This window comes from Lethenteron reissneri, chromosome 42 (genome assembly GCF_015708825.2).
Source record: "Lethenteron reissneri isolate LAM-NWPU_2019-01 chromosome 42, ASM1570882v1, whole genome shotgun sequence".
Taxonomy (NCBI): domain Eukaryota; kingdom Metazoa; phylum Chordata; class Hyperoartia; order Petromyzontiformes; family Petromyzontidae; genus Lethenteron; species Lethenteron reissneri.
This window is the reverse complement of record NC_083820.1, coordinates 11,516,769-11,660,947: the sequence shown is the minus strand read 5'-3', so window position 1 is coordinate 11,660,947 and position 144,179 is coordinate 11,516,769. Positions and strand designations below refer to the sequence as shown.

Genomic DNA, 144,179 nt, shown 5'->3' with positions numbered 1-144,179 from the left:
AAACCTTACATCATCTTTTATGCTATAGATTTTACGGTCACCTAGGTTTCATATAAGCGAAATCCAAACATTGCATGATGATTTAAGCCACTGTTGATCTGTAGCATAACACTTTCTGACTTGTTTTATTAAACAAGCGTAATGCTAAAAAAGACAAAAAAAATGTATCCCTTAAACACCCGGCGAGGTTGTCCAGCAGCAGCAGGGCGAGCGGCTCGCAATCGAAAGGTTGAGAGTTCAAATCCTGGTTCGGGGGAAGCGTCCCGCCGGAGTTGATAAAATGAGCACCACTTCGTAGCGAAGTCAACAGTGGTTGTCATATTGGGGGACTTGCCCCCGTCATAGGAATGTGGAATTTCACGGTTGGAAAGTGGAGATGAGCGCTGCTTCAACGCTCCATTTAGAGCACGAGGTCACTGACTGAAGTCGCAAGGCATGCGAGAGCGAGAACGTTCATGCTGCACCAGAAAGACTTTGACGTTCAGAAACAGTGCGGAACCCTTTTCATGAACGCGCGAGACGGTGTTTTGGGTTTCATGAACAAAGCGTTTTTGTTCAATCCACGCCAGAGATGTTTTCCCCGCGCCTCGGTGGCCACATTACCATGCCGAGTGATGATGCCTTCAAGGTCACACTCGACACACTTGAAGGTAGAAATAACAAACACGCCGGTGGACATTGCGTCCGTCAGCACCTGTGCACTCTAGTTTGACCCTGACACCCTTCGCTTATCCCAGCGCTTGACGCTTGGGCTCAAGGAGCGCGCCTGCCGCGTGCTCCATCGCAAACGCTTTCAAAGGAACCTCTTGGAAGAGCGCAAGGAAAGGCCGTGAAGATGGAATGGCCTCGAGGAGCACGGCGTTCACACAATTGCGGCTCGAGGCTGTGGCCACGCGGCGAAGGACAATCGTTGAAGAATCTCCTCGGGCGATCGTTTGAAAACACTCGCATCGTTTCGCGAGGGCAGCCGCCGCGAGTGGAGCGACGCTATCGGCGTGTGCCGTGCGGGGCGCTGCGGCCTCCGCTGCATAGCGGACGCAGCGGAGGCCGCTGTCAGGGTTCCCGTAGCGTGCTGAACGCGCCCCGCGATGACACTTCAAACGTGGCGCGCGGATAAGAATGATGGAGACGCTTTGGCATTCACGCTTGCAGTCGTGGATAAAATAGCTCGTTTCTAAATGTTGCATTGCGTACACTGCTCTCAATAGCACGTGGGCGTTGTGGCAACCCACGTTTTGGCGAGGGTACCATATGATTTAATAAATGTTTGAATGTATTGCTTTAATTACGTGTGTATTTTCTCATTTATTTGGAGATGGATTTTGTTATTGTTGTTGTCGCAAGCCGGTGCTAACAAGAGTTGTATCGTGTCTGCAGAGAGTACACGTTTGGGCTTTGTGGGCTACTGGTACTGACAGATTTGGTCATAACCAGGGGTCAGCAACTTACGGCTCTGCAAGGACTGGGCTCGTGACGTTCTTTATCAATGACCGCCATCTCGTATTCACCGCGTGCTTTGCGGGGCTTGGAATATTGAGTTTGTATATGTGTGCAGTCATTGGTGACCAGGCTGAGACAACTCACTCAACTCTAAACAGGTTTTCAAATCCTGGCATCGAACCCACGTTGTCTGCTCAATGCTCTGCCACGCAATTCACCACCGAACCTCCTCGCGTGAACATTCTTATCGCTCGCATTGCGGCACGCGACGAGTAGATCACGGGGCTTCATTATTTATTCGCCGTTTTCTCATGGCGAGGATTAGTGTGTGTGTGTTTGTCCGTAATTAAAGCGCGCGATTCGTTTTCCGTGCAATGTTGTTATCTATTGGGAAGTTCTCCCCAGCAAACTGGTTTTGGGCATTCATTCTCGAATTTTCGCGTTGTGGATTTCAATGCGTGTGTCCCGTATGGCCATGCAAATTTGTCACTTATGAAATTTCTCGGGAGAAGCCGCGTCTGGCCTCTTTATTGGCGCAAATTCGTTTAACATTGCTGCAGTGCGGGGACCGCACACAATGCAGTTTTTTTTCAAATGCGTTTTGTCGACTCCCGACTGTTCAGAGAATAGCCCAGGATCTCAGCCAGCTGCGGAAGCTTATTTTTTAATTATTCTCCTTTATTAGGAAATGTGTTACAAGCTTAGCGGTTCTCGATGTGTTGCTGACGCTTTACCCATGAGCACACATTTGTAATGCCAATGGAGAAGACTCGTTTTCTCAGGTAAGTGGGGGTTTTGTAATTGGTAATGGGTAGCTGAGCTGGGAAGTTCGACAATTGAAATCACACTGTTGTGCGGAGCGGGCCAGGGCTTGTTAACCCCAGCAGGAGAGCAGACTATGCCTATTAATCACACACACACACACGCGCACACACGCGCACACACGCACACGCACACACGCGCACACACACGCACACACACGCACACACACACACACGGACACACACGCACACACACGCACACACACACACGCACACACACACACACCACACGCACACACACACACGCACACACACACACCACACGCACACACACACGCACACACCCACACACACGCGCACACGCGCGCACACGTGCGCACACGCACGCACACACGCGCTCACGCGCACACGCACACGCACACACACACACGCGCACACGCACACACACGCGCACACACGCACACACACGCACACACACACGCGCCAGCATTTTCATTGGCGAGAAGATTCAAGTTGGTCAGGTTGGGCACAGGAACATTGCCGCTGCAGCATTGTCATTGTGCTTGAGTAATATCCAACTCAAGTGGCTCATGGATTGTGTAGTTTGTGAATATGGATTGCGATGTTGAGCCCACACACCATGGAGTTTTAGAGCCTGAACCTTGCGGAGCCCCTGCCTTGCGCACGGGGACCTTATCATAATAGATGTGGCATGATTTATAATCTCTTGTCACGGAAGTTGAAACAATGGTAAAGTTTCCTAAATGTCACCGTTAGCTTGTGGTGGGCTAAAGCGTGGGCACCTCTTCCGAGATGTCTGGCCGGTGTGGAAGTGTTGGTCACAGTACCCTCGAGCCGAGGCCCTTCCACCAGCGGTGCCGTGAGCAAGGCACTGCAGAGCTTCACCTTTATCTCGTTGTCTAAGGGAATGCATCTCGGCCTCACGGGGTAAAAGCTGCGCCGTGTGTGCACGCAGATACAATTTGCACAGCAAACCTACGAATATTGCATTGGGTTTTTTTTTTTTTGCAACTCCCATTTTAAAATGTTAGTTTAATTCGTGACATAAATGTATTAATTGCCCAGGAAATCTTTGAAACTCCCCTAGCATGCGCTACGTTCTGGGCTTTACTTATTTGGCCTTGAATAATTTTACTTTCAATTTGGCACCTCGGGCCTGCACAAGGAACGCTCACATTTGTTGATAGGAGGGCTCAAGGTTAACGGAAGACCGTGTTTGTAAGTGAAGCCTTGCTCAGAGCAATTCAAATCATACCGCAGTTCACTGCAACCTCAACGCTCATTAACCTTTTGTAAATCAAGCCCGAGCAGGTTTATTCAACAAGCGCGTTTTTTTGTCCAATCAAATTTAATACTGGAATGTTGTAAAATCAATGGCCATATGTGTATTAATATAACTCCATTTTAAGAATAAGGTCCAACTTAATGATGCTAATGCTATTCCCATAATCGAAAAAACATTGTTTAATTCACACATTTCGTGCTAAGTAGGTTTCCGCGGCGATTCTGCGCAGATCTCTGATGAATGTTTGGGTTGTGTCGCTTGTTGTTCAGCACAATATCCGACGTTTCAATCCACATCCTTCTTCAGGACCTTTGGGACGTAACGTCGAACAATTCGCGGTACAACTCAAAACCCCATCATGTGTCATATCAACGTCTCCACTTGGGATACTCCTTAACTTCACCCTTGACAGCAATTAGCATATTCTTTGGTTCTTTCGGTAAAGTCACGTAGTTAGAAAAAATAATAAATAATAAATAAAATTTAGTGATGACGACCGCTTGTGTTGCGATCGAAACGTCGTGATATTTGTATTCACTTTCATTTTTCGTATCTACGTGACTTTACCGAAAGAACCAAAGAATATGAATTCCTGCAGTCACGAAAGTTGTACGTCAACAATGACCATATTCGAGTTACAGCACACGTGTTCAGGGTGTCGCAGTGTAGTTAGCGCAGTGCACTCTACGTTCAACAATGTATGCTCGATTCCAGGCCATGGTGATGAATAACTTATCTTCTTATTGCATATAGATGTTTATAGCGCCTTGTGCGAGCTGCTGCTGGCTAGCCCCCCTCTATCAACCTGCATTGACCAGCACGGTGAAGTAAGATCAAACACCCCCCTTCACCAACAAAGCGTGCAGAGGCTTTCATCCAGCAGTGGATTGACATATGTCTGTAAATTAAAATTGTTCATTTCAGGGCATTTGCAATAATTAACAAATGTGTTGAATATTCGTTATTCATGCATCATACTTATGCACAACGGGCAACGAATGATCACGAAACAAATGTGTGGAGACCACCGTTATTACTACACAGCTGCAGTTGATTATATTTCAGGATTGAAAGGGATGGTAACTGCCATGAGAATGCTTTCATTCAGCAATGTATTCACCATGGCTGCTGCTGCTGATGATGATGATTATGATAACAGCCCCAGCTGCCTTTAAACGCGTATCACCATCCAGGCAAGGGAGCGCTGTATTTAAGTCATTCGTTGGGATTTCAGCAACAACAAAAACCCATCGGTTCATCAATATTCACACACTAAACCTTTATAAACTGTGCACTCTTCAAGTAAAACAGCCTGTGGGAAAACCGCCATTAACATTCATTGGGACAACGTTGATTCGCTGTCCCAGGAGCTGCTGCGTCTGCCTCTGTGTGTGTTTTCTCGGGCGAACATCTGTCACATTGACGAGGGGAGCACACCTCAAAGAAGCTCTTCAACATTTCACCGGCGAAGTCGAATGCACCAAGTTTCACAGTCATCCCCGTCTGGATTCGCTTTCGAGGCCTCGCGCCTATGTGCCATGCATGGCCAACGTTGTGCTGCACAAGACCAGATATCCCCAATCCTCACCCCCGCGATAAGGGAATAGCACCTTGGGGCGAGTGCTGTGGGCGCGATGTGACCAGAAACACGGCTGCCTTTGTCTCCCCAGTGACAGTGATTACACATTCACACTGCACCAGGTACTCACTGCATTGACACTGCACCAGGTACTCACTCTATACACATTGCACCAGGTACTCACTGCATTGACACTGAACCAGGTACTCACTGTATACACATTGCACCAGGTACTCACTGTATACACATTGCACCAGGTACTCACTGTATACACATTGCACCAGGTACTCACTGTATACACATTGCACCAGGTACTCACTGTATACACATTGCACCAGGTACTCACTGTATACACACTGCACCAGGTACTCACTGTATACACATTGCACCAGGTACTCACTGTATACACATTGCACCAGGTACTCACTGCTGTACAAAGGCAGAGATCCCCCGGTAGCCTTCAACAGATTGTTGGGACAAGCGCTGTTAGCGAGCACCTCTATGAAGGCTGTCTCACGAGGGGTTGGATGGCCAATACCACCCCGCCCACCTTTGTCTCTCTAGGGCTCTTGTCACACCACACCAGGTATTCCACTAAGTCGACCTGGGGGAGGCCCAGATCCTGTTCTATTATTTGCCAATGTTGTTGTTCGTGAGCTGGAGTCGAACCCGGATCGCAGTGCAGTGCACTAACCACTACGCCACCGCTCCCACCGTTAGACCAAGACTTGTGCACTGGCACGCACACACTCAACAAACTGATGCGAAAAGAACTCTTAATAAAACACACACCTTGTGTAAATATAGTGACATCTAGTGGTTTAGAAACAATCAATAGCTGCACAATGTTTAATTTAACAGAAACATTTGCGTGCGCGAAAATGCAGAATGGTTGTAATCACAACGTCTCTGTCTCTCGGCTGCTGCCATGAGTTGGATTTTCGTTTAAGGCAGGAAAACAAATGCCATGCAAGTAATTGCGGTTGTGCCCAGGGATGATTATTTAAGAGAAAGCCTTTGGCAAGATGCCACGGGCTCGGCTTCTCTGCAGCCCGAACCCTCACTGGCGGCGGAGGCCTTTAGCCACGCGGGTTCTGTGCACATGGACTGACTGACTTTCGTGTCCTTTTAAAGAGAGGGGCGGCATACTAACACGTGGGGGGGGGGGGGGGGGGGTCGACACAGTCAATGTTCAGAGAACTCTGAACAAATGTTAAACACCCATCAGCACGATTCCGGGACTGGTAAGGGTTGCAGAAGAATTGGCACTTGTGAAATATTGCGCCAATGTTTTTGTTGTAGCATTTTCGATTGTCCTTCCCACGCACATCCGATTAGCACGGTTGACTTACGTACGGTGCGAAAGAAGTTCAACATACATACATACTACTTGATAGAAATAATCTAATCGGGAGTCTGAGCCTACGGGGGGGAGGGGTCGTATCCCTCCCCCAAAGCTTCGGGGCAGTGAGGGACAGATCTCTGCATAATGAATGGCCAACGGAATAATTACTTCATACACTGGCAAGACAAGCACGAGCACAGCCCAAATTGGCATTTGTTTTCGCGGCCAATCTGAGTTATAATCAAAAATAATTGTCCTTGGGCCACGTAATTATCTGGCCAAATTTCTATCGGTTTGAACACTCCACGGTCAACATCACTGTGAAATGCATAGCGGGTTTGATCGTGATCCCGTCTACTGTGTGGACCAGATATCACTTCAAGGGATTTGAGATGTAGTTCTGCGATATCTACTTCTGTGGGCCGTTCTCTAATACGAAGGGTTGCACTGTTCAGCAAGCAACATTCGGATCAAAGTGTTTATAAAAAACCCTGAATATATTCAATACCAGCGCTGCATTGCGCAGGGCGTTGCGTGGAAGCATTCACCTGCGAAAGCCTTTCGGCACGTGTGGATTTACCCAGAAGCAGGCGTTAGTGATGAAATCCAAATTGATGAATCCCGGATCGATCAGCTGCTGCGAAAATGTATACGTTTGTGGTGACACGTTTTACCCGGAGCAAACAAATCTCTTAATATTGGGCGGTTGGAAAGTAGTTAAAGAGATTGTTCATGGGTTTTTTTTTCTTCCTGCAAACAAGTTGCTGAAAACTATGGGAGATGTGTCAGCGGTCCATATTTACGCTTTATAATTGAGGACGCAGTGAAATCCACGTTATTGCGTTTTGATAAAAGCACGAGGCAAGCAACAAATAATGCAAAGCGTGACGAGGCTCGGTGGAGCCTGAGAAGTATCGATTCGACCGGAGGTAACGCGTGGCGGCAGTTGTTCTGTTCGCAATTGACATATTTGCTTGTGGTCCAGCACTTTCTTCAATTTGATCGACGCGTCCATCGCATTCGGCTCCGACAGCAACGCGCGCCGCTGTTTTGAATGCGTTCACGCGATTCGCACGGCGCACGGACGTGAACGGGAACAGGGCCTGCGGCATGTTTTGTCAAAGCCCCCAGAGTCTTCATTGAGTGCGCGGGTTTCGGCAGTGGCAACGCAATTTACGCAACGTCGCACGCGAAGCCATCGCTCATTTAATTACCTGGATTGGCCACACCGGACCTCGGCGCTGACGCAGAAGTGGTTTAATTGTTGGCAGGATGGGCACAACATGACATGGTTGTCACAACCATTTGTTTATGAGGGGCGAGCGACACTTCTCGTGAGGGACTTGTAAAGGAATGTAAGTTACGGAGCGCTCGCGAATCTCAAAAGAGGGGGAAAAATAAATTGGTTATTAATTGAATTATGTTAAACTAAATGATGCGGTGTTTTAAAAGAGCCTTACAGATTATTAAAATTAGCATGCGATTTAATAGCCTCAAAGCTGAATAGAATGGTAATGAGTGCGGTGTGAGGAGATACAAATGAATCATGGCATGAAATATGATGACATCAAAAGGAAATTATGCATCGAAACGGATTTTTTTCCTTCAAAGGAAAGTCATCCATCCCACGGATATCTTTGCTCGAATAGGTGAACAAAGGCGATGGAAATACGTGTTGAAAGATGTGGCCTTCCGCAAGTACATTGTTGAAAAAGAACAACAAGTTCTATCAGTGCGCTGTCGGATGAAAAACAATCTATGATGTTTTGAACAGCGACACATCGTTGAGACGAGGAGGCCGGGTTCCTGCAACTCGACTGATCCTCCCTTTCCCGGCGACAGTCCCAGCAATGAGCACGGATGCTTCCCAGACTCCAGCTGAAGCGCGGCATCCCTCACCCGCCTTCCTCGCCCTCTTCCAACGCTCACCGCTTCAGCCGAGGCAGCGCGCTGCTCTGCGTAAAAATGCAACTTCGCCGAAATGACGGCGACAGTACAGAAACAAATGCCGTGATCCGAATCGGATTGTCTAGCAGAGGCCCGCCGCGGGCATGGCTGACACCGTATTGATGGTACAGCCGAGCACGTCAATTTGGTAGGGTTGTGAATAACACTCTCAAACCGTGTCCTCTCATTTATGATTTCCAAAATGCGCACCGACAATCCGACGGTCGGTTTCTCTCGACGTCGCCTCGCTTGGCTTGATGCGCGGCGTCTCCGGCTCGCGACGACGAAAGGGCGACGAGAGGTGAGCGCGCCTTTTACAATCTTCACACCGGTGCCCGTCACAAGGCTTGTTGCATCGATGGCAGACGACGACGGTGAAAATGTCTTCGTCGGCGAAACACGGGGCAAGCGGTCGAAGAGACCAGCGCGCTTGAAACGTTTCCCTGAGCGCAACGTGGCCGCGTCGCCCACGCTGCGCGGCGGACGAGGGTGTTGGAGGAGCGAGGTTTAAACGAACGCTCTCAACGTGCCCGTCTGACACGTGTCTCCTATTACGCCCAAACCACGTGACGCTAACCTGAAGGTGAAGACGCGTCCGGGAAGGTGCCCAATGGGGAGTGCGTGTCTGTGTGTGTGTGTGTGTGTCTGTGTGTGTGTGTCTGTGTGTGTGTGTCGATGTGTGTGTGTCTGTGTGTGTGTGTCTGTGTGTGTGTGTGTCGATGTGTGTGTCTGTGTGTGTGTATGTGTGTGTGTTGGTGTGTGTGTGTGTCTGTGTGTGTGTGTCGGTGTATGTCTGTGTGTGTGTGTCTGTGTGTGTGTTTTGGTGTGTGTCTGTGTGTGTCGGTGTGTGTGTGTGTCTGTGTGTGTCTGTGTGTGTGTTTGTCGGGGAGCGGTAGTGTAGCGGTTACCGCCCTGCGCTAAGAATCCGGCGACCCGAGTTAGATTCCTGCTCATAGTCAAAACCAGTGACGATTATCTGAAACGGTCCTGGGCCTCCTCTAGGTCGACTCAGTGTCAAATGAGTACCTGGTGCAGTGTGTAAACATCGCCACTCGGGAGACAAAGGCGGCCGGGCGTGGTGCTACGCACCCACCCCCTCGTGTGCCGTGCCGGCCTTCATAGGTGCTCGCTAACAGTACTTGCCCCAACAGTCTGTTAAGGCTATATGGGGGATATTTGTCTTTGTGTGTGTTAGGTACGCCTCAGTCAGTCGACCCGTGGCACCTGGGTCCGCCCCGTGACCTCTTGCCAGCGGGCGTTCGACACTTCACGTGGCCTCAACGTGCACCTAGCCTGGCACAAGCGCCGCGGTGATGTCACCGCCACTTAGTGGCGAATGGCGCTTGTTGTTGTTGTTAGTACGCCTTCGTGATGAACGCAACTCGTGAGAGTGCGTGATAGCAAACATTGAGACTGAATGACTTGCTGCATGTTTACATCGCAATATCGTGAGAGATGGCAGCAACAAGGGGGGGGGGCTTCACTGTTCATGGCGGATGATGACGATGTGTAGCTGGTGTATAAAATGATAGTTTATTCTGCAAAGCAACTAGCAGCGCTGAATTTAATGTTGGGGGAGATGTGGCAAAATGCGTTTTTTTACAAGCTTGGAGGAACAAAAACAACGGTACACGAATTGTCTTGAGTGGTGTATTCTTCTCATTATTACATAAGTGACAACGCAGTACTTCTAATGTCGCAGGAACACGTACACCTGTCCATGCTTGGCCACCTCAACAAGATGATGATACATTTTGATTTAAAGCTTTCGTGACTGCAGGGATTCATATTCTTGGTTCTTTCGGTAAAGTCACGTAGAAGGGAAATAATAAAATAATATAAATATCAAACAATACAAATTCTCACGACGTTTCGACTGCAACACAAGCAATCATCAATGATGATTCACGATGATTGCTTGTGTTGCAGTCGAAACGTCGTGAGAATTTTTTTTGTTTTATATTTATATTATTGTATTATTTCCCTTCTACGTGACTTTACCGAAAGAACCAAGAATAAGATGATGATACCTGAAAAAATCGGGACAGGTGGCAACGCTGGTGGTGAGTGATATCTGAATTGTTCCTGGGCGCCTCCGCACCTTTGCCAACCTGCACTCACCAGCGTGGTGAAGTATGTCAAACAGGTCCCACAACCGACGAAGCATGGGGAGGCCCTCATCCAGCTATGGATTGACAAAGGGACGGAAATAATGTCATAAATGATTCATAATCAACGTTTTTGGGTTTAGATCGCGTTATTTATAAATGTGTCGTAACCCTCCACCACCCGACACGGCCAATCAGTAAAAAAGTGTCACGTTGACAAAAGACAATTAGTTCACTGCTTTAGCCCACCGGTGTGTTGAAGCGTGAAACCATAACAATTTACAATTTGAGTACGATGTTTCGCTGGTAATTGCATCCAGCATCATCGGGCAATTCGCCAGAATGGTGAGGCTCTGCTGTGTCTCCCGTTCTTATATAGAGCATACATGACTTAATTCTTTACAATTATTTAATAATCTGTTGTGGTACACTAGATGAGTCCATCTGACACAAAGAAACGTACTTTTATTTTACTGTAAATCAAACCCTTCACCAATTCATTCGTGCGAATCGTCGGCTCTGTTGCGGTAAAATACATTTGTGCTCATTTTAAATGAATCCACGGTGTGCCGCGTAAAGAGAAGCCGTTCAAACATTCTTATTTTTCCACCTAGCAGTGCGTGAAATGGTCAGGTTGTCGATGTGAGAGTTATTGGCCTCGGGGTATTGCGGGAATGAACCGAAAACACAGCTCCGTTATAAATGCCACTGCGGTGCGTAACGCAGAGCTGCATAATTCAGGCAAAACTGTGCCTACTGCCATTTTACCTCTCTCGGTTTCAAAATCACCTCCTAGTCACAGCATTGATTGCAATTTACAATTCTCCGGGAGCTTCCCCCCCCCCACTCCCTCCAATCTCCACCTCCTACAAGTGTAGTTTTTTCTTTGCCTGGTGATAAATGTTGCACGTGCAACGTGGGACATAAAGTAACAATATCTGGGCTTGCGTGCAAATGCTGATAGCTGAACCGTGGCGAAGGATGTGGCCAATGGCAACGTTCCGAATGATCACCGGATGGCCCAGTCCACCGAAGAACCTGCAGGGTTGATACGATCTACCTGAAAAACGGTGGAGCACATTAAATTGGATCTCACTCCCCCATCACACCTCTCCGTCTTACGTCAGATCCGCCTCACACGTGGACATCCATAGAAACCCTGGCATGCGATCACAGGAAAACTGACCAAGTCCATCATGCACATTTTAATTTAGCTTTCCACCTACCTGCTCTAGACTTCACAGGAGCGTCCTGTTGTTGACTTTGCTGTCATGAAAAGTTATGTAAATCTTCCCGGGACATTAACAGTCACAGATGTTGTCAGTTGTGTGATAGGATGCTTCTCAAGACGATGCATTTACATGTAGTTCTCCACTCTTGCAGTTGTATCGTGAGTTATTTTTGGCCGATGCTATGTTACACTTTTTTTGGAACTCAAGGGGTGGAAAGTCTGCTCGTGAACCACTGCGAATTATGAAAACACAACGAAGGCATTGTAGAAATCCACCATCAATCAACTGAGGTAATTTCCTGGCGAACTAATCTGGATGTAAGACCAAGTTTGCTATTCATCCAGCCGTACACAAAATAAATTGAGCATGGGGTGGTTAAAGGCTTGAAAGGACTTGAGGATAGAAATCACGGATTTAATGGTCTCGTATCTGAGTTCTGCATAGAACGCGCACAACTTTATAAGGTCTGGTGGCGCATAATTGGATCGTATGGTATCAACCTTACAGGTCAATGAGCATAGTCACACTAAAATATTGGCGGCCTCGTGGTTTGTAAAATGTACAGTGGGTTACTGGTTAAATCCCTGATGTCTGGTGGATATATATAATGCAATGGTTGATTTAATTGAAGGTGAAAACCTTAATCATTGTTTTAGTATGAAATATTACAATTGGGAATTTATTACCACGACAATAACGTTAGGTAATTGCGACATGAGATTAATCGAAAATGTCGCCAAACGAGGCTCCAGGCCATGCCGGTTCATCAAAGGCCAACTCGTTCGAGCCCAGTTGCCAGTATTCTCGTCGTGACATTGCAGACATTTGGATAATGGCTCCTGAACTTGAAGCAGTGAAAAAAAAACTTCCCATCAATCGAGGCACGAGGAGGCGCTTTAACGGGTGTCCGACGGCCAGATTCGGCAGCGAGCATTTGGCTGCTTGCACCGTGACAGAGAGACATTCATCACCAACTTTTGTTTTGCGTGCGTGTGTTTGCAGCCTGTGATTGCAAGCTGTCTCTGCAACGCAATTTAAATCCAATTACTTGGGGAGGGAGGGCGGGGTTTGTGGATGTTCTGTTAATTTGGAAGGGTTTGAAACAAACATAAATGAGCTTGCTATTTGGCGAACGTCCATCCAAAGCCCAACAGACATACTTGCATGTGTACATGTCGTATGCCAAAGACACCAAAAGTGCAGTGCCAGCAGAACATCCTGGTCTCGTTGCAAGAAAATAAAAAGCATACCTAAATACAACAAGGAAAAAAACTACTGCCAATAACATGTATTTCCCCCCGTAATGCAACCTTAAGTTAATACTTTTATAGGAATTATTTTTTAAAGATGTCACGTATACCATTCCGACCTTGAAATGTCAACGCTCATAAAGGTCCGTGCATTTTTTTAAATTTGTAATAAAGTGATACATTATTTAATTATCATGGTATTTTCTTTTCTCCCGAACTGAAAACCTTTGTACTCTTGGTCTAACACTTATTCTGTCCTGTTTTAAAATGTTATATAATTCACAGCTCTTCGTCAAACGCACCGCTTGAATTCTTCTCTACGTGCTGCAACGATGGTTGCTTGACGACATTTGACCAAGCTGATGATGACGACACGTCACTGATGATGACGACACATCACTGATGATGACGACACGTCACTGATGATGCCCACACGTCACTGATGACGACGACCACTCGTCACTGATGATGCCCACACGTCACTGATGACGACGACACGTCACTGATGATGCCCACACGTCACTGATGACGACGACCACTCGTCACTGATAACGACCACTCTTCACTCAAGTTATCCGTGGCTAAGGCGACGAGCCATATCTGTGTTTACACTCTAAATATTATTACTACTATTTATAGTGGCTTCAGTTGAGATCTGCATGGGATGTGGGCCCAGAAGAGGGTACATATAAATGAATCACCTCCTGTTACTTATTTACAGATTAGAATAAAACAGCCCTAGGTGTATCGACCTACCAGACTTATATTGAACAGCAATATTCTCTTAAATGTGGAAACACCGGAGCAGTTTCGTCCCTCTGGGGCTCATTAGCAGACTTGACCCACAGTAGATGAGCAAAGTCTGATAGTTGACATATGTCTGGAAGTCAAATAGGCTAATATACGAATATATTGCTTATACATTTGGTGACGTGGTGGTGAGATGTTAACTACCTCGCCTGGTATACTGGTATACCAGGCGAGGTAGTCGTGGGTTTGATCCCGACCCTGACGCCTGTATATTTGGAGTTTGCATGTCTCTTTCTCCCCGTCGTCGAATGGATTTCTCCGTATTCTTTGGTTTTTCAATTCACATTTAGAAACATGCGTTTAGAGTATTTGGCTGTTATAAATTTCCACTTTGTTGAGCTATTATTTGTGATCGCCAGGTCGCTTCTGAAAAAGAGATATATAGCTCAATGGGCCTTATCTGATGAAATTAAACGTGTATTGTGCTTTTTTATTCCTACAGAAAAGTGGCCACCGTTATGTGGAGAGCGGGCAAGAAATTTACAGCAAAAAGAACAAACATACTAAAACGAGAGAGGAGTGCAAAGTACAAAAAAATGTAAACAAATCACCCAAAACACATGCAAATAAAACTAAACCATCCACATCCTACCATGCAAAGTCCACTGAGGTATTAACTTATTTTTCAAGAGCGACCTGGCCACACACGACTTGCAATCACGGTTGGTCGTGGCAGTTGAAACGGCCAAGTTCACCCAAAAATCATGGATTGGTCCATCACAGTGGGTTGATAAGCAGGCTGAGTTGTGGTGGGGGTAAAAAGCGTCGACACCCAATCTTCCCAGACGTCAAGGCCAACGTAGACGAGTAGGCGAAGACAATTTCTGGAGGGCCTCTCCAGAGCCTCCTCTCGCGAAGGCCCTTCCGCCAGCAGTGGCCTGAGCAAGTGATTGCAGGGCTGTGCCTTTACAGAATCGAAGGCGATTTCTTTCAGTACCGAAGCATGCTCCAATAGAGCGCTCATTAAAAAAAAGTGGCTCTGTCGTCCAATCACCTCTGAGGATCACTTTGTGCGCGGGTACAATTTTCGTCAAGCAAGCTCTGTCATAAGCGTGTCGTTTTCCTTCCTAAGTCGGTCGCCATTTCTTCTACATTAGAGGAAGCTGTCACTGACAACGAGCCCCCGATGCTCAGAGCCATTCTGTCAGCCACGAAGACGAATGGAGAGTCAAGTGGCATATTGTGGTGATGTCATCAATTCACTTGGATACACCCTCTGGTGTTCTGCCAATTCATAAAAATGTAGCATTACGCTCATGTTGAGGTCAACACTCGCTTAATAAACTAAATGACGACGTCCTTGCTGGCTCGCCGTATAAAACACGACCGTCAACTTAACGCTTAAGTGTCATTATTAAAATGTACTTACTTACAACGTGCATTATTTGGATGTTCGCTACAGTATTAGCCTCTCGGCTTACTACAGCATTTATACGTTTTGTCAATTATTAACTTTTTCAGACTACGAACGATTTCTCATCATTGATAATGAATTGTTATCTTTTTCTAAACGCCACATTTGTGCATATTCGTTGTGCGAAGGTTCTACGGCGATGCGAATGCAACCGCGCATCAATGATAAGCAAATGTAAACCAAACATCGCTGCATGGATTGACCAATGATTTAATTATGGATAAAAGCTGGGCTGGCCCAGTCCTCGATGGTGAATTATAGATGACTATCTTGTGGAACGCTAGGCCTGCTGAGAGACCAAAGCAAGACTCAAATATTCTATCATTAGAAACGTTGACTCCAGATCAGGGGCGGTTTCTTCATTAGGGCGATTGGGCGACGCACCACCAATGTCATTCAACCACAGAGTCACGCTAGCCGTCACTGTGCCTCTGGATATAGTCCAATCAGCGTCATGTCACGTTCTGTGGAGTACCGCCTCTTTTTGGGCGATTTCACTCCGGCTGAGAATCGCCCCGAGTGGCCCCATAGACTTACATTCAAAGATGTTTTTTTTCGAACGGCGGGCGCTCCAATGCATTCTCTATGGCTTCCGGGAGGGTATGCACTAACGTGCTTACGTCATCATACGTGCTAACGTCATCATACGTTTCATCCAACAATATAATTTATCGCCACCTAGTGGAATCTTTAATAAAATAAACTTGAGTGGTTTGTTTTAATAGTGAGTATATAAACAAACAAGATGTATTGTAAGATTCACTTTATTTTTCATTAATATTAAAGAAGTGAAGTTGCCTTTACATTCTTAAGCTGTTAATTTATCCATTGCATGGGTGGACCTTATCCTTATCAATCATCCAGACATTTGCCCCCCCTGAGAGATTTTGCAGGAGCCGCCACTACTCCAGATAGACCACGAGGCAAACTGCCGTCCTCTCTGTAATGTCGAGAGCTCTCGGTTAGAAGTCTCGGATGCGCCGCCGCCATTTTGTGCCCCAGCCCACACCGTAAGTTGCAGAGGCTGCTTTGCACACGGCCCTCCTTCCCCGGGATGAGAGTTTGTACCCTCGAGGGTCAAAGTTTCACGTGAAGAGCTCGCTTCTCTCTCTCCCTTCATTCGGTACGCTGAGCTGGCTGCTCTGTGCTCCTCTTGAGGATGGTCAGGGGATCCCACAGCATAATTCTGCAGAGCAACATTATCCAGCGTCGTCTCTTCCGCACGGCTAAACGAGATTGCGATTCAGCATGTGTAATGAAGTGCATTCCTAGATTACCCCCCAAGGAAGGGAGCGTTGCTTAGAGTAGACATCGATGGCAGGGCTGAGGAATTACGCGTCAGGATTTTTTGTAAATAAATATCTGACAAGTGCACAAAAGCCCATGGTGTGTGTCACACGATCCGCGGAAAAGTTTCCATTCGTAACACCAGTGCTTGTAAATGTAGAATATTATTTATGAAATGGAAAGTTCGTTCTGTGACCTGAATTTTCGAGAGCAAAGAGTTTTACTCCGTTTATGGATTGTTATACCAAAAGCGTAAATGATAAATTATTATACTTTGGGTCTTTCGGTATTGTCACGTAGATAGGCAAAAAAAAAATAACAACAAAAAACTACGACATTTCGATCGCAACACATGCTTTCGTCATCAGGAAGAAGGAGGTCAGCTTCTAAAGGCAAACTGTTTATAAAGGTTTGAAATGAGCGTAGCCAAAATGTCAGCAGCCAATGTTAATGTAAGTGGTGGGCAGCGACCGTGACGGTGGTGGGTTTTCCACCAATCATAGGGCTGCCAAGTAAAAATTTGCATGTTAATGTAAGATCGTTGAGCAGCCTCCACGGCCAGGGCCTTGACGTGGCTTGTTAATGTGAGAGATTAGCATGTTAATGGGAGATCGCCAAACAAAAACCTCGAGCTCGGTGAGCGAGGTGGCTGTGTTAGGGTGAGAAATTTAAGCTGTTAATGTAAAATCAAAGAACCGAAAATAACAACTAACATCGGAAGGTGGTAGGATGGGAACATCACAGCCAGTTATGACTTAAACTGATTGATAGCGTCCTTCCAATGATTGCTCAGTTTATACCCATCTTCTCGATAGAAATTATGTCTGTATATATGGATGGCTTCATGAACGAATCTTTGTTGATAGCCAGTGGGTTTTCAAAGTACCTTCGTCTTAGAGAAATCTAATTTCGTTTGAGCCCACCGTATTAAAACAATGATCATCCACGGCTGAGGTATTGGTCCTATCCTGTTTCCTGAACACGGTCCGAGACATGTCGCTTATCTTCTTGGTTCTTTCGGTAAAGTCACGTAGAAGGGAAGTAATAAAATAATAAAAATAAAACATAATAAAACAATTCTCACGACGTTGTTTTATTATGTTTTATTTTTATTATTTTATTACTTCCCTTCTACGTGACTTTACCGAAAGAACCAAGAAGATAAATCCCTGCAGTCACGAAAGCTTTAAATCGAAACATGTCGCTTAGTTTTCCCAATGTAACTACTGCCGCAGACACAGTTTAGTTTGTAGATGCCAGGGTATTGCATGTCAGGCATGACATCCTTCACAGATGGGATTCAGATCACGAATTTTACGTACTGTGTTAAATCGAACCTGGATCTTGTGTTTGCTCATGATTTTGGAGATCTTTTTGGTTGACCCCTGCTATGTATGGTAAGGTGATGGGTTTCATTGGGTCCTCAGATGGTTTTTTCCCAACGGTTGGGGTGATATTTTTACGGATTGTGTAGTCTGAATATCCATTCACCTTGAGAGCTTGGTGTACGTGTTCCAGTTCACTGGCTAGGTGATGATAGTCAGACATACATCGAGCTCTATGGTGTACAGTTTTGATGAGGGAATTCTTCTGGGAAGAATGGTGGTGGGAGTCAGGTTTTAAATATGCATCCGTATGGGCAGCTTTCCTGTACATAGTGTCCCATTGAGCCATCTGGTCTCCTTTCGATTAAAACATCCAAGAATGGTAGCTTGTCATCCTTTCCCACCTCCACGGTGAATTTGATGGCTGGGTGTATGGACTTAATGTGGTTGAGGAATTGATTCAGAGCTGGTCGGCCATGTGGCCAGATGACAAACGTGGCCAGATGACAAACGTGTCATCTACGTACCTCTTCCACAAGGACGGACATAGAGTGGATGCCTGGATGGCATCTGTCTCAAAAGTTTCCATTAAAACATTGGCTACAACTGGAGATAAGGGAGAACCCATTGGGGTACCTTCAATTTGTTTGTAGAAAGTTCCATTCCAAGTGAAGTAAGTGTTGGTGAGGCAGTGTCTCACCAGGGCCGGTACATCAGCATTCAGTCCATGTTGGACCAAGTTTTCAATGATTGCAATGGTGTCAGGCACAGTAACTTTGGTAAGCAAAGAGACTACATCGAAACTAACGAGGAAATCACCTGGAGAAAGTGAGATATTCTTAATTAACGATACCAAGTGAGCTGACTTAAGTACAGCTGAGGTGGTCTTACCAGTGAATGGTTGTAAGGTCTCAGACAAAAATCGGGCCAGTTGGTAGGTGGGTGAGTCAATGGTGGAGACGATAGGACGAAGGGGTGTACCCTCTTTATGCATTTTTGGTAAGCCATACAATCTTTGTGATCTAGCAGCAGAGGGTTTTAAAGAAAACCGCTTGGTTGGTTCGATTAAAGATGTCGAATTGGTGATGATATCGTTGGTTTTCGTAACGAGGCTGTTGGTGGGATCTCTTTAAATGTTTGTGTAGCTACCATCATTAAGTAGGTCCTGCATTTTGTTATTTTATGTGGTTTTGTTCATGATGACTGTGGCATTGCCCTTGTCAGCTGAGAGGATGACGATGTTATCTCTCCTTTTTCATTGAGAAAGCTCAAAGCGCTCATCTTTACAGATGTTGCTAATATGTGTCTTAGCGTTTTTGAGTATTGCAGCGATTTCCGATCTTGCCACGTGTGTAGTTATGTGTCCCAAACCCTTAAGGGCTACGTCAACCTGGGCAATGATATCATCAACTGGGATGTGTTTAGGGGTGACTGTGAAATTCAGCCCTTTAGCTAGAACCGATTTTAGGCTGTCGGCAATTAGACTGTTACTCTGATTGATAACATCTTGTCAACGTCTAACTTTTAACATGTGGATCTTGCTTGTTCTGGGAAAGGTTGGATAAATTATTGTCTTAAATCGCTCTGATTGTGTGCACGTATGAAATCCATTCTTATATTTCGGTGCCATTTGTACCATTTGTATTTTTTTCACTTCCAAATACATTTATCTTAAATTATGTGTGAATTAAGTGTGTCTAGCCAGCTGGCTAGGATTGGGCAAAACTTCGCCAACTTCTAAATCGGGCGACTGGGAGCACAGATGTCGCAGTGTTTCTAACCGAACATTGAAACTAACAATACGCTATTTAAGGATCACAGTTAAGAAACAAACAACATCTTTGCTATTAGAAATAAAATTTTGTTTACTTTAAATCTAATTTCTGTTTCTCATACTATCCAGGACACTGTTCCATTCCCCAAACCAGGTTGCTATTTATTTTAAAATACCGCGAGCATAAACTGAATGGCACGAGAAAAATGTTTGCAATTTAAAAGCAATTATTTGAACGCAATCGATATCTGAGTGAGTACGGAAGGTACATTTTCTGATCAGATGATATATTTTTTGGGATTAAACACAACCTTGTGTATGCGAATAATAGAGTTCATATTTCTTCGAACCGCTAAGGAGATTTTATTTAGTGACCTAATTTCGGTGCTTCGTGAAGTGAAGCACTTGGAATCTGAGACACAACGGAGGTGACATCAAGACTCTTCATATAGGTTGACCACACCTTTTCGTTGCACTCGTGTTTGGCTATCGCCCTTAAACAATGTTTATACTCGCGACGGACGCCACCAAACTTAACAACTCTACTCGTGGGTTCATAACTGGAGTACTCATTCATGTAATTATCATTCATACAACTCACGCGTACAATTCTCATTCTTACAACTCACGCGTACAATTCTCATTCTTACAACTCACTCGTACAATTCTCATTCTTACAACTCACTCGTACAATTCTCATTCTTACAACTCACGCGTACAATTCTCATTCATATAACTCACTCGACCAATTCTCATTCTTACAACTCACTCGTACAATAATCATTCATGCAACTCACTCGTACAATCTTCATTCATACAACTCACTCGTACATTTCTCATTCATACAACTCACTCGTACAATTCTCATTCATACAACCCACTACTATAATTTTCATTCAAATAACTCACTCGTATTATTCTCATGTATATAATTCCAGGGGTGCGTCCAATTGGCAGAGCGCTCTGCAGTGGCGCTGCGAGGCGGTCGTGAGCTCTTATTGAACAGAGGGTTCTGAGAGCACTTTTTTGTGAAATGGTGGAGAACATAACGCATTGTTGTTCAACGACTTAACCAAGGTGGACGAATGTTCAATTAACTAACGTGCACGTCCACTGCATTGGTGGAGAATTGCCACCATTATAACACGATCTGCCACGTTCACTTCAGCTCGGCCACTCCCCAGACCGTTGGCTCGCGTTACGATGCGCTCTGGGCTAACAGATCGTTCAATAGGAAAGCGCTGTGTCCAACATACTGCAATTATTTATCTCGGGTATAATCCCTGGAGAACTGCATTTGAATAGTGGTGTAACTAAACCCCCAGATAATCGTTTTTGTATCCCCTATCTGACAATACAATTGGCATACAAACTCTGGCAGTATTCTTCCAAGTTATTTCAGCTCCATCTTTAATATTAAAATAATGTTTGATACAAAAAAATAACGTTTAGTGTACGCCCACAGGCTTTCATTTGCGTCTGAACTTTAAGTGAGTTGATCTTTATGGAAATATAAACTACAGAATAGTGATTACAATCATCAAACAACTTGCTAAATGAAGGCCATCTAGTTTTCGTGTCGGCCGTGGGAGTGTTCGATCAGACTTCATCAATAATGTCTCTTGTGGTTTGGAATTTAACTCGGAGCGTTGGCTTCACAGCACAGCATGCCAACCGATGCCAGCCCCCAAATGAAAAAAGTAAGATAAAAAAATGTGAAGTGTCACTCAGTTATTGTGTGCACCATGGGTAGGTGAATGCACCCTCACACAGGACACAATCAGTTTATGCGTCGCAAGATCGTGAGAAGTGGCGGCTGCTTGGGGGATGCCTTCATCCAGCAGTGGATTGAGCATTGCCTACGATGCCAAAACCCTGCCGTCGACCGGTGGAAACGTACGGTCCGAGACGCAGCAGGGAATTATTTATCCAACGTACAGTAGCATTCGCATCCGTCACATCTGCGGGTCGGGGATCCTGAGAATTCATGAATATTTAGACTCCAGCTGCTGTAGCAGAATCTCTCACACCTGGCACGAATCGTTGCCCTCAGCAGGGGGGAGGGTGACGGTGCTGGGAAGAGAGCGAGGTTGTGGTGGTGGGGAGGAGGAGGAGGAGGTGCAAGAGAGATTAGTAGGAGAAGAAAGTGCGGGAGCGCTGCGGGTTCGCTGTGGCGGTGGGGGTTCGTTGGCGTGGGCTTTGGAGATTTGTGAGGATACCGCTGGCTGAGTGAGGCCCGTCTGATATTCCTCCCATCCCTCCTCGCGAGCACAACTTGCAGTCGCAGACGGACATCTGCCGATCGGGCCGGTTGTGCACCTGCGACAACGCAGCCGTGCAGAAGTAATTTTCAAAGGGAAATGTGGTGGTTGGGAATGTGTACATATGCATGTTGAGCTTCTTTCGCACCGTACGTAGCCGACCGTGCTAATCGGGAGGTGTGGGGAGAGGACAACAAACGAGGGTAGGGAAGGATTACTGCTACACATCTTGCTATCCATGGGAACGAGTGCAATATATTCATTTTATGTGAAATAGCATTCGTTAGTTCAATAAGTGCGATGAGTTGGTGGCTTGGTGAGTGGATGGCTGTTGGGTGGGATGGGTGGCTAGGTGGGTGGGTGGTTGGGTGAGTGCGTGGGTGGCTGGGTGGGTGGCTGGGTGGGTGGCTGGGTGAGGGGGGTGGGTGGCTGCGTGTGTGGCTGGGTGGTTGGCTGGGTGGGTGGGTGGCAGGGTGGCTGGGTGGTTGGGTGAGTGGCTGGGTGGGTGGGTGGCTGGGTAGCGGGCTGGGTGGGTGTTTTGGTAGGTGGGATGGGTGGCTGGGTGGGTGTTTGGGTAGGTGGGATGGGTGGCTGGGTGGTTGGGTGGGTGGGTGGCTGGGTGGTTGGGTGGGTGGGTGGCTGGGTGGGTGTTACATTAGCCCGAGGTTATTTAAATAATAGGAACTAAAATTAGTAATTTGCTGGTTCTGATGGAAAATATAACACCAACGAAGAAATATAAGGGTTGCTGTTTTTTTTATTTTGTGGATGTCTATTGTCTCAGTAGGGGGCGCTGTGAACTGCCTTACATTGAGACTTAGCGCCGAGTCCTGCAAGACGTTGATTGATATTTTGAGAAAATACATTGAAAAATTATTAATTGAGGAAATCTTAAATATTTTCCCGTGCTGTGATTCTGGGTCGTAAGCCTCCTGAATAATTTAGGGTTAGTTTAATGTCACGTAATATCCTCCAACGTTTGGCAATGATTGAGCCATTTCTCAGAATTAATATACAATTGAATTAAAACATGAGCCTTAATAATTTAGGGCAATTTCAGCATGTGTGAATTTTAAATGCACTCTATATTTTTTAACCTTAAGTTTATGTGCGATTCTATTACATCCATCTTGCAAATGGAATTGTTACCACAAAGTGCCGACAATGCTACGTTGTCAAGTTAAAATGCAGTGCTGTAATTATCTTTTCAGCTCTCTATGAGACACTTTAAATCACGTGCTCTTACTATGCAAATTGCGCTAAAGAGTTGATGTTAAAATAAAAATTCAGATTTTTAGCCCAATCCTACAGCTTGGATTGAACAAAACATCATAAATCCTAGGTGTGTTGGTGAATAAGAGTAAATCTCTTGGCCAGTGTTTGGGGATCATGATGAGATTATGATGATTAACCCAGCCAGCCAGCCAGCCTCACTGTCTTTGTTGTTGTTATTGTTGTTGTTCTTGCTGCTGCAAATCGCCAGCATATGCTCTGCTGTGTGTCCTGCGTGTTATGTTTAAACCTCAGTGTGGGCTTGTGCTTTCTCGAGTCCTGTGTGGATCTGTAATTGAATTTGCATGACCGCACGCAAAGCGCCTGTGCTCTCAAGTGCCTCTCAATATATTCAGTGTTTACATATTTCTATGCAGTAAAAGCCTCTTCTTCACCCTCCTAGGATCCACTCTTCCTATTATTCACGTGCCTGAATCGACCCCAGCAACAATCCTATTCATCAGCATGGCTCATCAGTGGCCATCATAAATCCACTGCTGGACAAAAGCATCCCCTAGGCTGTTGCTATATCTCACTGTCCTGCGATGCAACAATCAATCTCGCACCTGCACGCGAGCTCATTTCATCACTCCATCTCTCCAGTGAACGTACTCTCAGACACGTTCCATTCCTTGGCTTTCCACTCTGTCGCTTCTTGATCATCGGTCATCATCCGTTCTAGCCATAAGCTCTCCTGTCAAAGCCAATATACTTATCTTAACAGCTTGAATTATATATTTAATGCATATATATAATTATATATTTCACCTGTGTATGTTCTCTAATCCACGTGTTCCTCTTTCTCTATCTCGATGCAATTCCATGCATGCATCTGTCCACCCTTTTTTTTGCGCACTTCACAGACTTTGTTTTTCCATTTTTCGTTTCGTTCGTGTCCATCGCTCACGCTGACCGGCAGAAGGAACGGGTGACCGGGTTCACACTTAAACGAACCATCCGACGAGACCCGATTAGAAGCACGTCGTCACTCGAGACATGGTCGATTGTTGGCCTTTTGAGAGGGCAGAACGGCGTTGTTCAGCCTCGCACAAATTTACGCTTTTGTCCTGAGTCTGCAAGCGGCCACGAAAGAGACTCGCACACGCGATCCCCACAATGTCACTGCTTAAGCGCCGCAGCTAACAGACATCGCTTCAGCCTCAATTGGGCTTAACAAAGTGTTGCGGGTGTAACTGCACGCCCGCTAACTTTTGCTTGCTTGTCTTCTTTTTTGGAGCAAAATAAAAAAAACCCAACAAACGAACTTGTCAGATCTCTTTTGAGAGCCCGTGCCCTGGGGCTCGTGGAAGAATATTTATCAACGCGGCCTCGCAAATGTGACTCTACAGCGTGAGGCCTGCGGCCGCGTCATATTGACTCTCTGGGGATGCCCGTGTCCAGGGTGCTGAGTCGGCAATTTTGGGGCCGTGAGTTCCAAGCCCTGAGGCGGACACCGAGAAGACCATAACACGGGGTCTGGGGAGACGCTCGTGTGTGCGTCAGATCCTCTCCCGCCTGCCAGTGACGACTGCACAAAAGTCTGTTTGTCTTTACAACTGAGGGGTGAAAAGGAAAGGAAGCATTTGGACCTCTCCGTTGTGTCCTCGGGTTCTACCGTTACGCGTTGCTTGGCAACGATGTCCGACGTTTCGCTGCTCGTCATTGGAGCCACAGTGTTTTTTGAAGTTCCCGTGAAAGCTCCCCAGCACATGGAAGTGAAATGTCGGACATGGTGCCGAAGAGCACAGCCCGGAGAAAACACATGAAGTTGAGGAGATGTTTTTTTTTTTATCTGGGGTTCGTAGTTAGCAGCTTTGACCGTCACAAGCAATTAAAAGGTTATATAAAGTATATTTAAAATCACATTAAAAGAGAAAAAAACAAAGGTCCTTATTTTCTCATTAGGCACAAAAGTTCACAATTGCCTTTGGCAACTTTTGCGGTTAGGCCTTGGTAGGAACGCACGGCTGCGTGTTAATTAGCAGCGTTTGAGCAGCGCGGTGCTTCATCCTCGCCGGAGAAAAGCCAGAATGTCCCGGCAGCGATCATCGCTGGCTGAGAAGCATAAATACAAAGCGGCTGCGGACGATACAGAGAAAGTAATATCTATTCTCAGGGTGCCTACGATTCCAGCTGCCTGAGCTCGGGTGACTTGGGCACGTGGCCAGCACTTGCTTGGGCATCGGACACATTCATCACCAAGCAGCTCTGGGGGACAGGGTCAATGTGGTCGCATTTTTACCCCCCCCCCCCCCAAGTTGAACGAATTTTTTTTCCGGGTTTAGTCCTCGGTGGCCATTGGGATATCGATCGTCTCGTTAAAGATTACGAGGGGAGATGAAATATGAGGCGCGCATGTAGATCAAGGAGGTAGCGATTGCTCCCCTGTTGTGTGAGGAAGACTCATACGTTGGCACTCGTGCCAGGGTGAGGGTAACGTTAACAACCTCGTTTAAAAAAATACGGAAATAAGTTGTCGGTGGACAGATTACGCTTCTCAAATTGGAAAAATTGGAAACTGCGCGGCTAAAGGCGCCGATACCGAGCGAGTGAAAAATGCACAAGGATATCACGGACTTGGGAAGCAGCGTTTAGGGAGAGTGTTTAGTGCGAGACCAGGAGCAGTGGGAAAGAGAACGGGATGGGAGAGCATAAGTAATGAAGACATTAGAAAACAATTATGGGCTGATGCTATTTATACAAAACAGCGGCTTCAAGCTAGATTAGGGTGGCGCGGACATGTGCGTGGGAAAGGGTGGCGAATTCCCTCGGGCGAGGCTACGAATTTCCAAGGCATTCGAGGATGAGCCACATCGATGCTGGAGTACAGTCTGCGTCTGTTAGACGCTCTCCGTGAGCTCCCGGGTCGACTGCAGTGGCAGCAGCTGCCACGGTGACGAACATCTTCACAAAGATCGACATCGTTGGTGCGTCGCTCGTGTGATTCGAGATGCGAACACGTTTGGCGACGACGGTGGAGGCGAACGAGAGCGAGGTGGAAATAACAGGTCTTGATTTTAAATATATATGATAATTTTTATTTTTTATTTTGACAAGACCCCGGTACAAAGCGCGAGCAATAAAAAATTAACCCGTAAAAACAAAGCTTTTCACTATAAATCCTTTATATGCGTGGCGGCTAGAGTCCTCTCGTCCTCTGGCTTGAGATGGCTGACACCTATGGGTCAGACGATTGCCTGCCACCATTAAGCAATTGGTAATTAAATATAATATTTTTGTCCCAAAAAGTGTAAAATTTAGGAAAAAAAATTTCACGAACATTAATTGTCACGCACAACGAGTCTGTGTGGAAAATGTCAGCTCGATTGGATCACGGGAAGTGGGTAAAAAACGACCGAAAGATTTGCACGGTCGTAAGCAAGCAAGCACGCAAGCAAGCACGCGAACTTAATATAAAGGATTTAAAAGGGGACGACGCACAGGAATTCGGCGGGCAAAAGCCCGAAGCGCGGTGCTCACAGGGCAGGTGAAAGGGAGAAAGCTTCTCGCCTGGTGCAGGGACAGTGGGCTGGAGTGTGGGATTGTTTAAGCGGGAGGGAAGGCACGCGGAAGGGGAGAAAAGCTTCGAGTTAATAACAAGTATAACCCGTAAAAACAAAGTTTTTCACTCTAAATCCTTTATATGCGTGGCGGCTAGAGTCCTCTCGTCCTCTGGCTTGAGATGGCTGCCACCTATGGGTCAGATGATTGTCTGCAGTATTAAACAATTGGTAATTAAATATTTAATTTGTTTTCCCTAAACAGTGTAAAATTTTGGACATTTTTTTTCACGAACATTAATTGTCTCGCACAACGAGTCTGTGTGCAAAATGTCAGCTCGATTGGATCACGGGAAGTGGGTTAAAAAACGACCGAAAGGTTTACAAGGTCGTAAGCAAGCAAGCAAGCACGCAAGCAAGCGAACTTAATATAAAGGATTTAAAAAGGGGTACTCTATTGTTAATATAGAGGCGGGGCAAAATAGACTTGACTTTGACTGACCTTGAGATAAATACAAATTCGAATTGGAACCATTAGTGGGATGTTAGTTAGGACCTGGCGGAGTCATTAGCTGCTGGAAGGTTACAGTTCAGCTAAGATGATGAAATATATTTTAAGCAAAAAAAAAACCGTGTAAACATTGCGACAGTGTTATTTATTTTGGAGCTAAATGTCAGGCCAAACAAGCGTCGGCGTCGACTCACAAGCAAGCAAATTACACATGCTGACATCTCACTTTGAGTCTTGTGCACAATTATCAGTTGTATTTTTAATGCACAATTATCAGCTACATTTTAATGCATATATGATATGTTGGTTTGAATTATTTTGGCTTCACAAAACGAGTTCTTGCTATAACACAGCAAGAGTGGAACAAGTAACGCATTTTTCGATTTAAAGCTTTCGTGACTGCAGGGATTCATATTCTTGGTTCTTTCGGTAAAGTCACGTAGAAGAGGAATAATAAAATAATCAAAATAAAACATAACAAAATAGAATTTTATTTTATTATGTTTTCTTTTTTTATTATGTTTTATTTTTCTTATTTTTAAAGTCACGTAGAAAATGAAATACTAAAATAATAAAAATAACGCATAATAACAGAATAAAACAAAATTTTATTTTAATAAAATAATAAAAAGGAAACATTGCATTTTATTTTATTATGTTTTCTTTTCATTATTTTATTTTAAAATGTTTTAATGTTTTCTTTTTATTATTTTATTATTTCCCTTCTACGTGACTTTACCGAAAGAATAAGTAACGCAATGTGACATTTTGAGAAAATAAAATGATAAACTTTTATTTACTGATGGATTCAAAACACGGCAGATATAAGTGTAAACATCATGTGCGTGACTTTTATCGCTGAAAATCGTCACCCAGGCAAAGAGAAGCAAAGCACAAGACACTTAAATTTGTATTCCCATACGACACAATTGAATATATTCATCAATTTGGTGAACGCACTGGAATGTTACTGGACTTGTAGTGATAAAAGTCCGGATCTAACACACTCCACCCCGCCCTTTGTGAGGCGTTCATGCAAAAAGACAATTTACGTGTCGAGCGCATGGAAGTGCCGGACAAAATTGAACAACTCGCGCGAATCGAGTCGGATATATTTCTATTCGACATTGCAAGCGTCCCATAGCGGCTCGTGAACTCGTAAGGATGTTCAGCTCCTGCCAGGCCATGTTAGTTATTATTATTAATGATGACAAGTATTATTATATCAGCACCGTTCCAAGTCTATAAAATTACGCGAAGAAATCTTAATATTGATGTATTGGTTCATTGATCATCACGATGGCAGTTATTGCCTGCTGCCAGTGTTGGCTCGATCTTTCTGTCTGTACCAAAACAGCATGAATGGATTGGCATAATATTAAACACAATAAACAGAACATCTTAACACTTTTCATGAAGTGTAAGGAAAAGGGAATTACTATATTTCCAATGTCCTAGGCAAAATCCGTTTCACATTGAGAGGCACTGTGCGCATTACCTCCCACTCTAATGTCAGCAAGACTCAAGAGGTGATGTCATGGACAACGTTGCTACGTGTGACCTTCCGAGCGTCACAATGCAACGCAATTTGGATTTATTTAGCCCACGGTTAGAGTTCAATACACACGAGGCGTAGGGTGAGCGTCTGCTGGCAACAGGCAGTTACCCTCCCACAGCGTGGAAACGGCCTAATGGGAAAGTATCAGGAATTCTTGTGCTCGCTCGTTCCTGCAGGTGATTAATTACTTTCCATCAATCGCGCCAGCGGGGCAGGGGTCCACGTGGGCTGCCGGGCAGATGGCCAGACGTCCTGGAAAGTCGGGGAAAAAAAGAAGCTGAGTAGGGGGGAGGAGGAGCAAGTGGGGGCGAGACGGAGGGTAGGGACACGGAGTGAGAAGTAAGGGAGGCTTACAGGGGGTGGTGATGGTGGGAGGTAGGGCCCGACAAAGGGGGGGGAGGAGCAGGGAGAGGAGGAGGATGGGGCGAGTTGGCTGGCTTTGAGAACAGCGGGGGAGGGAGGGCAGGAGGGAGGGAGAGGTGGATGGAGGGAGTAGGGGAGGCAGTCAGGGAGGGAGGGGAGGTAGTGTCGGATGCTCACAGCAGCGCAACACCGCGCACACGCGCACGCACGCACGCAGAGACACGCGCGCGCGCGCAGCGAGGGCTGATCGGCTCCGCGCCTGGGCTGTCTCCACCTCTCTCAGCAACCACCTTCACTCGGGAGCCAGTGGTGACATGTCCATCGGCGAGGCGGGGTGAATGCGTGGAGGGAGACGCACGCGGCGCTGGAGCTCTGCTCTGTAGGGGTCCGAGCCCCGGTAACAGATGACTGCGGTGGCTGCCGCTGCGAGCCGAGCGCTCAGCCTTCTCCGTGCATTCATCGGCACCCGCGGAGGCGATGGACTTGACCCAACATACTTTCGGGAGTGAGTGCGGAGTGCGGCAGAATGTTAGGGATCTGAGAAAAGATCGGCTCGTCTGTCGCACTTAAAGTCTCTTCGTCGTTGTTGTTGTTGTTGGGGAGCTTTTTTTGTTGTTGTTGGAAATCATCAACCAGACGACAAATATTAAATAAAGCAAATGAAGGGAGAGACCACAACGTGTGGATCAGAATAGTCAGTTAATTTAATAAAAGTGATTATAATTGTAGGTGTCGCCATTGTGGTGTGGTGGTTGGGGGGGGATGATGTAATTAATTGCACGGATGAGTTATCTAGCAATCGCTCTATGCTAGGATGTGATAATTAGCGTCTGGCTCTACCCACACCTGCCGTGCTGCGCTCCCCACACCGTCACCGTGGTGCCACCGTTCGCCGGCCCGGCTCTGGCTGCCTGTGTCTCCTCCCCGGCTCGCTCCACTGGGCCATGAGTGCGCTCCCGAAGAGCCTGCAGCAGCAGCAGCAGCAGCACGCGGACCGGCCACTCTCACTGCCTGTCCCTGCCTGGGTGAGTGCCCACTCCTTGTCACCTCTCTCCTGCCAGACTCTGTCCCTCTCTCCCCTGCCACCGCGGTCCCTGTCTGCCTCGGGCCAGGCTATTCTGGCTGTGAGCTGCCATTCAAATCCTCGTGGGGAACTGTCCAGTGCTGAAATTCTAGAAATGCGGCTCCGTGGTGCATGGGGATTATATGAGAAGAGTGTTGTGTGTTTGGAGTTGACTACGGAGCACCGACCGAAATGGCAATTTCTGGTGGTGCACTCAGCTATGGGATTGCATTTCATGAACATGACAGATTACGCATTTTGTGCTAAATGGGCCTAAGAGCTTAAGTCGACATGTTCCCATTAACATATGGCAAGACAGCAGCATTTGTTTAGCAGGTCGATCTCTGATGATGATATTGTTGCAATCAGTTCAGAGTTTTCCTGCCTCAACAAAATACTGCGGATGAATATATTTGTTCTGACAAGCCTCATCGCCTGCTAGACTGAAAACATTTTATTTTTATGCTGACAGATGAACTCTCTTTTTCCTGTCTTTGTTTATCAGGTAGTTTAGCAGGTGAGAGTCCATTGAGACCAAATAAGTTGGGTAAAGAAAATCCATAAATAATAACAGAGTTAGTGGAGCAACACGCCATGGTAACATAAACTCTACGCCGTGCATTTGGTGCCCAGCACAAAGTGTCGACAGAGGAGGAGGAGGCTGGCGATGAGTGGAGAGTTGCGATGACACCGAATGTATTATTGAAGGAGATATTTTGCTCTTTAAATGCATTGCGCAGTGATCATACGTGCCTTTTCATGGACTGACATCAATTGCCCGTTTTGTTTGTAAATGAATAGGCTGTGAGCAAATTCATCGTCTTTTAGTCGCTAAACAAATGGCTTATTACAAACAGTACTTTATAAACTAATTGGCCACGAGTTCCAAGCTTCTGTGTCATTGGGGGGGGGGGGGGGGGCGTTGGGTCCGTGTCTGTAGCAGCCACGGAACTCTGTGCAGTTACAGGTTTTAGAAATCCGTCAAAACCCGCAGCATTTATCCCCCAAATGCAGCACAGACAGCGCCGGGGCAGACGGGAGTGGCGGTACAAAGCAGGCCATTACATAATTGCACGCGCCCTTGTTAATGGCTAATGCATTTGGTTTTAATCCAAAGTACACAGCCGCTGCTGCGTTACAAGTATTGCTGTTTGATAGTCTCCCGTACGCGCAGTGAGCAACATCGCTTTGCGGACTGCTGATGCCAGACGAATGACGGGTTATATAAATATATGCGTGACGGTGATAGTCGATGCGTCGGTGTCTGTGAGCGTATCTGGCAGTCATGTAAATGTATGACGTGGACATTTGTGGAGCCCTCGGTAGTTTTTGTTGTTGTAAGGAAGACCCCCCCACCCCCCCACCCCCCGCCGCGGGTGACATGGGGCATCGCATCTTGATATCGAAACGATTCTTCCTCCGTGCGAATTCCAACATGGGAACTCGCTAAGTGCAGTGAAAGAGGGGATTGCAATGCAGCCACTTGCTCGCCTTCCACGCGCGTGTGTAGATCGTACAAAGTCAATCTCAGAGGCTATGCAGCATTGCCCTCACGTAAGGTTGATGTAATTGATCATTCGTATTTACTGTAGAATGTGCATCTATCATATATGGACTATTTATAGGGGAAAAAATCATCGGTTAGCAGTGGTACACAAGAACAAATAACACACACACACACAAAAACTATATTCGTAAATAGCATTGCTCCAGAGAGGAGAAATTATATAACCGGTGACGTTTCAGGTAATGAGCCCTTCGTCGTGAGAGAGACAGCCCATCTCTCCGCTGTGTCGTTGCGCTCCGTCGATATGCAACAAAGGCAACACACTGTGCAGGCTTTTACCACTGCGTATCGAAGCTCCGTCTGAGCTGTCCAGCAACGCGTGGTGACGCATGAGGGTCCGGAGCATCGCACATCGAGCGAAGTTACCCGTGCTTCAACCCTGCACGACAAATGTGATGTGGGGAATAACAACAACAGCAACAGCAGCAGCAACCGTGGAGGCAAACGAGACGCTTAGAGTCAGGAAGCTGGGCGCGACAAGGCACGTTCACGGCAGCCCCTCGTTGCAATTCACAGTACGGTGCCATTAATAATCATCAATCGACTGCCTTGTTTGGCATGTCCTAACTACACTCGTATTTATAGCTCTGTCGCTTCAGGAAAGGGGAGGGGACCTTATTTGTGCGTTGCACGGCTCGCCTAAGCTATTTCAATCATCGCCGCTGCTCTGAATGCGCTGGGTTTTAAACAGGTGTGTGTGTGGTTTAAACAGGTGTGTGTGTGGTTTAAAACAGGTGTGTGTGTGTGGTTTAAAACAGGTGTCTGTGTGTGTGGTCCAAACGCATTCAGCTGCTGCTGATCTCATTAGGCCTCCCCAGCGAATTACGGGAGAGGATGACCACAGCTCCAACGAGTGATGTTGTTGTTGTTGTTTTATAATTTAATAGTCTGTCAATACGATGTTCACGTGCTGTTATTAAACAGACAGCAAGAAAGAGGCACACGTGGAGTAGAGAATGTTCGTGCGTACATATTTCGGTTCACGATATAAATCACGTCTCTTAATAAAGACATACATCACGTCTGTTAATAAACACATAACTCACGTCTGTTAATAACGGTGAGTGGCCTTGGCCAGGGATGATGGCCGATGGTCAACAACAGTGATGGAGTGGTAGCCAGGGAATGGAAGGCATCCGATGGTAACATTTCAAATCTGTGAGATATCTTGGGGAGGTGTGGATCCGCCAGAGAATTGATCATGGCTGATGATGATAAAACAAATAAACGATATCCACAGCGCATTGAGTAAATGTATTATTGAAGCAATAATGAAGGCACAGCTTATTGTTGCTTGATTTGGCATGACATTGGGGAGCTTCGATTGCGTACCTTGGAATCACACCGAGAGACCGAAAGGCGAAGACGTAGATCAAATGACAAGCACAAATCGGGGAGGGACATAATTGGTAATTAATAAACGTAAATTGGCGTGATGAGAGTACGTCGCGAGATTGGGGCCTGATGGACGAGGCTGGTGATGGAATGACGGCCCAAGGAGGGTACGCGTCCGAGCGGACGGGCACAGGGGAGACGCAGCGACGAGCTGAGTTCGCATAGAGCGGTGAGACGAGATGAGTTCGCATGGAGCGGTGAGACGAGATGAGTTCGCATAGAGCGGTGAGACGAGCTGAGTTCGCATAGAGCAGTGAGACGAGATGAGTTCGCATGGAGCGGTGAGACGAGATGAGTTCGCATGGAGCGGTGAGACGAGCTGAGTTCGCATCGAGCGGTGAGACGAGATGAGTTCGCATGGAGCGGTGATGACGAGATGAGTTCGCATCGGAGCTACGAGATGAGTTCGCATGGAGCGGTGAGACGAGATGAGTTCGCATGGAGCGGTGAGACGAGATGAGTTCGCATAGAGCAGTGAGACGAGATGAGTTCGCATCGAGCAGTGAGACGAGATGAGTTCGCATGGAGCGGTGAGACGAGATGAGTTCGCATCGAGCAGTGAGACGAGATGAGTTCGCATGGAGCGGTGAGACGAGCTGAGTTCGCATAGAGCAGTGAGACGAGATGAGTTCGCATGGAGCGGTGAGACGAGATGAGTTCGCATGGAGCGGTGAGACGAGCTGAGTTCGCATCGAGCGGTGAGACGAGATGAGTTCGCATGGAGCGGTGAGACGAGATGAGTTCGCATAGAGCGGTGAGACGAGCTGAGTTCGCATAGAGCGGTGAGACGAGATGAGTTCGCACGGAGCGGTGAGGCGCATGGCGGAAGCACTGGGACCTTGAGGGATGATATTGGTGTGGGGAGGCTTATATCCAGCAGTGGATGGACAAGCGATGATGAGAGTGATTATAAACAATTGAACCTCGGGATTATTTTTGAAGCCAGGCCACTAATACATCCTGACATGGAGTTCTGCTGGGAATGGGAAACACCATCCTTCTATGGCCAACACATTCGCTCTTAACCAATATACACGTCTTGTAATTAACAACAAAGCACGTACCACTCACTCTTCAACAAAATTGCAATTTAATAAATGTGCTGATTTTGCTTCATGATCATCACCAGCCATGTTTAATCTACTGCTGGACGAAGACCCCCCCCCCCCCCCCATGTCGTGGTATAATCTTACGTAGATTTATATAGCACCTTAGTCCAAGGTGCTTTACGATTATTATATAATTGTACGGAAAATGACAGTGGTTAAAACTAAGAGTGGGGTTGTTATTACAAGTGGTGGTGTAGTCATGGTGACAGTTAGGAATAATGGTGGGGATGGTTACGGAGGAGTTGGGGAAGGCTGGTGGTAGTGGTGGTGGTAGGGGTGGTGATAGGTGTGGTGATAGGGGTGGTGATAGGGTTGGTGGTAGGGGTGGTGATAGGGGTGGTGATAGGGGTGGTGATAGGGGTGGTGATAGGGGTGGTGATAGGGGTGGTGATGGGGGTGGTGATGGTGGTAGGGTGGTGGTAGGTGTGGTGATAGGGGTAGGGGTGGTGATAGGGGTGGTGGCAGGGGTGGTGATAGTGGTGGTGATAGGGGTGGTGATAGGGGTGGTGATGGGGGTGGTGATGGGGGTAGGGGTGGTGGTAGGTGTGGTGATAGGGGTAGGGGTGGTGATAGGGTTGGTGGTAGGGGTGGTGATAGGGGTGGTAATAGGGGTGGTGATAGGGGTGGTGATAGGGGTGGTGATAGGGGTGGTGATAAGGGTGGTGATAGGGCTGGTGATAGGGGTAGGGGTGGTGATAGTGGTGGTGATAGAGGTAGGGGTAGTGATAGGGGTGGTGATAGTGGTGGTGATAGGGGTGGTGATAGTGGTGGTGATAGGGGTGGTGATAGGGGTAGGGGTAGTGATAGGGGTGGTGATAGTGGTAGTGATAGGGGTGGTGATAGTGGTGGTGATAGGGGTAGGGGTGGTGATAGGGGTGGTGATAGGGGTAGGGGTCGTGATAGGGGTGGTGATAGGGGTTCGAGTAGGCCTGGATGTAGCTGGGGGACACGAGCGGTGAGTATCAGTATCAAGGTGATGTTGGGCTAGGGGAGATGAGATGGGGGTTGTTGCGAGGGAGGAACGGAAGCTGCAGGTTCGCGAAGATGATCGCTCTGTGCGCTGCAGGGGGAGTTGGTTCCCGTGAAGGGGAACACGAAGGGAGTCAGGGAGCGTAGAGGGCAGGGTGGGACAGGGCAGTTCAGATTTGAGAGACCCAAGATGTGGTAATAATCCATGCGATGTAACAATCCACTTCGGACGCGTTCCGTTCTCTGGCTGTCACTCCGTCGACGCTCTTCGCTGCCGGTCATCGTCCCCTCTAAGCCATGACGACAGGTCGTGGCCCAAGCCGCGTCTCACGTTCCTTCACGTCTTCAGTGATGCCTCGAGCGTGCGTGTGTGCGCGAGTTGACAAAATTGGTGAAATAAATTGATGGGGAAGCTCCCCTTCCCCTGCGCATTTGCACATTCCGTACGAGAGCTCAACTCCTGACCGGGTTCCACGGGTCGCACGTTCCTATTGATTGCAATCGCCGATGTCGCTGCGGCTTCCGTGAGAGCGATGTCCCTGCAGTGAGAGAGAGACTGCGCCTTCACGCTCGCCGCCTGATGCGATGGCGTTGCGTGACCGCGACGCTCCGCTGGCCGCAGGCGGCGTGGCCTGTTTGAGGCCGCCGATCCGTCTCGGTGCTCACCCTACCCCGATTTGCACGTAACACGAATATTAGCAATGAACACGAGTCCCTTACAGGGCGGGTTCAAACAGCTGTGCCTGTAGTCATGTTCTGGGGGGCACTACGGTCACACTGCGGCGCATTGGTGGCGATTTTATTTTTTTCAGAAATAATTAAAACCCGTTGCGCATTGCCGTGAGAGCGAGCGCCTCATCCACAGACGGTTGCGGGTTCAAATCCTGGTTGGAGGTCGACAGCTCATCATCCCTGTGGGGTCGATAACACGAGTACTACTTTTTGTGTGGATATCAGCAGTGGTTGTCCTATGGGTGGACTTGTACCTGCCGTAGGGAATATGGAATTTTCACCACCGGCTCAGGGCTGAAAACAGGCGATGACCGCTGATGCATGAATGCTCGTTTGAGCAGAACATCACTTTGACTCTGCCTAAATGACATAGTTACGAGTTAATGAAAAGAGGATTCGTATTCTCTCCTTATAAACCTGCTGAACACAGGTTAATGATTGAGCTTAGCCTGCACAAGTATGTTTAATGAATGTTAAATAAATAATGCCCGCGGCTCGTAGGATGGTGTGCACACCACACGCACTCATGCAACGAATTGCTCTGAGAGAGTCTGTCAGCATGGCTTTGCGGAGTTCTGTACCTGCCTGACTTAATGAGTGCACCGCCTTAGAAGTCAGCGCGATAGGCGGGTGGAAGACGCTTGATATCGGGCGATGCGGCGAAGCTGGATTTGAGCACAGTCCTGAAGTAGTGTGCTCGTATCAGAAGTGAGTTTCCCTTCACCCCCCACACTCACCAGTTTAATGTGAGGATGTCTAGTTATATGAGAACTGGTATTACATAGGTAAAGGTGCAGCCCTGCAAACGCTTGCTCACGCAACTGCTGGCAGACGAGCCTGCACCAGAAGGATCTAGAAAAAGCCATTCTAGAGTGTATTTGGCCTTCTCTTCCATGCTGGCCAGACGCCCTGCTTTTAAGGTGTGCTGATAGCCAGCTTGGCCCACAGCTCTGCTCCATCCAGTGCCCTTAGTTCAGCGTTGCGTCACTGGGAAATGAGGGCATCAATGCCTTGAAACAAAAGTCCGTTGGCGAGCAGCCAAAGGCGGTGTCCTATGAATGTGACCAAAAATCGAAACAAAGTTAATGAAATAAAAGGCTGGAATAATAAAAGTTGCATCATCAGCCATGCTCAATCCACTGCGAGACGGATGCGTTGCCGAGCCGCCACTGCCTCTCACGATCTTGTGATGCGGACGCTCTCATTCCATTCCTTGGGCCCAGCACTGTGTTCTTGCTCTTGACGAGAAATGTGTATGTGCCTTTAATTGCGTCGGCATACATTTATTCATTTAGTTGTCAGCGACGAACCGCTGCAGTGGGAGCGGGCAGCGTCTGCCACTCACGGCTTTCGTTCCTTACGCGGGGATGTTATACGGCTCGTGTTGGCACGGGAGATATTTAACGGTGCGCACCGCCGGGGCCACATTAAGATGACGCATCGCAGAGCGGGCATTGCGAGCGTGGAGCGGAGGGATAGTTTAAGCATACGGGAGGATAGAAGCAAAAAAAATGAATTCGGTCTGCCCGCGCGTTTGCGTTAATTAACATTCGTTCCCACTCGTTACTCAAGATAAAATAAATCCTCATATTGGGAACAAAGATGGCCTGGAGGCTTGAGGACGGGGTGTGGGGAGGAGGCTGGCCGTGAGTCTCTGAGTGTGCTCGGAGAGCCGCTGGCACCGCCAGGCAGACGATTGCTGAAGTCAAGTTACAGAAGGCACGTAGCTTTAATAATACAAAATAATGCACTGGAAAAAAATGTTGGCAACACCGTAACATTTATTTCAATAAAACAAGGCAGACAAAAGAAAATTTAAAAAAAATCTCTCTCTCTTTCTATTTCATTGCCGGAACATTAGAATGATGACAAAAGCTTTAAGTTTTTTCTAAAGAGCTGCATGTGGGTTCCGAGAATGTGGAATTTCATACAATGGACTTGTGTTGCCAAAAACATATTAACTGGAATGACGTAGCTAAAATCAGTAATGGAAGGCAAAGAAAAATGCGATGAAAATTATTGATGATTACGTGTGGTTCAATAAATAATATTGAAAACAATATAAAGGAAACTTTCGGTTTTTTTCACCGTTGCTGTATGCAGTTTCTATAAAAAAAAAATCCAAGGCCGATCTTGCATCAATATCAGATCGGAAAAAAGCGCTAGCGCGGTGTGATAAAATATATTTGTATCGCCAAAATACAATGCAAAACGTGTGTACGTTTTGCTTGAGCGAAATCTGCTAAGTTTGCGGCACCCTTAGATTGCTCAATGGCACATTAGCAAAGAAGAAAAAACTGCACCTACAGTGCTTTATTATTCGTGCTACAACGACAGCCGTGCAATGTGTTGTTGGGACATTGTCAGCGTGGTGGTCGCCCGTGCAAGGTAGCCGTGTGGCACACGCGTGGATGAGAAGAATGGCGTGGCCTTAAGACCGCCGGCTGGGAGGCTGCTGCGGGTTGTGTTTGGATTGCTTTTGTGGTAAAGCCAAGAGGAGAGAAAGTAGAGACGGTTGCATGTCAGCCTGACACATTAACCCCTATGGTGCAGGCTGACACGTTAACCCATATGGTGCAGGCTGACACGTTAACCCCCATGGTTCAGTCTGACACGTTAACCCCTATGGTTCAGGCTGACACATTAACCCATATGGTTCAGGTTGACACATTAACCCCCATGGTTCAGGCTGACACGTTAACCCCTACAGTTCAGCATGACACATTAACCCCCATGGTTCAGCCTGACACATTAACCACTATGGTTGAGCCTGACACATTAACCTCTATGGTTCAGTCTGACACATTAACCTCTATGGTTCAGTCTGACACATTAACCCCTATGGTTCAGGCTGACACATTAACCCCTATGGTTCAGGCTGACACATTAACCCCTATGGTTCAGTCTGACACATTAACCCCTATGGTTCAGTCTGACACATTAACCCCTGTGGTTCAGGTTGACAGATTAACCCCCATGGTTCAGCCTGACACATTAACCCCTATGGTTCAGCCTGACACATTAACCCCTATTCTAGATTTGAAGCTTTCGTGACTGCAAGGATTCATACTCTTTGGTTTTTTCGGTAAAGTCACGTAGGTAAAATATAAAATAAAAGACACACTAAAGCGTTTGTGCTTCCGCTACGTTGTCCCCACCTGAAGAAGGACGCTTGTGCTGCGCCCGAAACGTCGTGATTTAATTTAGTTGTTTTAATTTATTTAATTAAATTTTTTACCTACGTGACTTTACCGACAAATCCAAAGAGTATTAACCCCTATGTTTCTCCGTGCCGTTGAATGCCTTCCTATGAAGTCAATCTCGTGCTGATTTTGATGTAAATATACCCACCAACCTCATTTCACAGTTACGTGAGGTGGCTAGCACGCTGTCCGATAAATCCAGCGACCCGAGTTCGATTCCCGATTTACGGCTCCTCTCAGTGGCATGATGCGGGGAGGCCATCGCTCGTTGGCAGCGTAGGTTGATTTGGGGATGTGCGTTTACCTTCGGTTGTTTACTACGTACAAGAGAAATAAGTGAGGAAATCCTGTGCCATGTTTACATACATCTTCACTTTAAAGTTTTGGCGGTGCACTTTTCCTGTCCACTTTGTCTGTCAATCCTGAATGGAGAGAAGTTGAAGGGGGAGAAAAAAAATGCTTTCATACCCGGGGTTAGTGGTGGCAGCTGACACTGCATGTTAGTGAGTGCCACCGCAGCCGGGCGGTCGTGGCGAAGCAACGTCTGTGCTTCTTGGCGGTCGTTTGGCCCTCCGCTTGCTTTTCCAAGCGTAGCGGTGAGACACGCTGAGCAGTGGGTTTCATTTCCCTTCCAACTGCGATACCTGGCGTTTGCCCAAAGCTTTTATTTTCCGCACCCCCCCCCCCGCCTCCACCATTCCCACCCCCTTCCTTTCCACTCGTGGTTCACTTGCGCGTGAGATCGGAGAAAGCGCTCACACAGCGCAACTACTGGGGGGTGTCCCGAGTCTGCGTTCCCAGCAGCCTGCCACGAAGCATTGTCCACCGTTAATGCACGGCTCACGTGGAAGGCCGAGGCCGGCAATCACCGCCACCAGCGACGCGATCGGCCACTGCAGCGCGTAGCCCATTACGGCGCCCTCAGTGAAAGGCTCGTAAAGTAGTGCATTATTTATCATTCGCTGGACTTTTGTTAAGAGCCTTCGTTTTAGGTATACGAGCCCAAGGGTGAGAGAGCTATGCAAAGGAACAGAGATCGATAGCGGTCATGCCTACTGCATGTCAACGGTACAATAAGTGCCACAATGTTGTTGTTGTTGTAAGGGATAACGGAAGAAAGTGCTGCGGGTCGTGCTCGCGCGAGGCAAGACGGCCCCGTGCAGTGCGCAGACTCCCGACGAAGGGTGACTCGATTGCGTCGCTTTCGAAACGCCCATCGGATGACGAGCGCGAGTTTTGCGTCCACATTTCGGTGGGTGTACATTTAATTCGCTTGTGCTTTTGTTGCTTTTGCTGACTCTTACGAAAAGTAGTCCGCGAGCAGGTTAATAGCGTTCGTCAGCTGGCTTGCGCTAAGCGGGGCGCCGTGGCAGAGCGCAGCACTAAAACCCTGCGACACGCGGCTCTCATTAAGTGTCCGTGCACGGTTTTTGCAACTCAGAATGTACTTGCGCACTTCGCTTATTAATCACGGAGCACTTTTGCACTGCTGGTGTTCGTCGTTGGAAATGCATTGCAGCGTATTTCCAATGAACACCGTCCACTTATGAGTTTGCGCATTCAGAGCATGTTCATAACAAAATTTTAAACGCCCAATGAAAAAGAGTGCGCTTGTTTGTAAGCAGGCTGGTGGCCCAGCGCTAGAGAGGGTGGCTTGCAATCGGAAGGTCGTGAGGTCAAACCCTGCTCGGGACTTTGATTCCCTCTGGAGTCAAAAAATTAGCACCGTTTTGTGGGAAAGTGAACGGTGCTTGCATTATGGATAGACCTGTCCCCAACACAGGAATGTGGAATTGAAATCACTGGGTCTGGGCTGTAAACAGTGGATGTACACCAATGCCTCACTGCTCAATTTTTGAGCAAGAAATCAGTTTGACTTTATATATTCATAACCCGAAACAATCTATAGCTTTGATGTCAGTTTTAGAATGTCCCCTTTGACTAATAGTCTCAACTTGTAACGCGGTGCTGCCAACGCACAATGCTCACTCATCGCTCTCGAAGAGAGAGGACGACTCAGAGGCGCGGGGAGGGACCCCAGACGAGCGGGAAAGCAGCAGCAGCAGCAGCCACGTGGTGAGCCGGTGCTACCAACAATTTCCCAAGCTCTGCGGTCCCCTATACAGGGTGCTTCAAAGCAATGTCAACACTTCTGCGAATTTGCAACAATACCACTAGAAATGTGCCTCCGAGCTCTGGAGACTACCTGGAGAAGATTCCAGGCATGTGTTGAACAATGATGGCGAACAAGAGGAGACTCTTTGACTTTTTGAAGCTATGAACATTCCATTTGTTATCATGTTAGAGTGTAGTATTATCCGTTCTTTTTCCATTAAAAACGATAGTTCTAAAAAGTGTCAAAACATTTTTGTAGCACCCTGTATATTAAGATGTTTTCATCCAATTAATGAATGTTTGCATGTGGAAGGAAAACTGTAGCACCTGGACAAAACGCACGCATGCGAGGGGGACAACCCTCTATGCCATACAGACGGAACAGGTGGAGTCCACAATGTTGCTGTACTGCCGTCTCCTGGCGAGCCAGGGTATGGCGCCTCGACGCCCACGTGAGACGGAGTTTCACAACTGCTCGTGCGCTGACCCAGCAACTCTCGCTGCCTCTGCAGTGCTGGATTACAGGCCACATTACATAGCCGCCACCACCCCAGCGCGTCCGCCTCCTGGCCATACCTCTGATGCAAATATTCCACTGTTGAACGGATTTGTGAGGATGATGGTGGTGGAGGAACTATGGCAGTTGATAGGATCATGTTTTAGTGCTGTCGAGGGTTGTAAAAGATCACGTGTGATGCTCCAGACTGCTCCGCAAGAGTTGCAGTCTGTAACGCCGCTCCCGAATGGCGCCTGTGTGATGCAGCCGTCAGTGTCCCTGCGCTACCAACTCGGCCACCTGAGTTTGATTCCCGGCAATGGCTAACATCGGTGGCGATTATCTAAACTGGTTCATTTCCTCCCCGAGTGTCGACAAAGCCTCAAATTAGTACCCCGCGCGATGTGTAAATGATAGTGGTACTGGCCACACCACTGGCTTTCATCGTAAGTGCTCGCTAACAGCACTTGCCCCTAGCAGTCTGTGTAGGTTATACGGGGGGGTCTTTGTCATTGTTAGGAGTAACACGGAGTGAGTGTGCCCTTGCGCGTGGCATAGCTTCATTGGCACGGGTCCTGGTGCTAGAAATGAAATGGAGGACCCCTGCAGCAATGTCCTTCCATATTGTAGCCTGGTTCCATGGAGCCCACGGGCCTTGCCGCTGCTGCTGCACCGCCTGCAGGCTCAACAGCTACGCCAGTGGCTGAGATGGGGGGTGGGGGGCGGCCGCGGATTTCGGAAACTTGCACCGTTGAGATCGAGCCTATGTATGTAAGTGTGTTGAACTTCTTTCGCACCGTACGCAGCCAATCGTGCTAATTGGGGGGGGGGGGACAACAACAAATGAAACACAAAAAGCGGTTCTAAAATGAATGAGTTTTAAACGTAGATTTAAAAGTGCATAGCTCCAGTGGCTTCCTAATATCAGAAGAGCGTTCCAGACGGCCGCAGGAACACATCTGAAAACGCGCGATGCGGCGACTGCCCTTGTTCGATGGCGAGCCAAAAGCGGGGATGACCGGAGTTTGCGGCGACCTCTGGGGTTGGGAGCCCGGTACGCCGATCACCACAACAGCATTCTTAAACAAACGGTTCACAAATTGAACCGCGCGCCCCGGACCACGACAGCACGTTGTAGTCGCGAGAAGAGCACAATCGTTCCGCCCCTTAATAAGCGAGCGCGCACATGTGCGACGTTTTGTTAATACAAAAAAAAACACGCGAGAGGCGTAATTTCCCGGCAGGGTTTCGCGCTCCGCCAATAACTCTGAGAATTATACGCGAGCACATTCAGACGAGGCGTAATGTGTGCACGGTCACATCTGCGCGGCATATGAAGTGCATTGTGTTTGCCTTGCTCTCCAGGGTCTGGGCTGATGGTGGCGTCCTGCAGTGAGTCATGGCTCGGTAAAATGTCACAGACTCCAGCAAAGCATATAAATAGCCCATTAATACCTCAATTATGCCGAGAAGGAATTGAGCTTGGCTGAAGATTAGCCCTGTAATAACACTGAATTAATCGAGTCAAGATGAAAATGTTTGATTGGCATGCAATTTTTTTTCTTCTTCATAAAATGTTAATGTGCTCTCAAAGTAACAGAACACATTTATATTGCGTATCTTCTGTTAAATTGCTGCAGTTCAACAGATAATGACAAAATGTCCTTTCATGCCAGTCAAGTGGTTTGTATACACCTCGTTGCCGAATGGGGGAAAACTTTCACGGCTCTCTTTGAACTTCAAGCGATGGTTTACAATCCTGGAATCATCACGCAATCTGCTGACACTTTCTAATCCGATGGGATGCTGTTGCTGCCGCCGCCGTATAACGGTGAGTGGTGCGCTGGACTCGCAGTTCAGAGATCGCCGGTTTGATCTCCCGGCGTGGCGGTGGACACGACGGTGCACGTCTATTGAACCCCCACCGCCTCTGTCCGGTATTAATGGTCACGTCACAGCTCGCCTATCGGTAGGTGGTGGCGGTGCGCGGTGGGGTAAAGTGTGGGAACCTCCACGTCTTCCATGGCCCCAGGCCAACATGGAAGGACAGCCCCAAAGACCCTCTGGAGGTGCTCTCTACGATGCTCTCCGAGTGGAGGCCCCTCTTGCCAGCAGCGGTGTGAGCAAGCGATTTGCAGGACTCCACAGCCACCGTTTACCCAACGCGCTTTGACAAATTTCCTGTACAATCTATGACTTGTGGCAAAGGCAAAACGGGCCTTGCAGGATTCCAAAGCACACAATAAATAGCTGCAGTTGCGACACATTTAAACGAACCCATGTCTTATTTGATTACATAATATGGCACTCAACATGCAGCCACACACCAATCAATTCCCTCTAAACTTCCACCTTCAAGCTTGGCGCACAAGTCATCAACTGAAAAGTGAAAACAAAACAAAAGGTACAGCCCCGCAATGGCTTGCTCACACCACTGCTGGTCGAAGGGCCTTCGCTAGAGGGAGCTCTAGAGAGCCCTGCTACCGGGCAGACATCTCGGAAGAGTTGAGAGTCAATCACACTTTACCCCACCACACGTGACCTGCATATCGACTAACTGTGGTGCACCCATTTTTTTTACTGTTTGCTGGATAGAGGCTTGCAGGGGATTTAAGAAACCCCGCAGCATTGTTTCAACTGCTTCACACTTTTGAAAATCTAACCGTTTCACCATGACAGCATCCTGTTTCAATCTAATAGTATTATTCAGCGTCTAAAACATTCGGGATCAGATTCCCATCTCGATGAAAGAGCCAAATTACATCACCGTGGCAACTGACCCATCGCCAGTAATAACGGAGACATCGTCACATTGTCACACGCACAAAGAACAACATTGGATGAAAATGAACGCTTGCCAAGATAAGAATCTGGCTCGCAATGTCATGAAAGCCAAAGAAACAGTTTTGCTTCATATCCGTGTAACTATTTTTACCAGCAAGTGAGCCTATCCCTTTTCCCTCCCCATGCGATTGTCAGAACCACCTTGCAACGCCGAGGCGGTTTGTAGCCAATTATTTTTAGCGTGGGAGCACACCAGATGGGGCAATGGAACATTTGACCTCTGGAACCTGTGGCAGAAGTGGTTACCAAGGCTGCCTTACATTACTAGAAATATGAATAAATATATATTTTTTAATATGCTGTGCGATAGAGTATTGTTTTACATAACTACATTGTTTAATCATTCAGATTGTGTTATTTTTATTGCGTATCCCATGCGGAGGCAATGGCATGCCGCTCCCAATGTTGGCACCTGCGCGAAATTGGGAATCTGTAATAGTGCGTTTGTGTTCCCTTTCTCCCTCGCCACGCTCTACCGAGCAAACGAAAGTGTCCTCCTGTCTGTCAGCTCCTGGGGTTTGTCAGTGGCATGCCAGGCAGCAAATGTGTCACCTTTACAAAGCTCGAGTGCTTGATGGGAGCGGTTAAAGCCAACCTCAGGCAGCCGTGTGGAATATTCAGTAGCACATACAATTTTCTCTGCCATTGCTTCACATCTTGGTCGGGGTCTTCAGCCGCTTGCGGAGTGCTTTGTAAGCGTGGAGGTGTACGCTAAAAAGGTTAGAGAATGTGAAACAAAATAAAGTCGTGAATGTAGATTTAGACATTTAAAAATATGTCTACCTTTCCTCCAGCTTTATACACGTATCAGAGCAGGTCACACTTTTTAATTGCATCGTATTAAACAAAAAAACAATCGGCATGAATTTATATTTTTCTCCGATGTGTTTTGTGTTGGACCATGGAGAGCTATACGGCACAACCACAAAAAACCTACGCAATAGAGCGAATAAAGATTTTACCATGCTCGAAGAACGATGTTGGAGCGAGGCAGACGAGGCTAACATGGAATCAGGGAAGGTCCATGAGTCGCTGGATTAAAAACATAACTTTTTTTGTGGAAAGACAGATGGAGGCCTACTGCATCACCCACAATGCTCCACAATGGCACGTGGCAAGTATATTTATGGAATAAATCATTTCCCACGGGAAAGGGGGTTCGACAGGGGATACCTGTTGAACATCCTCAGTGAATACCTGATGAGATGCTGTGAAAGGCATGCACCCAAGGATACGAGTAAATGAGTACATGGTCAACAATCTGAGATGTTTGGGATGACATTGCTGTTGATGCAGAATCCTAAGCCGAATTATTGGACATTGTATGGATGTGGCAGTTCCTAGAATCTATGCATATTTGATCCGGGATATTGCTTGCACAGGCTACCACCAAACGTAATAGGCGTCTTAGGATGTGAGGGCTATGTTTTGAGCAGCAGAGGCCAGTGTAGAAAAATCCATTGTTGTACTGTAGTTCTATGCTCTACGCTCTCCGCCATCATCGACCTTTGTCTCTCAACACGTCACTGTGCTTCACAGTTCAGCAGCTCGCTCTTGTATTAGCTAATACCACATCTCCATCATCTATCCACTGCTGGATGAAGCCCTCCCCACGCCATGTCGATCATGGACGTTGTTTGACCATACTTCAGCATGCTGGCGAGTTGGTGAATGGTTTGGGGGGTCCGGGGGGGGGGGGGCAGGAGTGATTCACTCCTGCCGCCCCCTTCTGTCCCCCGTGCCTGCCTGCCTCTGGCGACACATCACGGCTGGAGGACCCCATCTGCCCGCTGCGGCGCTCTGCGGATGTTCCAGCTCAGGCTTCGTCCGAGCCTCTGCACCTGTCCCGGGCGAGGCTCTCCGACTCCCCGCTGCCTGCGGTCAGCCTCGCCTGGCCCACCGCGCGGATTCGGGTCACCCGCGCCTGCTCCGAGCGGCGCCCCGTGGCCCGGGGTGCTCTCGTGGCTGGGTGTTGTCCGCACCTGGCAGCCAGACACGGCGCACGGCGTGGTTCTGCCGCTACAGGTGGCCAACTGCGCCCCCAGGCAGCACGGGCCTGCCTCCACCCTCCTGCCACACGTGGGCACCTGCGGTCCCCTGCAGGGCCCCGCTGCCACAGGCGGGCATCTGCTTGCTGCCCCTCACAGCATACGGCCGTCACTGTTGCAGCCCTGCTACCGCATGTGGCCTCGAGTGGCCACCGGCCAGTGGCTTACCCCGGTCTCCTGCTCTTTCTCATCGGCTTCCACTCTCGCACGCTCCGAGAACTCCTCCGTGTCCCCGCTCTCCTCAGGACGCAACTACCGTGCTCTCAGCCTTGTTTTTACTGAAATCACCAACGAGGTTGTCGAGGCTGTAAGAGATCTCCTCGTAGCTCATCACCCGTCCATAATATAATCATCATCTCCAAATAAACCCAGTTGTTTCGATCGGTATTCAAATCGGGCTACATGCTCAGTCCACGACAACAACAAAAATCAGCCCTCGTTCAGATAATTCGTTCGATGTATTCCTTGTGACAGAAACCTGTTGCAGGAGTGGCCTTCCTGCTGCAATGTTGTCTGGTGTTGCTCCACGTGGATTCGTCGACCACTCATCACGCACGTCTGGTTGTCTGGTTGTCTGGTTCCAGTATTCAATGATGGCCTCACCATCAAGCATTGGCCATGAGACCTACTTTGAGCTTCCGTCTCTCAGTCTAGCCACCGGTACAAACTGGTTTGCAATACTCAACCTGTATCTTCCATCAGAAGGGAACCTAAACGTGTTGGTAGCTCAGCTGTCCGACCTCATCGACCTGTTCCTGCTGGTCAACAGTCGTCAAATCATTGCTGGCCACCTCAACTGCCCTAGTTCCTCTGACACGGAGTTGTAGCAGATCGTAGTCAAACCCATGCTGCCTAGCACTGGAGTCAGGAACATGCTCCACGTGTTCACCAAGCCTAGATCCTACAGCTGCCTCAAAGCAGTACGAGCGTTGCAAGTCTCTTACTCGGACCACCATCTCATAATCATCCGGGTAACCATTCATTAGTCAGCCACCTTTCGCGCAACTTTAGCCACACAGACGCCTCCATGCTGTCAAAGCTACTGACCATCACCACCTTTTATGCCTGCCCGTCCCAGGGTGTGTGCAAACCAGCTGGACCTTGACCTTGGGAATGCAATTCACAAGCTAGCACCCTTAAAATGCTGGAATAGCCGATTTCCCTTGCATGACAATCAATGGTTATCAGCAACTGCAGCCACAATCCAGGCACCGCAGATGTCAACTGGAGGTCATCTACTCTCGATCCGGACTGAAATCCGACTGAATTCTTTATCGCCGTGCTTGCAAGTCCACAACTAAGTTAACCACGGCCCCACGCGCTTCCTTTATTAATGAACTGATTAAGTCTGTCGTGAATCATCCCCGTCAGCCGTGGTCCATAGGAAATGCCCCCCTCCGCCGTAACTGGGAGCCAGCCCAGCATGATCACAAAGCTGACTCCTGGCTCGTCAACACATTTTACTTGTTCTCAAGAAATAAAATAATCAACATTGCCACCCCAAAAAAATCAGCGCATTTCTTTTAGCCTGTCACGACCAACCATGGGCTATTCCCTCGGCTTCTCTCTCTCCCACCCGTCATGGCCCAGCAGGTGCTAAGCCTCATTCGGACTTCCCCAATAGAAAAAAATAAATTCTCCCCTTGACCACCTACCGGATGCCGTATTCTAGGAGTGCACCACCGACACTTAGTGACGGTCACCCACGTTGCACCTCTGATTGGCACGGTTGGCTACGCACGGTACAAAATAAGTTCAACATACTGTGTATACTTACATTGAGTCTGGAAATTTTCTCCCATCAATGAGAGTTGGGTCGGATCAGACCGACATAAAAAACAATAAAGCCTGGATTAAACTCTGACAATCCACCAATTACCACCCAATCGCTAAATTATCAACAGTCTCTCAGCTATTAGCGCCTGCTCCATAGAACAATAATACACCACCACCACATCATCATCATCTCATTCCCCAATGTTTACCACCTCCAGTCTGGCTTCCGTTCAGCACAGACCACGCTTGTCAACGTCACTGACGGCATTTCTTATCAACTCTCGTTCCATTGTTGCATTGGTCAGCCTTAACATCTTTGCTGCCTTGGACACTATAAATCACAATGCCTTGCTGGAGAATCCGATATCAGATCTCGCTGCCATTGGCATGATACTACAGTGATTTGAATCCTACCTGTCTTATGTCAAGGTTGGAAACTATAAATCATCAGTCACCATATCCACAGCCACAGTTCCTACAGGGATGCCTACTTGGCCCCCTACCTTCTCCCACTTACATCTCCCCCATTAGCCCACCTGGTCAACAGTCAGCATCAGTTATCGCACCTATGCCGCTGTGATGTTATAGATTCACGACGCGTTTCCGGGTTGTACCATGGCCCGATGTCGGACGCGTCGCACCACGTGCTGTCAGATTCGTTAGGAACTGAATGGAGCAACTCACATTCTCCCTGGGCTGGACATCGTGACCGAATTAGCAACAGCGAGCGGCACAACCCGAAAGCACGGAGGGTCCGCGTGCCAAAACCTTGTAAATTCGAACGCAAAATCAGAGTCAAGCACAGCGGCACTGTGATGAGATTTAAAATAAAAGCTTCGTGTGAATGTAACGATGACGATACATCGCCGTGCTGGAGTTAATAAGCCGAGGATGCAGGCGTGAAAGTGCAGCCCTCAAATTGTTTGCTTACACCACTGCTGATGGTAGGGCCTCCACGACAAGGATAACTATAGAGCCCCCCTGGAGGGCATTTGGCCTTCTCTTCCATGCTACGTAGACGTCTCGGAAGAGTTGCGAGTACCCATACTTTACCCCACCACACGGCAACCTGCCAATCGATGAACCGTGGTGTAGTTATTGAGACTGCTCGGTGGTCCGAGGGGGGGGGATTTAAGAAACGTGCCAATTGTTTCAACTGGCACGCAGGATGATCGGCACCGGTGACCTCTACATTTCCAATCGTGTGAACCGTGACACCGTGGCAGCGTCGCGTTGAGACGGTTGGAGTTAATAAACCCTGTGCTAGGTTTCTTTTTTACCCCCCGTCAATTGCTTATTGCACACCGCTACCGCTGCTGCTGCTGCACAGCTGAGCACCACAACCAAATGTATTATACATCAGTTGCATTCCAACGCGAAGGGCCCCGAGACGTGGAGTATGGAAATTCGACTCAGCGGGCGCCCGGCTTCTCCCCGCTGGCTCGCGACGTCTTTCCAGCACTCTTGAAAGACTCGGGAGATTACAGCCTCCGCGGTGCTGGGAAAACGCCTTGTGTCACCGCAACCTGCCGTCATCCCTTCCCAAGGAAAACACACTGCCGAGTATACTTATTCAAGTTTGTAACTAAATACGAATGCCGACGCCACCGCCGGATTGGGAAATCATTCAGGAGTCGCCGGCTCGAGTCGATCTGCCGGCGTGACAGTTGACACAGCGGTACAGGTTTCTGGAATTCCTCCACCTCTGTCGACCCAGCAGTACAGTCCTGCGGATAAATTGTTCCACGACATTTAGTCAAGCGGCAGATCGTGTGTGCTGGGGTAGGGTGCGGCGACCTCCCGCATCTTCTAAGTTGCTTGGCCACATTTGACGAGTCGGCACAACACCGTCTAGGACAGGGCTCGCCAGAGCTCCCGCTCGTACAGACCTTAGGAGGCACAAGTAGTGTGATCATGACATTTCAGGGGCTGCACCTTTATCTTTTAAAATAAGTATACTTATAAAATGACAACTGAATCCATTTACATTTATTAAAGTAAGTTCAGCACAACGCAAAATGCTTTGTTTAGCAACTATTGTTCATTAAAAATACATTACGGAATTTTTCAAAAGCGGTAGGTTTAAGTAAAATAAATTGTCGTAATTAAAATATGATGTTTTTGTTTCATTTGTGTTCCGAAGCATCAACAAGGGGTTAATGTTGGTGAAAACCTGGAATCGGATAACCATCTCATAAAGGGCAATGTCTTCATTTGTAATGGTAACTTTAGCAAGGTTTTCATTTCCACCATTATCCTGCATGTCATACTTTAACTGTGTGCATTATTTATGAACACCACGAATATATTATTATTATAACAACCAGTGGACGGGAACTTTTATACAGATATGACCATTGTAGCTGCTCAACTGCATTAATTAAATTCCAATCAAGATAATTTGGCAGCTAAGTGCAATATAAGATGGTAGTGTGTTGATCGTGTCCTATATTAGATATTTTCGAAGTTTAATATCCCTAATTTGTAATCCTCGTTCCTTAAATCCATCAAATTTCATCATTAAAATATTAAAAACATTCATTTCATGCTTGTTACCTCGGCATTGTGTCCTTCCCGTGTCTTACAAAATCTCGAAGCGTGGCTCCTAAGAAGTTATTTTTGATCTGCAAGTTGTGAAGTAAATAATGAAATAAACATTGCGTAGTGCGATCATGTGCACCATACCTGACATGCAATGACGCAAACACGTACACACACGTACACACACGTACACACGTACACACGTACACACACGTACACACACGTACACACACGTACACACACGTACACACACGTACACACACGTACACACACGTATACACACGTACACACACGTACACACACATACACACGCGTACACACGCGTACACACACGTACACACACGTACACACACGTACACACGTACACACGTACACACACGTACACACACGTACACACACGTACACACGCGTACACACACGTACACACACGTACACACACGTGTGTATACGGCGCAACGTTACATATCTGTTCTCAATGGGGAACTCAGGAATAGGCGGATACGTTAAATGACAGATTTGTGAACATCTAAAGAACAGCGACAACAAACACTGCCACGGTGTGTGCGGTTGATTAGTCAAGCAAGACATGTGAGATCGTTTATGCGATGTTGGACCGTACATGTGTATGCATTTGTATGAATGTGTTATTGTAGTGAATATATGTACATTTGCATGCGTTTAATATACATGAACCTGGTTTATATTTTAACAACATGGCCCGAACGCATCTCCTTGGCGTTATAATGATGGTGATGGAAACATCAGTATTATTATTATTATTTTTTATACACAATCGGATTACAGAATAAATTTTCCAAAACTCATATGGGGTTTTGAGATGGGCGTATTTACATTTTATTTGACGAAAACATTCCGGAAATATTTGACTCGTGGCATTTCTAAGTACGCCATATTCCATGTGTGCTTTTCCTTAAAAATTAATCTAAAAATGCTTCAGCTTTAAATAAAATGTTACGTGGAGTAAAGTGACAGTTCCAGAATGAGAAATATCGCGTAACGTGTAACATTGTCATTGTTTCGAGTATTAATCCAGCGGTAGTTTCAAATAGTTTCCGATTTGTGCAGAATTCTAATGTACGGAAACATTAGGCTTCTTTATATGAGAAAAAAGTACTTTAATTGGTGTTAAAACAATTTAGCTTCCCAAATGCTCTCTGCTATCGTGGGTATTAAAAATGCATTTTGTCAGGATGGCAATGCTTTGTAATGGTTGTAGCGAGCGTCGCCCTCCGCCTTATCCTTCACGGTGCCTGCGAGTTTCCCGCAAGTGTGCAGACTTCATTATTTATTGAACGCTGATCATGCTCCTCTATTCTTTCTCATCTAAAGCCGAGCTGAAGGTGGAATTTTTCAAGCTAATTCCCACACTCACTCGGTTACTTCTTCTGGCATGTGCGAGGCATCTAGCGTGAGTTGACCTTTGTGTTCCTTTATCTCCACTTGCCCGAGCATGATTTTCCATGCTAACCTATCCATTTCAGTTTAACTACATTGCCAAATGAAGATAGCTGAGGTGTCCCTACGCTTGGCCCGTGCCCCTAATTTGCCATTGGCGATCTCAACATGACATTGGTTACTGCTGTTGTAGAGCATAACAATTCGTAAACCTTTTGAATGTTTTGATCTTTGCATGTTGCATACACAGATATACACGGAGAGCAGAGACGACTCGTCGACTAAGTCGATTAATCGGGCGATTTAGTGGTCCACTACTCGGCCACTTTACGTCCTGCCCTTCCGAAGGTGGGAAACCCCCCACAAACCACGCCCAGCATGATGGGGGCGGAGATGTCGATGACGTCATCGAGTGTCGTCCATCACACGTGGGAAGGGACGTGAGACCCCCCCCCCCCCCGACTATTATTGTATCAGATTATCCGAGTATTCAAACCGTTACTTTGAAGAGTAATCGTTGACGTATATAATTGGATTTGGAGCTTTACAATTACACAGCCCTTTTGGTTTTAAGGCTGTAACCAAGGCGCTTCGCTGTTATTGATAATCACTCGATTTCCAATCGCAGCACCCTAATAAGGTGAATGCAAATGTTGCTGTTAATCATGGGTTCAATGTCCCGTGACATTTCGTAGCATTTATCACGGGGTGGTTGAAGCAGAGCTTTAAGCTCGAGACAAAAATGCATGCATTGAGTATGGTGAAGAGCGAACTTGAGAAACGAGTTACTGAATGGCAGCTGGAGCACAAGATAAACTTCAGCCCATTACAGGATGTAGGGTTTTATAGGCCAACGGAAAACGGTCGCCTAACTGGCGTGTCCAGCTTGTAATTGTAACACACCGGCTTAGGATAGCTTATTTAAATGCAGGACGGGTAAGAATAAAAATCAAAGGCCTTGTATTCATAGGCACTTTTTTAAAGCAACAGGAAAAAAACCACATGAAAGCATGCATTACAACGGTGCGCATTTCAATAGAGCAGTGCAGGCAGCACTTAGATTAGCAATCAGGAGATGGCGGCTGAGGTGTGCACATTTTGCTTCATCTGAACGTAAAAGGTGGAACGATCCTTTGAGGTCAATCATTCAGAAATTGACAATGTAAATCAGCACAGGTTGGGCATTAGAGGAATGGATTTCCTCGAGGTGGCCGCGTGACTCGGGGGGGGAGGGGGGGAGCTAGACTGGACTGGCACCACTGAGACCCTGCCGTGAAATATGAGCTGCCGCTCACGATTAATCGTCTTCTCCGGTGCAGCAAATTAACGGTCTTGGTCTGGTCACAAACGTCCACAAATAATAACCTATCGTGTCACGTTTGTTTGTTTTTTCAAGTAGTTCGGTAAAAAAAAAATTCAGCCCACTGAGGATTAAAGAAATATTGTATGGACTGTCACATCTCTACAGCATGTAGGAAAAGTGCGCTTCAAGTTCAAGTTCATTTATTAGGTATAGCCCTGTGAGCCATTCGGCCCTGGAATCGGGTGCAACCGCAACAAACAAAAAACTAAAATTTGAACAAGAAAACATCTTAAAGTGAATATGTGCAAACAGAAAATCCAAGAAAAGACAGCAAAATATTGCAGAAAAATCACAGTACACCAACACTGTGTGCAAAAATTCCAGTGGGATGTAACTCAAACAACAACAACAACCACAAGACAACTTAGATTAAGGCCATCAGTCTAACTATGTACTACAACAAACAAACATGGCCAAACCAAAACACTTTTCCAAAATCACCAACACAAAGCCATAAAAGCAATGACCATCGATTGTGGATGAGAGGTCACTTGAAGAGCTCTCAAAATTAGTTCTGTGATGTCGCGTTCTGCGGGCGGTACTCAAGCACGCGGCTATGCCACCGCTCCGCGCAAGCTACGAAATTATATTTCTCCTTCTCTTGACACGTTGCCTATAGTGTGGCTGGAATAAGCTCTACAACTGGGAAAAGAAGGCTTTTCTGAAAAGAACGCGGGTGGTTGTGTTGAGATAATTGTTACTTTACTATTTGATTCAGAGATGGATGCATGGATGGGCCATGGTTAATAACGTGCAGACGTGTGTTGCACAAAGATAATGCCGATCGAATTTCAAGCAAGAATGTAAAGAGAGAGTGTACGGCGCTGATTCGCCTCCCTCCCGGGGCGAAGACCTCCCGCACGCCTTGCCGGTCGTGGCGTTCGCTGGACCAACTTCTTCCGCCCTGCTGATCCGTGTGGGTTGGTGCAGAGAGGGGGAGCTCAGGAGGCGTTCGAGTTCAAGTTCATGTATTAGGTATAGCCCTGTGAGCCATTCGGCTCTTGAATCGGGTGCAACCGCAACAAACAAAAAACATGAACAAAAACATCTTAAAGTGAATGTGACTAAGTGCAAACAGAAAATCCAAGAAAAGACAGCAAAATATTGCAGGAAAAAATCATCTTACACCAACGCTGTGTGCAAAAATCCCAGTGGGATGCAAGTCAAACAACAACAACAACCACAAGACAACTTAGATTAAGGCCATCAGTCTAACTGTACTACCACAAACAAACATGGCTAAACCAATACACTTTTGACTCGCCACTCATATCAGCCACGAGCAGGAATACAACTCGCGGTGACCTCCTCCACAGCGCGAACCACTGGCACCACTCACTGCTCCAGCCTCCAAGCATGAGCGTCGTAATGACTACATAACCACTGTAATGACGACCACGAATCATATTGCCGAGTGTTCATGCGAATGACCATGCAAATTTTAACGCGCCATACGAATGTGCAATTTTGGGCTAACATCGTAACTTTATGTCTATCGAGCAGCATGCACACCATGCAAGTATGATTTGCCAAGCATGCTGATGTTGGACATTTGCAACCTTTTAAAAAGTGAATAATTACGGTCGGGAAACTGACAATCAATGTTAGCCTGGCGGGTGCTGGGGTGGCGGGGGGTTGACGGACGCGTGATTATGCGTGTGCGTTTGCAGGTCGACTCAGCCTCAAATGAGAACCTGGTGTGGTGTGTAATCATCGTCACTGGGAAGACAAAGGCGGGCAGGGGTGGTTTTGGCCACCCACCCCCTCCTGTGCCGTGCCCTCCTTCATAGATGTTCGCTGACAACACTTGCCCCAACAGTCTGTTCAGGCTATACGGGGATCTTGCATTTCGGCGCGTTTGTGTTGTCCAAAGCAGGACAATTGACTGGGCATGCACCTTGATGCAGCGGTCGTGAAGGTGGCAAGAGATGAGCAGTTTGATTCAACATCATCAAATTAATTCCACCCGTTCTATACCCTTGGTTACTGGAGTAGAGATCGCGTGGAGGAGAGTAGAGAGAGAGATTCTATGGGAGAGGTAAGAGAATGCACGATGGGGGGGAGGGAGTAGAGTGAGATGAGAGGGGAGAGACATGCAGGATAATTTCATTGGAGAATATTGAAGACTGCGAGCGCGATTTTTAAATTGATCCCGGATTGGATTGGGAGCCAGTGGATAGACTGCCTAATGATGGATCAATAGTAACGATGGATCGGTGTCAAAATTCACAATTATGCACACTGGTATCGTTTGCATCCAATCATTGCAATAAACTTCAACAATTCATATTGCAGTAATTATGAACCCCTCTTTAACAAGAATCCAATACACCTCATTAAGAGCACATTTCAAGCGGCATGGAATAGACGGCCTGCCTGAGCACGCGGAGCGAGAGGAGAGTGGTGCCTGGCTTTCGCCTGCTCGCAGAGACGTTCACGAACACCTGCAATGAGTAAAGAGGGGCACCGAAGACACAACCTATATTGCTGACTCGCACACCGCTTCGAGAACACATCTCTCCCGTTTCTGCATCGTTTTGCACCGTCTCCCTGTCTCGATTAATGAGCGGAATTTCAGACCAAGCTGCTCGTCGTTTCCGAGCTTGAGAGGGCTCACTCCACTTCATATTCAGCAGCTAATTTAATATGATGCCCCTTCAAGGTCTTTAAGATCTGCCAATGGGTGCCCTTTTGTGCATACCTCGATATCGGCTGGGTTCTTGACGTGATGAGGCATGTGCTGTGGTGCCCCCCAGTTTTGGAACTCCCTACTGCTGCTCCCTCCTCACCCCCCCCCAACCCCGGTTGTGGAACTTACTACCTTTTAGGGGCTCAGGCTCTTGGACAGTGTTGACATTTTAAAGTCCCTCCTAAAAATATAGAAAATATCTTTCTAAAACAGCTTTTCTTCTGATTCGCTTTCTTCGTTTCCGGCTTTCACTCAGCCACCCAGATATTTCTTTATCAGCGTAGTCCTTTTCATGCACGGGAGCTTTGAGACGTTATCCGTATTATTTATATAGAAAATTGCTGTTGCACGCGACTGCACAGTCACGGCAGCATTGAAACAAGAGAAGGAATGCATCTCCGAGGTGGGATGTTCGTTCAACAAGGCGCCAGAGAGCCGCGCGGGGCAGCCTCCTCTTCCTCCGGCACGTGACGAGTCATCGCGAGTCGTGGCACGTCTAGACGAGGTGCGACCGTCGCCTCCACACTCCCCTATTTTTATTTTGACTCTTTTTTTTGTGTTACCAAGTAAGGCTCACTGAGCGACGTAGCTCTTTTCGGAAGCCACTTGGCAACCACATGTGATAGCTCAACGGAGTGGCTTATCGTCACGTGCAAATGTGTAACAGCCAAATGCTCTAAAGGCGTGATGTTGATTCTAAATGTGAAGGGAAAAACTTGAGGACACGGAGAAAAAATCCAGGCGACCACGGGGACTGAGACACGGAAACTCCAAACGTACAGATGTCAGGGTCGAGGTCGAACCCTCGACCTCCTGCATACCAGGAGAGGTAGTTAACATCGCGCCACGGTGATTGCCCCACACTCACGCGGCGATCAGCTGTCACATAGCCCCCCCCGCCCCACCATCGGCATTCGAATCCGCGCACAACACCACCCCGTGCGTGCTGGCAGTGGGAGCGGTCCGGCTGGATCCACCCGATGTGTTTTGATGTCGGGTTGACATTGAGAGCTCGCGATCTGGTGTGAGCAACGATTACAAAACACTCTGCCTTGGCGAGAGAAATTCTAAAGCGGGACGAGAAACGCAGTGCGACTGGCGGAGGTGGTGTGGAAGTTCTCAATTGTGTGAATATAACATTTAGAATAAAATGTTGACATATACAGTATATGGATGTGTGTGTATATAAGCTGGCAATATGTAATTTGGTAAATACTTCCGATGAGGTATAAGTTACAAACATACGACTTCAGTTGTACGGCTAGGTGTTGTTCGGCGTGATGTCCGACGTTTCGCTCCACGTCCTGGGAGCTCCGTCAGAATGCGAATGGGGCATCTCACGAGATGAAGTCCCCTTGTGAGCAGCTGGCTCGGTGTATCGTTCCATCTCAGGATCGTGAGCGGTGGCGATGACTTGGCGGAGGCCTCCATCCAGCAGTAGGTTGATGGTGGATTTTGTTGACGATGACGGTCCATGAGCGATGGAAAAGTTTCTGGTGCTTGTCGGGGCAGAGATCGCTTTTATATGTAAATATTATTTTTAAACGGACCAAAAAAAAAGGGGAGCAATTACGTTTGCTCACGACGTTGCTCTCGCCTGCGTGGATGCCATCGCAACCGCCTGCCGGACTCGTCGCCAGCGGCGCATGTTGACCGCGCTCCGAGCGCGTCGCCGCCGCGCGAGGTCCGAAGAGGTCGGCGGCCCATCGCTCGGCGCGTGCCCAGCCTGAGGGCGGCAACGAGAGGGGCTTTGGGCCGTCTTGGTTACTGAGAGGGGCTTCGGGCCGTCTTGGTTACTGAGAGGGGCTTCGGGCCGTCTTGGTTACTGAGAGGGGCTTCGGGTCGTCTTGGTTACTGAGAGGGGCTTCGGGCCGTCTTGGTTACTGAGAGGGGCTTCGGGCCGTCTTGGTTACTGAGAGGGGCTTCGGGCCGTCTTGGTTACTGAGAGGGGCTTCGGGCCGTCTTGGTTACTGAGAGGGGCTTCGGGCCGTCTTGGTTACTGAGAGGGGCTTCGGGCCGTCTTGGTTACTGAGAGGGGCTTCGGGCCGTCTTGGTTACTGAGAGGGGCTTCGGGCTGTCTTGGTTACTGAGAGGGGCTTCGGGTCGTCTTGGTTACTGAGAGGGGCTTCGGGCCGTCTTGGTTACTGAGAGGGGCTTCGGGTCGTCTTGGTTACTGAGAGGGGCTTCGGGCCGTCTTGGTTACTGAGAGGGGCTTCGGGCCGTCTTGGTTACTGAGAGGGGCTTCGGGCCGTCTTGGTTACTGAGAGGGGCTTCGGGTCGTCTTGGTTACTGAGAGGGGCTTCGGGCCGTCTTGGTTACTGAGAGGGGCTTCGGGCCGTCTTGGTTACTGAGAGGGGCTTCGGGTCGTCTTGGTTACTGAGAGGGGCTTCGGGCCGTCTTGGTTACTGAGAGGGGCTTCGGGCCGTCTTGGTTACTGAGAGGGGCTTCGGGCCGTCTTGGTTACTGAGAGGGGCTTCGGGTCGTCTTGGTTACTGAGAGGGGCTTCGGGCCGTCTTGGTTACTGAGAGGGGCTTCGGGCCGTCTTGGTTACTGAGAGGGGCTTCGGGTCGTCTTGGTTACTGAGAGGGGCTTCGGGCCGTCTTGGTTACTGAGAGGGGCTTCGGGTCGTCTTGTTTACTGAGAGGGGCTTCGGGTCGTCTTGGTTACTGAGAGGGGCTTCGGGTCGTCTTGGTTACTGAGAGGGGATTCGGGTCGTCTTGGTTACTGAGAGGGGCTTCGGGCCGTCTTGGTTACTGAGAGGGGCTTCGGGTCGTCTTGTTTACTGCGGCGGAGGTTGTCATTGAGACACGCCAACTGCCGGCGGTGTTTTTTGTGTCTTTGCTTTTCTTTTCAGAGATTAACACGCAGAGAAGGCCCCGTCTAGGCCGGCAGCTCGGAGACGAGATGAGCGTGCGGGCCGCCGATTATTGTTCACATTGCCAACTCAAAAGCCGTCTCAACGAGGCAGAAGTGAAACGAGGGACCACACGTCCTCGTTATGACTCACCAGCACAGTACAACAACCAGCGATGTTCACTGCTTGTTTATTTTTCAGCCTTGCATGCACTCTCCTGTTGCAATGGGGTTGCTCATCATTTACAGAAAGTGTTGCATTTGAATAGTGTTTTTATTTGCGGCCATAAGGTTTTTGAAAATATAATTTGCACGTGCAATTAAACAGTTGCGAAGGCCTGCCAAGTTCAATCCCGCAAGTCTGCTGCAGCTTCGTGGACATTGTATTGCCGAAGCCTCCTGCTGGTCCGTACTCTGCCAACATTGTCCATCTTAATCAGGAAACATTAATTTACGACACTAAACGTCTCAGCGGTAGAGTGAGCGGCTCACAAATTGGAAGGTTGCGAGTTCAAATATTCGTTTGGAGGTTGACTCAGCCCATCATTCCTCTGAGGTCAATAAAATGAGTACCACTTTGTCGGGAAAGCAACAAAAATAATCTCGTCCCCGTCATAGAAATGTGTAATTCCCATTTCTGATTCCGGGCTGTAAATCAGACATTAGCCTCAACGCGCATCGCTGGCATTATTTTAACTTGGCATAGATAAGGTGTTCACAGTCTATATAACAGAAATTTTCGCGGGCACGCACATTTTATTTTGAATAAATTCCTGCCATGCGAGCAGCACTGTAATTGTGGGCCAACTCGGCTGCTTGGGAGAGACGCTGCGGAGCAGAATTCGCCCCAGGGGCCTCTGGATTTGAGCTGAGAGTTGGTACGTGGCACCCTCGTGCACGACACCAATAGTAGGTATAGCCCGTGCACTTTATGTGCCAATCTAAGAGCCAATGAAGGAATACGGCTCGAGGGCTCTCCCGTATCTAACCTCGCTGCGGTGCCCTGGCCAGCTTCTCCCACCCCCGCCTCTCTATTTCCTTCTCCTTATTCACAGCATGCCTGAGCCCTCAGGGCAACGAGCAATATGACGTAGAAACGCCACAGAAGAAATATAATAAGATGAAAGTGGTTATCCATATTTGATGCCAAAAATATGGCAAGGAAAATATATATTTTTCAAGGTCGGTTCAGGTAATTTGTACTAATAATGTTTTATTGGTTCTTGGATTTGAAGGATATGTTTATAGTAGCATCGATGACGTGAGAATGTAAAGATGAAAACAAATACAAACATCTCCAAATGGAGGTTTTAAAAAGAACAATTCACTCATAATATTACACAGCAAATATCTGTGGAGTGGAGTGGTGGCACTTTGGTTAGCTCACTGCTCTGTGAACCCAGTGACCTGAGATGAATTCTCGGCCACAGCTAACACCAGCATCGACCGATATCTGAACCGATCCTGAGCCCCGAATAAAGGTTTTTTTTTGGGGGGGGGGGAGGTTAGATCGCGTAAATATATACATGTGTCGTTAAAACCCGCCACCACCCTACACAGCCAACTAGTAAGGGTTGCCACGTAAACATAACTTTGGCCAATTCGTCACTAGTACAGCACTAACCGGTTGTGTGTAGGAGAGCCAAGCCAAAACATTTACAATTTGAGTACGACGTTTCGCCAGTAATTACAACCGGCTTCATCAGGCGACAGCCAGATTTGTGGAGAAGTCCACCTGAGCACCTCCACCGACCCGTCACCGACGAGCTTGGTGAAGTGGAGTCAAACAACACCTATGACCGACAGCGACATGTGGAGGCCTTCATCTAGCAGTCGATTGAACAAACGCTGCAAAACATTATTATTCGTATCTGGCTCTCATACTGTCATTTGTGCAGAACGTTTTCATTTTAGTGGTGTGATTAAGAAAATTGCATGGCCGAACCTTTACGTTTTTCCCCCATTAAATAGCTTACTTGTCTTCACTACCTTTTTACCTTCATGGCTACTTGGCTAATGTCTCTGAGAACATGCGTGCCCTAAAATACATTCTCTCGCCATTCCACACGTGTTCCGTCTTAATCTGCCGCTACATGGAGTTTTTCCTTTTTACTCCTGAAATTGCTTTTACTGGCTCTGTTCTAATGGCTTCATTAGCCATTCCTTCCTTCTGCTCATTTGCTTTGCTTGTTCTACTTATCATTCTAAGCACCCACATTCCTGCCACCTCGACTTCCTTTTCAAGGTTTTTTTTTTATACCAACTCTTTCTTATTTTCTATCCATCAGAAACGATCTAGTAACTTTCCCAAGTAGTCTACTTGAGATTTCATATATCTCTGGTCAAAAATGTTTGAAATAATAAGAGTTTTACTTTCTAATCACAACAGTTGCCTTCTGCCACGAAGCGACGATAACTTCACCGCATTGCTAGTGCCAGGCCAGGTGCACTTTGAGGCGATCAAGTGATGTGTAGAATTCTCACTAGTAGGAGGTCACGTGACCGACCCAGGTGCTATGGGTTGACTACTGTGCCAGGCTAGGTGCAGAAGGAGGTCACGGAACTGATCCGCGTGCCATGGGTTGACTGCTGTGCCAGGCTAGGTGCAGGAAGAGGTCACGGGACAGACGCAGGCGCCATGGGTTGACTGCTGTGCCAGGTTAGGTGCAGGAAGAGGTCAAGGGACAGACGCAGGCGCCATGGGTTGACTGCTGTGCCAGGCTAGGTGCAGGAGTAGGTCACGGCACAGACCCAGGTGCCATGGGTTGACTGCTGTGCCAGGCTAGGTGCAGAAGGAGGTCACGGGACTGATCGGGTGCCATGGGTTGACTGCTGTGCCAGACTAGGTGCAGGAAGAGGTCACGGGACAGACGCAGGCGCCATGGGTTGACTGAGCATCGCTCACCAACCTCCGTGATTGCAACAACAGCAGCAACATGCAAACACGCATGCTCACACACTCACCACACACCGCACCAATACATTTATGCTCATATACTACGAACTACTTAGCTCCCATTTATGATTATATATAATTTTTCAAGAAAAAATTCACTTACACAAAAAAGAGGGATGCAAATTGCCACCTGACAGGACAGAGTGGCTAAGCAAGGCTAAATCGCAGCGTTGCAATTAATGTTAATGGACAATTAGACTGATGTGTTATCATCCAAATTGCCGGTCGACATTCAACATTTATGCAATTACGGTTCAAATACATTTGAGTGCAACCACGAGGTTCCTCTGTGCCAGTGGAGGCACTAACGCGCACCAATACACGCACGGTCATTTTCTCCGAGGCATGCCCAGTCGTGGTCTAATTGCCAGAAGTGGCACTCAAGACACTGACGTCACTCAAGACACTGGCGTTCACTTCCTGTGCAACCCAAACCCAGCACCGTCGGCTCTCGTCCACATTGTGACCGTCCCCACGATCCTACGTGGGCTCGACCCTGCAAACCTCTCCCCTCCTATCTGATCCCTGCAGAGCCGGCCCAGCCACTAAGCGACCCTTGCAATTGCAAAGGGCCCCGTGGCCAGCAGAGGGCCTCCTAGAGTCACTGCTAGCTCGTGGGTGAAAAAAATCATACATCAAAGGAGCCTCCAACCAAATTTTGCTTAGGGCCCCCAAAGGTCTAGGGCCGGTTCTAGATCCCTGCTCCAAAGCGAGCGACGCACTCTCTCCGCCTGCCTCTCTCCTCTCACACATCTTCACTTTGCTCCCTTCCATACGCTCTCCTAATTCTCACATCTCACTTTCTGATCTTTACCCTCTCATTTCAATCCACCCTCCTCAAAGTTCTCTCCGTTTTAGCGATCAAGGGTGTTCTGTTGATTCCCCGAATCAGAGGGTGTCGCTCATTCTCCTCTGTTGCCCCCATCGCCTCGTTGTTGTTGTTTTTCCTCCGACGTATTTGATACTTAGTGTCAGCAATTTTACAATTTATTTGTTGTAACTTTCTTATTTTTTCACCAAGGTCCCCCGTGGGTCATTATTGTAAAACAGCTGACGGCTAAATTTGTATTGAAATAAAATCAAAATAGTCGACAACTCTTTCCAACAGCTCACGTACTGCCAACTTCCTGCCTCCATTGAAGTCGCAGCTCAAGACTTTCCTTTTTCCTCTGCCTTTGATCGAATGCCCCCCCCCCCCTTCTCTCTGTAAAATAAACACGGAGCATGTTGAGAAGCGGTGGCATTCAGATGCACTATAAATCCAAATGACATTGCACATTGCGTTGCATTAACTCTAACGGGGTGGGGGGGGGGGAATGACAAAAGTGGAAACATAAAATCTTACCAAATCAAGAACAAATGTGAGTCACTTATGACTGAGGTGGCCAGGAGTGGTGCGATGAGAATATTGGATGACTTGGAGCACTGAGCCAGCAATGCTGAGAACCTGGATTGGCGTCCTGAGTGATGATTTTAAGAAAAGTGTAATATCGGTATCCTCTTGCTTTATACTTAACCCGTTGTCAATCCACTGCTGGAGAAAGGACTCCCCATGCCGTGTCTGTCTTCAGGGTTGTTTGACCATTTTTCACCACACTGGTCGCTGTGGGAGTTGGGTGAGAAGGAGAGGCCCAGACGGCACTTGGTACTGTTGTTAACCATAGGTTGGTATTGAACTCGCGTGGCCAGGTCCATCGTGCAGTGTATTCACTCGGCGCGACCACTCCGCTTGTTTAAGGATTGCTCAATAACGCGCACTCTACAGGAAGTGGGATGCTGCTATGGTGTAACGATTAACACTTTGCACTTGCAATCCGGTGGAGGCAGTTGAAGCAAATGTGCAAGTTTCTTAAATCCCACCCCCTGTGTCCACCCATCAAGTATGATCGGGTAGACCACAGTAAGTCGATCGGCAGGTCGCGTGCGGTGGAATAAAGTGTAGCTGCTCCCAACTCTTCAGAGATGTCTGGCCAGCATGAGAGAGTAGGCCAAAACACCCTCGAGAGAGGGGCTCTCTAGAGCTCCCACCATTGGAGGCCCTCCATCCATCAGTGACGTCAGCAAGGAGTTGAAGGGTTGCACCGTTAAACATTGAACACGGGGATCACCGCCAGCCGGCAGATTCCATTTTTCAACAGCTGGTTTTATCACTGAGTGTTGGCAGTAATCATGGTAGAGGGAAATCGCAGATGGTTTGCACCACGGAATGTGGGATCAGGCACGGTGATCGCCACCCAATTGTTCTGAGCAGCTCGGCTGAATTATCTGTGTGGGTGGAGGACGGCTCCACCCCCACCCCTCATCATCGGCAGCACATTTCACAATAATTTTGCTATTACGGAGCGCACTGAACCGTTCATAGTAAAGCACAAAAAAAAGTCAGTAGCTGCATAATTATTTCAGAGTTTGGAGAGCTGACGTTAACCCCTGAGTTAGAGCAGGCGATGCGTGACGCCCTCCTGTTTGTAGCAAAAAAAAAGTCTAAGTGATTTTCCGAGGTGGCATTCATCTCCTGTGTGGAGGCCCGATACAGTTATGGCAACTGCACAGTTATTGTGCGGGCAAATGTATCCGTAGGACAACCTTTGTTGACTTCCCCACAAATTGGTACTCGTCTTATCGAACCCTGAATAGATGATGGGCTGAGTCAAAACCCCCGTCAGCCAGCATTAGAAGTCGCAACCTTTCGATTGCGAGATGTTTGTTTTCCTGCTGTCACCTGACCAGATCTTGCTGCTGTTACTTCTTTAATGGGCACACCTTCCAAATTTAATTTCTGCGCCCTTTTATCAGTATTGGAGCCACGATCCCAGCGGCGAATTGATACATATTAAACAGAGTAAAGAACAAACGCGGAAACACGCAGATACCATTAAACGACAGTTCGGCGTTACGCACGTGCATTGTAAAGGCGGTGTTTTATGGGTTAAAGAACACCGACAAATAACAGCCATTCTTACTGCACACCCTCGGATGATTGCCAGTTTGTTAGATTAAACAATTTCTTGGTGTTAAATTTGTCTCGTTTCTCCACAAAGCCCCTTGGACGAATGTGGAATGCATGGGAAAGAATCGCATTTACATGACGGTGGCAGGAGGGCGGTCTTTGGTGCTCTTGGGGTTTGGTGGCCGTTGATGACAATTCAAGATGATTAGAGAGAGAGAGAAAAAAAAACACAACGCATGAATTGGGCTGCTGCTGCTGCTGCTGCTGCTCCACACATCAGCCCTTGCCATGTGCGATTGTAGCCGGAACGAGGGCAAACTCTGCGCTGATCAATTGCCTGCTTGAGATGCGAAATTTCAATTGTGGAAAAAATGCCACCAATCAGATTCTGATCGGAAGGCATCGTTTTTAATATTCGCACTCGCATTCAAATTCATCTCGACGCACGTAATTGGTGTAAATGCAAGTCATTAGTCGAAATGTAGTTTAAGCATTTATGTAATGGTTACATGCTGTAGTAGAAAATTTGATTTACTAAATAACCTTTGTTTAGATGGTGTAAATTAAGTGGAGTGAGAGGGATAGGGTGGCATTCTGTTTAATGTAAATAATAATTTTTCTATTTATGGGACAGTGATTGCCTTATGGATGGACAAATCCTTCCCGTAGAAATGTGGAAGTTCAACGTCATGCTCCACGATAATAAACAAGTGACGAGCACACGAGACAACTCGCTAGTTTGAGCAGGAATCCACTTCGAGCGATTTTGTTTAAAAACTGAAAAAAAAACATCTTACAATGATGGCATCTTGCTCACAAAACGTGAAAAGTGGTAGCGTGTTGGCCACAGTCGTTTTGATCTCCCCTAGCACCGATGTGCCACGTGCTCGCAGCGCACGTTCCTCCGGTTACCCGCGGTGTCGCTCTCACAAGACAGCACTCCCCACGCACCTCCACCACGTCGCCGCTTGGCTCACTGTGGCACGGGAATATCCAGCCGGGCGCGTGGCTCAGCGGTATTAAATTCAACGTTCATGATGTCAATGTTTAAACGCAATAGTTGAGTTAGCAGCTCACAATTTGCCAGGTTGTGAGTTCAAATCCTGGTTGGGGCGGGGGGGGGGGGCTCATCCCATCATACCTCAATGGTCGATAAAATTAGTATCACTGAATGGGGAAGTCAACAGTGGTTTGTGCTATGAAAACGCTTTCCCCTGGCCATAAAAACGTTCCCCTGTCCATGAGCGCTGCCTCAATGTTCATATGAGCATAAATCACCCTTGGCTCCAATGCCCTGTACCACTGGGTCACTCCGTTGCAAGCATCTGAACACCCCAAGGCTCATAGCCTCTGGACAGTTTCCTCCACTTGTCAACTGGGTCACGCCACAGCCAAGCCGCTGGGAGCATGTGCCTCTCCTATTGCAGGCCGGCATCCACATGGCAATACGTCTAATAATGGCATCCAATATGCCCTCTGGTGTCTCGCCCTTCAAGAGCCGTGATAAATATGATATGGCAAAATGCGATATACACGTACTGCACACACACACGCGCACGCGTGAAAAATATTGTACATGTATGAACACACGCACGTGACCATTTTCACCCGTGAATGCAGCCGACATGAGAAGCTAAGCAGCGTCGAGCCCGGAAAGTGTTTGGATGGGCTATTGCCGTGCATAACAGGTGATACAGGCTGCTGCAGTGCTACGTTGTGGGCAGTGCAGTAAAACAAATGGGTTTACTCTGCTATGCTCTCATTCACAAACGTGGTGAAATATGGTCAAATAACAACCGTCATTGAGATAGCATTGGGGGAGGCCTTCATCCAGCAGTGGATTGACAGCGGGCTGTAATTGATTCGTATCTAATAAGAATAATCATGTAATGATCGGTGTAATGTTACAGGATGTGCTTGACTGGGCAGCAGTCGTCAAAAACACAAAGTGTGTCAGGAAACAGGAAAAAACAGAAAAACTAAACCTTAGATAAGTTTAATAAAAAAAAAAACCTCAAATATTAAGCTATCAATTTGACGGAAACACTCGAACATTGCATCATGCGTGTTTGTGTGCTGTTGAAAAGTGACGCTTTGCTGCTCTGCTCTACAAGTGACACTTTCATCGGAGAGAGAATATGGCACATGCGCCGGCCGACATAAACATCAGGACAATTTCCAACAGCCAGTGACCTTTAGATCGTGGAAAGTAGGGGTTATGGAAGCATGAAGTGTCTTCATTGTGTCCGGAATCTATCCAAATATCCAGATTCTTTTAATGTCAAGACGAGGAAGGTTTCATTTAAGGGCCAACTCCTGAAAATGTCACCCAGAACAGGCGAGGCATGATGGCTGTAGATTATTCTCTGGCCTTTGGCAGATTCTCAAGCCATTTGCAAGAGTTGAGCCAAAGCTCGCACCTCACACAAGGGTGTAATGACCTCGGCGTTCAATTTGAACCATTTCAATCAAACTCCACCTGAATTGAAATGCTTTCATGCATCGCTCAAGACTAATTGCTTCAGCTATTAACATTTTAATACAAAACGCTCTCACACTTTGTTTTCATCGTCTAGTTTGAAATGTCCCGACGATGAGCACTGACCGGAGTGAACGCCGAGCCTCCCCCTTCCCTCGCGTCGCAGAAACTGCCGCCTCCTTTGACTCGCTCACTCGGAGCTTCGATTCCCCTAGGGGGCTGGCAGGAGGGCACACGCCTCGTGGAGTTGAAACCACGGGGCATCTTTGGGCCCCGCTCGACAATGAGTCATGACGTAACTTTAAAATTGTCGACAATGGCGATCGACCTGTTGCCGACTTGTGTGCAGGGGTGATCGTGGCTGTTCCTGCTGCTGCTGCTGTTGTTGTTGTCAGCCTGTAAGTTCCTTAATGCCGGGCAAAGGTCTGCCTCGGTTTCTCCAGTTCCTTCCTTTGCTTCGTCCTTCTTGTCCAGTCGTGGCCTCCAAACTCCGTGATTTCGTCTCGGCGCTGCCGTGTATTCCGCCCTCTGGGTCATTCCCCTTCTTCTCGGTCTCCACTCCGTCGTTATGGCTGCTTCACGTTTAATGAAATATGAGCGAACAAGGACTTTGCCAGTTTTATGTGTCTGTGGCTATTGCCATTCTTTCATTTGCTGCTTCCACGGACTTTACCCGAGGCAGCGTACAATCTTGGTGATGTGACGAAGCTGAAGCTCGACATCACGGACGAAACGATAGCTGAGGTGCAGCCATGAGAATTCGATCTGGCGGAAGGACCTCCACTCGATAGAGCCCTCTCTTACATGCTGAGCAGATGTCTCGGGAGGGATGGGAATACCCACACTTTACCCCACCAAACGCAACAAGCCCATTGACGGCGGTGTACCTATTGATACCGATGGGTTGACAGAGACGGGGGAGATTTAAGAAACCTGCCCATTGCAGCCGGCGGCCTCTGGATTGCAAATTCCGGTGTGCTAACCACAACGCCATAGCAGCAACCCCATATCTCATTATGAAGTAAATGTAAATTATAATGCAAAAACCGATAAGTGTTTTCATTGAGATTATTTTGCGAATTAAGTGGTAAGCCCTTGGTTCCTCCTTTTTATATCTTTGATATTTCCACGTGACCTCCACTCAGTGGCCACATAATATTATGCCACGGTTCGTTGACATCGCAGATTGGAATTGTGGTGGCTTTGATTCCTCCAGACAATTGAAATCAAAAGGTTGTGCGCGTTTCGCCGAGTTACGGCAGCGGAGAAGTGAAATTCGTGCTCAAAATGCGTCGCATCAAAGATGGCAAAGTAAATAAGGCAAGGTGGTGATGGAAAACGCAGTTGTGCAGAAGGGCTATCTCATACATATCATTAAACATGCGGGTGCGCCAAGTTTAATGTTCCAGTCAAACATAACTAGACCAAGCAGATAAATAGCATAAATCAATGACAACATCTGTATGCGATATTATTTCAGCTCAACCTTACACTCGAAGTTAGGTGAACTCTAATAATGAATTGATGCGTTCGTGAATTTGATGTTTTCAAGCAACAAAAAAAAAACAATCACGTACGGTCTTAGGTACACGGGACGTGTTGTTCAGACGATGCTTAACCCTCTGTGGGGTGTACAGAGCATCGGTAACGTTGCAATGGTGACTACGCGTGAGCGCAGTGCGGGAACGTGGTTCGCATGAACGCTGTGGTGGAGGCAATGCAATGGGGGGGGGGGGGGGGGCTCCTGCCCAACCCCCCCCACCCCTTCTGATTGTAGCCCAGCACCTGGGCCCCCGCTGATGCCGTTGCACCACAGCCCACACACAGACAAAGACAAAGATCCCCCGTATAGTATTTACAGACTGTTGGGGCAAGTGCTGTTAGCGAGCACATATAAAGGCCGGCACGATACGTGGGGAAGTGGGTGGCCAGCACCACGCCCAGCCGCCTTTGTCTCCCTAGTCGCGATGTTTACATATAGTATCAGGTATTCATTTGAGGCTGAGTCAACCTAGGGGAGGCCCAGGACCTGTTCACATAATCGTCAACAGTGTTGGCCGTGAGCGGGAATCGAACTCGAGTCGCCGGGTTCGTAGCACGGGGCGCTCCCCGCACTCACGCACACACACAGACACACACAGATACACACACAGACTCACACACACAGACACACACACAGACTCACACACACAGACACACATACAGACACACTCCCAGACACACATACAGACACACTCACAGACACACTCACAGACACACACAAAGACACACAGACACACTCACAGACACACACACAGACACACACACAGACACAGAATACACACACACTCACACACAGACACACACACTCACAGACACACTCACACAGACACTCACACAGACACACTCACACAGACACACACACAGACACACACACAAACACACACACAGACACACGCACAAACACACACTCAGACACACGCACACACTCACGCACACACTCAGGCACACGCGATAGCTACGCTATGCCACTGCCTGAGCGAGCCGTACAGAGTGGGGGGGGGGGGGGGGGGCGAGCGAGTTGGCAGGGAGACGCCGGGGGGGGGGGGGGGGGGACGATTGCGCCAGTCCGGGCACCTGGGTCCCTCGTTTGTGGCGAGAGAGCGACGCCCGATCCGCACTCGTCCACCTGCTGACTGGGTGGTGGTGGTGGTTGGTGGTGGTGGGGTCCTTTTAGAGGTCGGACAATGACGCAGAGGGTATGAATTACACATTAGTGGTGCGCTCTTTCATTGAGTAACGGTCTATATTTGAAATGTATTCATTCATACAGGGTTGTTTGTTGTTAGAGTGGATGCCGTATTAAAAGGATAGAAACGCGCATGAGCAAATACATTGGCAGCTAGGAGGGAGCAAAGGATGAATGGTGAGACACGTCCGGGGTATATATATTGATATATTCCACGAGGTGTTGGGTAAATATCCGAGGGAGACGCTATGAGATGGTTATAATGGGCTCTTCACTAAAACATGAGCCCTAACGAGCAACGAGCAGGCCGACATGCGAATTTGCTTCGGAAACATATTCCTCCACAACATGGTCGGAGTACTTTGTTTTGGTGTTCCACGCGTACTTTGTGCCGTGCCGCATGTTGACAGTAGATGCAGGTTGTTGAACGTAATTAACGGATGCAAATCTCCCAAACAAATGCATAACAACATCTGCAGCTCACTTGTACCGTAAAACGGCTTGCGGCAAGAAACTGCATAGTCGCATGTATAAACAACAACATAGAAAAACAAAGATAATTAATGCGTAATTATGAGGCTCCGAGTAGCTTTCACGACCTATGTATGTTGATTTAAAATTAATTAGTACGGTCCAAAAACAGCTACGTCTCTTTAAGTTGTCCAACAAGAACCACACGTGTACGCACCGACAAATAAATAAACACATCTTTTGTTGTTGTTGTTGTTGCACCACCGATAATTAGTAGAACCGAACGATGCGCAAATGACACGACAGCGACGGCGCTATAACAACGACTGCGGCGCGTCGAGGAATTCCGGGACGCGACGGCCCCCGCGGCTCGCTTCGTCCTCGGACTGAGCCCCGCGCGCATCTCCCCGGACGCCCCTCGCCGATGGCCCCGAGGTCCGTCGCGAGGGACGGCGCCTTGCGCTGCAGCGGCATCTCACGGCGGCGGTGACGATGCGGCGAGAGCGGTTGTCACGGCGAAGTGGCTCGCATCGTCCAAGCGCGCACGGGACGTGATTACCGAGCGAACGCCGTAATCACCCCTCCTCCTCCTCACCACCATCCTCCCCCCCCGCCCCCGTTATTTATTTCATTATTTTCCCCCGCCCGCCGGATAATTACTTCTTAAAACAACTCCTTAATGAGATATATCGATTGGGAAGGAAATGGATGCCCTTTGAAGCAATAAACCAATTTGTGACCGCGACACTTTCCCGCATTCCCTCCCTTACGCTCCGAGGATCTTGAAGCCGGAAACTTTGGCTGCAACTTTCAGGCGCTGCGCTGGTCGCTGCGATTCTCTCCCCCCCCCCCCCCCCCCCCCCCCCCGTGGTGCCAGGCCCCCACCCCCCGCGCCGAGATGGATGCGATCCGTCGCTTATCACAACGGCCAGATTGTTTTCTTTTTTTCTTTTAGACAACGTATTCAGTGAGAACAGAGCCATGGTGTACAGCATCACGTTGTCATATAATTCATCTATAGGTGCACCCCCCCCCCCCCCCCCCCCAGTTGTGCTCTTGGAATCATCTCGAGAACGTAGAGGGCAGGGTGGAAATGTTCGTTCTTTAATTTGCGTCATTAATGAAGACTTTACAATCCACCCCGGTGGTGGCGCTCGGCAGTTATGTCAGCTCAACCTTTGGCGACTGGAGGGATGATCCAGATATTTCAAGGTCACTGAACAAAAAGAAAGCACGGCCCCTTCTGTCGCTCAGTGAGAGACGTGTTGTGCACGTTCCGTTGTTTTCCACATCGGCGGTGATTTTCTGCTCGAACCCGAGCCCCGGCGTTGTGTGAGCAGAGTGCGGCACCACCGCTAATGTGAGTTTAATGATTTTTTTTACAGCAGGAATACAAAAATGTCGCTAGCTCATGCCTTCTTCTCCACAAGCTCCGAAGCTATTGCCACGCCAAATCGATCACTGAGTCTTAGGGGGGTGTTTTGCACATGTCGTGGTTGGGCGCTCGCATGGGAGAGGTCTTCATTCAGCAGTGGATTGACCATGGGCTGATGATGATAATGAGGAGTTGTATTAGAACTGGGTGTACAGCATATTCCCTGAGCGTTTGGCAACGCACAATTGGGGAGTTTATTATTAATTCACAGCGTGGAACTTGATGTGCATTCAGGGATTATAATGTACTCGACGCCAAAGCTTTGCATACGAATCGTGTTAGCCCCCTCCGCAGAGTCACTGAAGCACGCAAACAAATCCACAGGCCGGATTATAAATACTTGTAAACACTTACTTGATGAGTGCCTTTGCAGAGTGGGCCACAGCCTGGGATTTTTTTTTAATAGACGAATTAGCAGGTGAATTACAATTGGTAAGAGTTGTGTGTTTGATGGCAGGTCTCTGACAGGCCCTATTCCAGGCATCGGTGGTGGGGTTTTTCAAATAAAAAGTCCTTTCCGTCGACTTGCTCGTCACCTGGCAGTGAAAGTACGCAGAGCGTTTTTCGCACCATACGTAGCCAACCGTGCTAATCGGAGGTGCGGGGGAAGAGCGCCGAACTAAACACACAAAGCGGTTCTAAAGAAATGCCAGGCACTCACCTCTTGCTATCATCGTCTACCCTCTTGCCCTTCCCATGCTGAGCTCTCGAGCTCCACCGTCTTTGTTTCCGATACCACGGCCAGGAAACGTGACCTCCTTGTACTTGTCAAGCCTCACTTTGCTGTTCTTCGCCGGTCCCTATTGTTATGTTACTGAAACACCGAATGAAAGTCGAACAAAAAGGAAGATTTTTTTTTGCCGACTGGCAATTTTCAGGAACATGGATGGGTCTGTTTGCTCAAGAGGGCAAGTTGGCTGATATGTTCAAATTGGCCTTTGTCATCGGTGACACACATACGTGGATAAATAGAATACCGCTTTGTAAATGTGTGTTACCTGTTATTTCACGTATCATTTCACCGAAACAGCAACTTGATAGCAAGAACAAAGATATTTACGCTTGCAATGGATTTTGCTTACGTTGATGAATATCAATGTGCTGCTGAATCACAAAAAAACCACATCTGGCACACTCGACGTCACTGGGTAACGTCCACTGGAGCGTTGAAGAATGCACATTACAAGACTCGGTCACATATCACAGCAACAATGCCACGGGTATCCGGGAAAGCGTCACAGAGTCGCAATTTTTTTTTCCATAAGGGTCTTGCTATATTGGAATGTTTGGTCATTTTCATGAACGAGCGTCTAGCCCTCGCAGGTAGACTCCATAATCTATTGCTGTCGTGCGAGCTTATAACAACCTGGTTATTCCCAGGCAGTCTTCCATTCAAATACTAACCAGACTCAAATCTGCTTGGATTCTGAGCTCAGACAAGATTGGTTGTCGTCCAAACGATGAAAATCGAGCGAATTGTATAAATCGCCACTCTTCCACTGTGCCCCCGCGTCTCCTCGATGGGCTGCTGCGCGGGTGTTACCTGTGGCGCTCGGGGTCAATACTTGCAAGACATTTGGCTGTTGCGACATTGACCTCCTAGCGCAAGCAAAGCGACCTATCATTGGAAATTGCAGAACAAGGCTATTTTAGCATGTAACACAAAAACTCAACACATTCGCCAACAACTATATGGCGTTAAAAAGAAAAACTAGCACAGAGAACGTTTTGGGCAATGACCCTTCTTCAGAGCACACAAATAATAATAATAATGCATTACATTTATAAAGTGCCTTTCTTCAAGCTTCTCAAAGGGCTGCACATCATAAAAATAAATGTATACATAGCCAAGGGCCATTGCTCATTCACAAGCTATCGGGAAACGTTCGTCCGTCGTTGCGTGGCGTTCACAGCAGGAGCTGTCCACGATGCCGAGGAACTTCCTCGGTGGACACAAAACACAGTCGTCAAAATCGCTGCCCGAGGAAAATAATACACAATGGGCGACGTTTTAGGCAGTGGCCCTTCTTTATAGCACATTTTATAAAAAAAAAATTAACCCGTAAAAAAAAAGTTTTTCACTATAAATCCTTTATATGCGTGGCATCGGTTTTATTTTATTATTCATTTCTGTTTTTTTTTAGTAAGAGTTTCATTTTTATCACATTGGTATTTTAAATTAAATATGAAATGTTTTTTTCCTAAAAAGTGGAAAATTTTGGAGAAAAAAATTTTCACGAAAATAAATTGTCACGCACAACGAGTATGTGTGCAAAATGTCAGCTCGATTGGATCACAAGAAGTGGGTTAAAAAACGACCGAAAGATTTGCACGGTCGTAAGCGCGCAAGCAAGCAAGCAAGTGAACTTAATATAAAGGATTTAAAAACCGTTCTTGATGAATGTGGTGAGTTTTCTTTGTGTTAATTGTGTTTGGGCACCACTGCCAAAACAACTTCTCCCAATAATGTTTACTTTTGTTTGTTTACGAACTCTTCTGCATCCTATTGTATTCATGACTATACTTTTCACCAATATTAAAGCGTATAATTATCTGCAGTTTTTTGTTCCATCCGCGAAATGCTACTAGGGGAAATGAGCAACCAATTGTTTATATTCTAATCTTTTTCGGATTTGTATAGCTGCGCCATCGTTTCCATGGTGATTCTGCTGAATACGAGAGCCACTTAACGCTACACCAAGAAAACTATATTCCAGAAGTCAGACAAAAAAACATTCCAGCTGGAAAAAAATAAATTAAGTGTTGAACAACAAAGAGTCGGCTCAAGGGTGAGGCCTACACAAGTGCATGGAGCAGCGGTTATTAACATTTACATTGCAACAGAATCCAGGAGAGGGGAAAAAAAACAATAAACAAAATATCCATTAGCACCTGAAACTATGACAATTTTTCTGAATTACCTTTCTATCAACAAGCACGGAAGGGCAGTGCCTTACGCAGAGACGGTTCGCTTGTAGCGTTCAGCTAGGAACATCATGTTGTTAAACCTTGTTTTTTTTTGTATCTACGCATAAGCCCCCAGTCGCTTCAGTCGCGCGGGCAGACAGCCCAGAAGTCGGGGCAGCTTCGTGTCTGACACGCGGCACGTGGTGCCCAAGGGTCGTGGGCTCACGGGGCCACGCGGTGCGTGCCACAGATCGTGTAGGTGGGCGCACGCGTAGGGGGCCATCGTGGCTCGTGCACCCAGTTCACATCGTCGTCGTCGTCCTCATCATCATCATCACTTCCCTTCTGCGGAGGTTTGAGCAGTTCGGGCCCAGCGCCCGCCCAGCGCAATACTGGCGGGGTTGCATTCACCGTAAATTCTCCGTGCCATCTGCCTCGCTATGGTCGGTAAAGGTCTCGTGAAGTTTTTTTTTTTCATTTTAATTTTGACAGAGACAAGGCCATGTCCATGCGTGCCGGCATCACCGTCCGAATATTTTCAAATTTTAATATGACTCGTGAATTGCCTCATTTGGGTAAAGCTACCTAAGTACGTCGACCCCAACTCTGAGACTACCACAGGCTATAATTACGAGTAAAACACAGTGTCGTCGTGATGGCCTCGCACTACATTAATAGCATGACTACCAAATGTCCTAGCCATTTCATTCATCACCATCAGCCATGATCTATCCACAGCTGGGTGAAGGCATCACCTAAGCTGTCACCATCTCTCATGGTCCTGCGGTGTAACAATCCATGTTACACTTTAACACAAGATCATTCCATTGCTGCATCTCCGTGAGCTACCACTCTGTCGTTAATCTTGACCACAAGGCGTCATCCATTCTAACTGTCAAAAGCTAACGCCCAAGTACATACATCGCATTTAGAAATAAACAAAAACATTTGAATAAACAATGGAACAGCTACGCGAGGATCACATTAAGGACACAATGAATAAGGGAAGGGAAGTCATATGAGACGACGCACTTTGGCCAAGGTATCCGCAGCGACGCTAACAGATGTCATTCTCCGAAAATCGGATATTAGAAGCACGAGCGAATTTGATGAAAAGCTAAATCATTACAACATCCATTGTGGACCAAACGAGAGGGAATGTTTAATAGTTCGTTGTGTGTGGCATTCGCGACAGGACCTGTCCGTGGGTGCTGGGACATTCCTCGGCGGACACACACGAGAACCTTCAGTGCGACAACAGCAGCTAAGATACTTCTCGTGCTGACAATTAGAAACGTGTTCAAATATATTCGGTGGCACTGAAACGTATCCATGGCCATCAACGAGCTAAACAAAAACATTTCACTGAAGAACATTGATCAATTTTGCCCACAGGAAAATTCATGAACAGTTGTTTGATTTTTTACAGATATATCCATATATTTTTATTAACACTCAACGATATTATTCATGGATGCGGAACATAGGCCTAAAGGCCCAAAACAAGTAGCAAGCAACAAACTGCACTATTAAAGTTGTACGTCGATAAGAGGTCACGCATTTATTGAACTTGGGAAAAGTGACGATGGGAGCGAATTCCAAAGTGGAGCAGTGTGAAAGAAGAATCAGTCTGAGCATTTCGAGGTGCAGCGAGGTGGAGGGTAAACCCTGCACGGATGAGACACACACAGACCAGTTCCCGACAGACCGAGCCTCTGGTTTTAATGGGAATTCCTCGATATTCTGCGCAACCGTGGAATGAGTAACGAACAAAAAATCACGATCGCAATTGTGTGCAGTTGGCTTTCTGTGCTGGTCTCATCAGCATGCCCAGGGGGAGCAGTCTGTAAGCTCCTAAAGCATTAAGCAAGGAGCGCTTGATGTGCACAGCATGATTTCTGCACGGAGCAGAGTAAGTGCCGCAGCCTGAGTTGATCCTCTGCTGTGACAGATTGCGGACTTTGCGTTTAAAGAGGCGCCAGGATTCCACCTTGGATTTCCCAACTCGAGCGGGCTCGTGTGATGGTAGACTTTGAGTGAGCGGGGTGAACGGCTTCGTCGCGAGCGTCCTCCACTGGAAGAGCCACGTCGACATCGCCTCCCTCGGTGAATTGGAGTGCGATGACAGCCAATTGTGTATTATTATTATCGCATGCCACCCGCTTATTGATTTTAATTAATAAGCGCACTAAAAAAAGCCCGAGATGGAGTCGAGTCTAGAGCTACTGATGTTTTGTTCTTAGGTCCCTCGGTCAATGTGGCCACACTTATGAAGTGCAACCTCGCAATTAAAGCGATAATTTCCACGTTGAAGGATTCTTAGGGCGAAATAGGTGTCTAAATCATTCAGCGCCCAGTGTTCATTTTGGCATTTAAAATGTTTTGCAATTAAAACGTGTAAATGGAAAGCGAGCTCATTTCCACAATGCATCCCAGGCAGGGGGTGATTCATGGCTTCTGAACTGTTTTTCTAAAATACAGCACGGTTTTATATCTTAAAAGGATTACATTTAGTTTTATATATTCCATATGAGAACACACTTAAGCTACACGTACATAAATACTGCCTAACCACCGCGTTTCCTTCGAACAAGTTATCACTGTGCAATACTTTGTCTTGCGAATGGCTTTATATGGCAACTCATACGTTCACGTCTGGGCCTGACCACAGCCCAACGCGACTCCATCATTCTTCGCAAGGTTCACGATGGCTCACAACGTGGTCCCCCCCCCCCCCCCCCCACTGGGCTCTGCCCAGGGTCTCCGCAGCCGCCGGGCTCTCTCCGACCGTCCCCTTGCATGGACGGTGGCGGGCATCTGCCGTGGGTGCTCGCGGCTTATTCGGTGCCGGAGTGCGCCGTTGGTTTCCCGCGGTCGCTCTATTCCAGGAGGGGAGAAGGAGGCGATGAGACGTTCATTGTCGGTCACTTCGCTGTGCATCCAAAGGTTGAGGCTCGGACCGCTCTGGGGGTCTCGGCGTGTTGCTGAAGGAGCGCGAGTCGAGGGCGGCCGCCGTTGTCCGTGCTTGCAGCAAGCCCCCCTTCGTTTTAATTCGGGGAGACCCCCCCCCCCCGCCACTCTGTGGGACGGTGGCGTTGGAGAGCTCTCACTCAGAGAGGGGTGATGGTATATCGGACACTCTAATGAGTTTTGTGACCAGCATTTAACCTTTTATTGAACTCCTCATTTTACGATGCCCTTTCATTACGTCTTGTCAATACGTTATTGTAAGGTTTGCCAGGTCCTCCTTGATGTCAAGAGTTTGGCGAACATCACCGCCTTTCATTTGCGTTATCGCAGTGAATTGCATATTACGCCCTAATGAGTGGCACGTGTGTGAGATTACAGTCAAGCTCGCTTTGAAAGTGCACGAGTGCATAACAGCTGGGGAAGTCGTTAAAACCATTTACTCATAGAGAAAGGGCGCGCCGTCCATCCGTTCAATCTTCAGCAGGCATTAGAAGTTTGCCGCTTGTCTTCGCCGCTCTAGATTGTAATGCGCAGGGATTGCCCATTCAAGAAATGTTTGGTCCACGGGGGGAGTATTGCGGCCAACATTGCAGATCGCCAGGGGCACTCGGCGAAAACAGCAAAGTGGTTTTTCGACTTCATGCTGCAGTGGCCTCGACTAATTTTGTCACGGTGGCTTCCGGGGCACACAGTGAGACCCTTCGTGTGCGCACGCCGCCAGGAATACTCGCTTCGTGTCCTGCTTGCTCAGGAGGCCACATGAACACAGCCAGCAATGTCTCGATACGAAGAAAAAAAACATATTCAGTAAATATAACTGTATTTATTTACCCAGCAAAGCCACCACACTCAGTACAAAGATGCGCGTTTTCAGGAGGGGCCTGCTACATTTGGGATGCTTGGTAACAAAGCCAATTATATTATATGGTACTGTGTTCGTCGCTATGGGATGAAACCGGAGACCTCAGAAGAAGCCCAGGCAGAATCGGGGGGAGGGGGGGGAGTGGTGGGACCCAATCAACCCCATACAGAAAGGCGACAGAGTCAGCAATCGAACCCAGCTCCTTCTCGCTGTGGGGCGCGAGAGTTGCGCTGTACCGTCCCTCGGGAACAAATAAAAACAACCGCGTGAGATGTACTCAAAAATTTATTCGGATGCGTTGGCAATTAACGTCGGCAATGACTTTCATGAGCTTGGTTTCACCGCTTTCATCCAAAATCTGCGCTTGTGGGCAGCGGATCACTGTCGCCAGAATCTGGTTGCACTGCGGCCACGGGGCTGAGTCGAGTGTATGTCACTCTCGCAATGGACCAGAATCGACGTTGGCTCATTGCAACAATTGAAGGAAAAAAATAAGCAATTAAAATAGATGTTGGCTGTGTCGAGGCAATTTAAGGGACACTCTGTTGCATTAAGAAAAAAAAAGCTTTCTTTGTGTTTCTAGATTTGAAGCTTGCGTGACTGCAAGGATTCATACTCTTAGTTTTGTCGGTAAAGTCACGTAGGTAAAAAATGAAATTAAAATCACACGCAAGCGTTTAGCCTTGTGTTCAAACATTTGGAAGCTAATGCTAAGCATTTTTTCAATATTCTGTAAGGATGGTCAGAATTTATGTACAAAACAGCTGACTCTGCCCATAACATATGGCTCTTTAATTATAAATAATACATACACAGCAATTTCTGTTATTTCTACGAGGTTTCAAATTTAACATTGAAAAAAAAGTTTAAACAAAAAAGCAACTGAGCTTTCATATCAGATTTACACACGTAGAAGAGTAGACCAAATGCCCTCTAGAGCTGGCTCGAGTGGTGAGACCCTTCCTCCAGCAGTGGTGCGAGCGGGCAATCTCAGGGCTGCACCTTTACCTACACATATGCGTTGAGTAGACAACGCCAATCCACGATTGGATTTGAGATGGGACGGGATGGATTCATACATTCGGATATAATTATGCATGCAACTCTATTGCTTTTGGTAAGATGATTATCATTCTCATGTTCCGTGCTAACCATTTTAGTTACTGACCTTTTGGAGCACACGACAGCTGTCAGAATGCTAATGTGATTTTGCATCTGGACATCCATGTAAATGTGACTTGGGCTTCAGTAGCGCGGATTTCTGTGCCAAGTAAGTCTGCGACACGTCTGCAGTTGGCACTTAAACATCTTGTCACACGCAAGCGATTATATCTCCTTATAATGTACGCAGTGGGGCACCCAGATTTTTAATGAAACTTGGATATGATGAAGATTTGCTTTGAATGGCCAACAATCAAACTTTGTTCACGTTACATTGATTACTTGGCTTGGAATGAAAATTCAATATCAGTAATTTTGCTTCACTTCACGCACGTTGATAGAGATGATAAACAACTTACATAGAAACAATGTTTTAACAAATATCTTGTAGAAATGTAATTAGTGGTGATTGATAGTGTAGTATCTGCGCATTGGTCAGCTACATGCTGCTGCAAGTTGCACTTCACAGCTTGGATAACAAACAACTCAACACTTTCATCAATAACACTGTGGCCTTTAAAGTAAACATATATAAAACAGGAGATGTTCTGGGCAATGTGACTTCTTTATAGCACGTACATAGAGAGGCCAGTCGAGAGGCACATTACACCATGGGGCCTGATGAGAATACATTTTTCTTCCTAATGGCCAGTTTTTAAATGTGCCTATGAATGGTGACATGGGAGTAGCCATTTAGTAACGCGCAAACTTCAATAATCAAAAAGTATGACGACTAAACAAAGTCATTCATATTGAAAGTAAAACGATATAATGTTCACGCGCTTACATCAGTTCCTGCGCGAAAACGAAACTGTTGATTCTAAATCTCGAACCCTCGGCGGTCGTTGCGATCCAACGAGTCATGCGTGCTGGGGCGTCTATTTGCGAAGGCTCCATGGCCAATTCGTTTTTCCTCGACAACGCACGGTAATTGACACCCTTGGGCAGCGAGTGAACTTAGACGATCGCCGCCATGGGAGAATGGGCAGATGTGTGTGTGTGTGAAAATGCGTAGGAAAAAAAAAACACGGAACGGTAATGCGTCGAGCATCACGCAAACTCCTGCTGGGCTTGCCGCACGCCGCAACGCGTTACCTTCTCATGTTAGAGCTCGTGTCTGCACGCAGCTCAAGCGCTGACTTCACAATTATCATCATAATTAGAATTATTTTTTAGTTTGGCTTTCTCTGGTCTCACACTGGTAGAGACTATGCCCGAAAGAAGGCTGTCTCTGATGTAGTTTCAAAGACCAATCAGTTGCAAAGACAATGCATATATTACAGAGCATGTTTTTGTTTGCATGCTCAGTTGCTCACCACATGATTTATGCTCACCACATGATTTTTTTGCAAAAGGTTTATGTTTGATGTTTGAACATCTCAACACCTGTTTTATTGCCAGAAAGGGTAACACATATTGTTATACGTTCATTTACCCAGGAAAGTCTCGAGATTCTCTTTACAGAGGGTCCTGCCAAGTTTTTTCTCAATAGGGGGGCGAAATTGACATGTTGGAGACCCAGTTGAGTCATTGGGCAGGTACATATTTTAACATTGGAATTTTTCGGCTAATACCGGTTACATTGTATGTTTTATTTATGCATTTTAGCTATGCAAGGAAACTGGAGAAACCACAGCAAACCCATGCAGATCAGGGGGAGAGAACATGTGAACCATACGCACAGAACGGCGTCCGAGTCGGGCATCGAACGCAGGACCATCTTGCTGCGAGGCACAAGTGTGACCACTGCGCCACCACCCTGCCACCCACAAACGAGGGCACTAACTCTCCGAGCCTCGATGTTGAATTTTAATCTGCACGGAGCGGTGCCCCATGACTCAAGCAGTCAGCACCTCCATTTATTCAGCTATACAATTCCACATTACATACCACAAACAATATTTATATCCTGGTGACTGAAGAGCTCTGTACAGGTCACGATGCCGCCGTGGTGGAATGCTTAGCACACTCTGTTGGAGGCCCTTCTGACAGAAGTGACGTGAGCAAGTGATTGCAGGGTTGCACATTTATATTGTTACGTCAGTCTCTGACCAAATCACCCACAATGCACCCGGTCTCGTTATATATCTCGGAAGTTAAGCAGGTATGGGCCTGGATAGTGCTTGGATTCGTGACTGGCACATACACCAGGTTACTATCGGCTACTGCGGAGTCTACAGAGGGGCAGTGTAGAAAAATCCATCCGTGTGCTGTGCTTCTGTGCGCCGTGCTCGTATTGCATTGCACGTCCTTGAATAGGCAGCATCGGCTTGGGGTAGGCCTTCATCCAGCAGTGGATCGAACCGTGGTCTATGACGAATTAGCCTCGCAGCCACGCGAATCGCTCGCCCCGCTGGTCTCGATAACGGCTTGGCGGCTTGCGTGCGCGCGTGCACTTCCAGACGAAGAGCGGCGTCGTGCTGCTGCACGATGGCAAGACGGGCTCGCACGAGGTGCGGCTCAAGCTGTCCAAGGACGTCCTCACCGTGCAGAAGCAGGACGTCGTGTGCGTCGGTGGAGGCTCCCTCTCCAACGTGAGCTCGCACGCGGTGCTCCGCCGTTCCCTCCACCTTCCCTGCCCGCCCGCCCGCTCGCACGCTAATGACCGCTTTGTCTTCTTCGCAAGCCCTCTGTGGTTAATTAGCTAAATGGTGTTTTGTTTTATTGTGTGCGGTGAGTAAAAAAAGAATTCACCCGCAAAATAATTGTTTAAAATGTATCTTGCGGATGCAGCGCGCGCCGCGATGCACAGAAGGGATGGGACATAGTTCCCCGGATCCAGAACTATAATGGTGCAAGTTTAATACCTGTGGGGCTTGAAGTTTTTTTTCACCGTAAGTTAGAGGATAAATAATGTGTGAGTCAAAAATGAAGGAACTCAGTATAGGTTTTAAAGGAACATCGTTTTTAGTCATCTAAATACGTATACACTTTTGCGTGAAATTGTCGCCTTTTTTAAAAGCTGTTTTTTTTTTCTTTAATGAAGTCTAAAGTGAAGTCTAAAAAATATGTTCGGCTTTGACAAAAATGTCAACGGTTGCTGTTGGCCTGCAACTGTTGTAGGACCATTTCTAGCCAAGGGTTAATGTCCCTCTGCATTGGCAGGGATGTGTGTCCAATATTCACGTGAATCAGCCATCACGTGGTATCTGGCGCGACACTTTTGTTAACACGTTAAATTATCACAGTATGTAAATTATCCAAACGTGTGAATCACGAAAGACCCAAAAGTCTTCTTTAAACTCCCAAAACTCGAAATCTGAACATTTTAAATTTGAAACTGGGCTCAAGTGAATTGCTAATCACAACTCATGGATCAGCTCTGGGCAATAGAAGGGCAGAGACATAAAGTCCATTCAAGAAGCTGCGATAAAAAAAAATCTATTCTGGACTGGGTCCAAGTGGCTCAGTGGGAGTAAAATCCAAACTAAATCTAGCGGGGAGCGGAGGGGGGTGATATCGGGTGGATGTGGAGAATGGGCCCAAACCCCTGAATCCTCGATTTAACTTAAAACTCGACGGAGTGGTGACGGCTCGCGGTTTGGGAGCGGCGATCCCCGCGGGGGGGCTGCGTGATGGAGATACCGAGGCGTAGACGGGGGGCCTCGACGGCTCCGTGCGACCTGTGGTGCTGCCACCCCCGGGCGGCGGAGGCCCTCGCCGCCGTCCCCGCCGGAGGCTCTCACCGCCACGTGGACGCGGTGGTGCGAAAACGCGGTCGCCATTTATCCTCATTACGGCGCGCGCCGAGAAGGAGCTTGCGCGCTAAAGGTTTGGGTGTCTGTCACCGGCGAATCCGACGGGTGACTTGCGGTGTAAACTGCTCGTCGTGTGTCACTGGGCAATGATTTCGTCTCGGGTGTTTGTTTTGCTCGTTATTTTTGTGTTCTTGTTGTTGTTGTTGTTCTTCAGGAGCGAACGGTCACCCTATGCAGGCAGAGAGTCGGAGGGTTCGGACTCAGTATCAAGGTGGGAATAATTGAATTGGAAATAAGTAGCACGGAACAAAATGCCTATTGCATTTCCTTTTGGACATAAGTAGTGCACAGGCCTCACACAACCTACTTACATTTTTGTTCCTTTCAAATACAATTGCAATTTTTTTTAAATAGGACAAATTACATTATTTCGATCTTGATTTGAAGCTTTCATGGCTGCAGCAATCCATACTCTTTGGTTCTTTCGGTAAAGTCACGTAGGTAGAAATAATACAATAATAAAATAATTTCTACCTACGGGACTTTACCGAAAAAACCAAAGAGTATACATTATTTCGGTTTGCATTACCTTTGAAAGCCACAATAACCTCTTTGAAAGTCATTGTATTGTAACATTTTTTTGCGAACAACCATGGAATTCCGTGTTAACATGAACACGCGTTTGTGTGTTGAGATATAGGGTGGAGCAGAGCACAACGTCCCCGTGGTCATTTCCAAAATTTTCAAGGATCAAGCAGGTAGGATTCGCGCACATTCCGTCATCACAATAACAACACATTTGGCAGTGCAGTAATTTTGCCGACTTTAATGGCGACCGAGAATAACAATAAAAAATGAGCCGTCATGCAGAAACGTCGCGTTGAAAGCACGTACATCAAATTGTTTATCGATGGGCAGCATGCTCTGTAATGAGTGAGTTGGTGATCTGTGGAGAGTGGCAGGGGTTTAGGTCTGCTGCATCGCTCGGGGCTGTTCGCTACAGCAGCCTGACCCAGTTCCCCTGCGCTCAGGCAACGCGTTCGGGCAACGCGTTTTGGTATGCGCCTCCGAGCCGTCTGACGCGCTTGCCTCGTCTGTCCCTGCAGCGGACCAGACGGGGATGCTCTTCGTGGGAGACGCCATTCTCCAGGCAAGTGCTGATGTGTAGTGACGAGGAGCAAGGAGTGGCGTGCGAGCTCGCCACTCGCCATGCGCATCGTGAGCGGTGGTGTGTGGGGGGGGGGTGACAGCTGCCACGGCCTGCTGCCCCTGGGGCGTGCCCCCCCCCCCACCTCGTGCTGCCCCCACCACCCCATCCCCGTCACACCACCGTCCCGTCTGCCACTCGGCTGGCGCTCGCGGCGCGAAGCTCGCCGCCTCGACTGCCAGCACCCTCCCCTCCATCGCCGCCGTCGCCGGGACCGAGAGGGTTCTTTGCAGCGCCGAGGAACGCGCGCGCGCGAGCGAGATGATTCCTGCGCGCCATCTCCGTTTGGCGCTTTAGTCGAGATGGGCGATTTCGTGATTTCGCGAGCGGGCAGAGGGCACACGCAAAACACACACAACTCGGCAATCTTTACAAACAACAAAAAGCGCGCGGTTAAAACAAATCTCTAAACGCATGGGGAAGGTGGTGATGGGCAGAATGAATATTGCCACGAATGTCCGTCGCGTGATGCGTGTTTAGTCGCGTGATGCGTGTTGAGTCGCGTGATGCGTGTTGAGTCGCGTGATGCGTGTTGAGTCGCGTGATGCGTGTTGAGTCGCAAGCTTTGCTCCGCACCTTCTCCCGGACGGGAGGCGGTCGCGTCCCCGCGTGCAATTTGCATGCGGCGCCTCATTCCGTTGTAATGGCATCGTCGCCACACTCGGCTGCACCAGCCGCGGCTCAACGGCATCAAGCCACGGCAGGCTCACTGTCTGCGGCGGCACTTAGAGCCTGGCAGTCCACCTGGGGATTCACCGATGCAGGTTGCAATTCCAGGTTTTCTGTTGTTGTTTTGTTGTTGTGTTGTTGTCGTTGTCCCCCCACCTTTCATTCTCGCTGTTAGTGGGCGCGCACTGCGACCGCATCCATCGCTGCGGCTCGCCCCGTGCATTCTGTCGCTCGCAGGGCCAATGGACGAATCCATGAAGCGCTGCCCGCCCGCTCGACGTTTCGGCAACGCGGCCCTTAGTTAGGGCGCCGCGGGAGCGAGATGTTAACTACCTCGCCTGGTATACAGGAGGTCGTGGGTCCGATCCCGAGATGTTAACTACCTCGCCTGGTATACTGGAGGTCGTGGGTCCGATCCCGACCCCGATGCCTGCTGCTGTATATTTGGAGTTGGCATGTCTCCTAGTCCTCTGGAGTTTTCACTTCACATTTGGACAAATGTGTTAAGGTTATTTTGGCTGCTATCAATTTCCACATGTTGTGGCCAGGTCGCGTCTGAAAAAGAGCTGCATAGCTCAGTGGGCCTTACCTGGTCAAATATAAATAGTTCAGTTTTAGGATTTCGGGGGGTGGGGGGGTGGGGGGGATGCAACCTGGACATCGTGCATGCAGGTCGCGAATAACTGTGTCATGCAAACGGAGCGCCGCGCGTTTGAGTTAAAAATCGTCGATAAAGCTAATTGTGGGGTTGTCAAAACTAGCGAGAAAAATGTCCCCTCATTGATTCCGCTAAAGTGTTTTTTGTTGTGCGTGCCATTTGCGGCAGGCGTTTTACTTGTCCGCTTGACGCATTGTGCAAGCGGCTGACACTTATCGATTGCGATGGTGGGCGGCAGCCTCCTGGCAGCAGATGGTGAATGTGCATGTCACCGGAATGAAACAATGGGGAGGTAGCAGCAAATTATTTGGAGGAGAGGAAACCCAAAAAAAACCCCACACGCAACAACCGCAAGTGAAAAGGAATACTTTTATTGTGTGACACACATCGCATCGCTTCTCACGCCGACACCGTTTGTCATAGTTAAGGCTGGAATCCGCAGCGCCCACATGACAACTTCGATTTGTCACGTGCGTGACACAATTATTCGCGACCTGCTCCAGCAGCCCAGGCCACCCGAGGTCAATTTTCCGCTGCGGTGAACGTCGGTGGCGAGTGGTTATCTGAAGCGGCTCTGACCGCCAACTCCCGCCCACCACGAGCCCGCATTGATGGGCGTGCCGAGGGGCTCATGGTCACGCAACCTCGGTGACCGGCACGGCACGTGGTGCGCCTCGTCCAGCGGGTGATTGACAAAGAGGCTGTACGTGAAATTGTTGTATGATTTATTACAAAGGGTGAATTGTGCAGCCCTGCGATTCCCTCTCATGGAGAGCCCCTCTAGGTGGGTGTTCTTCATCGCAAGGCCCGACGGGGCCACTGGCGACGCGGTGTTGGCCTTTAGCGCGGCCCTTTGACATTACACAAATGTGAAATCACTCCCCGCCGTCGTCGTGCTGCTGTCAAACCCAACAATGGTTTCAAATGTGTGGCGGCCCTCGCACTAATTATGTCTTATCGGCGAAAGCGGCCCACGCCCTCTGAAATGTCGTGAAGAACACCGCTCTGGAGGGTAACGTGGCATACTCTTTCGCACCTGCCAGGATTTGTATGTTGCGTGTAGTCACCTTAAGATGTTTCTTGTTCACGTATTTTGTTTTTTTGCGGTTGCACCCGAGTCAAGAGACGCATGGCTCACAGGGTTATACCGAATAAATGAATCTGAATCTTGTAAGAGGTAGCAGTACACACGTGTTACCGCACTGCACGTGACCTGCCGCCAATGCCGTGTGCCGTTTATACTGCTGGGTAGGCAGAAGCGGAAGTGATTTAGGAATCTTACACGTAGTGTCAACTGCATGTGAATAAATACACGTATGCTTTATGCATTTATGCGGGACGCTTGAATAAATTCGATGCTTAGAAGTGGTGGTGTGTGATTGATACTCTCTTTCGCTGCAGGTGAACGGAATCAATGTCGTGAGCTGTACTCACGAAGAGCTGGTAAGTAGAGTAGTTCACGTGAAAACACACTCATTGCGCCGAGGCCACGTTATCATTCTACGTGTACGCATCATTTCTCGACGCATAAACTTGCTCAAATTAGCTTTCGCACACCCACCTCTGTGTACGACTTATGCATAATTAACAAACATGGTCTCATAGTTTTAAAATGTCCTTAAGGTTATCGTCGATGGTTAAAACAGCCAGAGATTGTTCACGGGGATTTAATTTCTGAGTTGTCCGGTGCTGAGCTCCAGAAAATACCTCCCCACCACTCGCGGTAGGGGCATAAAGGGCGGAATGGTTGGGAGAATTGGGGGTTGAGGGACCCTGGAAAATTTCCGATGGGAAATTAAGCACCGATTATATATTAATATTCTCCGAGAGCAAGTTTGTAAATCGTCACCCAGTGGCAATGGTGAAAGCGATGGTCATGTTGTTGTTTGTTGAACAGATTTCCCGATGTCCAATGTTCAGACACATTAAATGTGAATTAAGCACTGCCTGTAAATGCCTTGAGGAGTGTGCTTCATCGCGATGGACGGATAACATTGTACGTTCAAACATTCACTTGGGCATAAAATACTGGAAGCGAATTCTTTGAATATTATACTGTTCAATTATCATGGGCTTGGATAAAAAAAATCCCAGCGAACATTTGGCAACGGTGGATCACGCGGGGTCACCTCGTGTCTCCACGAGGTCCCCCACGTGATCCGCACCCGTCGCGTTCGTCGTGTTCAGCGGAATTGCCTCCGGCTCTGAAATGCAACATCAAGGCGCAATAATGTGACAACGGACGTGAGAAAATAATCGCGTGTTCTGCGAATGCAGTGACATAGCAACAACGCAAATGAGAGGTTTCGTTTATGTCCAAGATTAGGGCGACTTCATTCACGCTGACAGTAGAACACATAAAGTGTGTAATTGTATCATTGGGGCAACAGAGACAAGGTAGCCGTTGGGTTTGACAAAGTGCAGGTTGACACACAATAAGAAGGATAGCCCAAAAAGTCACTGATGCTCATTGTTATCCTTGCCTCTTGCCGGCGTATGGTAAACTCGTACTACGGGATCTTCTGTTGTACTGCTGGATAGACAGAAGTCGATGGGTGATGCTAAGAAGAAAGGATGAATGTCTCTAGGCTCAGAGTGGATGGTGGTGCTGACTCAAAGAGAACAATGATAATGCATCACGGGCAATCGGTGTTTGCACATTAAGTTGGTCGATAAATCGACTGTAAAATATAATCGACTACTTTATTGTGCTCGATTTACTTGGGCACCTTTACAATGGTGGCCACCCCCACATCCTGCCCACCGAAGGTGGGAAACCCCGGCATGCCCTTTCCAGAGTCACATGGCTGATGATGCAAGTAACTCAACCAAGTCCCGTCCATGACCTCCCATCTGGCGGCACACAGGGCAACAGGAGTGAGATCTCCCAGCCCCAGCTGTTTACATGTTATCCGATGAGTCGAGAGTAATCAAGCAGACAACCGGTTGAGTGATCGGTTACATAGGAACAACAGCCCAGATCGAGTGCCGACTCACAATGATGTTGTCGCTGGCTCACACTCACAAAGAGCGGCACGGGCAGCTCCGAGGCGAGGCTTGGAGCTATCTGGAATGCGATGGCATCATTAACTCTGCAGCGCGGTACTTTAACCCTGGCCTTTGAAGACACTTTTTTTTCTTCTTCTTCAATTGGCATATTGAAGAGGAGTTTTCGAAATTGAATTTCCACTCAGAATATTTCACCCGTGTATTTGAATCGTACCCCCCCCCCCCTCCCTATCTGCTTTCGAAAGAGTAAAAAAGTTCCTTGCTAAATATTATTTTCAAGAGCGCTTTATAGTTGTGGGAGCATTATTCGACTCGACTTTAATGCAAGGAAGTAATTTCACAAACCATTTACTGTAGTGAAAATGCCAACTTCAAGAGGATGTATTGGACATTTTAGGTGGAACTTATAATATGGACTGTGCCAGAGCCATTAGCATGATGTATGAAGGAACCAAACATAAATTAGAAATGGAAAGGGGGGAGTATAAACCCTCCGCTTTCCACAAGTTGTTTACGGTTTGGCTCATAATTTTTTCTTCTTCTGTGTTCTATGTGCGTATGCGGTCTCACTGAGAGAAAATATTTCATATGCTAATAATCCATATGCAGTTCTTATGGCGCAACGGGGAGGCATAACTCATGGCGGAGCAGCATACGCGAAATGAAAATTCCATAATGCATTAACCTCAAGGTGCAAGCGTTCCTTATGGAGAGGCATAATTCCAAGGACCATAAAGCGGAGAGAAACACACGCAATGCCTATACAACAGATGGATTTTCCAATCCATTAATTGCGGGAGCACAATACGTAAATAAATAAATATTTGCCACGAAATGCAAACATGCTTTTGTGCCGGTCACGCTAATTATTGTTACTCAAAGAATTGCTTTTTTTTCTCCGAAAAAAAGGCACAAGATGCATTCCGCGCCCACTCCACACGTGCCGATGGTGTGGTCGCGTGTGCAGGTGAGGATTCTGCGCAACGCTGGCGATGAAGTGACGCTGACCGTCGGATACCTGAAGGAGGCCCCGGCGTTCCTCAAACTCCCTTCCAGTGAGGAAAGCAACTGTGAGTGCCCCCCCCCCCCAGCACGTCTTGAGTCACCCCAAACTCTGGGCGAGACGAGCCCGTGGGCGTCTCTCGCTTCAGTCACTCGGTGGCGTTCAGCGTCGTTGACAAAATAGCGGCGTGTAGAAATGTCGGTGCCGGTCAGCCATCATCGACCTCGCCCCCTTCCCACGTGACACACAGATTTTGAAGGTCTTTGGTTATCGATCCACTGTAGGTTCATGCGCTGCCCTCTGCACCCTCTCTTTCCCGATGGCGCTCGCTTCTCTGTTAAACGTGGGCAGCCACTCCGCTTGTAGTCTAGACACTCCATGTGTGATCTAGACACTCCGTGTGTGGTCTAGACACTCCGTGTGTGATCTGGACACTCCGTGTGTGGTCTAGACACTCCGTGTGTGGTCTAGACACTCCGTGTGTGGCCTAGACACTCCGTGTGTGATCTAGACACTCCGTGTGTGACGTAGACACTCCGTGTGTGACGTAGACACTCCGTGTGTGGTCTAGACACTCCGTGTGTGGTCTAGACACTCCGTGTGTGGTCTAAACACTCCGTGTGTGGTCTAAACACTCCGTGTGTGACGTAGACACTCCGTGTGTGACGTAGACACTCCGTGTGTGATCTAGACACTCCGTGTGTGATCTAGACACTCCGTGTGTAATCTAGACACTCCGTGTGTGATCTAGACACTCCGTGTGTGATCTAGACACTCCGTGTGTGGTCTAGACACTCCGTGTGTGATCTAGACACTCCGTGTGTGGTCTAGACACTCTGTGTGTGACCTAGACACTCCGTGTGTGACGTAGACACTCCGTGTGTGATCTAGACACTCCGTGTGTGATCTAGACACTGCGTGTGTGGTCTAGACACTCCGTGTGTGATCTAGACACTCCGTGTGTGGTCTAGACACTCTGTGTGTGACCTAGACACTCCGTGTGTGATCTAGACACTCCGTGTGTAATCTAGACACTCCGTGTGTGGTCTAGACACTCTGTGTGTGACCTAGACACTCCGTGTGTGATCTAGACACTCCGTGTGTGATTTAGACACTCCGTGTGTGACCTAGATACTCCGTGTGTGATCTAGACACTCCGTGTGTGATCTAGACACTCCGTGTGTAATCTAGACACTCCGTGTGTGATCTAGACACTCCGTGTGTGATCTAGACACTCCGTGTGTGGTCTAGACACTCCGTGTGTGATCTAGACACTCCGTGTGTGGTCTAGACACTCTGTGTGTGACCTAGACACTCCGTGTGTGATCTAGACACTCCGTGTGTAATCTAGACACTCCGTGTGTGGTCTAGACACTCTGTGTGTGACCTAGACACTCCGTGTGTGGTCTAGACACTCTGTGTGTGACCTAGACACTCCGTGTGTGACCTAGATACTCCGTGTGTGATCTAGACACTCCGTGTGTGGTCTAGACACTCTGTGTGTGATCTAGACACTCCGTGTGTGATCTAGACACTCCGTGTGTAATCTAGACACTCCGTGTGTGATCTAGACACTCCGTGTGTGATCTAGACACTCCGTGTGTGGTCTAGACACTCCGTGTGTGATCTAGACACTCCGTGTGTGGTCTAGACACTCTGTGTGTGACCTAGACACTCCGTGTGTGATCTAGACACTCCGTGTGTGATCTAGACACTTCGTGTGTGATCTAGACACTCCGTGTGTGATCTAGACACTCTGTGTGTGACCTAGACACTCCTTGTGTGATTTAGACAATCCGTGTGTGACCTAGACACTCCGTGTGTGATCTAGACACTCCGTGTGTGGTCTAGACACTCTGTGTGTGACCTAGACACTCCGTGTGTGACCTAGACACTCCGTGTGTGATCTAGACACTCCGTGTGTGGTCTAGACACTCCGTGTGTGATCTAGACACTCCGTGTGTGATCTAGACACTCTGTGTGTGATCTAGACACTCCGTGTGTGGTCTAGACACTCCGTGTGTGATCTAGACACTCCGTGTGTGATCTAGACACTCTGTGTGTGATCTAGACACTCCGTGTGTGATATAGACACTGCATGTGTGGTCTAGACACTCCGTGTGTGACCTAGACACTCTGTGTGTGATCTAGACACTCCGTGTGTGATCTAGACACTGCATGTGTGGTCTAGACACTCCGTGTGTGATCTAGACACTCCGTGTGTGATCTAGACACTCTGTGTGTGGTCTAGACACTCCGTGTGTGGTCTAGACACTCCGTGTGTGGTCTAGACACTCTGTGTGTGATCTAGACACTCCGTGTGTGATCTAGACACTCCGTGTGTGGTCTAGACACTCCGTGTGTGATCTAGACACTCCGTGTGTGATCTAGACACTCCGTGTGTGGTCTAGACACTCTGTGTGTGACGTAGACACTCCATGTGTGAACTAGACACTCCGTGTGTGACGTAGACACTCCGTGTGTGAACTAGACACTCCGTGTGTGTGGATTACTCAGCCAGTCACAATCTGTACAGGCCAATTAACATGTACCTGGACTTATTATTTTTGTGGTAAAGCTTTGGCAGGTGTACGTGATGTAGGGTTGGCACCTGGTGTACAGAACGATGATAATCGCCAATGGGGGTGTAACATTGCATCGATTCATAAAAAAATATTATTGATTGTTTAGCTGATAGTACACGCATAGAACCATGCATGTCAGAATCTATTATCTTAGATTCGTATATGCTGTATGTAACTCCCTCACTTCACTCCAGTAACCACCAGAGAAAGAGAACAGAGACATGCATTCTTCAATAAAATCGTGACCCTGAATTGCGACAATGCAACGTACGGCCGGGGGAAGGGATTAATCCCCACATCTAATCGCCAATGATCCCCTTGATAATTGGTTCTTTACCCTTCTATCTGGCAACAAAACTGACACCTTTTTGCAAGGAGTCATGTTTGCATAGACCGCAATACCTGCAGTCATAATACAAACAAAAGAACATAACTCTGATAATGTGCACTGTCCTTGAAGTTGATTGGTCCACACCCGAGACAGCTTTCCTTCTAGCCTAGTCTCATATGGGTTGGACCAGATGACGCCAAAAGGCGCACAACTCAAGGACAATGCACCATCAGAGTATGAGAGCTCGGGGCAAGCATCTACACTATGGGGACCTCATTTGCCAGTAAAAATATGATAATTGGTTCTTTACCCTTCTATCTGGCAACAAAACTGACACCTTTTTGCAAGGAGTCATGTTTGCATAGATCGCAATACCTGCAGTCATAATACAAACAAAAGAACATAACTCTGATAATGTGCACTGTCCTTGAAGTTGATTGGTCCACACCCGAGACAGCTTTCCTTCTAGCCTAGTCTCATATGGGTTGGACCAGATGACGCCAAAAGGCGCACAACTCAAGGACAATGCACCATCAGAGTATGAGAGCTCGGGGCAAGCATCTACACTATGGGGACCTCATTTGCCAGTAAAAATATGATAATTGGTTCTTTACCCTTCTATCTGGCAACAAAACTGACACATTTTTGCAAGGAGTCATGTTTGCATAGACCGCAATACCTGCAGTCATAATACAAACAAAAGAACATAACTCTGATAATGTGCACTGTCCTTGAAGTTGATTGGTCCACACCCGAGACAGCTTTCCTTCTAGCCTAGTCTCATATGGGTTGGACCAGATGACGCCAAAAGGCGCACAACTCAAGGACAATGCACCATCAGAGTATGAGAGCTCGGGGCAAGCATCTACACTATGGGGACCTCATTTGCCAGTAAAAATATGATAATTGGTTCTTTACCCTTCTATCTGGCAACAAAACTGACACCTTTTTGCAAGGAGTCATGTTTGCATAGACCGCAATACCTGCAGTCATAATACAAACAAAAGAACATAACTCTGATAATGTGCACTGTCCTTGAAGTTGATTGGTCCACACCCGAGACAGCTTTCCTTCTAGCCTAGTCTCATATGGGTTGGACCAGATGACGCCAAAAGGCGCACAACTCAAGGACAATGCACCATCAGAGTATGAGAGCTCGGGGCAAGCATCTACACTATGGGGACCTCATTTGCCAGTAAAAATATGATAATTGGTTCTTTACCCTTCTATCTGGCAACAAAACTGACACCTTTTTGCAAGGAGTCATGTTTGCATAGACCGCAATACCTGCAGTCATAATACAAACAAAAGAACATAACTCTGATAATGTGCACTGTCCTTGAAGTTGATTGGTCCACACCCGAGACAGCTTTCCTTCATATGGGTTGCCCCGAGCTCTCATACTCTGATGGTGCATTGTCCTTTAGTTGTGCGCCTTTTGGCGTCATCTGGTCCAACCCATATGAGACTAGGCTAGAAGGAAAGCTGTCTCGGGTGTGGACCAATCAACTTCAAGGACAGTGCACATTATCAGAGTTATGTTCTTTTGTTTGTATTATGACTGCAGGTATTGCGGTCTATGCAAACATGACTCCTTGCAAAAAGGTGTCAGTTTTGTTGCCAGATAGAAGGGTAAAGAACCAATTATCATATTTTTACTGGCAAATGAGGTCCCCATAGTGTAGATGCTTGCCCCGAGCTCTCATACTCTGATGGTGCATTGTCCTTGAGTTGTGCGCCTTTTGGCGTCATCTGGTCCAACCCATATGAGACTAGGCTAGAAGGAAAGCTGTCTCGGGTGTGGACCAATCAACTTCAAGGACAGTGCACATTATCAGAGTTATGTTCTTTTGTTTGTATTATGACTGCAGGTATTGCGGTCTATGCAAACATGACTCCTTGCAAAAAGGTGTCAGTTTTGTTGCCAGATAGAAGGGTAAAGAACCAATTATCATATTTTTACTGGCAAATGAGGTCCCCATAGTGTAGATGCTTGCCCCGAGCTCTCATACTCTGATGGTGCATTGTCCTTGAGTTGTGCGCCTTTTGGCGTCATCTGGTCCAACCCATATGAGACTAGGCTAGAAGGAAAGCTGTCTCGGGTGTGGACCAATCAACTTCAAGGACAGTGCACATTATCAGAGTTATGTTCTTTTGTTTGTATTATGACTGCAGGTATTGCGGTCTATGCAAACATGACTCCTTGCAAAAAGGTGTCAGTTTTGTTGCCAGATAGAAGGGTAAAGAACCAATTATCATATTTTTACTGGCAAATGAGGTCCCCATAGTGTAGATGCTTGCCCCGAGCTCTCATACTCTGATGGTGCATTGTCCTTGAGTTGTGCGCCTTTTGGCGTCATCTGGTCCAACCCATATGAGACTAGGCTAGAAGGAAAGCTGTCTCGGGTGTGGACCAATCAACTTCAAGGACAGTGCACATTATCAGAGTTATGTTCTTTTGTTTGTATTATGACTGCAGGTATTGCGGTCTATGCAAACATGACTCCTTGCAAAAAGGTGTCAGTTTTGTTGCCAGATAGAAGGGTAAAGAACCAATTATCATATTTTTACTGGCAAATGAGGTCCCCATAGTGTAAATGATCCCCTTATTGACCCAACTGACCCGGGAGACTGTCAAAGCAAATTGCTGTTGGGAAGAAGCTGTTGAAGCCGTGCGGGTGGTGGGGCTGGCACCTCTGCCTTCTCGCACCCTTGCACCCCCACGTGCTCACACTTGAGGTCGAGTCGATCTGGCTGGCTCACTCGTAAAGCTCAACGCTTCTTCAATGTCGCTGACGCACACCCCCACCCCACGACACTTCTGAGTGCGGTGACCCCCGCCGTGGGCAGCCGGACAATGAGACAGCCAGGTGTCAGTCCACGATCGTGCGCGAGTTTATATCGAGGACATTTGTCTTTTTGGAGGGTACCGTTCCGAAGGCGTCCATATTCCGGGACTGCGGGGGAGATGGGACAGTCCTGGTGTGTTGAATCTTCAGGAGCAAGAGCACACGTAGCTTTTGCTTTTTTTTTACTCGTCCCCTGTATTCGTGCGAGCTGTGGTCACCGTGTTTTTGGCAGGCAGAGATGTGGTCGGGCATTGGTCAGCAAGCGATGGCTTTTTCTATTACGGCTTGTGGTGGATGCGGCTTGAGAAGGGATAGGGCAGGGATAACAGATTTGCTGTATTATTGCATCTTCGCCACACTGATGCATTTTGCAATAGCCCACAATAACCCTGGGGGCAATAGCCCTGGCTGCCGGTTTGAATCACAGAGCCAGAGTAAGAGATGTGGCCACACAGAGAGATAGACAATAACATGCGACAGTAAGAAGCATGGACGCACAGTACAATACAATGGATTTTTCCATGCTGCATGTGTGTGTTCGCTTTTACTGCAGTTTCTCACATTATTCCCGCATCAGAGCAAATATTTGCGACAAAAGAATCGTCCAAACATTCCAAATCGGGACCCTCTCAAAACAAAAAAAGGATTGAGACTCAGTGAAGCTTTCCGAGATAAATGGTAAAGAATGGCAAATCGTTATTCTAACAGTTTATGGAGACCTGAATGAGGTGTACCGTATGATAAATCTCGTGTAGACGCAATATCATTCGTCAGACATGAAAGGAAATGTGCTCGCGTGGGCATTTGAAACCCTTGGACAGCCATGTGCTGGAAGAATATATATTTTTGGTATTGTTTGGTGTGGCAACTTTCTTATCCGCCCCGACCGAACATCAGATTTCTGCACGATGGATAAAAGTTCAAACTTCTTATAAACTATAAAAAATAAACTATCAACTATTTTTTATTTTACCCGGTAAGGCCCACTGAGCTATGCTGATCTTTTTCAGAAGCGAACTGGCCACAAATGATAGCTCAACGAAGTGGCTTATCACGTGGAAATATTTTGCAGCCAAACACTCTAAACGCATGTTGAATCCAAATGTGGAAGGAAAAACGGTAGGATCCAGAGAAAAATCCACGCGACCACGGGGAGAACACACATACTCCTAATACACAGACGTCAGGTTCGGGATCAAATCCATGGCCTCTTGTATACCAGGCGAGGTAGTTAACATTTCACCACGTGCAATAGGTATGGCTCAGACCACCTTCTGCCGAATGTGCTACGCCTTGCAAGTGAAGCACGTATACGTGCCACGTGCACACGTTCTCACTGCGTGGGTTTCATGGTGTTCATGTCTGTCTCGTCGATGCGTTTTATGCTCGGACCGCATACTCGACAAGACGCCTGACGTTTCGCTCCACCAGCTGGGAACTTGTTCTTAAATTCACTTCCTGAAGAAGCAGCATCATCAGCAGCAGCAGCAACTTTGGTTAATCCACTGCTGGATGAAGGCATCCCCAAGCCACTACAACCTCTTATGATCATGTGATCTAATAATCCCCATAGCACCTGCACACTTACTGATCTCAACGTTACATCTTCTTGCTGTACTTATTCTCAAACGGGTTCCACTCATTGGCCGCCGATGTTATGTTTTGACCATCAGCCAGAACCATTTCCGGTGATAAGGTCTGCCCAATCCCACGCATGGTACAATCCAAAAATACACCCATGAACCTGCACACAATGCCGCTCATGACATTAAAAACTGGTTCTCCCTCCCCAGAAGGATACAGCGTCCAGTAACACATTTGGCCAGAAAGCACAGCTTATTTAAGAGAAAAACGTAGGTTTAGGGAAAGAAATATTACTAGACAAAACGAAATAAATACATTTGTAATAACAATTGCTTACTGTGTTCACAGCGGGTTGTTATGGACAGTAAAATTGTTACCTTTCTTTTAATTGCCTTTTTTTAGGCTGTGGGTAAATAGAGGCACACAGACACATCCCCTTGGGTGCAACTCTAAGATCGATTTAATCAAACCGCATTCCATCGGTGGTGGTGGAAGGCAGACAGCCTTGGCGGCTGCCGGGTGAATGATTCACGTACCGAGTTGCCCCGCGAGCCCACTTACTGCCCCAACATTGTGAGTGCCGAACGACCGTTACATTGATTAAAGTGAATGAAATTTAGGCGATGCATATTTTTCCAGCGTCGAGGCTACCGTTCTCCGGATCATAATTAATCCACCTGGCATGTTACATATAGAATTGAAAAATATAGCAATTAAATTACATTATTAATATTGTTTGGAAATTCATATTTAATGTTGTCGTGTTTTTTAATAAGCCTTATGTAAAAGTTAAAATAGTCTTCATTTACCCGGTGTAGATTCATCAATTTCTCTCCCCTTCCCCACCTCGCGATTTGATGAATTGTCACATCCCGGGGTCATGGTTCTACACAAAAGTTGTTTCAGTCGTAATGCCCTTGACGGTGTTAGACAATGTAGTGACTTCAGGATTTACAATTTCTCTCTTCTCCTTCCACGCGTTTGTCCCAATCACGTGGGGTTTTCCGCTGTCCTTGCCAACCTTCTCCACGCTGCCATGTCCTGCGCCATCTCTCCCTCTACTCCTCAGGCCACCACGGTCCGATCGCACCACATCGCCCCCCACCTCTTCTTCTGCCTTCCCCTTGATCTCTCTACTTCTTTCATTCCACTTGCATCACTTGCACCGCCTGACCCAAGTGAATGCAACGTACCCTGTGTATTCATAGTGATCAAGCGATGGCATGGCAGCGGGTGCACTGCGCTACGAACTCAGTAACCTGCATCTGATTCCTGGCCACAGCGAACATCCGTGACGGTTATCTGCTGAACCGATCCTGGGCTCCCACCAATGTTGGCGTGAAAACAAACAAAAAACCAATGACTGACACGGCTTGGGGGAGGCATTCATCCAGAAATGGATTAAAAAAGAGGTTAAGATTATAAGTAATTGTTTTACGAATACAATGTCATGCAACTTCGCACACAGAGACTTCAGTGCATATATTTATAGCATACAGATCGATTTTAGTTGATGAATCGATGCATTTCGACGTACCCACAGCGTAATGAATAATCTCTGACAAAATACTGGCTAAAAATATTATACATAGCATAACCACTTTAAAATGTTAAAAATATATATGTAATTGTACGTCTTTCACGTTCCGGAATTTGTTCTTGCACCCGAATCTAATTTACATTTTTTTAAATTAAGTTGAGACAATTTGACAAATGTTAAATTACCTACGAGCTGGCAAATGCGGCCACCATGGTGCCAGTGTGATAGCATTGAGCTGTCGCTGCTGTGAATCCTGGGTTCAACGCTGGGTTCAACTCTGGGTTCAAGCCTGAGTTCATCCCTGGGTTCAACGCTGGGTTCAACCCTGGGTTCAAGCCTGGGTTCAACGCTGGGTTCAACGCTGGGTTCAACTCTGGGTTCAACTCTGGGTTCAAGCCTGGGCTCAACCCTGGGTTCAACGCTGGGTTCAACTCTGGGTTCATCCCTGGGTTCAACTCTGGGTTCAACCCTGGGTTCAACCCTGGGTTCAACCCTGGGTTCAACCCTGGGTTCAACCTTGGGTTCAACGCTTGGCAGCCACCCATCCACGACTACGACTGTGGATTCGCAAGTGCAGCTGAGTTGATGATCTCCCACCTCATTCACCAATCGCTGTGCACAAAAAGGATGTAACTTACATTTGTTTTCACGTAATTCTGCAACCTGTCATGAAAGTGGCATCAGGATGCATAATAATGTTCTGCATTGTCATTGTCTACAGCCATTCCCTGATACCGGGGCCTATTTTAAAGGACATTGTAATGTTTCATTGAAGTACACAGAATAGCCGTACAGGCTACAACAGTTACAACGTTGGATACAGAGCTCTTATTCAACGAGAAACAGGTAAAAGTGCAACCCTGAAAATGCATTAACTCCAACAATGAATGGCAGTAGGGCCTCCACTAGAGGGAGCTCTGGAGATACCCCCTCCTCTTCCACGTTGGGCGGACCTTCTCGGAAGAGGTGGGAGCGCTCACACTTTACTCCACCACACGCAAAACTGCCATCGACTAACCGCAGACCTCTTTGGTTGCTAGTTCCGTGTGATCACCAGGACGATTCACATATTATTACTAAAACAATTTTATATTTATTATTACTAACCCATTTTATATTTAGCACTCAAAGTCGTCTTACCACTGCCTATTTTGGTTGTCACCGTTAAAATAGGCCCTGCCCGACAAGATTTTGCTCTGCTGACTGAAGGATGCAATAAATGTGAGCTCCATTGCACTCACGGAGCATATTTGGCAACGGGGAAAAAAAATGCCACTCAAGTGTGGATGCGACGTTGAGAAATTTCCGTCCGACGTTCTTCCTTGTTGTACAGCGTGTTGTTTGGAACGATGTCCGACGTTTCGCTTCGTGTGCTGGAAGCTTCTCCAGGAGCAGAGTTTCCGGTTGCTCCTGGTGTCCGATGTCGGGCGGCCGATCTCATCGCCTTCATCTCGGAGCCAACCGGAGCACCAAAGATCAGCACTCGTGCATACGAGGATGACAAAGAATTCGTTTTTTCTTTCCCTTCCAGGCTCTCCTATCCCATCCAGCGACCACAGCAGTGGGACGTCCTCGCCACTCTTCGACAGTGGGTTACACTTAAACGGAGGCTCAAGCAATTCCGTATGTGTTGCTAGGCACTTGCCACATTAATAATCGCTCTTGTACGCAGCGCAAATACGTGGCACCGTGATGACTTGTTGCTCTAGCAACTGCATCTTCTTCTAAGTCCCCATTATCGCACGGGCTCGGCTGCCACTCGGATTTTTCTCTCCCCATCTGCTTTTTGTTGTTCGCCTGTTGTCTGGTCACGTCCACCCCTCCTCATCTCTCGTTCAACCGCCTCCCCCCATCTCACCGTCTGTCTCCCGATGCTCCTTCTCCACTGCACCCGTGGCGTCTCCAGGGCTCATCTCACCGACGGGAGCCAGTGTGAATCGACGGGTCTCTGTGAGGAGTCTGTATGTCTCTGTGTGAGTCTATGCATCGTTGTTTGAGTCAACGGGTCTCTGTGAAGAGTCTGTATGTCTCTGTGTGAGTCTGTGTACCTCTATTTGAGTCTACGGGTCTCTGTGAAGAGTCTGTATGTCTCTGTGTGAGTCTATGTATCTTTGTTTGAGTCGACTAGTCTCTGTGATGGGTCTGTATGTCTCTGAGTGAGTCTATGGGTCTCTATGTGATTCTATAGTTCTCTAACCTCCATAGCTCTTCTAAATGTAATCAACAGATGCCCATGCCGTATAAGTCTAATCCTCCTTAGCTTTTTCGATAATATTAGTGACCCCCCCTTTGATTCCTTCTGCTTTTCTGTCTGGATGTTCCCAACATCCATCTTAGCTAAAGTCCTACCTCTGTCCATTCAAGCCCGCTTTCTTCTCGTGCCTGAAGTTTAGTGCTTCCGTCTCTGTAGTTAATATCGGTGATACTATGACGTGGGGTACAACAGGGATAATGAAGGTAAACAAGTCTCACAATGAAAGCTTAGCAAATCCTTATTAAGGCCTGTGATATTAAATATCCATTTGTTTTTCTGTTCACTCAAAGCTCATTTCCAACGCTTCCCCTTTTAATGTAACATTTATTAAACCAAACAATCCATATATGTGTACGGTGATCAACGTTCTTCATTCAACCTGCCGGAATTAGTTATCGTTCTCTCCGCGTATGTGTGGAGAGAAAGTAAAATCCTTTTGCGATATCTAAAAAAATAACTCCCTTTCATGCGGGATTTTTTTCACCCTTTGTAAATGTCTACCCGCTCGCCTGCGACACGTGCCGACTCTTGACTGTGAGGGGCACGTGCCTCCGCGCGTCGCGCACTTTCATCCTGGAGCACAGAGGCGGGCGGCGCGCCTTTGAAATCCCTCCGTGTTTTTTGTTAACTCTTTTTTTTAACAAGGCATCCGCATCACTATCATGCAGTTTGAGGCCGAAAAATGCTTTCTCATTTATATGTGTACCTTCTCCTGCGCTCTACTTGCCGGTTTTTTTTTTTATCCATTATATACACACACAGTTCACGCTCGCACGCGACTTACGGGCATCTCGATCTGTCCGTTCTCTGTCATCACCACGCGGCACGCCAGTCAAATCGAGCGCTTCGCGTCCACGCCGGCGGCGGCACAATGGAAGCGGGGAACGCGTGGGCTTTACCAGACGCTGCATAGGAACACAGTAGTCTGTGAATGGCCAAATAAGAAATGAACCAAACTAAAACTTGTTGTGACCAGGTAAGGATCACTTGAGCTAAATAACTTTTTTTCGGAAGCGACCTGGCCACAGATGATAGCTCAACAAAGTGGCTCGTCATCGCGTGGAAGTTTACAGTAGCAGCCACATACTCTCAACGCGTGATGATGTCCATTCTACATGTTGAGGGAAAACCGGAGGACCCACGACCTCCTGTATACCAGGCGAGGCAGATAACATCTCACCACCGGGACACCCATTTGTAACCCCTGCAACCGACCACATTTACATTACACCACCAGTTAGCAAACTACCGTCGTGCAGTTCTCAACCCTCATCACCTCACTCTCTCTTTCCCTCTTGCTGCCTCACGCAACAATATGTGACTAATCCGTTTGGAGCCTTTATTGAATTCAAATAATTTGCAATGGTAACAATTTAGATGATCGCGACTGCGTGGGTGTTTGCCGTTGCGCTCTATAGTCCTGGGATGCGTTTCCAGGCTGCGTTGTGTCTCGTTCGGTTGTTGGGTTCGATGCCTTTCATGTTTTGGCTCCACGTTCTGGCACCTTTCTTCGTGAACTGAAATTCACTTTCCTGTAGAATATCCAAGCAAATGTTGCTAAACGGCGGGCATCATGCTTAACATCCAAACAACACGTGACACAATCTGGCCCGAGTCGCCCTTGAAATAGAGCTTCTTAGCTCAATGGGCTTCACTCGGATTCCGTGAGAAACATATTAAATTGCAATAAGCAAACACGTAATTGCGAGGTTTGCTCCAAATCCCCTATGGTGAACATTAGCTGTCATCCCCATTATCATTTGCTATGGGTGGGCCTCACAGTGTGAATGCAGCTGTCATAGGGGTGGTGTTGTTGTTGCTGTGGTCAGTCAGAAACTTCCAACATTTGGGCAAGCGCCTCCCCAAAACGCTCTTCCATTCTTGCCCCGACTTTTTGTTCTCGTCCAGTCATCTCCTCCGAGCTGTTTGATTTCAACTCGCTGCGGCCATCCCTGCCGCTGTCTCGCTCTCTCTCTCTGCCACCGTTGCCACGAAGAAACACTCGAACGTGCCACGCGCTTCAATGCCTGACCCTGATTCCCTTGCTCGGTGCGTCTGGGGGTCCCTTTGGTCCCCTTTGCCTCGCCAACGCTCCCTTAATTTCCCGTATCTATTTGAAGTGCGCCTGATTTCATATCCAAATTACTGCGGTACTCAATTAAAAGCATTTAAGTAAAGAATGTCTATTTATTTTAGAAATTTTCGCATACACTTATATGAATGGCGTCTTTCGCATTGAATTATTATTCCATAAGTCAATGTTTAATTTGCCCAGTTCGGGTTATATATATTTAATGACTCTCCTTTGTGCGCCATATGATACAACGTGTCTCATTTCGTCCAGCACCGAGAGCTCAGAATAAGGGAGCCCTAACGAACGATGATTTTGTAGCTCTGCATTGTACCTAGGGCTGCCACCTGAGGTACAACATATGTGGGACACATCATGGGAAGACGAATATCTCACAACTCTGCAATAGGAGCGGCCTACACGCAGAGTTATTGCCTGCAGTGGTGGATTATAATTGATTATTACAAAATGACCCACAAATTACACAATTTGGATTACGTACAATAGTCATCATCCCCTACTGGCAGACCAATGCCCACTCGCAGGCCTGTGCTGTAACCTTTTTATGCACAGGGACAGCTGCCAATGGGGGAGTTGGGGCCCCTTCCGATGTTTGCTGATGCATTTGGGCAAGCGCCATATACATTGCAAAGATTCGTATCAACTGACCAAAAATTGGGATTTTATGTTTAAGTCCCGCAGACATCCCAGGATAGTCTCTGCAAAAAGAGGACGATCCCGAGGGAAAGAGAAACGCAGGATATGTTAGAAACCCTCGTTGCTCTGTGCACGGGTCACCCTCCGCGTGCCACGCTGTATAGCATTGCTGGTGCGGCTGTGGGCGTTGATGTGCAGCCGTGCGGTTTGTGCCGGGGCAGGGCCCGTCGCCATCCTCATCCCCCGTGAGCAGCCGCACGCGTTGGGAGAAGCAGTGGTGCGACGCGCTCTCGCTGCCCCTGCTCATGGCGCGCGTCTCCCGCTACACGCCAGGGCACCGACCAGCTCAGGTCAGAGGCCGTCTCGTCCGGACACACGCACATACACACACACACGCATACATACATACACATACACACACGCACACATACATACATACGTACACACACACATGCACACATGCACACATGCACACATGCACACCCACACACACTCATGCAAAGACAAAGATCCCTCGTATAGCCTTAACAGACTGTAGGGGCAAGTGCTGTTAGCGAGCACCTATGAAGGCCGGAACGGTACACGAACGAGGGGGTGGGTGGCCAGCACCACGCCCGACCGCCTTTGTCTCCCCAGTGGCGATGTTTACACACCGCACCAGGTACTCATTTAAGGCTGAGTCGACCTAGGGGAGGCCCAGGACCGGTTCAGATAATCGTCACTGGTGTTAGCCGTGAGCGGGAATCGAACCCGGGTCGCCAGGTTCATAGCGCAGCGCGCTAACCGCTACACTACCGCTCCCCAGCACATACACACACATATAGAAACACACATACACAACAACAACCGCGATTCGCCACTAAGTGGCGGTGACGTCACCACGACGCCTGTGCCAGGCCATGTGCACACATACACACACACATACGGACACCGCGGTGGCGAGATGTTAACCACCTTGCCTGGTATACAGGAGGTCGTGGGTTTGATCCTGACCCTGACACCTGCTGCTGTATATTTGGAGTTTGCGTGTCTCTCGCTGTCTCTCTCTCCCCGTGGTCACGTGGGTTTTTTTCTGAGTTTTCTCCTCCACGCGTTTCGAGTATTTGGCTGCTGTACATTTCCACGCGGCAAGCCACTTCGTTGAGCTCTTATGTGCGGCCAGGTCGCTTCTGTAAAAGAGCTACGTAGCTCAGTGGGCCTGTCCTGGTAAAACAAATAGTAGTGGTATGATTTGAAGCTTTCGTGACTGCAGGAATCCATGCTCTTTGGTTCTTCCGGTAAAGTCACGTAGGTAGAAAAAATACCTACGTGACTTTACCGAAAGAACGAAAGAGTATAGGAGTAGTATGTTGAACTTCTTTCACACCGTACGTAGCCAACCGTGCTAATCGGAGGTGCGGGGGAAGGGAGGAGAAGAAACTAAACACAAAAAAACAGTTATAAAGAAATGAGTTTTCAATTTAGATTTAAATGTGTACAGCTCCAGGAAGATTGTTCCAGACGGCCGCAGAAGCACATCCGAAAGCACGCGAGGCGCGGTGAAGCAGGAACGACTTCATTCTGTTTGTTTGACCGACCTGCCTGGTTATTCGACCTACCGACCTACCTCAACATCTGCCTGTCTGTCCACCTAACGAGCTGCCGGTTTACCAGCTACATGCCCGCATAACCACCTGCACTAATGCTCATTGCGATGTAGGGAAGGTTTATTGTGACCGCACAAATAGTAAAGTCAGTAAACAAATAACGTACATCATCACCTCTATCACTGTGATGAGGAACACTGAATATGTGATTCCATATACACCGCTCTGTCACCACCACCACCAGCACTAACTTCCCACTTTGTCCACCTGGCTACTCGCACGTTTGAATTTCCTGCTCCCCTCCCGACGAGTCCCTCCCGTCGTCCACGGCGCTGTTCATCGGCTCAAATCCCACGCTCTCCTCTCACTCTCTCCCCCTTGCTCCCTTGGTCTCGCCAGAACATAAATAAGTTCAGCTCGGGCGCGTTTTATCTCCCAAGAGTGAATCCAATTATCAGCGTAGCAGCGGGGACTTCGACGAACTGAACTACACACTAGTGGCCGTTCACATGAACCAAAAACAAAACCAAGAAAATTGATTAAATCAACAGCACTAGTTTCGTGTTGTCGCTTTGTTTGTGTCGCAATGCTGGAGGTTCCAGACAGATGGTCACAGTGGCAATTAAGAGGACTGTGCGATTGTCTAACTCCCCCCCCCCTCTCTCCCTTCTCTCTCCAATGATAAACAACGTCCCGTGAAAATGTATCGCTGTTCTTTACAACCGAGAGGCTTGTCCCCGAGGTGTCGTGTTCCATTATGTCGATAACTTGAACGACGTGGACATCTATCTGGGATGTTATTGACGAGGATCAAATTGCAGAGAGGCTCGTGCCGCGCGTGACCCCGAGGGACCCGTGTGTGCCACCACCACCACCACCACCCCCCCGGGGCACCTCCACTCACAGAGGCAGGCACGATGCACCTCGCCTCTCAACAACACCCAGAAGCCCCGTGGCCGGTGTGAGGGGCAGCCCATCGTTAGGGACTGGTGGTCCCAGGACCCAATATTGCAATTATGAAACCTTAACAATCAATGCTTACCTACTCTGTATAAATATTATAAACGACGTGTAGCCGCCACCTTCCCCTCCCTCTCCTCCCGCTGCTGTTCCTCCCCCTTGCACTCTCCTCTCCCCTCGCCCCACCGAGTTGCTGTACCACGAACGCATTCACCCACCGGGCGCCGCTGCACGGGGCGATGATTCCACATCAGGATTTGACGGGATATTCTGTGCATGGTAGGGCCTGAAAGAACTCATCTCCCTTGTGTGCGTGACATGTCGTCAAATCTTTCACGTAAAATAAAATCTGCTGCTGGATGAAAGCCTCCCCATGCTGTATCAGTCATGGGAGTTGTTTGACCATACATCACCATGCTAGTCCATGCAGTTTGGTGAAGGTGGGGGATGGGATGGCAGGACTGGTTCGGATATCACTCACCACTGATGTTAGCCGTGGCTGGGAATCAAACGTCGTTAATTGGGTAGAGAGCGCAGTGCGCTCACCATGACGCCACTGTGCCACCTTCTCACCACCCCTCACCCCGCCAGTCTTCGATGCATTATAATCATGCACAATTTACTTTATTTAGTATCTAAAAACAAATGCATGTCAAGCAATAGTGCACAGTGGTAGGATGGATTGCGTTTCCTGAAAGCAAGGCAGAGAGAATGGGTGTTTGTGCTTCTTATTGTTTTTTTACACTTTTTGAGAAGGGGTAGATGAGTGAGAGGGTATGGGAGGCAAACGCACTGGCATTTCCTCGAGAGACATACAGAGACCATCTATCATAGGCAAAGGAAAAAAGACAAATCTGGAGGCTGTATTGAACAGGGTCTCGGTAGACCGGCTGGTGATGGGGATGTAGTTCCAGACAGCGTAGGCAGTGTATTTCTGTGTTATAGTTGCATGACATTTCTAGTTTTGCGATGATTTCCCATGTGCCATGCATCCCCATCCCAAGCTCACATCGGATGCATATATTTTTTTTGCTCGACAGTCGAGCCAGGCAACTCCAGCAGGGATTGTAGTCGACTCCTGTGATTCCACCCTGGATGGCTTCTGCAGGAATATGACATCTTTTGTTGGGCGATTCCCACGTTAAATTAACGTCTTTTGACTAATTTTGATTCTATGTGGTGGGGGTTGGGGGGTATCCGTGTGGCAGAATTGGATTTCATTGCTATGTCTGTAAACAGGAGACAAGCAACGCGTCAATGCTGATTTTGAGCAAGAAATCACTTTGAGACTTTACCTATGCTTAACGTAGCTGGTGGTAATCGAGGTCGAATATCAGGCAGACAATATTGACCAGAATCGCCATTGAATTTTTTTACACATTAATCGACCACAACACGTTTCGATACCAGCAATCAGCGACCCCCCCCCCCCCCCCCCCGCGTCGCTTGAATACCCAGGCCCCGTCCGCGGCAGCCTGGCCCGGCCACACCACTCCACAATCCTCCTGATTTCACAATCCCCGTAGGAATCTTCGTAGGACTAGTACAATTACACTCTAATAATGTAATAGCAATTCCAGGCTAGAAAATGTACAGAATTGTGCTCGGTTGGTATCGGCTTAGTTTTACCACTTGATTTTTTTTAGAAGTTACGTAAAATTCCCAGACTCAATTGTTTGCGGGACCGTTGTTGTAAATACACTGCTGGATGATGACGTTCCCATGCAGTGCGGGCCACGCGGGATATTTGACCATACTTGACCATGGCGTGTTTCGTGCTAGGTGGTCGCCCATCCAAGCGCTATACAGGCTCGAACCTGCTTGGCTTCCGAAACCCAACGAGAGTCTGCACATTCTACGTGATTTGGTCGTGGTTTTTTTTCAGGAACTGCATAAGTTGCCAATTATCCCCCCGTCTGAGATGCCAGGGAGCAGTTATATCGCACCTATTTCTGCAAGACTTACCCCCTACAATTGTTTGTTGTTGTTGTTTACATCAAGATAACTCCTACCAGAATGTCAGGCCGTATATATTTACGAGGCAGTTCGGTTACCAGAGGTGGGGAGTTTTTTTCTTCAAAAAGCTCTGGCTGTCCGCCAAGCGACACAATGTCATGCAAAGAGCATAGACACCTTTGCCACATCTGATAACGAGTCCGGACCACGCGGTCAAACACAAGTCACTGCCTGCCACTGGGAGCACCGCAAAGAAAAAAAAACCTCACGAAAGAACCTCTTGTCAATTTTTTTTTTGGTGGATTAAAAAATCACATTAATAGTCATAATCCTCAGCGCCATTGCCAATTCACCTCTGAATGGCGGCCATCTCACACCGTGTCAGTCACGTGGGTGTTTTTTTTTATATTACCATTTTTAAAATATTTTATTATTCGTAGAATATTTTACCCGGAACATCTCATTCGCAAGGGTATCCAGCGTATCAAGCGGCACATACACAGCAAGTGACCATACTTCACCAATCTGGGTCAGTGCATGGTCGGCGAAGGGAAGTGTGCCCCAGGACCATTCGAGATGTCACTCACGACCGGTGTATGTTTGTAGGCTGTGGCCGGGAGTCAGCCTCAGGTCACCAGGTTGTTCCGACGTAGTTGATCGGACAGATACAATAACGGAGCTAAGGCAGCTATTAAATAACTCTGACGCTCGTGCACAGCCCCGCACCCCTCCCCGCACACCACGCACTCCCCGCTACCCCTCCCCCGCACCCCTCTCCCGCACCCCAAGAGCTCCCTGCACCCCCCCCGCACCCCTCTTTGCTCACTTCTCTCCACTTTGAAGCGCGGAGTCATACGCGGGCGTCTTTGATGGTTGCTGCATTCCATTGCTCCGGCCTTAAAAAAAATAGCCCACTGGATAAACTATTTATTTACTTTGCAGCGTGTTTGCTTTGGGACCGAACTTTGGACGCTGCCAGAAAGAAAATGAATATATTGAATATGCAGTGGTTTATAGCTTTAATAATGTCTGCTGGGTTATGAATGCTGCACGTTACGGCCAAGGGACAAAAAAAACGCGTAACTACTGGCGCAATAAGACCTCACTTAAAATGTAACTTTACGAAGTCACGCTCTGGCACAAGCTGAGGTCACGTTGTATCCTCGTGGGAAGCGCCGCCGGTAGCTGGGAATTCCTCACTCTGCTTCAGGTGCAAAGAATTCCCCACTCGTTCAGGTACAGATTATTCCTCACTCCTGCTTCAGATGCAAATAATTCCTCACTTCTGCATCGGGTATATAGAATTACTCACTCATTCTTCAGGTGCAAAGAATTCCTCAGTCATTCCTCAGGTGCAAAAAATTCCACACTCCTGCGTCAGATACAAATAATACTCACTGCTGCTTCAGATCCAAATAATTCCTCACTCCTGCTTCAGGCGCAGCTCTGGCTCCTCTGGGATGGGCGAGGCCACCCAGAAGGGAGTCACCGCTGCAGAGAGTTTGGTGGTGTGGCCGGAAAGGTCACGTGGTGTTGCTGGGGCCCACCCGGTGGCAACCACCCCACCACCCCCCCACCACCGAGCGCCCTATTCAGAAGTCCTACCGAGATGATGATCTGCGAACAGTCCTCATGAACAACCCTGCCCAGATACTTGTGTTTGCACATGTTATTGCACAGTGTATACCACACGGTGTTAATGTTATTGATTGCATTATTTCGTATTGACGATCTACGAGTCAGAACGCTTCTCTTCCCGTCTCTTCGCCTCACGTTGCTCAGCTTTGGAATTTTCCTCCCCATCGTCTCTTTTCCAAAGATGGATAATCAAATGTCTGAAAACTAAATGTTTATAAAAAAAATAAAACGTTTGGTTTTATCATGTAAGGTAAAGGTGCAGCACTGAAATGTCTTGTTCATGCTACTTCTGGCAGAAGGGCGCTAGCGAGCTCCCTCTAGAGGCTATTTAGCCTACTCGTCCACTCTGTCCAAACGTCTTGGGGGAGACGTGGGAGTACGCACGATTTTACCGCGTGACAAAATGTGCACATGGCAGTTTTAGTAATGCCTGACCGCCGCACAAGCGTTTGAAATTCCCAGGTCCAGATTATGTGCTGAAAAGCACTGGCCAGAGACCCTCTGGGGCCTAAAGTCCAAGATGCTACCAAGAGACGGTAACAGCATCTTGCTTGTTTGAAATTCCGCGCACAAGTTATGGTAATCAGCATAATTATGGCAAAATCAGCATGCAGCTTCCCTTCAATCATCACCACTATTTGCCACGCGTAGCAACATGGGGAATTTAAACAACCCACAGCTGGCCGCATCCAATGATGGCTCTATAAACTGAGTACCCAGGAATGGCCTTGGGATATCTCCCATTAGTATCAACTGCACGTATTCAGAAAGCCCAGGAGGGGAGGGGGGTGGAAGCTATTTAAATGAATTCCCGTGTCTTTAATTTGAAACTGCGATTTGGTCATCGTGGTCTCGCACACACAGTGGACGGGAGGGAACTGAAACGTTCAAAATGCGAAGCTTACGGTTGAGGTTAACATTTGGCTACTGCCGGTTCACGAGGTTTAATTTGACAGGCCCGTGTCTAGCGATGCCCTCAGCCTGGCCCATGTGTCTCCTGTGCTCTGCTTACAAACGATGCTCTCGTTGTACATTACAGCGACGGCAGGGCTGACTGATGAACGTTTAGTACCTGTTCCCAATGGCCATGTCCTGCAGGATCCCATTTGTAATGCCACTTAAAGGGGTTCATCAACGTAACTTGGACGTCCCACTAATCAGTTCGATACGCCTCTTTAAAAAAAGTTGTGCATGTCACTTGAAAAGCAATCTGTGATTGGCATGCAGCAGATATTCTTGTATTCCTCCTTGATTTACATAGCGATGCATTCGACGCTGACGGAAATGAAATGTTTACGTGCCACGTGGTGCATATCACGGATGGATTAACAATTACATTTTAGCGTGACTGCCGTAATTCGTACACTGTAGTGGCATGGGCCTGAAAAAAAGTGTAATATTTCCGTGTGACAGTTTAGTGGGTGGAGTCCCCTGACAGATGTAAAGTAACTCGCTTATACATGTTATAGTTAGCGCTGGTGTTAATCGCAGTTCAAATAACAACAATCTAAAATATTCCTACTCTCAGCTGCTACGCCCTGACCTCTTACAAATTACCGTGACCAATTCTGTGTCTCTGCCTTATTTTCTCTGCTACGGGGGCCTCATTAGGCGCCGAGGCTCGGTGGCCTAGCTGCGTCTCAAGATTTCTCGCTCTCTTCCAACTTCTCTCTGAGGGCCACTGAAAAGCCTCCGTGGATACCTCCATAGTTCTGTGAGCTCAAGCAGGACCCTTAACCTGCCCCACATCCAGCAGCAGTTGAATAGCCTCCTAGGATCCTTTGGGAAAAGCTCATGGGGCCACACGAGAGGCCATGAAAACGTTTTGTCATCACAGCATTTGCTGAATGCATTACTTTGCAACTTAAAGCAGTTGGTATCTCTCCAGATAATTACGGTGCCGATGATGATACTGCTTAGCCATGACCTGCGCTCGTGAATAAAGATGAGTAATTTGTTATTGGCAGTTTCGTTTCATTATTGCCATGTTTTTTGTACGTAAGCTCAACACGGTCGTTATCGTCGTCTTGATCATCGCTGTCGTTCTGTGAACGTTGCAGGCGCGTGTAGCCAACAAGGCCGTTTGTTGTTTGTTTATCAGAAGACAAAGAGAAAACCATCTCACTCACTCCTTTCATTTCATACTTGGCATTGATTTTTGCTCGGTGTTCCCGCAGCAATCGTGTCATCCTCTTACGCATCACATGCAACACGTGTGCACTGAACCTGTGTTGGTGAAGGCACAGTGGCTATTTTGTTTGTTTTGGCGTTTGATTTTTGGACACGGAGCACACTGACCATGTATAGAAGTTAGGTAGAGGTGTTCCTCCGATTAGCACAGTTGGCTACGTACGGTGCGAAAGAAGTGCAATATACATGTGCACGTAGCTATTGAGTGTGTAGGCAGTGGAAGTGCGCGACTGGAGTTGCCCAGACACCAGACTGCGGCGAGGCGACATTGGACGGGGGTCATCAAGCGCCTACTTGCACCAGGAGCCATGCCAACCCCACTCAACAAGGCCGCTGAAGCTACGCACTCCCAGAAGGCCATGCAGCTGATGGGTTGTGGAAGAAATATCTGTATTGTTTTACGTGGAGGGAAGGATATGTGGAGGCATCATGTCTGCTTGTTTATGTTGTTATACGGTCGTATCGGCATGTGTAAGCTTCTTTTGCAATATGGGATAGGCTGTGTGTGTGACTCGGTCCTCGAATATCAGATTGCCCATTGTGTGTGACTCAGCTCTCTTTGTGCCAGTCCAATAACAGAGAGCTGAACTCCACACATTGGCCAATCTGATAACAGAGAGCTTTATTCAACTAAAAAAACTAAGTTATTTTTCTTTATTTTACCAGGTAAGGCCCACTGAGCTATATAACTATTTTTCAAAAGCGATTTGGCCCCAAATGATAGCTCAACGAAGTGGCTTATCACATGGAAACTTAGAGCAGCCAAATCCACACCACCACCACGAAGGAGAACATTCAAACTCCAAATAAACAGGTGTCATGGACAGGATCGACCCCACAATCTCCTGCATATCAGGCAGAGGTCGCAACCGGGTACCCGATACCCGTACCCTACCCGATACCCGGCTACCCGTACCCAGCCGGGTACGGGTATGGGTAGGCCGTGAGTCACTGGTGAGTAACTGTTTGTCACTCATTTCCCAACGTCTTGTCTCTTCTCATAATTCAAGTTCCTAGAATCAACCCACCCGCGCCTGCAACATGGCTTCATCCCAGAGGTCGCAATCAGGTACCCGATACCCGTACCCTACCCGGCTGGGTATCGGGTAGGGTACAGGTACGGGTATGGGTACCCGTTTGCGACCCTGGTGCGGCCGAGTACGGGTAAGGAATCAAAACCCGTTTGCGACCTCTGATACCCGGCGAGGTAGTTAACATCCCGCCCACGTGACGTGGCTTTATTGCCGGTTCCGCCATGCTGTGGCCCGGCTCTCTCTTATCAAAATGGCGGCAGCAGCAGCAGCTTCATATCTCCCACTCTCTCTCTTTCTCCGAGCCCTGATTAGCAGCCCTTTGCCGCACCGTGACCCTGACTAGCTCCTCTTGTCAGTGCTCGAATGTTCGGCAGCCAAGAGTCGACTCCTGGCACTTGGCCCTTGCACGGGGCTCAGAGAAAGGAGCGAGGCACAGCACAGCAGAGCCAAAGGCGTGGGTGGGAGGCCAAAACTATGGTGCTGGCTTAGGGCCTACGGGTGACCTTAATCCAGGCCTGCTTACACCAGTGGTGAAATGAGTCCACTGCTGTCAGTTGCTTGATGGGTTACTTGTGGTGTGGTGAGGCGAAGTGTTCGTGCTGGATACCTGTTACCACTGTATTCTCTGGATTTTTTTAAGATGGTCCGGAAAGTAAGACATCTCCAAATTATACCCGGTGTCAATAATGTTGTACAAAAACAATGTGGTCAAACACACAAACACGTACTCTAACACACACACACATTTACACTAACGCAAGCTCACACCTACTGCATTATAAGACAAACCCCCAACATTTCCTTAAAATACAGCCAGAGAATACAGTTCACTTTCTTCCACCAGTTTGGACCATTTCAGGTTAAGAGTAAATTTGTCCATATAAGAGGCATTGCCGGTGTATGTTTTTTCACTGTACCCAAGTATTTTGTCTCCTGGTCCTTGAGCCTTTGGTCCTAAACTGGATTATCAGGTCCACCTCGAGTGGCGTTTCAGGTCCACCTCGAGTGGCAAATGCTAACAATGAGATTATTCAAGCATTGTATCTTTTGATCACAATTAGCTATGGATAGGATGGTCACTGTGGTCGTTTTCTAAAAAAAAATAGGGAATTATAGAAGGTGCCCTGGTACCTTTGACAGAGAACATCACTTTTGGACAATAAACAAATGAGATTAAACATCTACGGCATATGAAAATCAAAAGTAAACGTGGTTATAAAACAGAGGGCATGTATGCCAAGCTCTCTCCCCATGGTGGACAATGCCCATGGTGGACAATGCCCAGGGTGGAGACTGCCCAGGGTGGAGACTGCTGGTAGCCACCTCGGTTGGCATCGAACGACCCACCTGGCCGCATGGGCTGTGCAGTGCGTAATTGTGGATGTGAATTGTGGTAATCTTTCCATACTCTGACAATCAAGCTTTTGTGAGCAGGTCACGAAAAGCAGCAAGTCTCTTTTATGTCTCCATGCGAATTACCGAGTCTCAAGATGATCATTGAACATGAAAGAAAGATGTGTGCATTGATTTCTGGAATAATTAAATAGTACTCGGGCATTTTCATTCATGTTCTTACCGTCATAACAATTTTTTTTTTTATAATTTGTACTTCATGGATTATATCCTAAAATGGCTATTATATTATACTTTAAAAATATGCAAGTCGCATGCACAATGAAACAATGTTTAGTTTTACATGATACTTGTTTATTTTTAAGCAAATAAAATGTAAAACTAACTTATTGGGCGTGGTGCTGTCCACCCACCCCATCGTGTGCCGTGCCGGCCTTCATAGGTGCTGGCTAACAGCACTTGCCCCTACAGTCTGTTCAGGCTGTACAGGGGATCTTTGTCTTCGTTTCTTGCTGTGTGTACGTAATACATTGCAATAACATTTGGATTTATACCGCAATTGTTATATTCTTGTTGATATGCCGAGATGTTTTTACATAATGCATTACTCTGTAGTTTAATCTTCAAAAGCGCGTGATTGCTCCAATTAAAGAGCTCTTTGCAAAAAAATTGCCATTGTTACTTTGTAACGCTGTGATTGAAAGGTTCGTCATACAGATGCACAGCATACTTTGCTTTGCTTGGCTGCACATCACAAACAGCTGCTTAGCATTCATTTAATAGTTCGTTTATCCACAATTTACATACATTATTTGCCTTTATTTAAATATAGATGGGAGCTCGGTGACTATGATTCCTGATGACAGAACTTTCATTGCAGCGATTTAAAGTTGCATCGTCAGACATCCTCACACGGCATTAGTGCAAGCGGTTAATCATTCCCCTGTCTATCATCGTTCATTATCGTAATTTCTTGCTGATTTTCACGTTTTTTTATATCCCAGTACGTCGACACGAGATTTAGCGTGGTGTCATTAATCTGCCGCGTGAGTGCGAGGTTGAAGCCCAGGTGAGCAACCGTCGGTGGCGTCCCCGCAGGATACCCGGAGCCTTGACTAAAATTCCGTAACGCTTTCACGCAGCTGCCAGATCCAGTAGCGAAAGTCTCGCCGCGCAGATCGTATGCCTGGTGGCCAATTGAGTCTTCATTGCTTTGGTGTGGGATGGCTTGGTAATGAGATTATACCCCGAGTCTGGGTCCCCATCCGCTACGGCAACAGCCCCCTAATGCCCCCCCCCGCCCCCCGCTGTGTCTGCCGCCTCCCACCGCCTGGCTCGCTGCTTCCCACACCACCTCCACCGCGACACTTTGTACCAGTGTCTTGAACAAACTGGGATTATTTGGTGGAGGCCGATCGATGCGGGATGAACTTTACAGCGCGAGCTGAAACTGGCTATCGATTGGCATTCAGCGAGAAGGGATTTACCCAGGCTCTCAGCTTTGTCTAATAATGTGGATATCAGTCAGCAAGGTATAGCTTCTTTAAAAACACTTATGGAGTAAGGCTAAAAGTAATTTTTTCCCTCCCCGGCTTGTTATTTTTTATTTTCATAGCATCCCATCGGTGTTTAGGAACGAGAGACGTTGGGCAAACGTCTGAAGTGCAGCACTGCTCTGCCGCACTGCCAAATTGCGGTGGTGTGCTGGTTACTTTTTTTAGCTTTTAAAATTAGAAGTATTGCAAACGTTGGCGAGTGACGTTAATTTATCATTTGTTCACGTAATTATTGTGCTTAGGAAACTGAGCCAAAATTCTGTAATGAGCCAAAAGCTACATTTTATCTAGCACTGGGCAAAAACAAGCTGCGTTATGATGCATTGACGTTCGTTACTAAAGAGCGTTTGGCTTTCGTCAAAATGTAAAATGTTGAGTGCGCACTCCACGCTGCTTAACAAAGCGGAAAGAACGATTCCTTGGCTCCTGTGTTTTTTCAGACCAAACGCATTCGAGGTCATTGCTGTTGATGGCATAAGCTCCGGAGTTCTGCAATGTCACAGCTCGCAGGAGTGCTACGACTGGTATCAGGCAATCTCCTCCAACACCACGGAATTGACTCAACAAAACGTAAGCGCAAGCACATCCATGATCGTCGTTGTCAGGAGCGGCGGCCATCGGTTTATCCACTGCCGGATGAAATGCCTCGCCCACGCTGTTGCCCTTCCTGCACGCGCTATCTTACGTAAACAAGTCTCTTCGCTCCATCTCCACGGTGGTCGTGCTCTCGCGTGCGTTCACTCATTTGGCTGCTATTCCGTCACCCGTCTCGTCCGTCTTCTATCGTAAATGAAAACATTTGGGAGGTGTGCCCGAGCCAAGCGCACTTTTACTTTTTTCAAGTCCACAGAATGCCTCTAATTTGCATTTCCTCTCTGATCCACGTGCGTCTCTTTTTGTCCCGCGCTGTGAATTCCAAGCGTCCAGCTTTGCATCGTGCTTCCTTTGTGCAACATTCAGATTTTTGTTTCCATTGTGTTCGGAAAAAATAACTCCTTGAATACTATCATTAATTATAACAAAATAAACAGTGTATTCGTGTTCGCACAGCGTTTTGCAATCAGACGGCAATAACCACAATATTTCCTGTATCTATGTTACTATCATCTATTGCAAAAGTCATTAGAGCCAGCCTTTGCTATATTCCTATTTTGTTGATGAACTCCCATCAAGCCAAGTGACATCTTATCTGCTTTCTCCAGTCCCTTTCCATGAATTGTAATTGTCTGCCTGCACTCTGTTCACTCTATGTTACTCATTTGCTTTAAAGATTCAAATGTTAATTCATTCTAATGGAGGTTTTTTCTAAAGTGCATTTGGATGTATTAGACGTATTGAAATGTAAATTGTGTTTTTGTGTGTTTTTTTCTCCCCCAGATGAAAATGTCAAATAAATACTCCCCAGCTCATGATCAGGTGAGGCTGACATTTTCATCATCCACAGCATGGTCATTTCCAAATCACATATATATTCCTAGCAAGGCCAAGAGTAGAAATAAGTGTTGCGAAACATTGTAAATGTGTAGGTGTTATTATTATCTTGTCAAACACTTTTCACCACTGATTTATTAACATTACAATGCCGACAGCCAAAGTTCACCTCTGAAGTTTCAAGGCAGTTCACACATATATAGAGGGTGGGCCAAAAATCAGGACACACATTTATTTTAACACATCAAATAGGGTTGTTTAATTTATTTTCACAAATGTTCAAACTGATTTCCATTTACGTGAATGTATGCATGAATTCTATTTTAAATGTAATTATGACTTTTTTTGTAAAGGTTTCAACTGCATTCTTTTGCATACATAATTGTATTAAAATTTATTCCGAAGAGGAAGAAGAAAAATAGATATTAATAATGATAATAGATGAATATAAACTTAACGAATCAACAATTAAAATGTGTAAATGCTCGTGTTTACATAAATTAAATAATCCTATGTATCCTGACATTTGGCCCACCCTGTATATACAGTACCATGTAAACAAGAACATATAATGATTCATGCTTTATGTACGTTGGGTTAGATCATCGTGCAAGAGCTTTGTCTTTACTACAACCTGCAACGCCCGACACAGCCAATCAAATCGAGTTGTCACGTGGTGGGCAAATGAGTCAATTGATTTGCTTTTTGTTGAAAAACAAGCACAGTTTTGAAAATGTTGGGTGGTGGAGGGTTATAGTTCAACCTTGGCATTACACCCCACAAGTTGATCCGACGCAAAATTAAATTAATTATGACCCACGTTGGTTGTGAAAGCCTACAAATAAAATCAAGCAAATCTCAACAAACGCGTTTCACTGTTTGTCATTAGATTTATAATACACTTCAAAGACGTGTATCGTATCTCACTGTTAGTTGGTTTAACCACTGAATCCAAATCACAGAAATTATTTACGTATCTTTATACTTTGTACTATTGTTCTACCGTCGTCGTATGTTGTAAAATAAATATTTGCACTTGTGTGGGTATCGATTCTTTTTGGAAATCCACTGCTGAATCGAGGGCCTAGCTAGGCCTGGGGTTATTTGACCATACTTCACCACAATGTTTCGTGTGGATTGGTAAAGATGAGGCTCATAGACATTGGAGCATAGTGCAGTAAAATTTAATTATTGGTACACTCCCCTCAACATAGCCCCACAGCAGCCCACAGCGCCTGCCTTTCACGAGTCATGGTCTCCCATCCATGCACTGTCCAGTCCCAACTCCGCTTAGCTTTTCAGATCTGACAAGATTGCGCGCATTCCATGTTACTTGGTCACAGGATATATTTAATTGCTTTGGGTTTATTTTCAATGTGTCGGAATGGTTTTTGTTTGCTTAAATGGCTGTTGTTTGTTTACCATATTTTACCCTTTAATGATCTTGTTGTGCAATTGTTTTATTAATTTTTATTTTATTATATTTTGACTTTGTAACCCGAGTCTCAGATTGATCATCTCAATGGCCTCTCACCTGATTGCAAAGTGAAAGATCAGTGTGGTTGCCTCACAGCGGCCCAACACTGTCTGATATCCAGAAGCCTTTGCGACGATGCTTAAGTGTGCGCACGAGCAAAAATACTCATTCGATATTCTCCTTCGGCAGATATTTGTTTTTCATTTATATTAAACGCGTTATTACGGAGAAACTACGTGATGTGAAGTTCACGAGTTATTGCCTTTCATTTAAAATTGCAAGAGAATATAAATACTGTTTGCCAAAATAGTTTTGAGTCATCGCATTCTTGTCGAGTGGCACAGAATATGTATCATTCGACGTAAATATTTCATGCAATCATTTTGCAAAGTTAATGATGTCTCTTTTTTTTTTAACTCACCACAGTTTTCGAAATGTGTATCTTTTTTATTTATTCATATACAACTATAACACACGCGGAAATAATTCGGACAAACTAATTACAACGCCGACGACAGCTGCGGCACGGAACCCGAGGATAAATCAAATTCCCTTGTTTGTTATTTTCTATCTCCTCGGTCGGCTAAGGTTAAATTTTAATTCAAGTCGCGAGGTCGTCGTCTGCGGTGGAGTGTGATTGCCCGTCGCGTAAGCGCGCCGCGGTGGGTGCGCGCGAATCACTCGAGCGCGTGATGGTCGCAGATCGTGCACATGGGCTGGCTGTACGAGCGTGCGCCGACGCCGGACACGTGGCAGGTCTACCGCACGCGCTTCCTCGCCCTCAAGGGCCACCACATGCACCTCTTCTCCTGCCCTCCCGTGAGTGGGCCCTCCCCGCGCACGCTGCCGCGCGTCTCCCAGGGCGGCCGTGATGTCGTTCTTTTTTTGTTGCCCACGATACGAGAGATCGGCACCGGCCTGCTTCCCCGCTTTCTCGTGGGTCCTCGCGCGCAGCTCGCAACAGCGGCGCGCGATCCGTTCGTGTGACCATCGAAGTTGGATATGGATGTTTGAGTCGCGATTGCGACAAAGGAGAAGACACACCCTTCATTCGTTGCCTCGTGCGCACGTTTTTTCGGGTCTCCTCAAACACGTGGACCACGCTCAATAATTGGCTGAGCAAAGATCTGAATGTGTAGGGGACTGCAGGCGATGCGCCGTTGTTGGCTGCGTCGACTCAATTGTGCGGTGGCTTTGCAGCTCGTCTGTGGATCTGCAGTGATTGCGAGAAGTTGACTTGGTCAGCATTGTTTGTTTCAGTCGTAGACTCAGCCGTCCATGCCTCCTCACTAGGCACAGCCCTGCGGGAGGGGAGGGTGCGGGGGGGGGGGTCTTCTGGAGGAAGCTGAGCCCTGCTGTCTCTAATGAAAGATCTCAGCCTGTGCCTTCATTAACATTGATTAGGCTCTGACATGTGGTGAGCAGTCATAGCCATCGTCATGCTCGACGATGTTCCTCCGGTCGTAGTCACCAGGTGACTAAAACAACCCCGTTTCCTTGATGAATGATTGTGTCGGCGACCTGGCAGTCAGTGATGTTAGAGGAGTGGACCGCAGGGAAGACGACAACTAAACTAAAGTATTTTTTTTATTTTACCAGTTAAGGCCCATTTGAGCTATTGCAGCTGTTTTTCAGAAGTGACCTGGCCACAAATAATAGCTCATACAAGTGGCTTATTATAATAATAATTTGTAAATGTATTATAGCCAAATATTCTAAACTCGTGTTTCTAAATTTGGAGGGAAAAAAACCGGGAGACACGGAGAAAAAGCCACTCGGCGACGGGGAGAACTTGCAAACTCCAAATATACAGCAGCAGCAGGTGTCACGGTCAGGATCTAAGCCACAGTCTCCTGTATACCAGGCGAGGTAGTTAACATCTCATAGTCACCGTGGTGCCCTGCCATTACCACCTGCCTCCTCCTCCTTCTCAACCCGTTTCCCATTCCTTCCACGCTTGCCTCCCACGAGCCGCGTTAATGCATTTGCAACGCACGCTGATAAGCAGGACAACAAAGCCCATCCGCGCACTCAATGTATATTAATTTGGCCGATTGTATATTCATGTTTATTGTGGCACGTATGTTTGATATGGATTTGATATGCTATGTTATGGTAATGAATCATGCCGATCAATACGTCGCATTATTTAGAGCCTGTTGCGCGATGCATAACTTGTTTTTTTCAAAGGCCGCCTCGGTGGCTGTAGGATGAAGAGCCCACGGACACGGTCTGTCCGCGTCGCCGTGGGGTCTTCACTGTTTGCCGTTTGGCCCCTGGCACGGCAGACGGTCGTCGTTGATCGTTGTCGCGGGACGGCGATTGAGAATAACGTCACGTTGCACCTCGTGACTCGACGAATAATCTCGATCCACGGTCAACAATTCGATTCAGGAATTCGGTTGTTTGGGTTTGTTTCATCATTGTCGTGGAGGTAGCAGCCCCGAGTGGCTACAGGGGTCACATGAACCTGCTCAAGGCAACATGTATGAATCAGTAATGTAAATCGAGTGAAGGAAAGAAAAACCTTTCATGGACCCTACCTACTCCTCTGTTTTATTGGCTCATTTTTTTGTAATTCTCTTCCAAATGACGACGACGATATTGATGATGATATAAATAAAATAATGAATTTACTTTACACAAAGAGTTTGATGCCAATATTATGAGCTTAGTAATTGATGTCAGGAGGTGGGCTGGTGGTTTAGAGGTCGGACCACTAAGCCATCACCAGTGAGAACCTGGATTAGAATCCAGACAAGTCACCGATGATCAAACAGGATTTTTCTAATCTTGGTTTAAAACTTTCGTGACTGCAGGCATCCATACTCTTTGATTCTTTCGGTAAAGGCACGTAGTTAGAAATAAAACTAAATAAAACAAATCACGATGTTTCGATCGCAACACAAGCTGTCGTAATCACCGCCTGTGTTGCGATCGAAACGTCGTCTTCACCGCTTGTGTTGCGATCGAAACGTCGTGATTTCATTTTAATCTTACTACTTTACTTTAGCGAAATAACCAAAGAGTTGGATTTGTTTAATGTAATGAGTTGACGAATTTCAACCCATTCACTAAATTTCAGTGCTGAGAATTAAATATAGCGGTTTGACTGTTCAAGAACAAGCTCGTAGCAGACTGTGTGGGAAAGCCCACGTGATAAAGTGTATAGGGTAAAAGGGCCATCTGAATGATTCTTTATTTTATGAACATTCTTTTGAAAATGTATTTGTTCCGTGGTTATTCTCTGACATCAGCACTTCGGGTGTGATGCCTGTTACAGTATCCCCCCATGTGCTGTGTGGGCTTCTATCGGTACTCTCAAACAGCACGTGCCCCCAACAGGCTGTGAAAGGCGATATGGGGATGATGGTCTTTGTGAGAAAAAATCATAACCTTATTGTCTTTTATTTACAGGTAAGCACACGAGACTGGGAGAAGGCAGAACGGATCTACAATGTGTTTGAAGTCCTCTGTAAGGTTCTTAAGGTGAGATAATTCGAGGCCAATTAATTTAACCCCGAGGCAAAACGCATTCCGATGAAAGCAAAACGTGTGCAACAACAGGAGGATCTCCCCCCCTCCCTGCCCCCCCTGGCGTTCGGAATGAGTTCACGTTTGTTAACGTGCCGCTTGAGGGTTGTTGGCCTCACGAACGAGTCGCGTGCGCGTTCGTTGCCCACCGGGGCACCTGTGGGTCTTGGCTGCCTCGCCGTGTCGACGGCGCATGTACCCGCGCCGTCGACAGCCTCCCAGACTGCACGATGCCGAGCAGGACTTATTTTTTTTTTTTACCGCAGCACTTTGTTTCACGATGGGATTCGATTTTTAAACCGTTGGCTCGCGATGCCCGGGTAAAAATATCCCGCAGCTAGGCGAGCAAATCGTTGCGCACGGATTTCTCATTTCGCCACGCCACCATCATATTAACCAAATGCTACTCATTGCTCCTTCAACGTAATCAATGTAATACAACAATCACTCAAGGTGCGGAGCGTTAGTTATCAATCAGACACAAAAAAAACAGGATGCAGACTTTATCGGAGTGCACGCTAACTTATATTTCATGAGCGGTAATGGACATATCGCTCCCGGGCGTAATTTGAAACCCCCAATCCAATCATGGGATTGAAGTTGACACACAAAGTTGGCAGCCGTCCATCAGGATTCACACTGCAGGATAAAATAGAAAGCAATCGGAAAGACTGGATGGCTTTCTGATTGCAGGAGAAAGCTATAGCACCCGAGGTAATTGGATGTGTCTGTAATAGGAATTGTTCCTACAACCGGTGCTACTGACCTTGGTGAGTTACAGACGCCACCACGCGTGTCGTGGCGGTGCAGGGGTCACACGTTTAATTTTAATTCACTCGTACGAGATGGCCGCGTTTAATCGCTCCCTTTCACTACTTGACCGAGTGGTTTGCGAATGCGAAACATTTTTACTCGACTCCAACGTGGCTCACAATGAACACCCTTTTTGTAAATTTGGAGTGAACCGATGTGCAGGTGATTGTGCCGCGGTCTGCCGCAGCAGCTGCGTTCGCAATGCTGCATTGTGTCTCAATCACTTCCGCGGTGAGCACTACTTATTCTGCTCCCTTAAAGAGATTGCCTCATCGTTTCACATGCCTGCAGAGTTTTGACTACAGCTCCGTGCCTGGAAACTTCCTTCATCTAAATCAAGTCGCATGCAGCTTTATCGATGGGGCATAACATAGAACATGCTATCACAGTAGCAGAGAAGAATGAATGAATGTTGCATGGTGAGTTTTATGATATAATATTAGATATGCCCATGGCTTTTTGCAGAACTCATGGATACTTTGTGTTACAGGTTGGCCACCGCGGTCTAAATGGTCTGCATTGTGGGTGGACTGGTGGTGCAATGGTTAGCGCACTGCTCTAATGAAGCCAGTTACTGTACCTAAATTCGACTTCTAGACAAAGTGAATATCAATGATCTTGACTTGAAACTTTCAGTGACTGCAGGAATCTATACTCTTTGGTTCTTTCGGTAAAGTCACGTAGGTATGCAATAAAATAAATCACGACGTTTCGGGCGCAACACAAGCGTTCGTCATCAGGTGGGAAACAGTCCTTACCAGTCTGGAATGCTTTTCCGGGAATGATTTTGGCACGCCGCATCCATCTCAACTTATTTTGAATATCAATGACTAGTAATTCATGAACCGGATCTACTTCCACCCCACCCCCCTCTTCTCCAACCCACATTGACCAGCGTGGTGAAGTATGGTCATGTAACAGAGTGTGGCGAGGCCTTCGTCCAAAAGTGGGCTGGAAAGTGGCGGTATGATTTATTGTATTATCATGTTGAACAAATCCATCAGTTAAAGGCTGGGAAATTCATAGACGTATTAATTTGCAAGTCCGCATTGCGATAGAGTTTGGGAAAATTGCTTCAAGCTCGACAAACAGTGCTTAACAGTCTGGACTGCTTTTCCGGGGTATGATTTGGCACGCCGCATCCATCTCAACTTATTTTGTCTTCATCGTTTGTAAAAAAAAAAAAACACCTGTTCATAGAATTATCGATATATAGGATAGGATAATAGAGGATTGTTATGGATAAGAATCCCTTGCACGTCTCGAATGGTAGTGCCCAATGGCAACGTCAAACTTGTTTTGTTTTATAGAAGGCTGAGTCGACCCTCGGGTGGCCCGTGACTGGCTCTGACATTTGTCACCAATGTTGGCCGTGAGCGCGAATCGAACTCCGTTTGACAGCTTCGCGGCACAGCGCCGCCGCTAAGTTCATCCGCTGCAGCGCTTCTCTCTCCGCGCGAGCGGCGACGCGGGCGCTGGTGGGGGCGCTCCGTTGCGTGGCCATCGTTTCGCTAGAAGCGCACCGTCTCCTCCTCCTCCTCCGCGGCCACGTCGCGAGCGGTTGCTTCGTCTCTCGAGGAGACATGCGGCGTGAGCGCCGGGCCGACGGGCAGCAAAGCGTTGGCCCGGGGGGCTTGCGCTGCCGTCGGCGTTTTTCCCTCTTGAACTTCTGTCGTGAGCAAAGCGATGCCGCGCCCTCCCTCGTCGCGAGATGCTGCTGGTGGTGCTGGTGGTTGGGGGGAGGGGGAGGGCTCGGTATGTCGCTGCAGGACAAGTTGGATTTCACCAGAGGACAAAAAACAAAATTGAATCATCAAAATTGTCATCGAATTGAGTCTATTTTGGTGGAATTGTTCAAATATTGGATACATATCGCCTCTCATCAAGGTGAGAATGATATCCCAAGTGCCATTCTGCTCCAAGGGTCACGAACGGTGTACAGGAGCACTCGGTCTTGATCTGACTACCCCCCCCCTCCCATTACGTGATTTCATCCCGCTATGCGTCTCCCTCTCGTCTCTCCTCTTCCTGTCTGCTCCCTCTATCTCTTGCCTGCTTTTCCTCTATCACAGATTGAGATCACTACAATTGTGTGTGTGTGTGTCAGACAATCAGAGGATGTGTAATCCTGGTTTCCTTCCCTACTTTGTTGCTGTTGATTTCACTTTCAGTGTCTACCTGCTTAAATTGCCACCGGGCAGTGCTCATCTCGTTCAATGGCCATACATCACTGTGGCCTAACCACGTGCCTAGGTGCTGGGACCAGTCAATCCACAAAGCACCCGCCTGCCTTTGAGTGGAACATAAAGCAGAACTCGTTGTTTTATTGACCACGGAGGCATAATGGGCCGAGTCAATCTCTGAGCAAAACGTTAAACTCTTGACCTGCCCCCCTGAGAGTCGAGGGCCCTGGCCCCACGCCACTCAGCCGGCCTTGCGAGAGACGCAGCGCAATGAGTCAGCACTCGCTGGAGGAACGCCACGTATTTTCGAGCTGTTCTGCATTCCTGGGGTGCCACGGGATCCTTGAACGTCCACTGTAAAGCGAAGCGGACGGCGCGATTCATCGCTGGCCGATTGTTCACGGGCCTCCTCCGTTCATTCCCTTTCACCCCCGGCCCCTTCGCCCGACCTTGCCGATCTCACGGAGGCGACGCACAGGGGGGCGACCTGCAGGACCAGAAGGAGCACTGCTTCAGGGTCATGACCTCCACAGAAGACATCCACTACTTCAGCGTGGAGCAGGCGAGCGAGCTCGCGGTGTGGGAGAAGGCTTTCCAGACGGCAAGCTTCCTGGAGGTACAGAGAAGAGGGGTAGGTGTACTTTACCCACGTGGCCACTGCGCTGTGTGTTTGATCGATCAAGACCAGGGCTTCATTTCAGTTGGGAGTTGGCCGGGGCTGGACTCCGAAAAATATGTTGCTTGTCCGGGAAGTTGGGGATTGGCGGGTTAGAGGGCCACGGAAAATATTCTTTGAGAAATTAAGGTTCTGATTGTGACCATCAATCCGTGAGCTAGTGGAGCTGTAGACGTTGTTACGTTTGTCTTGTCGCTTGTTAATTCTGTTTAAGGAAATTAGTGACTTAAAATTTTGAAAGGGTAGCGGACAAAAATAAGCGTGACGATGACTACGGCTAACCGCCGTGACTGACGATTCCGAGTGAATTTGCGGACGGAGGTCACTTGCTGACGTTAGAGGCGGCAGTGCGCCGAGAAGGACCAGCGATGGTGATTGTATTGAGCTTACTGAGTACTGACCTTGTTTTTTTTTGGGGGGTGGGGTGGTGCACACCCCCAAACATATGCATTTATTAACTATGCGTATTTTACAAAATGTTAGACTGCTTCAGTCGACTACACTTACAGATAACAGACTCAGGTTAAGACTCAAATAAAATTCAGACTACGTCAACACGAGTAGATTGCAAAGCCATTATGAAAGGCCTTTTTGCCTGGCTCCGTGGTTTTGATTAAGATGCTGTATGGAATTTGGTCATGAATAATGCATGTCACTTCATGTACGTTTCGTTATTTTTAGGTCAAAACACCGTTAATGATGTGTATTGAATTAACGTTTATTTGTGCCAGTGGGGGGCCTTTTTGTGTTTTGAACATCTGCCTGCCCTCACTTCCAAGTAACCAATCTTCCCTTCGCTGCTTCTCATGCTCGCTGCTCACAAACGTCCCTCCACTCCTCCGCTCCTTTGACCATTCCTTCTCTCTCCTACCGCCGCTTCTGTAACCCCAATTCAGCGGAAAACCAGGAGCTGTCTAATTACGCATTCTATTGACTTTCTCTCTACAGACTATGTGTGCGGGGCTGGGGATGGGTGAGATCCATGCTCAGTGCAATCTGGGCGTCATTTTGCTTGTGTTTATTTTTCAGTCCATAACCTACAACTGTTTACTCAAGGGAAGGCCACTGGGATTGAAGATAGACTTTAACACAGGATTTACATGTGTTGATGCGGAAACAAAGGTATGTGTACCGATGATAAAGCAGCTGACGACAGTTTTGCTCGTAGGAAGCATTAACTGCGGCCCTGTTCCTACACAACGTCTACGTTGTAAATCAGCCACGCTGCAATTACATTTTAATGACACCCGAAAATTATGATTCCGTTTACAGTAATTTTTTCTTGCATTTTGTTCAATAACATTTGAAGGAAACATCACTTTGTATTTAATAATTGTGCGTAAAGAAACTTTGAATGCATTACAATTTAGCGACTAAATTAATTAAATGGTTATAATGAGTTGCGCAGTCGTTAAAATTAATGACCAAAGCGAGTTAAGAATAATGTTAATAAAACATTTTAATTTTTTAATTTTGAAAACCAAAGAAATGTTAATGTTTTTACTTTAAAATATGATTTGCTGATTAAAAAATATATCCTTTAAAACTCACACCCTTTATGTTGTAAAATACTAGCAGATAAATATCGTTGGATCTTTGCACAGATGATGATACATGTGGGACTTTATATTTCTGAAGATCAAGCAACATTCACGATGTTCCACTTCCTTAAAAGGAGGAAAATGAATGTTCTTTGGTAAAATATGAGCCCTGTTGAAGTTAATGGTCTCTTTTTAAAACGACAAAGATTTAGGCTCCACACGTGTCAAGTTTTACTCGACGTAACATTGGGTGCCAGGGATTATCTCCTACGTCATCATCAACACCTGCCGTTTGTGGTCCTTTCAAGGCAGGTGCCGTCTCGTTCGTCAGTGAAAAGACGCCGCGTCTTTATTTGGACTTCTTCGTGGCGTGCCCAGTTGAAGAATGCCTGGGCGGCACTCTGCCGGGCGTGGCCTGACAGTTGGCCGTCGTCGTGAGACCTCGCCCATTGGATGAGCGGCAATTCTGCACTTTTTTTTACAAGGAGTCATGTTTGCATAGACCACAATACCTGCAGTCGTAATGCAAACAAAAAACACAACTCTGATAATGTATGCACTAGTCCTTGAAGTTGATTGGTCCACACCCGAGACAGCTTTCCTTAGAGCCTAGTCTCACATGGTGTTGGACCAGATGACGCCAAAAGGCGCAGCATTTGGCGTGGACCAATTAACTTCAAGGATAGTGCATACATTATCAGAGTTATGTATTTTTGTTTGCATTATGACTGCAGGTGTTGTGGTATATGCAAACATGACTCCTTGTAAAAAAAGGTGTCAGTTTTGTTGCCAGATAAAAGGGTAAAAAAACAATTATCATGTTTTTTCTTCTGGCAAATGAGGTTCCAATGGTGGCGATTCTGCAATTTGAAAGGGAACTCGAGTCAAGAGATCATGTTTGTGCTGGGTATCTTTTGGATGGGAATGGGTTCGAGCGAAAATGTGCGATAGCAAGAGAAGGAAACATGATGTAAGTTCAGTTTTGCTGTTGGTTGTTGCTTTGCTAGTTTGTTTGTTTTTTAAAATTGCTTTTGTTTCGCAGCATCTAATTTGGCATTACAAGTTCGCTCAACTCAAAGGCTCCTCTGATGACGGAATGAGCAGGGTTAAGTTTTTATTTCAAAACACGGACACAAAATTAGTGGAGACAAAGGTAAGGACGTGCACTTACATCTCAACGCATAACACATTCTATTCCATTACATTCCCAGATTGTTCACGTGTTCATATTTGCATAATGTAGAAGCTGCGCTCATGAATACAACTGTGGTATTTCAGATAAGAAAAACAAATCAAGTGAGCAATGAAAATAAAGAGCTATTCTGGTTTCAATCAATGCAGCCATATAAAATTTAAATCCCACAAATGTATTTTAGACATTTTTAATCAAATATATATTTTCACGTGCAATTTTAAACTTGTATACAATTATATATGAAGATATGTATATATATACATCAGAAATGTAAATATCATTAAAACATCATAATCTATATTTTAATGATAATTATTAAAAATGACGGTTAAAAATACCAGTGGAGTGACGTCCAAGAAATGGAGTGAGTCCGATAGCACGTCCACCAGGGAGACGGAGCGATGAAATCAGCCCGTGTGCAGGTGCCGGATGGATTGCCCCGCAGATTAGTGAGAGATGGCAACGGCTTGGGGAGGCCTTCATCCAGCAGCGGATTGATCATGGCTGCTGATGACGATGATGATTTTATGGCAAAAAAAACCCCATGAAATCACTACAATGGCTTCAAAAGATCACTCGGAGATGCGTGACCCCACGTGGGCTGCCGCAGAGGGGACACGGCAGCGGCGCATTATCCAAACAGATACAAACGCAACCGCCAGTGGCTTTCTTTCGTGATGACAAAAAAACAGGATCAAAATGACTCATTTTACATCCAGTGAATACAAACACCATAAAAAAAAACGGCCACATTAATGTCAAGCAACGATAAACCAGAATTCCTACTTATTATGTTTGAGTAACGTGGCGCACTCACGTTGGACTAAAAGGGCCGTTAACATCCCTTTGTGCCGTTCCCCCACGCTCCCCTCTGAACTCGCCACCCTGTAACCTAATGGCTATCCCCGTTATGATGTCGTTTGATGGCGTTGTAAATAGATTGTGCCGCGCAGCGCACTTGGGAAGCACGCAACACTCACATATCCGCGAAGCGAATATAACTACAGTATATATATCATGTATTTGATATTTTTTTTCATTTCAGGAGCTGGAATTTGCAAATCACATGGCCGTGCTGCATTGCATCCATTCGTTCGTCGCCGCTAAAGTGGCTTTAGTGGATCCGGCATTCGTGGAGGCGCAGGGCGCGTCGAAGAAGCACGCTCTGAGCTAGCGCACGGTGGCGGCAGAACACGGGGCCACTCGGTCGTTCGCTTAAACGATGGCGACGCAGTCGAGTTCAAAAGCAATTTTGCTCTTCGCCGTCCTAAAATATTTACGGACGCGGCGACGAGGTGAAAATTGGGAGGATGGGAATTGGACGGCGAGCACGCGACGCGCGAGGATGGTGACCAGCTCGAGTCTGGGGGGATGGAGTGTGGCGACGTCCTGAAGATCGTGTACATTTTACATTTTGCGATTCCGTAAAAAAAGACCAACACCGTCTCATTTAGTCAGCTTCACCGCTATTTCCCATGAAACTTTAATGAATGCACATCTAATGGTATTTTTTATCTGTTTGTTGCAATATATATACAGAATGCCTTGCGAGTAAAATAATAGATTCATCGTAAAAGGATATCCTTTGTAACCCGTTTTCCGCGTTGCTTATTTTTTCAATCGTGCATCGACATTTCCCCTAATATTTAAAACAAAATACATTGTGAGTAAAATTATTCAATATTTTTGTATGAATCCGTGAATAATGAACTTGACTGATCTGCAAATGAAAGGATTTTATGACACACAGAATGTAGGTGAAAGGGATAGAGTTGCAAGTTCCTATTTTGTTAATAGATTTTATTCTTGTATATGAATTTGTGGATTGTTAGATACTGTACAGTATTATTGAAGAATTGTACTTATAACATATTTGAGACAATCAATACAAATTTTGGTTTAATATTTAGTTTTCAAATAAATGCCTAAATATCTAAGCTGTTATTAACTCAAAAAGCACACAACCATTTCACTAAAACTGTTATTATTATTTATGAAAATTGTATATAATGTACACTACACTTTTTAAAATATCAACGACGATTAATATTGATGCTTAGAATTGTATTGCGTAATTATTGTTTCAGTTTTGTTTCTTCCTCCGGCGCAAAAAATTTAAAAAAGTCCCTTGAAAGGCAGTGACAGTTTTATATGCGTTTTCGCCAAATGAATTTCCAGTATTCGCAACACGTTTCTTTTCCTGTTTTAATTAACTTTAAGGAGATCTATGCTTTATTGCCTCTTTTAGGTGAACATGTAATAAATTATGCCTGTAATATGTACAAAAATATAAAATAAAAACAACACACGCAAAATAAAGTCGAGCGTGATGACATTGTTGAACTCGCCTGTTTCAATGTGCTCATCAAAATCCAAACGACTCGAACGGTCGACACAGCTACTGCCAAGTGCCATTGGTGCCCCGGGCTCCCGGCATCTCGAAACACGACGCTTTTGGACAAACATCACGCGACTTTTTGAGTCTGCGTCTGTCTCCGTGCGACAAAGTGACAACCGCTGCTGATTTACGTGGTCAACAGAACTTTAAATACAGTTCACAGCAGCGCACGTGCAAAGCAGTAGCCAGCCGGTAGTTGTGTACACTTCATATAATTAAGAGTACATCAGAACTCCTGTTATCCTGGTGGAAGCTGGAGGCACACTTGATGCACTTCTGTCTGCAATGCTCATCGTACCCAGAACCAGTTGCCGTCCTGGCGCTACATCCGGAGCTGCACCAACAGCCGTCTGGAACCTTCTCCCTCCGCAAGTTAACTGCATCCAAGCACCATCCTCCAGCTTCAAGCAGCAGCTCAAGGTTCACCTGCTCAGCTTGGCTTATACGAGGAACTCAGAGCTAAAAATGCGTGTGTCATACAGTATTTATTATGCAATCGTGATTATTATTCGTTCTTTCATATGGCATTTGAAAAAGAGCACAAGGCTAGCAATTGATCTTCCATCTGTGGAGGAGATATCCACACCTTCTACATTACGTAAATATTGGACACGGTTGATGATAATCGCAGGCACCACAGGGACCGCTCGCTCGGAGGACACCCCCAGCTTCCCCAATGGGGCGGCGGTGCCCCTAGCCTCAGCATCTTTCGAGGAAGCGGGTTGTTGAGCATTGACCATGGCAGTGCCAGGGGACAGAGTGCATGCAAGGAGGTCTGAGGTCTGATGCCACCGTGTGATGCCAGGGTCAGCCGTCCACCTCCTGACCTCGTCACTCCAACTCCACAGGGTGATGCCCTGCTCGTGTCCCACAGCCACGACACGTGACACAGCACCAGCGGTGGAGCGTTCCACCGCTTGTTGAGGTTTGCGGTTCGAATCCGGCGGGCCACCCTGGCCATTACTGCTGTGCGTATTATGCGCACAATAAGCGCCGTCTGCCTCACAGTGGACGTTAAAGATCCCCTGGTGTCATTTGAAATGAGTAGGCCATTGCGTGCCGGCGACATGGTCCAAATATATTTCATTTTTAAAAAGATGACATATAACATCACCCAGTATTAGAGTGTCTGTGAAACACAGACGCGTTCCTTCACGATAGCCTTGTGCTATAAGAACGGCAGGAATACCACATTAACTAAATTGTTTATTATCGTTAGCGGGGAAGCTCACATTAATCTGCCAGATTGACACGGAGTATAAAACACGAGCTGGATATGCGCCTGAATAGAAGGGAGGGGGATGCACAATTGCGTTCATGTTTGCTGTGGCCAGGAATCCGTCGCAGATATTCGGGGTTAGTAGCGCAATACATCAACCGCTGTGCCACCACTCCACTCCACTCTGTATTGTGAACATAGGCAAATGAACCCCCCCATGGAGTGCTAGCATAAAAAAAAATTGTATTAAATCTTAAATGTTAGCTAAGGACATCGGGTGCCAGGAAGTCCGTGGCTGACCTTCAATTAACATTCATTCCAAGGTGACCTTTCGTAATCCAAAGTTGAGCCAGCTGTTTTGAGATGCGCGTTGCTCCTGCAAGATCACTCTTGGCCGTGAGTTGTCTGCTCCGCTCCATCCTGAGCTGATGCTGCTGCTGCTGCTGCTCACAAGAACCTTCCAGGGGCTTGATCCACAGATAACTCAATTTGGATGATTTACCACAACTCTGGTGTGCTGTGTTGTGTTGTCTTCTCACGAAGCCTACATCATCATCATCATCGCTTGGCAATATGGTCACCTCCACCTCTTCCGATATTTCTCCACCCGCTATATTCTCTTGTGCGAAGTCTCCATCTTCTGTCTTCACATCTGCTCCGAGGTCTCCATATTTCCCTGCTTCCGTGTGTCGGGTTCCTTTGCATCGGTTTTCAAGGTAACTTCTATGTGGCATCCGTCCTGGGTAGATGTGCGAGCCATTGCATTCGATTGCTCGTGACAATAAGAAGTCTGAATGCCGATTGTCCCATTCCCTTCCTGACGCATTCACCGCGTACTTTCATTTGCCAGTTGATTCGCGGAAGTGTCCAAGCATCGTTCGGCTGACTTTGTGAGAGTCCCAACGATTCGCATCCAAACACGAACACGGTCAGAGCCGTTATTGTGCAATGCCAAATCCGCATAGCCGCACGATTGTTAAAGCGTGACGCGTGGGAGTATTCTCCCATGTTTACCGACTCTTCGGGTACATTCACGCAAAGACTTACAATGCAAGTTCAATATACAACCGACAGAGTCATACAATAACGAGGTCAAGAGGTGATCACAGTCAAAGCCATTGATGCCAACACCACCACACCCCGCCAACGTGTTGTATCCTCAGCGAGATCTGTGCAGCTGCTGCACAGCAGACACAGCAGCGACCCCCAAGACCGGCTCCCGACAGCCTCCAAACCATCTGCTCTTCGGTCTTCCACGTGGCCCGGCGGGGTCGTGGAAACCATGCCAAGGTGTGTCAGGGTAACCGGGCCTCCTCCATCCTGATCGTCTTTACAACGCTTGTCTGCCATGAATAACAGATTATCTCAAAATAATAACAGGGGGGTGGGGGGCTGAGAGAAACAGAAGAACTAGCTGTTGTTTCTGTTCACCGGTCTTCATGATGTATTGTTGTTTACAGACTTCAACATAAATATCCCACAATACCCTCTGGATGGGGCTCTCGAGAGCTCCCTCGATGGAAACCTCTTCTACTAGCAGTGCTGCGAGCAAGCAATTGCAGGGCTGCACCTTTATCATCACCTGCAGAAGTGATCAATGGGGCACGCGTCATGCGGAGTTCGTTTTCATGCTTTTAAGGAATCCTGGCAATTTTCTTGTTCAAGAATCTTAACCAGGGTGGGGGGGGGATGAGGGTAGGGGTGGTGAGGGTCAGAATGGGGTCAATCTGGGGGGGGGGGGTGAGGCTCAGGGTGTGGGGGGTCAGGGTGGGGGGGCTTCGCAGATATTATCTTTGGGTGCATCACGTGGCTACAAATATTCCACGACGCACAAAGCCACGTCACTTGATAATGTCGGTGGTGTTGTGTGGAAATAATGACGGCGATGGGCTCATTACAATGAAAGTTCGTTGAAACAATGAGAATGATTCATATTCTTAGGTTTTTTCGGTAAAGTCACGTAGGTAAAAACATTAAAAAGTAAAATAAAATAAAAAATAAAATAAAAATCACGACGTTTCGGAGGCAACACAAGCTTCCCTCTTCAGGTGGTACCGTCACAGAATGATCTTAAATTATCTGAAGGGAATGTACAGAGCGCCTTCACCAAAGCGCTTTACAAAAAAGAATTGACAATGGTACAAGATAGAGTGTGATGGTGGAGGCGAGGTGCATGAAATAGATGGGAGGCAGCAATGGGCAAATCTGTGATGATGCGTGAATTCGGTCAAAGCGAATTGATACGCGTAATTGATGATGATGAATGGATTTAATGAATGGGGTTAATAAGTGATAGCCGTAAAATAAGAATATGAACATGATGACCTTTTTGTACTTTTATAAGCATCTGAGTTCCAGTTGATATTTGTTTTACTTTCTAACGCCTTTGCTCTGTTTCCTTGGCACAATGGGCAGTCTGGCTGTGGCCTGATGAAGCTAGTTGTAATTACTGGTGAAACATTGTACTCAGATTGTAAATGTTGTGGCTTGGCTCTCCAACACACCGGTGTGCTGTACTAGTGACGAATTGGCCATGTTCTGTTTACGTGACAAACCTTACTAGTTGGCTGTGTCGGGTAGTGGCGGGTTTTAACGACACATTTATATATTTACGTGATCTCACCCAAAAAATTTCTATTATGGATAAAACGGATAACTCATCAATTTAATTCCTTAAGGAGCAATACAAATCTAGATCACTTGAAAATAGTTTTTTGAAGAAACTCTTTAGCTACGGCTCACACTGCAATGACGACAGCTGAGCCAGTGGTGGGAATTCCAGGTTCCTATGGTGGGGCAGAGTCTATCCATAGTACAACCAATGTGGACTTCTCCACAAAGTGGGTACTCAACCAGGACTTTCTGATTGCGAGCCTCTCGCTCTCACCGCTCGCTCTCTCACCACTGAGCCACCTGGCTGGAACACAAAAAAAAGAATTTCTAAACATTCTCCTGACAGAGTGAGAGCCGGGTTTTTTTTTGGGAAATAATGGCATGATGGAAGGTGTTGTTAACAAAAAAGCAGTCAAATTAGTAAGATGTATCGCACCCTCTCTCCAAGCTTTCTTTAAAAGGAGTTGCCATTAATTATTCACACCTCCCACATCTTTCGTGGCATTCGATGAAATGAATGGCGCTGATTTTGTGTTTTGGCAAGGGTTGATTAATGCGACGCTTTAGACGTGGAACTCTGCTGTATGTGTCACAACTGAATGTGCGTCATTTTGCACTGGGCGCTGTTTTATGCAAGCCGTGTACACACCAAAATGACACTTTCGGAAAATGAATGATGCCAGTAAACTTCCTAACAGTTGCATTTGCAGCAAATGAACTCTTAAGGATGAACTGTATTATCTAAATTTCTACAACAGCGCAATATATGAACGCGTGTTAGTGCGTCAAATTTATAACGGGCTCGCTAAACTTTACTCATGTAAAAAAATTGGAGGATGGGGCAGAATACAGAATGTTAGGGAGCAGCTCTCTTATCTGACGTGGTGAATAAATGCCTTCCTCAACTTTAAAATGGATGGTTCGGCAGCGTCAAGGTTTTCTGCATCAAGATATCAATGGCGTGCATATTCACCATCTCGGGCTAACGCATTTTTTGTTATTTTTTTGCGCGAAAGAAATTCGTAGCGGCCTTCCCAAAAACGTGCGCCGCGAATGGGTAGGTGAGCGGATCGTGGCGGGATTGAGCAGCAGAACGGTTTCGAAAATCGCGATGTAATTCCATTACATCTCGTCGTCTTTTCTATGATGGTGTTTCCAGCTCATTACGTAACCTGCCGATAACTTTAATACGGGCTGGTAACAATTGTGGTTAATGAGGCAAATATAATCTGCACGGAGATTTTGAATACAAAGTGAAATGGACACAAGGACAAGAATAAGAATATAAATTGTGGCTATTAAAATAATTTCTCAACATTTGTACCCCTCGTTTCGGCCTAACTTGATCAAAGCGGAAAGCTGACAGTGATTATGCCAACATCGCGGGAAGAAATAGAATGCTATTCTTCAACAATGTTGTGTTGTTGCAATTGCCGAGTAAAAAAATCGAAGAAATTCTATTTCAGAAGCAAATTCTTATCAAATAATGTGAAGGCTGATAATGAACGAACTTCCAGAATGAATGCTATTGAGGTGTTTTTTCAAGCATAATACTGACCGATTTCTATGTGAAATAGACTTCGTGGTGCATGAAATGCGACAAAATAAATTGTAGAATAAATTGTAATGCAAGTATACACGTTTACTATTTCACACGATGACGTTCAAAATTCTAGATTGAGGCAAATTAAATGTTTCAGACTGGACAGATCATTAAATAGCTATTTTTCATAATTTAGACAATATTGGGGGGCATATGTTTTATGGTAATAACTGTTTATTTCCATCACTCCATTTGAAGAACTCTTGAAACGCTTCTCTTCAGAGATCACATTGTCTGCGTGTAAACATTGCAATGTTGCAAATGAGCAGAAAAGATTGAAACAATGTTTTGCCCACATCTGTTTTATCAATTTAATATTCAAATGTGCAATTTTACAGTTTTGTTTACAACTAGTTTAAAAGATGCCACATTTGGTATCGTATGACTACCATAACTTTTATGAACACAATAATATACTGCTTGCGTAGAAATGTTCCGAACTCAATAAATAATATTGAACGAAATTTGTTCGAATAGAAATGCCTAAATTTTACGACAAAATAAAACCTCGAGTTCAAGACAGCTCTGCAAATACTTGCTCATTGCCACTGCTGGCAGAAGGGCCTACACTCGACCAAGCTCTAGTGAGCCCTTCTCGAGGTTATTTGGCAAGCTCTGTCGAGTCAAGGTGCTATTATGTTATTCCCTGCACCTGGTAGGCAGGAGGTCGTGGGTTAGATCCCAACCCTGACACTTGTAAATCTAGAGTTTCCTCCCCGTTGTGGTCACGTAGATTGTTCGATGGTTCCTCCGGTTTTGCCATCCACATAAAAAAAACATGCTTTTAAAAGATTTAGCTGGTCTTTTAAATACCCAGATGATGAGTTGTCACGTGTGGTTAGGTCGCCTATGGAGATGAGCTCAGTGGGCTTTACCTGGCATATACATAAATAAACAAAGGCTCACCCTCTCAAGCCTCACCTTACCATATTAATAAAAAGTATGCGGCCCTTGCCCCACCACCTTCTCCAACCACTATATTAACGGAGTGGTAGCTACTGCAATCTCTCATTTACTTGATACAGCTGTCGTGGCTGTGACGGTACCACCTGAAGACGGAAGCTTGTGTTGCCTCCGAAACGTCGTGATTTTTATTTCATTTTACTTTTTTAATGTTTGACCTACCTGACTTTACCGAAAAAACCTAATAATATGAATCATTGCAGTCACGAAAGCTTCAAATCTAGAAATAAAACACCAGTAAGACGTCTTGTAAAATATGGTAGCGCCCACACTTTACTTCACCACATAATTATTCTCGACCGACTAACTGCGTTGAACCCATTCACACTGCTGGTTGGACACAGGCAGTGGTGGTGGTGATGGGGGGGGGGGTAAGAAACTTGCATCGTTGTTGCAACAGCTGCGCCACATGGAATTCAATTGGCGACCTCCAGATTGGCAGTTCGAGTGTGCAAACCGTTACACAACTCCAGCATCCACTGATATGTGATGGGATTAACAACATTTCTACCACAGGTGACTGAAAAAAAGCACAGTTGTGTCATGGCCATCGTATTAAATTGAGAACGTTTGACATGCACTGCAATGGTGATGATGATGGCTGAATTGTTGTACGTGATTTATATAGTAAATCAGGACACACTGCAAAACGAACACATTCTAATCGCACAGCCACTGCTGCAGATTGTAAATCAATATCCAATTATTGGTCTCTGGCAAATGCTAAAAAAGTAAGAATAGAATTTTTTTTAAACTACTGTATGCCTTGTGCAATAACCCTCCGTCAATTGTGTATCATTCGACTCCATCATTCTACAAATCAATAAGATGTCGATTGATGCTATACACCTGATGATAAAAATACACATTAATAAGCTCTCTTTCGGGATAATGTTTCCTTTAAAACCACACGATTGCCATTCATGTAAGGTTGTCAAAACGAGAGCACAACGTCGCATATTTGACCATCACGTGTCTGTCCTGACCATTGAACCGCCCACTCCCTGTCCAGTGTTTGTTCACTGGGTTTACCTGACATTTGCTATCGGTGTTTACAAATCTGCCCTTTTCACATACAGTGGTATCTATTTTATTCCATGTACATACGCTCACGTCTAAAGTAGGAGCCACACACTCATATCAGTTTTGTGTTTGACCTGTGAACTATTAGGGCAATGATGGTGGCAGCAGTGGTAGTTCTGAGGTCACGACTTTAGACATTGAGACTGCACAATTACTGTTTCCCTGCTCAACTCTCCACTCTCAACTCCGAGGTTCAGACACAAAGCACAGAGCGTTGAGTGTTTCTCTTATAACATAATGATGGGTGCTGGAGCCATGGCATATTCTATAAAGTGAGATTAAAAGCGTGTTTTTAAAGTTAATAAATAGATTGCTCTCTAATGAGTGCTCCTCGTTATTTTCCAGCATGTGTGATGTTTTTCCCCACACCCAGCAGTGTGGGAGCTTCTTCAGGGAACTGACGTTTCACTCGCAGCTGTTGGAAAATTGTTCAAGGATTGAAGTGCGTGGATGGAAACGTACAGACGTGGTGCCGAACAAGAGCAGTGCACCACCCCCACACACATTGCAACGGCGCTGTGCTGGATTCAGGTTGTTATATAAGCACGCCGCTTTTTTGTTGTCAAACTTGAGCACAATGCTTCGATTTCTCTCTGGTCTAGAACAGAGAAGAATCCATGGGGACTGAATCCAGGGCTACACAATCACAAATAATGCCGACCAAGTCTATCCACACCACGACTTCTTCAAGCTCATTGCAAAGAAGGGAAAAGCAATGGGTGCAAGCCGTGTGTGGGAAGGTTCAGTGCCGAGGTCTGGAATAGGCGATTGTGGGCGCTGTGGTGGCGAGTTGTTAGCTACCTCACCTGGCATACAGGAAATCATGGGTTCGAGCCCGACTCTGATACCGGTATATTTGGAGTTTGCAAATTTCTCTCCCCGTGGACGCATGGATGTTTGTCCTGGTCCCTCCGGTTTTCCTCTCGACATTTGGATGCGTTTCGAGTTTTTGGCTGCTATAAAGTTCCACATGATAAGCCACTTCGTTGAGCTATCATTTGTGGCCAGGTCGCTTTTGAAAATAGTCACATAGCTCAGTGTCTGGAACCGGCTGCCCACACAATTCACTGGGACTCTTCAAGAAACACCTTGATGATATCTTAGACGCAATCCTCACAATTAAGCGAGCCACATGGACCCAATGGTCATGTCTCGTTTGTAACTTTTGTTAAGTTGCTTATGAACTGGAATCCCTCATGGGAAGAAAAACACGGTTTTAAATAAAATTATACACAAAACTTAAACACATAAAAAAAAATTGTCAACAGCACACGGAGCCTCAAAACGTGTGGTCAAATTTACACATATAGACTACTTATTTGTGGTGCAATTTTCTCGGAGTTCCTCCATCAAGGAATGTGTTCTCTTTACCCGAGTACACCGGCTGATGCAAGTGGCTAACACCTTGTGATTGAGGTCACGTCTGTGGGTGAAAAGGTTGATGACCAGCAAGATACTCCCGTGCCTTTCTAAGCAGAGCCTAAAAATGCCAGAGCGGTTGTAATTTAATGCTGAACGGGCCTGGGGGGTCCTGCATGCTAATATAAAATCTAATTAAAAACCAATTTGGATTTTTAAAAAAAATATTGCAAATTTCAAACTCATGTTTGATCTGGGGTTCTTTAAAATTCTTGAAAAATGCATAACCTTCATGGAGGAAAGAGCATGTGTTCCACCGCTCCCCCCCTCCCCTTTTGGATAAAACTTGTGGGTAAGAGGTCATGCAGACTAATTAGTGCAATTGTATTGCACCCAAGTTGTTTTGAAACTTGTTTTCGATCTAAAAATGAAGCCACGAGAAGAAGAAAAAAATGTACGTGGCGAGTTTGCCACTTGGGGGAAAAGACCTTGGCTCGAAGTTTTGGCTAATAGATAACGTAATTGAGACTGGCGCATGCTAAAATGCAACGCAGGTTTGTTGCAACTTCAATGCAGCTAATTGCATCCCCCCCCCCCCCCCCCCCCCCAGCGTGTGGCCGAGCTAACTCAAAGCGCTAATGCAATTCTCTTTTAGAAAGTTTAGTCTGGGTTAAGTTCTGATGTCTTCTGTCGGCTCTTGGGTGATATTCAAGCGCCATATTTAATTTAGCAACGTTGACATTCGAGTGTAAAAATTGTAGCCAGTTCCCATGTTTAGTTTGCCTTTAAACTTTTTTCTTGTATAATCGTGTTGTGCTTCAGGTGCGCCGTGCATGATTGCAACGTAAACCCTTGCCACAATCGACGTAAAATAGGTCACAAACTCACACAGATTTTTTTCGTATATATAACCTTTTGCTGTGAAATAATTTCACTTGATTCATGATGACCATTATATATTGTTAAAAAGTTTTGCGCTTCAGCAGAAGGCACCCCGGACAAAAAAAATATACAATGAACTTGTTTTATTGAATGCAGGCAGGGTTTTTTTCCTCCACCTCTCCACCAACAAAATTTCGTTCGTCTTGCACACAAGCATTTGCTTGTGTGCAAGATAACTTCACGGTCAAGTTCAACGTCTACTTACTTCGCCAGGAGGTGAGAACTCAAATAGACCAGGATATGAGTCATATTTGCAACAAGACAAAATCATTCAAATGAAATACATTTACAGCAATGAAGCTAAATATAAATCAGACTAACCCCTCCCCCCTCCACCAATATGAACCAATCGGAGGAACAAAAAAAACCGAGTGCGTTACATCGATATCACTATTTACACTCCCGAAAAGTCACTATTTACACTCCCGAAAAGTCTCGTGCCATAAAAGAGGAGAGCAGATGACGAAACTATTCGAATCCTCGTCCGCATCAGCGTTGTTGTGCGAACAGTGGGAGGTAGCTGTTTGCGTGTTCTCTGATTGTTGTTTTCCTAGTCACTCTCTACTTTAATACCACATGCTGCAGCTATTTTTGTTACCTGGAGGTATGAGCAGATGCTGCTGCTTTGTGGTGGAATGAGCATTCCCTATTTTAATGAGACGCCCTGCCAGCAACAGGACTTAGTCTCAACAGGAGCCAGATTTTTGGTTCATCGCGTTTGACAGACGTGTCAAGAATCTATAGGAGGATGACGGGATGTGGAACGCGACTGAAGAAGAATATATATATAAACTGAGCGTTTCCAAGGCCGTTGGATAAAATGAAGAATAATTCACCCATTTATTTTCCATGTCAGAGTCTTGGAATTTGTATGATTTCATTCCACTTAAAGACTTGCAGTATTTTGTGACAGCGTATTTTGGGATGAAGCTTCACAAAATTAATAGGGCTGCTGTGAAATTTTGTGAAGATTAGTTTCCAGTGTTGCTTTTTGCTGACCCATTTGTTGCTAATGTAGCTTGCAAAACTCGTAAATAAATATTATCTTGTGCATAAAGTATATTTAACGCACATATATCCTTATACATTGTGACAGAATTAATCTCTATATGTATGTGGAATGTTATTAGAAGCTATATGATGTACTGTACAATAATAGTACATGTTTTATTTTTAAAAGATCATGCCTAATATTAAAGCATAGCAAACAAATCAAGTACTCTAGTTGGAATATTGTTAAATTATGAATTAGATTATTTCAGTAAGAACAAGCCATATAAAAAATTATGTCACGCACAACTCATAAAATGAATTGCATAGTGAGCACAACGCGTTCAATACCAGACGCTCACAGGCGTGAAGATTTTGCCAAAATTTTAACTTCCTCCGTCTCTCACCTCCCCATCGTTCACAGCTGCAGTTGCGAGGTGAATTTATTCGCGGAGATTTTTTTTATTATAGCCTCCTCGTGCTCCACAGCCCCATGAATCAACAGAGGCCAGAGATTCCCACCAGAGACCACAAGCATCGTCTCTGGCTATACCCCGCACCACCCATTCCTACCAAGCACAGCTCTACCGCACGCCACCCCACCCCACCTCACTCCGCTCCACCCTCCGCAACGCCACCCCACCTCTCCCACTCCACAATTCCATTCCACTTTACCCCAACCTATTCCGTCCCACTCCATCCAACTCGACGGCACCCTACGACCGCACCACATGACCACTGACCCCTCCATGTCCTGCCACACCCATCTCATCATACTTCTCCCTGCCCCGTCCCATCCCAGGTCACTCCCCATCCGATCCCAGGTCACCCTTGCGAATGAAACCCATCCTGGTCTCCTGTGTTCTCACCTGGTTAAACAAAATAAACTATCTCACCCTTCTCAACCCTACCCTGCTCCCCACGACCTTAGCCCACCATGGCCACATCATGTCCCACCGATTCCCCCTCGCGCCGGTGCCACGGTTACGACCCGTGTGGCCCCGTGTCAGCGCGAGTGTCCTAAGAGTGGGAAGTGAGATTCAATCTCCCCTGCAGGATCGCCCGCGGAGCGTTGGCGACACGAGAGTTGCTCGCGGCCAGCGAGTCGGTCCGTCGCAGCTGAATTCGTGTAATGGCAGAGCTCTCCACGGGCTTCGTGCCGCGCGTGCCATCGATTTGTTTACCTCGCTGAAGGCGGTATGAGAAGCAACGCTGCGCATCTTATTACATCGACACTGGGTGCCCTACGCTGGTCATATCTTTCACGAACAAAGACTCACAATGCCACTCCTTTGCGAGCCGTATCAGGTAATGTCTCCCAACGCTTTGTAGCTCGTGGAACCCACTGGGGAGCCTGCCAATGTTTCGCTTTGGGGCCACCATGCCTCGTGGCAATGCGTGAAATCCGGTCGCCTGCTGCTGCTGCATTTCCCTTGAAGGTTTCATCATATACCAAGCATAGCTGTTATTATCACTATCTGTTTAATGATGTTTTGTACATTTCTCATGCCACGTTTGTCCCCTTAAGGATGACTTTCTTGCTGAAATTAGAGTGGCGTTTATTTTGTTCCCATTTAATTCAGTCGCGAATTAAACAGCAGTGGCAAAATGAACGGTGCGCTGCGGTCAGGAG

The 144,179-nt window shown here is 47.1% G+C and overlaps 1 protein-coding gene across 1 annotated transcript; it reads left to right on the top strand.

Moving 5' to 3' along the window:
- The first annotated feature begins 29,221 nt into the window (after positions 1-29,221).
- Positions 29,222-131,709, top strand: SNTG2 (syntrophin gamma 2). Its single transcript, XM_061569154.1, is given in 18 exon segments — positions 29,222-30,068; positions 82,541-82,672; positions 84,051-84,107; positions 84,537-84,594; positions 84,943-84,986; positions 87,772-87,813; positions 90,347-90,449; positions 100,803-100,894; positions 104,475-104,579; positions 104,581-104,603; positions 116,967-117,096; positions 117,904-117,942; positions 120,137-120,253; positions 122,852-122,923; positions 126,443-126,595; positions 127,670-127,762; positions 129,224-129,334; positions 130,422-131,709. Coding segments are annotated over 18 exon segments (1,581 nt in total). The 5' UTR covers positions 29,222-29,987; the 3' UTR covers positions 130,551-131,709.
- Positions 131,710-144,179: the final 12,470 nt, after the last annotated feature.